Genomic DNA, 114,192 nt, shown 5'->3' with positions numbered 1-114,192 from the left:
TTTATAAAAAAACCTCTTAATATAAAAACTGTATCGTGATTCTTAGATGTTTGTTTTAACCTTCTCAACACGTGTGTCGACTGTAGACGATAGGTTCCAATTTTTTAATTCAAAATTTAATCATATTTTGAATCAACATGGAAATTGCATTAAAATGAGTGCAAGCCCAGTATTTGTTCAATGGTTCTCAAAACTTGGATTTTTTTTATGTTGAGAGCCTATACAAAACATTTATGATTTGAAATAGAAAGAAAGAAAGAAAGAAAGAAAGAAAGAAAGAAAGAAAGAAAGAAAGAAAGAACGAAAGAAAGAAAGAATGAATGAAATAAAGAACGAAAGAAAGAAAGAAAGAACGAAAGAAAGAAAGAAAGAAAGAAAGAAAGAAAGAAAGAAAGAAAGAAAGAAAGAAAGAAAAGAAAGAAAGAAAGAAAGAAAGAAAGAAAGAAAGAAAGAAAGAAAGAAAGAAAGAAAGAAAGAATGAATGAATGAAAGAAAGAAACAAAGAAAGAAAGAAAGAAAGAAAGAAAGAAAGAAAGAAAGAAAGAAAGAAATAAAGAAAGAAAGAAAGAGAAAGAAAGAAAGAAAGAAAGAAAGAAAGAAAGAGAAAGAAAGAAAGAATGAATGAATGAAAGAAAGAAAGAAAGAAAGAAAGAAAGAGGAAGAAAGAATGAAAGAAACAAAGAAAGAAAGAAAGACAGACAGACAGACAGACAGACAGACAGAGAGAAAGAAAGACAGAAAGAAAGAAAATTGAACCTTTTTCATCGTTAATAATAATGACTCATCAAAAATGTTAAAAATAATATAAATTACAAACTACCGCATGCGCAGTATTGTACTGAATTCTGCATTTTATGTTAGACATCAAAACTAATTATTTCAAATTTATGCTTGAAAACATCAAACTGATTAATCTGAATACCAGTAATTTTAGGCAGAAAAAGGAGAACAAAGGTCACATTTTTATCACCATGGTAACATGATGGTAGAAGTAATCAACTACTACATTAGCTGCCCTTTGTCGTTTTCAACATAATTAGGACCAATTTAGTATTTGAATGTGAATATATGCACCCTCAGAAATGAATTAATTAAAAGTGTTGTAACTTCTTGATTATTATAAAAGTATACATTTTGCAAAGGAATATAAATATAAAGACAGATTGGGGTAAAAAGAACAGATTTGGAGAAAATCACAAATTAATGTATCTAGCTACTCCATTCTGGAAACAGTTTTATTTTTATTTATTGGATATTTGCCTTAGGCCTACATTTTGAGTCTAAAAGCAGAAGAAGTAAAGTCTTTTTACAATTTTTTGGCTAAACAAGTTCATTTCTAGTCCAATATTGGCCTTATTTGGTAAATAATTCAAAACAAATAAGGACAATATCCACAAAATGAAAATACTGTTCCTGGACTGGAGTGTCAAGATTACAAAAGCGCACAAAAGCCAAAATTTTTTCCCTTCAAGTGTGTTCCGAATAATTTGAAAATTAAACTAACTACTGCTGACATTAGTATTGATGAAGTAGCTATCTGCTGCTGATATTAGTATTGATGAAGTAGCTATCTACTGCTGATATTGGTATTGATGAAGTAGCTATCTACTGCTGATATTGGTATTGTTGAAGTAGCTATCTACTGTTGATTATGGTATTGATAAAGTTTCTGATATTGATATTGATGAAGTAGCTTTCTACTACTAATATTGGTATTGTTGTTCAAGTAGCTATCTACTGCTGATATTGGTGTTGATGAGGTAGGTATCTACTGCTAATATTGTTGAAGTAGCTATATACTGATGATTATGGTATTATTGAAGTATCTATCTACTGTTGATATTGGTATTAATGAAGTAGCTTTCTACTACTGATATTGGTATTGATGAAGCAGGTATCTACTGCTGATATTGGTATTGTTGAAATAGCTATATCTACTGTTGATATCGGTATTGATGAAGTAGGTATCTACTGCTGATATTGGTATTGTTAAAGTAGGTATCCACTGCTGATATTGGTTATTGATGAAGTATGTAATACTACTGACATTGGTATTGTTGAAGTAGCTATCTACTGCTGATATCGGTATTGATGAAGTAGGTATCTACTGCTGATATTGTTGAAGTAGCTATCTACTGCTGATATCGGTATTGACGAAGTAGGCATCTACTGCTGGTATTGATGAAGTAGGTATCTACTGCTGACATTGGAATGGTTGAAATAGCTATCTACTGTTGATATCGGTATTAATGAAGTAGTTTTCTACTGCTGATATGGGTATTGATGAAGTAGGTATCTACTGCTGATATTGGTATTGTTGATATAGCTATATCTACTGTTATTATTTATTATTTATTTATTTATTATGCTTCATCACTGGCTCATATACAATTACAAAATATATTATATATAAATATTGCACATACTAATCAAGACAAGGTAAATAGACTAAAATGCCAGCGAAAAGAATGGGACAAACAGGTGCAAAATCACCTTTAGGACCATCCCACCTTTTGATTTTTGAAAACAAATTATGGAAAAAAAAATCACAGCCCCATCCCAAATTAAATAAGCCTGCAATTTGAGCATCTGCAGTAAGAGCTCCAAGAGCATGTTTTCAAAGAACAAAAATTTTGAGAAAATGAGAATTCAAAATTCAACCACCCCGGATTTGAAGAAAGCAAAGGAACCGGCTGTCCTTGTAGACAAAGGCAGCTGATTCCAAAGCTGCACAATGCGATTAAAATAAAAAGTCATGTGCGCTTCTGTTTTGCAACGTTGAATTTTAAGTTTAAATGGATCGGAAGATAATCTAGTGGTGGGATGGTCCTTCCCATTCCCTTGGCTGAATTTAACATAATTATCGACATTAATATCATAGTGACCCTCCCTACATCTGTAAAAAAACAAGAGATCACTTTTGTCTCTCCTGAGAGTAAGGAGAAGTAAGTTCAACTTGGTAAGCCTCTCCTTATAGTCCTGATCAGGATAATGTAAAATGAATTTGGTAGCTCGTCTTTGAACACCTTCCAACATCTGGATGTTATGTTTGGATGTACCGCTCCAAAGACAGCTACCATACTCAAGATCACTCCTGATCAGGGAACTATAAAGAGTTCTGGTAACTTTTACTGAGGCATTTAACCCTACTGTACGCATGATCATGCCCATCTTACGATTGCATTTTTTGACAACTCTATTAATATGGGTATCCCAGACAAGTTTAGCTGATATGTCGACACCCAAATCTTTGATGGTATCAATTTTACTGAGAGTTGTAATCAAAAAGGACGGGTTTCCTACATCTTGTCAAGGAAATGACCTGGCATTTGGAAGGGTGAAAATTAAGCTCCCAGGTATTACTCCAATTGACTAGAGAATTTAGGTCGGACTGAAGCTGCTCACAATCTGAAGGTTTTTTTACATTAATAAAACACTTAGCATCGTCGGCAAATAAAGCAATCTTTGAATGTTGGGCAACACTGGGCAGGTCGTTTATGTATAAAACAAAAAGAAGGGGCCCAAGGATAGAGCCATGTGGAACCCCGGAAACCACTGGAAGCCAATCAGATTGGACGCCATCAACAACAACACGTTGGCGTCGATTCGTAAGATAAGCTTCAAACCAATAGTAGCCCAGAATGAAAACCAAAAGACCGGAGTTTGTGTGAGAGTAATTTATGACAAACACTGTCGAAGGCTTTGGAAAAATCAAGATAAACCATATCGACCTGCCCAGCGTTGTCCAAGGCTGCACTGACTTCATGAAAAACTTCAAGCAGCTGAGTGACAGTGGAACGCCCTTTATAAAAGACATGTTGAAGATGATAGAGCCTCTCTTTTATATGGTGAAAAACCAAATTGACAATTGCTCTCTCCATGACCTTCCCACATATACAAAGTAAAGATACTGGCCTGTAATTACCAACCTGTTGTTTGTCAGCCTTTTTATAAACCGGTATTACATTGGCTTCAACTTCAAGCCATTCCTGAGGTAATTTGCCTTCACTCAGAGACAAGTTAAAAATATGGCATAAGGGAGATACAATTTGATATGCACATTCCTTTAGGACACGTGGTGATATACCGTCCGGGCCTGATGCTTTGGAAACATTCACATTTTTCAGAATATCAAGTACATCATCATTTTGAAGTTCAAAATTGCCCAATGATTCATGTTCAAAGATCGGAATATTTGGAAAGTTCAGATCATTCTTTGGTTTTGTAAATACAGAAAAGAAATAACTGTTAAAGAGAGTAGCCTTTTCTTTAGCAGTGGAAGCGGTTACACCATTGGTATCACTGATGACCTGGGGCAAGGATTTTGATCTGGTTTTGGATCTAAAAAAATGACCAAAAACGTTTTGGATTTTCCAGAAGAGTAGACCCAAAATCATCAATGTACTGGTCATGTTTAACAGCAATCAGATTTTTCAGGCGTTTTTTTTTGGATATCGGTATTGATGAAGTAGGTATCTACTGCTAGTATTGATGAAGCAGCTATCTACTGCTGACATTGGTATTGTTGAAGTAGCTATCTACTGCTGATATCGGTATTGATGAAGTAGGTATCTTCTGCTGACATTGGTATTGCTAAAGTAGCTATCTACTGCTGATATTGGTTATTGATGAAGTAGGTATCTACTGCTGACATTGGTATTGTTGAAGTAGCTATCTACTGCTGATATCGGTATTGATGAAGTAGGTATCTACTGCTGATATTGGTATTGATGAAGTAGGTATTTACTGCTGATATTGTTGAAGTAGCTATCTACTGCTGATATCGGTATTGATGAAGTAGGTATCTACTGCTGACATTGGTATTGCTAAAGTAGCTATCTACTGCTGATATTGGTTATTGATGAAGTAGCTATCTACTGCTGACATTGGTATTGTTGAAGTAGCTATCTACTGCTGATATCGGTATTGATGAAGTAGGTATCTACTGCTGACATTGGTATTGCTAAAGTAGCTATCTACTGCTGATATTGGTTATTGATGAAGTAGGTATCTACTGCTGACATTGGTATTGTTGAAGTAGCTATCTACTGCTGATATCGGTATTGATGAAGTAGGTATCTACTGCTGATATTGGTATTGATGAAGTAGGTATCTACTGCTGATACATGTATTGGTATTGTTAAAGTAGCTATCTACTACTGATATTGATTATTGATGAAGTAGGTATCTACTGATGATATTGGTATTGTTGAAGTAGCTATCTACTGCTGATATCGGTATTGATGAAGTAGGTATCTACTGCTGATATTGATGAAGTAGCTATCTACTGCTGATATTGGTATTAATGGAGTAGCTTTCTACTGCTGATATTTGTATTGATGAAGTAGGTATCTACTGCTGATATTGGTATTGTTAAAGCAGATATCTACTGTTAATATCGGTATTGTTGAAGTAGCTATCTACTGCTGATATCGGTATTGATGAAGTAGGTATCTACTGATGATATTGTTGAAGTAGCTATCTACTGCTAATATTGGTATTAATGGAGTAGCTTTCTACTGCTGATATTGATATTGACGAAGTAGGTATCTACTGTTGATATCGGTATTGATCAGTTGATGAAGTAGCTATCTACTGCTGATATTGTTGAAGTAGCTATCTACTGTTGATATTGGTATTAATGAAGTAGCTTTCTACTGCTGATATGGGTATTGATGAAGTAGATATCTACTGCTGATATTGGTATTGATGAAGTAGGTATTTACTGCTGATATTGGTATTGATGAAGTAGGTATTTACTGCTGATATATTGTTGAAGTAGCTATCTACTGCTGATATTGTTGAAGTAGCTATCTACTGTTGATATTGGTATTAATGAAGTAGCTTTCTACTACTGACATTGGTATTGATGAAGTAGCTATCTACTGCTGATATTGGTATTGATGAAGTAGGTATTTACTGCTGATATTGTTGAAGTAGCTATCTACTGCTGATATCAGTATTGATGAAATAGGTATCTACTGCTGATATTGGTATTGTTAAAGTAGCTATCTACTACTGATATTGGTTATTGATGAAGTAGGTATCTACTGCTGATATCGGTATTGATGAAGTAGGTATCTACTGCTGATATGGTTGAAGTAGCTTGAAAACCAAAAGACCGGAGTTTGTGTAAGAGTAATTTATGACAAACACTGTCGAAGGCTTTGGAAAAATCAAAATAAACCATATCGACCTGCCCAGCGTTGTCCAAGGCTGCACTGACTTCATGAAAAACTTCAAGCAGCTGAGTGACAGTGGAACGCCCTTTTATAAAGCCATGTTGAAGATGATAGAGCCTCTCTTTTATATGGTGAAAAACCAAATTGACAATTGCTCTCTCCATGACCTTCCCACATATACAAAGTAAAGATACTGGCCTGTAATTACCAACCTGTTGTTTGTCAGCCTTTTTATAAACCGGTATTACATTGGCTTCAACTTCAAGCCATTCCTGAGGTAATTTGCCTTCACTCAGAGACAAGTTAAAAATATGGCATAAGGGAGATACAATTTGATATGCGCATTCCTTTAGGACACGTGGTGATATACCGTCCGGGCCTGATGCTTTGGAAACATTCACATTTTTCAGAATATCAAGTACATCATCATTTTGAAGTTCAAAATTGCCCAATGATTCATGTTCAAACATCGGAATATTTGGAAAGTTCAGATCATTCTTTGGTTTTGTAAAATACAGAAAAGAAATAACTGTTAAAGAGAGTAGCCTTTTCTTTAGCAGTGGAAGCGGTTACACCATTGGTATCACTGATGACCTGGGGCAAGGATTTTGATCTGGTTTTGGATCTAAAAAATGACCAAAAACGTTTTGGATTTTCCAGAAGCGTAGACCCAAAATCATCAATGTACTGGTCATATTTAACAGCAATCAGATTTTTCAGGTGTTTTTTTGGATATCGGTATTGATGAAGTAGGTATCTACTGCTAGTATTGATGAAGTAGCTATCTACTGCTGACATTGGTATTGTTGAAGTAGCTATCTACTGCTGATATCGGTATTGATGAAGTAGGTATCTACTGCTGATATCGGTATTGATGAAGTAGGTATCTACTGCTGACATTGGTATTGCTAAAGTAGCTATCTACTGTTGATATTGGTTATTGATGAAGTAGCTATCTACTGCTGACATTGGTATTGTTGAAGTAGCTATTTACTGCTGATATCGGTATTGATGAAGTAGGTATCTACTGCTGATATTGGTATTGATGAAGTAGGTATTTACTGCTGATATTGTTGAAGTAGCTATCTACTGCTGATATCGGTATTGATGAAGTAGGTATCTACTGCTGATACATGTATTGGTATTGTTAAAGTAGCTATCTACTACTGATATTGATTATTGATGAAGTAGGTATCTACTGATGATATTGGTATTGTTGAAGTAGCTATCTACTGCTGATATCGGTATTGATGAAGTAGGTATCTACTGCTGATATTGTTGAAGTAGCTATCTACTGCTAATATTGGTATTAATGGAGTAGCTTTCTACTGCTGATATTGATATTGACGAAGTAGGTATCTACTGCTGATATCGGTATTGATGAAGTAGGTATCTACTGCTGATATTGTTGAAGTAGCTATCTACTGCTGATATTGGTATTAATGGAGTAGCTTTCTACTGCTGATATCGGTATTGATGAAGTAGGTATCTACTGCTGATATTGTTGAAGTAGCTATCTACTGCTAATATTGGTATTAATGGAGTAGCTTTCTACTGCTGATATTGATATTGACGAAGTAGGTATCTACTGCTGATATTGGTATTGTTAAAATAGCTATCTACTGCTGATTTTGGTTATTGATGAAGTAGGTATCTACTGCTGATATTGTTGAAGTGGCTATCTACTGCTGATATTGGTATTAATGGAGTAGCTTTCTATATTGGTATTGTTAAATAGCTATATGTATTGTTAATATCTATATTGATGAAGTAGGTATCTGCTGCTGATATTGGTATTGTTAAAGTAGCTATCTACTGTTGATATTGGTTATTGATGAAGTAGGTATCTACTGCTGACATTGGTATTGTTGAAGTAGCTATCTACTGCTGATATCAGTATTGATGAAGTAGGTATCTACTGCTGATATTGGTATTGACAAAGTAGCTATCTACTGCTGATATTGGTTATTGATGAAGTAGGTATCTACTGCTGACATTGGTATTGTTGAAGTAGCTATATACTGCTGATATCGGTATTGATGAAGTAGGTATCTACTGCTGACATTGGTATTGTTAAAGTAGCTATCTACTGCTGATATTGGTTATTGATGAAGTAGCTATCTACTGCTGACATTTGGTATTGTTGAAGTAGGTATCTACTGTTGATATTGGTATTAATGAACTAGCTTTCTACTGCTGATATGGGTATTGATGAAGTAGGTATCTACTGCTGATATTGGTATTGTTGAAATAGCTATATCTACTGTTGATATGGGCATTGATGAAGTAGGTATCTACTGCTGATATTGGTATTGTTAATATAGCTATCTACTGCTGATATTGGTTATTGATGAAGTAGGTATCTACTGCAGACATTGGTATTGTTGAAGTAGCTATCTACCGCTGATATCGGTATTGACGAAGTAGGTATCTACTGCTGATATTGGTATTGATGAAGTAGGTATTTACTGCTGATATTGTTGAAGTAGCTATATACTGGTGATATCGGTATTGATGAAGTAGGTATCTACTGTTGATATTGGTATTGTTAAAGTAGCTATCTACTGCTGATATTGGTTATTGATGAAGTTGGTATCTACTGCTGACATTGGTATTGTTGAAGTAGCTATCTACTGCTGATATCGGTATTGATGAAGTAGGTATCTACCGCTGATATTGTTGAAGTAGCTATCTACTGCTGTTATTGGTATTGATGAAGTAGGTATTTACTGCTGATATTGGTATTGAAGAAGTAGGTATCTACTGCTGATATTGGTATTGTTAAAGCAGATATCTATTGCTAATATCGGTATTGTTGAAGTAGCCATCTACTGCTAATATCGGTATTGATGAAGTAGCTATCTATTGCTGATATCGGTAGGCCTATTGATAATGCATACATGCATCTACTGCTGATATTGGTATTGGTGAAGTAGGAATTTGCTGCTGATATTAGTATGGTTGAAGCAGCTATCTACTGCTGATACCGGTATTGAAGCTATCTACTTCTGATATCGCCATTGATGAAGTAGTTATAATGCTGATTGGTGAAGTAGCTATCTACTGATGATGTTGGTGTTGATGAAGTAGCTACTTACTGCTAATATGGTTGGTGAAGTAGCTATTAATTGCTAATGATGGTACTTATGAAGTAGCCATCTACTGCTGGTATCGATATTGATGAAATAGGTATCTACTGCTGATATTGGTATTGTTGAAATATCTATCTACTGCTGGTATCGGTATTGATAACGTAGCTCTCTACTGCTGATATTGGTATTATTGAAGTATCTATCTTTTGCTGATATTGGTATTGATGAAGTAGCTATCTACTGCTGATATCGGTATTGTTGAAGTATCTATCTACTGCTGATATTGGTATTGATGAAGTAGGTATCTACCGCTGATATTGGTATCGATGAAGTTGATGAAGTAGGTATCTACTTCTGATATCAGTATTGATGAAGTAGCTATCTACTTCTGATATCGGTATTGTTGAAGCAGCTATCTACTGCTGATATCGGTATTGATGAAGAAGCTATTTACTGCTGGTATTGGTATTGTTGAAGTAGCTATCTAAATGAATAATTAATTATTTATCAAAAATCTGATTTTCGATAAATAATTAGTCATTTAATTATTTATTTTATTTAATCTTTCTTTATTCTGGATAGCTCTTTCAATACATACATACTGGTCTCCCAAGAGGTCCAGATAACTGTTACAAGCAAAATGTCAACACAAATAAGTATACAATTATATAAACATAATACATATTTAACCAATAATAGAAAACAAAAAATGTAGAAACATATTGAAAAACATAATACTGAGAGAATATATGTGATTATGAATCAAACTTGAACAATAGAATTTTTAAACATGTGCAGACTCAAAGTGTCATAATCTAAACGCACACCAACTGGAAGGTTATTCCACAACTTAGTTCCTCTATAGTGAAAGGTACGTTTACCCAGAGTGTTCTTCCAAAGTGGAACAACTAAAATTTGTGAATATTCTCAGTCATCCAGGTAGATAATAAAATGAATATTAAATCTGTTCATCTGGACTTAATATTTTTGATAGCGACAGTATCGCGTCTCATCCAAGACGCATCATCATCATGGAACAACTAAAGTTTTTGAAGATTGACTACGGGTACCTTTTGTATGCATACATTCAGTAAAAATAAATTGAGAACTCAAATAAGACGGTGCTGAACCTTGAGTGCACTTAAACACTACAACAAGAAGCTGATTTTCTACCTTTCATCCAGTTTTGTCCAATTTAAAGATTTCATTAAGTCATTTATTGGAGTTCTAATGTCAGCAGTAAGCAAAATCCTAGCTAATCTAGTATGCAGTATTTGAAGAGAATTGGATAAATGAACACTACAATTTGACCAAACAGTACTGCAATAATCAAAGTGTGGCATTACAAGTGCATTGGCAAGCATGTTAAGTGTTCTTGGAGGAAGATAATATTTAACTCTACGAATAATACCAATGCGTTTGGAAATATTGGATGATATATGATTAACATGAATGTCCCAACTTATAGTTGTGGATCAAACACTACACCTAAATACTTAAATGAATCTACTCTATCCACAACATTATTTGCATATGAAAGTGAAATATTATCAAACTTATCAAGTAAATGCCTAGTACCAAATACCATAAGCTTTGTTTTTTTGATATTAAGTGTGAGCTTATTTTCATGAAACCATCTAGCAATACTGTCCATATTTCTATCAATTTCAGTCTGGAGTATACCAGGGTCAGATGAACTACATATAGGGTAGTGTCATCTGCATACATACCGGTAATACATTTAGAAGAAGTGCTATCAGGCAAAGAGTTTACATAAATGATAAATAATATTGGTCCCAGTATGGATCCTTGTGGAATGCCAATATTAATGTGCTTAAAGTCAGACAGAGATGAATTTATGTTAACGGTTTGAGATCTGTTGTTTAAGTAAGAGACAACCCAATTTAAGGCATAATCTTTGATACCAATATACAATTTACTAATGAGAATTTCATGATTTACAGTATCAAAAGCCTTTTTAGGTCCAGAAAAATAGCGGCAGTTGCTTATATCTGTTTATCTGTACAACATAATAACGTTGTAAGAGTAGGTAAGAATACTTCATACAATGTTGATGATAATTCAAATCCTGATTGTGCAATTTATGCAAAGTAAGTGTAGTTCACATAATCATGTTTCTTCAATTTGTAGGGTAAATAATATGTGCAATAATACTGTTAATAGTGACAGTGACACAACTAACAACACTGTTGTTAACAACAATGCCATCCATTCATCAAATTTTAATGTGTGTGGCAAATGTGCTTGTAAAATTAAGAACTGTGATTATAAAGTATGTAAAAACTATGATCTTCACTTTCATGTGAAATGTATTGGAAACAATTCTGCTCACACATGTAACTGGTTTTGTGACAATTGTTTTTTCAGAATAGCCAATGATGAACTTCCCTTCAAGGATAGATTTATTGATTTTAATTGTTCGTTATCAAAAGGTTTTAAAATAGGACATGTTAATATTCAAAGTCTTCGCTACAAAGTAGATCATATAAGAATTTTACTTAATGACAACAATTTTGATGTGTTATGTCTTACTGAAACTTGGTTGGATAATAATATTAGTGATAATGAGATTCAAATTGATGGTTATAACATAATTAGGCTTGACAGAACCCATATGCAACATGGTGGTATATTATGTTATGTCAAAGATGGTATTATCTTTAAGGGCGTACTACACCCATGTATTGGTTTGATTGGTCTAAAAAAATATTTTTTCATTTATAGCTAGGCAATATATGCACGGATCATGTGAAATAAAGAAAAAAATAAAAAATAATAAAAAAAGGTGCTTTTAAACCATTGTATAGCAAGTCATTTTAGCCCTATATATTTTTTGTTTACATGTATCCTGGTAACTCAGATGCGTGTTTCATAACAAACCATAAATTGTCCATAATTTATTCTTTTCAACATGTTCAAGTAGGGGGCATGAATAGAATACATTAAATCCTTTGTTATACCATCTATAGAAATGTACTCACTGATTATAACACTGAATAAATTAAATAGGCCTAATCTCTTCCACATAGACAATTTAATAGTACACCATGTATTTATCTTCTATAATGTGGTGTTAGGAAAAGAGATTAAAAAAGGCTATAAGGTCATCAAAGGTCAGGTTATAGGTCAATTGGTTCAGGTCAAATTCAGGCATCAACATGTGGTAGTCTGTGATATCATACATGTCATAATGAGGCATAAATTTTGATATTTTGTCTGTTACTGGATATATAATGGAAATATGTGAGGTGGATATAATAAAATACCTTGGGATGTAAATGGTGAGTACAATTTAGATTGCCTAGTTGAGATGAATTGGGCAAATAAATATAAAATAGTTACCAAAATCACAAAAATGAAGCTTACGGAAAACTACCTAATATGGTGGTATGGGTGACAAAAAATACAATCTTTTTCAACATTGCTGTAGTGTGGTTGTGGTAACCTGTTACCTTAATGGCTTAATTAAGTTTCAGTGAAATAGTGTCGCAAGTTCAAAATACAAAATATAGCTCAACATTGAAAATAGAAGCATTTTAACCGGTTCGTTTTTGATAGTTGTGGAGCACCAAGTTCATGAAGTCATAAAAGAGATCAGGGACCGCTTATTCCCATTTTACATATCAACATTATTTCCCTAATGTGTTAGCAACACATATCCAAAATTTTAACGAAATCCGTTGATAGTAAGCTTTCCAAAATGAAGTGAATTTAAAACATCAGTGATGTACCACCTTTTGGCTTATATCATTAGAAGCATGTACGCTTCATTGATACTGATGCCACCAATTGAACGAGAAGATTTGCCCCTTCATTTTGCATACCACTTTGTCCAATTTCTTTTTCTCATTTCTTCACAAAATGCAAAAAAATGCAAAAAAAATGCATGGGTGTAGTACCCCCTTAAAGAAAACTCCAATGTGTATAATTGTTCGCTTGATGTTGAAACTTTATGGATAGAGCTCAATTTGCCTCATACCAAGCCTATCCTCCTTGGTACTGTTTACAGACCACCTGATTCTAAAGCTGAATACTTGGACAAATTGGATTCAATCTTTCAAAATAGTACCTCCCATTATGATGATGTTGTAGTAGTAGGTGATTTTAATTTAGACATAAGTAAGAAATGTAACTCACGTAAAATTAATAATCTTTCTTCACATTGTAATATGCTTCAGCTTATCAATGATTACACTAGGATAACTGAGACATCTAAATCTAAATTAGACTTAATTTTGTATCAAAGCCTGATTAGTCATTCAATTAGTAACCAATTAGTTATACACATAAATGACTAATTAAATCGCGAAGTCATAAATTCGTCATTAGTCATGGAATTTCTTATTCTTTACAAATTGAATATTATAAGTCATGAAAATATTATGTTGAAATGATGCAAATTAATGTAAAATGATTTACTGTTCTTTTAGCATCATCAATACACAATTTCAGCATTATGTTTCTTGAATAAAAAAATTATATCTTGTATAACTAATTTTAGTTAGTCGAAAAATAGTCAAATTAGATCTTTTTTGAAGGTTACACCAGGGTCGTGGCCACCTTTTTTGGTCAGGGGTGGGGGGGGGGGCAAAATAAAATTTCGGGGGCACAGACGAAAAAAATACAGTTGCATCATACAATACATAGCCACTATATGTCTTCAAGCTTCCACAAAGATTTTATTGGGACGATGTAAAATTTTATATTTTACACTATTTTGGTCCATGATCGAGCTGAATTTTGGTAGAAAAGGTTGTGGGGCCTGAAAGCACATCAGACATATCAAATTGCATTCTGAATACGAAGAATGTCCTTTTGATATCAAATAATTTTTACTTTTTGTAATTTGCGATATAATGCAAATTTTATGCCAAATTATTAAAAATTGATATTTTTGATATTTAACAGTCCTCGAAGTAAAATGTATAAATCTTATAAATTTTTGTATTAAAGATAATTATACATTTCTCCCTAAATACCTAAAAAATTTAGTTCCTTTTTGGGAATAAATGTGTATCTTCAATACGAAAGGTCAACATTATTTTTCAAATGCTCATTGGCTTTTTCTCCCAGCTACATTCAAAAGTAGGCCTACAGTAGATATATAAAGTTTACTTCGAGGATTGTTAAATATGAAAAATAAAAATAAAATGTCAATTTTTAACCATTTGCCATAAATGTGTTTTATATAGCCAATTTCAAAAAATCAAAATTACTTGATATCAAGAGTTTATTACTCGCATTCAGAATGCAATTCAATATATCCGATGTGCACGCATGTCCCTCAAAAAATACGTTGCTATCCGACCCCTTAATCTTAAACCAATAGTAAAATGTGCTTAGGTCATCCTGCAAGTCACCTTTTTTTCTTAAAATTACGGATTTCTGTAAAAGTGTCATCTTCAACATACTTCCAGTACTCTGTCTGTTTGTGAATCAGAGACGGTCTAGTTTTAATTTCGGGCGCCAAATTAGGAAGATTCTTGCCATATAATTCTAATGAAAGAACTCAAACACTCCATCTTGGGTCTGTGGTTAGCGCATTATGTTTACTAAAATTTGAGGCATACAAAACATGAAAACATCAAACAACTAATTAACTACTAATTAACTAATGAAGGTAATTTTTTGTAACAATTTACCCCGCATACAGGGTAAGTTGTTACACCATGTGGGGTAAGTTGTTACAATGTTACAAACTTTTATGATCCTTTTATAGGCCTTTAGAAGCATTTAGATCATTTTTATTCTATAATAAGTTCATTTATATTAAACTATGATGCTCTTATATTATGGTCAGCTGCTGCAACTCGCAAAGAATCACCGTATTCCAACACACGTTGGGCAGCAGCCTTCCATTACATTAAGAGGTGTTTTCCCCTCTCTATCTTCCTTTTCCAGCTTCTTGGCATCATTAACAGTAGAACAATTACAGCTCTAGGTAAAGAAAAATACACAGTAAACATACGAAATATTTAAACCTGAAAATTGAAACAAAATTTAGTTCAACACATGTAAAATGTAATTGGGGTAGGTTGTTGCATGGGGTAGGTTGTTACAGTGTAACAACTATCCCCATAGGGAGTTTTACACACATAAGCCATTATTACACAACCCTGAGGCAGAATTACAGGTCATGACTCGGGGATATATTAGTGACCTACACATACTATATTTACTATAACAAGCTAGCATTATGCACATCCAGTTGTTAGAGCTATTACAATATTACAGTTTTGTCAAAAAGTTACTAGGAAAGGGCAAAAAAGGTTTTTTTGACTTAACTTTTTAGTAGAACAATGGAGAAAGCTCGCGATTGTCAGTGTACCCCCGTGATGTGTAGGCAACATATGGATGTCAGTTAGCCTGCCCTACACTCATAGAAATTGTTCGTTGGCATTACTAAGTTGATGTAAGTCGTTGCGTCAACTTTCCGAGTAATGCCAACGCGTACAATTTTGAGTAACGCTGACTCGATATCATTATGTTGTTCGCACTCATTTGCACTTACTTTATTGAGTTGTTACAACTCAGAAAATGAAACTAGCCTAGGTTAGCATAATTTTCTAGAGGTGTGCTATAGTATACAAAATTTTGCACTGATTACAAAAATAAATATTTGAATACTGCTAATTGTGCAGAAAATGATCCAATTACGTGAATTAAGTAACAAAGTACCAAATTGGGATAACTCAAAACAATAAGTACCAGTAACTTAATATGAACGAGTTACATCAACTAACATGTTGAGTTACAATAACTCAACTAATTGGTTCTTTGAACCTTGTTTATTTTTCTAAGTTCCTTGAACTTGAATTAAGAAGTTGGCATTACTTAAAAAGTTGACGCAACGACTTACATCAACTTTTTAAGTAATGCCAACAAAGTTGATTAGTTGACGGAACTTTTGAGCTTTTTCAGCATTTTGTAAGTTCGGATAACTAAAATGAATTTAGTTTTGGCAACTTTTACACTATTTTTGAGTTGTCCAAACTTACTCCTTTTGAATCGCGCCAACAAGGCGAACAAGTCATTTTCCAGCTTGGCACACTGAGAGGTGTAACAACTTCCCCGTGTAACTTCCATCCCGGTCTCCCCTATATAGCATTCACACGATCCGGATTGCGCTATCTTCAGTAAATAGCAAAATTACACAATTCTAGATTGAGCTATCTTCAGTAGATAGCAATAGCATGCGTGGGCTATCGTCAATAGATGTCAGCATTTACATAATATAGTATGACAATATGAACTATCTTCAGTAGATAGCAGCATGTTATCAGTATTAATTTTGAGAATTTCGCTATTTTGAGAATTGTGGTACACCTCCTCCCCATATTTGTAATTGGGACGCCTGTAGATTGCATATCATTGTCCTATGGTAATTATTATATATGAGAAAATCTGCAATATAAATAAATTATTGCCTAATAGCTCCTAATCTATATCCACGAGTTGCGCTCAAAAAGCCTAAAATAATTGTACGCATAGGTTGTCTCAACATTAATTCATGTTTGTCTGTTATGTTTGGTTTGGTTTTACGAAGTAGGTCCCTATTGTAATTTTATTTTATTTAATTGCCTAGAATATATATATAAAAAGAAAATACATGACTCGTGATCGTGTATATTGCCCCATAATATCATCATAAGAACGTGTGTAGCGCCACCTTTAATGAACCTTTACTTCTCAAATAATGGTGAGCATGGTGAGTGGCAGCAAACAGCTTTCGTAATGTAGAAAACGTGTACTGCACGTTGTGGATAAATAAAATAATGATATATAGTTATAGCAGGGCTATATCGCAAGAAGTGTATCGCAAGAAGTGGCAAACCTACTCTATTCAGTGTGTATGGCAGTATTGTAGTTAGCCGTTTTACGTGCTTATTGTCGCAGATTTGTTCAAAATGCATACCGTAAAATGGGGTAACTTTGTGCCACTTTTGAGAGTTTTTAAACCACTGCTTCCAAACAAAACTATATTTCTAATTATCTCTTTTTTATGACATTAGGGTTCCCTTCTACACCTTGAAGTTGAAAAAGATTTTCTAATAATTTTGTAAGGGTGCCCTAGGGGTCTAAAAAAAAGCCTGACCAAAGTTACCCCGCATTTGGGGTAACTTTGGTCAGAGTATTACATTCCATGAAGGAAAAAAAAATCAAAAAAATTGATCTTCGCTGTATATGGCCAAGTTGTTGTTTTTTGTGGCATTTGAACCCTTGCAAAATTAATCAAGCACACATCCTTGCTCACAAATATCGATTTTTATTTCTTCTGAAAAAAAATGTAAAAAAACGCTAATTTTTGGTCAAAAATCCTGATTTTTCCGTGAATTTCGAGGAAATTGGACATGAGGGACAATTATTTCTTCCAAATATATTTCTTAACAGATTGACACCAAATATGATTAAAAATAATATTGCTGTACGAAAATATGACCATTTGAAAAAATATATTTGACCGACCAAAGTTACCCCACTGACCGAAGTTACCCCATTTTACGGTAATTTATTACATTATTAATTTAGGTTATAGACCCACACTTAAGAATGTATATCAAAAAAGTAAATGAACACTCTTTTTAACAGCCAGAGAGGTAATGAGTTATCAAAACTTGTAAAGTTTTGTCATTGTATTATGAAAAAGTTTAATTGACTCATATTCTGATAGATGTCATTACAATAGGTCTATATGTTTTTGGACACTTTTGTTATATAGTTATATTGTATGATATTGTAGGTTATGATATATATCTTTTTGTAACTCTCTTATCAAATGTTTTGGTGGCATAGAGACAAATAAAACTTGTAAACTTGTAAACTTGTCAAGGCTAGTTGTCCACGTCTAAATTAGTTTCGTCAGCACAGACATTGACTGTTAAACTGACATTTGTTTTAACGTAACACTACTCTCCACTATAATTGAAGACCAAATTAAAAAGACTAGTTGGCGTCTGACGTCATGACAAAGGCGCGCCGTGATTGGTTGCTGACCTGCGCAGTATGGCATTTTTGTCTGATTGACAGGACGTCATACGCAAACTAGTCTTTTTAATTCTTCAATTATCATGATTATAGAGACCTCATACTGACCGCCCATTATAATATTTCTGTACGTGAAGACTTGCGTTAAAAACCATTTCTCATTAATATTTTTGTTATTTATATATATATATATCTTTAGATGTTTTTAAGTAGCAATCGCACTATTCACTATTCACTATATAGCAGCACAACACGAGCAACTAACATGCTTCAATAGATGACGGTATTCACACACTATAATAATGAGCTATCTTCAGTAGATAGCAGCATTTGAAGACGAGTGCAAGAAGACCGTAAGTCCACTTGGCCCCTCAACATGTATAAACTAAAGTTCCGTATAGTTTCTTAGGGTTTCGTAATGTATTATACATGTTCAGGGGCCAAAACAAATCTTTCACAATCTTTCATGATGTTTTCACCCTGGAACATGTATTAAACATTATAAAACCCTAAGAATCTATACGTAACTTTAGTGTATACATGTTGAGGGGCCACATGGACTTGCGGTCTTCTTGTGCTCAGGTCTTCATTTATACACGTTAGCAGGGGCTATCTTCAATAAATGGCGGAACAATATAGTATGACAATTTGAAATTTCTTCAGTAGATAGCAGCATGTTATCCTATCTTCAGTAAATAACAGGATCATGTATATATGCTACCTTCAAGCTTTAGTGTATAGCATCATTCACACGATCCAGTATGAGTTAACTTCATTAGATACCACCATTACAAGATCTAGTATAAGGCATCTTCAGTAGATAGCACCTTTCAAACAATTGCAATGTCGAGTTCTCTAGTTTGATATATCTTCAGTTTCTACAGAACACATTATTTACTTCTACTCTCACTCACTTTGTAAAATACATCTACCAGTCCTGTATTCACTATTTATAAATAGCAATATATAAATTCTTGATAGAGAGCAATGGAGGTTGCCATTGTGGCTGGGCGCCAGTATGTCTGGAGAGTTGACCTCTAGCACAGTGGGTGGTCTTCCTGTACTTTTCAATGGTAAGGCAGTTGACTTCAGCAACTTGTCGCTCAAAATTTGGTGTGTTTTACCGAATAAAAACCATTATAAAATAAATGGTGCTCGGTAAATTTTTAAACGCTTTCGGTAGCTTTTCTCTAAAATCAGTTTTTCATCAGTTTTTCATAACATATGTAAGTTACAGGATCCTCCAATCTTCAGATTTTTGGCACATGACATTTTTGTGAAAATTCATGAATACCGACATCTTGTTTTCCTATTCATTTGTATGGAGTGAATGCTTATCTAGATACTCTTTGCTGATACGATGTTGTGTAATGGCTGCGCCCATATACCCTATGGTGATTTATAAATAGCTAAAGGGTTCACAAAAAATAACTCCCCCTCTAAAATTACAAGACATTTCTTTGCATAACTTGACATGCATTTCGTTGATTTGACAAATCTAAAAACCTGTGAATAAAGGGATCATTTTCCTATCCTCCCAAAGTTCTTTCCTTAAAAAATCTTTTTATTTTGGCCAAAAATAATCACATTTTTCAAAAATGATGCTTTCAGAAAAAGTTGCACTTTTCCACATCCTATACATTTAATGTACAAAAACCTTCTCGATATCATTGTTTTGATTTATTTAATGGTGTTTTTGTTTTCTTTAATTTTTATGTATACGATTACCCAGTCACCCATGCAATCATCTTGCAGTATAAAACAATGACTAATTGCCATGTACGGGGTTTTTCTAGAAGATTTTATTGAGCCGGTGTTTCAAAAATGGTAAAATCAATTTAGGTGTTACAAAACATTTCTTTGCATAACTTAACATTCGTTTTGTTGATTTGAAAAATTTAAAAACCTGTGAATAGAGGCATCTTTTTGCTACCCTACCAAAGTTATCCCTTCTCAAAATCTTTTTGTTTTGGTCAAAACTAATCACATTTGTTCAAAAATGATGCTTTAAAAAAAGTTGCGCTTTTCAACAACATCCCATACATGTAATGTACAAAACTTTCTCGGTATCAATGTGACGATTGATTTAATTGGTTTTTTTCCTTCACCTTTTTGTCTCTGAACTCTTAGTCACCCATGCAACCATCACGTAGTGCAAAATAATGATTTGTTGAAGCCAATTTTGACATAAATGAGGATGTTGAAAAGTGCAACTTTTTTGGAAAGCATCATTTTTAGGAAATGTGATTATTTTTGGCCAAAACAAAAAAATTTTCAGACGAAAGAACGTTGGGAGGATAGAAAAACAATTCCTTTATTCGCAGGTTTTTAAATTTTTCAAATCCACGAAATGTATGTCAAGTTATGCAAAAACACGTTTTGTAATTTTAGGGGGGAGTTATTTTTTGTGAACCCTTTATATATAAATAGTGAATACATGACTGTCTACATATAGACTACATACAAGGTTAAACATGTTAAATGCGACACGATGACATTGTATAAAAAACAAACTTGATTTCTATATTGGATGTGTAATAATGGACTAATCTATTTGCAATCCAATCACCCGCTATGGAAAACATGGCCTAATATTCCACACAGGGAGTGTGGATTTCAAATTGAATGGGTGACTCCATTTAAAATCTACACCCCCTGTTTGGGAGATTAAGGTCATGTCTTTCATAAGGGTATATATGGATTTCGACTGGAATAGCCAAATATCTAATAGCTCTTACTGCAGTTGGCCCGACAAGTGCCAAAAGCATAGTGGTGGCGCCAGGAATTATTTTATTTTTCGGGAGGGGGGCACTGGGGAAGTGAATTTCAGGGGGGGGGGGGGGAATCAACAAATTTTGTGCAAAATTGCCGCAAAAAGTGGATATTTTCGTAATTGTGGGGTTTTACTGGGGGCAACAGGGGGAAGAGTTCTGACTGGGGAAATCCCCCCCCCCCATGTCTCCCGTGGCACCACCACCTATTCAACTGTTCAGTCCACTGCTAAAAGTCATGCAGCGATATTACGTTCTTACCCTTCTAATATGCAAATTTACGACATATAAACAGGTACAAATATTGATGTAAATGTTTGTTTGTTTGTCTGTCTGTTCAGTTGTTTATTTGTCCGTCTATAAAGGACACATGTTTTTAGTCTGTGTACTGCAGACCAAATCAAACCACGGTAACAAGACTCCCGACTTCTCTCTAGTCCGAAGGGTCGCTAGTCCGAAGGGTCTCTAGTCCGAAGGGTCGCTAGTCCGAAAATCAAATTAAGTTCGCTAATCCGAAGGTTCTCTAGTCCGAATAATTATAGAATAAGGGTTAGGGTTAGGGGTTAGGGTTTAGGTTAGGGTTTTGGTTAGGGTTTAGTGTTAGGGTTAGCGACCCTATCTATATTCGGACTAGAGAACCTTATTTATTATTCGGATTAGCGAACCCTCGGACTAGAGAACCCGATATTCGGACTAGCGAACCTTTTTCAGAATTCGGACTAGCGAATGGTAAATTACGTGTTCGGACTAGCGAATCTTCGGACTAAGGAGCCTTTATTTACTTATTTATTCTTTCTTTATCCAGGGTAACCTCTTCAGTATCTTGTACTGATCTCCAAGAAGGCCCTGCACTTAATTACAAAATATACAATACTTAATAAATAACATAATGATAATCAAAACAAAGCTTATACTTTCTAATACAGAAATAATGGAAACAAGGAAAACATATAATAAAACCAAAAAAACAGGGGTATAAAATGGATCTGAAAATACACATACCAGACTAAAGATAAAACTGTCTCTCTCGCTCTCTCTCTCTCCCTCTCTCTCTCCTCTCTCCTTTCTTTCTCTCGCTATCCCTCTCTCTCGCTATCCCCCTCTCTCCCGCTCTCTCTCTCCCTCACCCCTCTTTCTGACACTCCCTGACTTTTCATCCCATCTATCAAACTTACACGCCCTCACCCACACCCACACACCCCTGTACACTCATCACTCACTCATTACTTTGTTATGATCAATATATACGCTAGAAGGATAGAAATATGGACTAGGGAACCTTCGGATTAGAGAGTTTTCACCAACTAGACTTCATCTGGTATCTTCTCGACACATTTCTCTGCGAACCAACTCTCACTCTCGTGATCATCATCGATTTCATGCATCTCAAACTTTTCCTCCCTCGAATTGAAAATGATTTCAATTTGCGTCTTCATCCTTTCCTCGCTTTTCTGCTTCTTAAGCTGCTTTCTAGATCGTTCTCCCGCGGCTGCAATGTCGCTAAGGATCTTCAACTCCCGATCTTCGCTCTCTTCAAGACTGCTTGGTGTTAAAGCAAGATCACTCGGTCTTTCTCTTCGATCTTCACTACTTATCATTGAGTCTTCGATAGACGCTTCAGGTGCACGAGCGTAGTCATCAAATGGGAAATCATCGATTTCGTGGTATTCTGGGGGATCCATATCTTCCGGTGAATGTAGCGGAGTCTTTTGGGTAATTCCCGCGGGTTCCCCATCGATGACAATCTCATCGTCGTCGTCGTCGTCAAGGAACTTCTCCTTATCGCTGCGGCAACAGTCACAGTCAGGCAAACTGTCGCGTAGGTCTTGTAGATTGTTTTTTAAAAATATCCTGATCAAAATCAAAAGAGGAAGTATGTGAATTAACTATGTGATGAAAGTTTTTTTATACAGGTACGTTTATTTTGTGCAAGGTCCACATAATTTTGCATTCAAAAGCACGAAATAAGACTATGGTAAAAATACATATTTCATCATAAAAGATTGGAAAAAAATCTGAATACATAAAAGTTTTAACCAATGTATCGTTATGAATTCGACAGACAGCCGAATCCGTATTTTTCTTTTGGTAAAATCATGTACGCGTGAATTATTTTTGATAGCGAACTTATAGAGGGCAGCATATCAATTTTGTAACAGTGAATATCCTCGACCGTATGCCACCCTCTTTTGCTTACCTATCACGCTGATCACCGTTAAAATATTATGATACCCTCTATTAAAGCGTTGATCCCTTGTTCGCTAATTCATAATGCGTAAAGACGAATACGAATTCGCCTGTCTGTCGAATTCATAACGATATAGTCACCCAAATGTCGGGTTATAAGAAAATAAACATTTTAATAACATTCAGAGAACATATTTGAAAACTTAATCCAAAACATTTCTTACATTATGATATTAGTGTTGACAAAATATTTTGCCAAAATGTTTGCCAAAACATATTTTGCAATAACATTTTTACAACATTTTTACAACATGTTGTTGTAATGTTTGTTTTTTCATATTTAAAATGTTTTCATGAACTTTATATAACCCGACATTTAGGCTAAACGTTATTAAAACGTTTTGACCAAAACAAAAATGCGGTTATAACACGTTTATAACGTTTTAAAAACATTTTTGAAGGTACACACGAGATTTTTTGCGTTACAACCATATATGTGTTTAGTGTGTTGTGAATTTTTCCTTCTCTCTCTCCTTCTCCCCCGGCCTTTCTCTCCTCTATCTCCTCTCTCTATCGCTTTCTCTCTCCCTCTCCATAAGCAAAAGGTTGATTAATCTAACAAGACAATAGTAAACATCACTAATAATAAGAATTATGTAATCTCCTACGAGGGGCATATTATGCTCTGAATGGTTTTTGAGGGCACCTGTTTTCCCCCAACTTACCAAAATGTTTCGTTTTCATCGTCAAACTCGGCATCTGGATCCTCTTGACGTATGAAAGCAATTTCTTTGAGTCTAACTCTTCTTCTCCTGATTAAACAAGAAACACAAACAGAGATAATTAGCAGGGGTTGCCAACCTTTTAGTGTGTGTCTGGGGGGGATAAAGTCACATTTTGTCCCCATTTATCAATTGTTTGTCCCTGGGAAGGGGGAAAAGCCAAATTTTTGCTCCCATTTGTCATTAATTTTTTGTCCCATATTAATGACACTTTACTCTTTTACTTTTTTCTTGCCGGTTTAAAACCTATGCGCTGGAAGCTGAGACGAATCCTTTTTTGGCCTTAGTCCTCGAGGGTCGAGACTACCCAAATGTCATCTGATCCAACCAGCCTGATTGGCTCAGATCACGACGTCACATTTGTTGAATTTCAACCAATTATACTTGAAGACCGAATTAAAAAGACTAGTTTGCATATGCCATCCTGTCAACCAGACCAAAATTGCTGTACTGCGCAGGTCAGCAACCAATCACGTCGCGCATCTGCCCTGACGTCAGGCACAAACTAGTCTTTTTAATTCGGTGTTCAATTATAGATTTACCTTTTATATTCACACAAGAATAGGACGACTGAAGTCAGGAAGAAAGTCAGTAAGACACCACCAAAAATAAGTTTGGTTCGGTAAACGTTAACTGTAAAAAAAAAACCAGTGAGAGACAAGTAATCAAATTTTTAAAATCCTGATTTTACAGAAGTCAAGTCACCTCAAATGACAACCTTTCAACATTTTTCTTACTAATTTTGTAGAGCTAAACAGACAAAAACAATAAAGCAATCATTACAGATCGGGCCAGTTTTGGCGGCCCCCTGCTTCCCCCCTCCCAAATATGCGCATGAAATCCCCCTCTCTCTTTTACTCTTTCTATCCCCCTTCTCTCTTTCCCTATCCCCTCTTTCTCCCTCTATCTCTCTCTTTGTCTCCCTATATCCCTATCTCCTTCTTTCCCCATTAGCTACCTCTCCCCTTCTATTCCAACTCCCTCTTCCTCTCGCTCCGCAATTGAGCATTTTCTTCTTCTTCACACGGGATACTACACTCTTAGAATTAAGGGTTTTATACATACAGGATAAATCACGAGAAAATGGTTCTAGTAGGCCTAAATTACAAACTGGTTCTTCCTGACCTTTACAGAAACCTTTTCATGTCTAAAATGGGTTGTATGGACTTTGCAAAACTTTTTAGTTCTTTTCTTAACTAATTAAGGTTATGCATATAGCACAGCTCCAGAACCTTTTTAGGTTCTGCTTGCAACACTTTAAATTACTTCATTTTGACTCAATTCGTATTATAAAACATGGTACATTGAATCTGATAATTGCATGACCCCTCCTTCGGAAAGAACCTTTCATATCATACGTACCTTCGAATCCCGGAAATAGATCTCCTATGAAGCCCTGATCAGGTTCTTCAGTAGTAGGCTGCTCCGTGGTCATATCATCATCAACCACTATATCCCCCATTTTGGCCTTTTACGTAGCTGTCTGTGTAAACATAAGAAGAAATGATAGGAATAAGATAAACATAATAAAATATCTACGAAATAATAGAGAGATTGCGATGTTCCAAACGCAGCACGTGGAACGTACGTTTTCACGTACGTTTTTACGTACGTTAATACGGTGTTAAATATTGCTAGTCTCGATTCCAAACTGGATTGTGCTCATTCGTCACGAAGGAGAACAAGTCAGCTGGAATGAAGACTATAATATTTTATCTAATCTAATCTAGGTCGATAGAGCGCACAGTGATTGAAAATATAACAGTAAGCTGAGTCTCTGCCTAAAACAAAAGTTATGCATATTATCACTGATTATAGGGGCAAGGAATCCGGTTACTACACTGGAATTTCAGTGACTCCAGACAAGCGGTACGTTATTTATGATAAGAAAAGAGGTACCGCTATAGAATGTACCTCATTTCTTAACACATTATAATGAACCACTTGTCTTGAATCACTGAAATTTCAGTGAAGTAATTGGATTTATTGCCCCTACATGTATAATATACATAACTTCTGTTACCAGTGTGTTGTTATTTTATTTGGAGAAAAATGCAAAATTAGTCACAAAATTTATCAGGGGATGTAGTGCCACCTTAAAAAGTGTAATATTTTCAATATAATAACTGTGCCGTTATCTTAGTGATCAGTGGCCCTTTGCTGCCTAGTCATACTCATAATCAGTGATATTTGTATACGGTAGATAAGACATAGAGACAAATACATAAAATGGCCGATTCGAAGCCAATCAATCCAGAAGAACCCACAAAACCAATTCTACTTCACTGCGGAATTTGCTCTGCCATCGTGGACAAGCCTAAAGTACTACCGTGTCTTCACACCTTTTGTCTGACGTGTCTGCTAAATTGGTCAGAGACTGCTGCTGAGAAAAACCCAAGCAAATACGCGCAAACGGTTTCGTGTCCAACTTGCCATGAAGAATTTCCGTTGCCGGAAGGTGGTGTGAAAGAGCTCACGACCAATATCTCTGTTGGGAGCTTGAAAGAGCAAGAATCGGCACAAAAAGAGAAAAATGATCACAGCTTATGTACGTCTTGTGATGATAACAACCAAGCTATTGGACACTGTATTGATTGTGGAGACTTCTTGTGCAAAAGCTGCTCTGAAAGTCACAAACGATTGCGGACGTTTAAATCGCATAACGTAACTCTCCTTGAAGATTTCTCTGCTGACTCACTTACGTTTCCAAAAGCCAACGTGTGTCAAAAGCACGCTGGAGAGGTATTGAAATTCTACTGTGAAACGTGTGAGGAACCGATATGTCGGGACTGTGTTGTTATCGAGCATCCGGTACCAAATCACAAACATATAGACTTAGACACGGCTCTGCGAAAGAGAAAGACATACCTTGAAACATTGCGCGATGCCATATCGGAAGATGACAAATTGATAATTGAGTTAGACAGCAATGTCGATGAGGTTATTGATCGGTATAAGAAAACAGCACAGTTGGCCGAAGCTGGTTTTATGAAGGAAATTCAACAGCTACAGGCTACAAGAAGACTGGAGATTGAGAGTCACAAACAGACTCTGCAGAATCAAGAATCCCAGCTCACGCAAGTAGGTACGGACAATGACTTCGGTCAGATGTACGCGTCTTTGTCTAAAGCAATGGTGTTCAGTAACGACTTGAAGCCAACGGCACTACGGCAATGTGTAACCAGTGTTGACTTCTTGCCAGACAAAGATCCCATCAACGGTCTTGGGATACTCAGTGGTTACAAACACTGGAAGTTTATTAAGACCATCCAATGGAAATATAAGAGACCAAAGAACCTCGCTTATTGCAAAAATGGTGACATAATGGTCGCTGTAAACTATGACCCGAGCTCCAAGAAGGACGGCCATATGATGATCCTTGATCATGAAGGCATTGAAAAGAAATCCTTCTATACCAAAGTTCTTCCAAAGAGTTTCGAGGAATTTCGAAAGAACTACATTACCAAACTGAAATCGAATCCATGGGGAGTTGCTGTTGGTCCAGACGGGTTAGTCTACGTCACGGATCAATCTAGATTCATCGAAGTCTACAATGAGAGTGGGGATCGGCAAAGCAAACTGCAAAACTGCGAAAGTGGGGTACACGAGTTTCGGGGTCTGGTAAGCGATTCAAATGGTTTGTTATTTGTTGGTAATAGCGCTGGATCTATTACCACTTTGTTTGAGAATGGAGAAGAATTACAGACTTTCAGCACAAATGAAAACATTTCCCCGGATTTCATAGCCGTGACCCCAGATATGCCAGAAGGTTATATAATCTACAGCGGTTCAAAGGTCATTGAAGGTCAGGAATCATCTCGTGTTATATTACACAGACAAAAGACAACTGAAAATACTTCACATTCGGGTAGCGAACAACCACTTCATCCACCACCCGCAATAGATGTGGCCAATTTTCGACCAACTGGAATCTGTGTCCATGAAGGCCATCAAGCGATCTTTGTTGCCAATGCAGGAGACGCGCCTGGCGTCTATTGTTATTCGCTCACTGGGGACTACCTTGGAATAGTCACTAAGGAAGTGACGTCACCACAGGGAATAGCTCTGAGAAGGGATGAACAAGAACTAGCTGTATGCGATGGAAATGGAATCAAAGTGTTTCGTCCAAAATGTGTAAACTAACACGCTTTTAACTGTACCTGGAAAGCTGGGAAATCAAATCAAAGACTATGTACATGTACCCGCCATTGATCATGTTGATAAACTGTCGAATTTTTCGCGTACTGCCTTTGATAGTGAAAGTTTGTGTTTTGCTTCATGATATATAATAATAAACACTTATTAGAATAATTTGACACCCTTTGTATATCACATATATATTATATATGTTATATTATTAAATGCTTTAAGGGGTACTACACCCTCGAAAAATGTGTGTCTATTTTTGCATTTTTCTCAAAAACTAATAACACAGTGGTAACAAAAGTTATGTATATTATAGGGGCAAGGAATCCAATTACTAACACTGTAATTTCGTTGACCCAAGATATAATATGATAAGAAATAAGGTACCGCTAGGATGTACCTCATTTCCTATCATATATACTGAACCGCTTGTCTTGAGTCACAGACATTTCGGTGTAGTAATTGGATTCCTTGCCCCAATATGCATAACTTTTGTTACCAGTGTGTTATTATTTTTTGAGAAAAATGCAAAAATAGTCACAAATTTACCACAGGGGTGTCGTACCCCCTTAAAAAGGAATAACTCGGTATAATATACTACTACCAGGGGAAATTAATCAGGGCAGCGAGAATGGAATTACAATATGCAATGTCGCGATTCTTGCGATGTATCCTAGGTCTTGACAATATTACTTGCCATTGCCGTTGGTCCGATAACCATTTAGTCATATAACCAATAAGTCTGAAATCATTCTACACCACTGCAGGCACATGTTTGGCAAAAAAGGTCAAATTATTCTTCAGGCATTGTAACACACAAAACTTCTGACTACTTCTCATAATTTGAGGGCATTCGCAGATCGAAAAAAGGGGGCAAGAGATATTTTGGCAAGTCAAAAGGGGCGAAAGAGATTAATACGCAATCATATAAATAAAACGCCCTATAAACATGATAAAGGCTTAGCAAAACAGTACAGAAACGTAAAACGTTATAATACAAAATTTCCTCCTCGGTATACACTATATTATAATTTAGACCATTTAAGGTTTCCGAACTGGATTCCCAAACATTTTGAATCTGCAAAGCGGGGTGGTTAAGCAGGCACTTCACTGTGTTAAAGATTATTTTTGGCAGGCCGAGTGGGGCAAGCAATTTTTGGCAGGTCATTTTGAAATCTCATTACAGATAATTATTGCACAGTGGTTGTACAAACAACTATATAAAGAATATTTATCATGATATTCGTAATCAAAGTACATGTACTTGCGAACTTATCTATGACCTTTTTACCTTGACTTTGATTCAAACCCATACAATAAATGTGCATTCAGTCGTGATGTATGCAATTGCTTCAGTAATTTTACCTTGTTAATAAGTATTTCTATTTGGACAGCCAAAACGCGGTATTTACTTCACTGTACCAGAATAAAAAATTTGAACCTTTTTCCAACATGTTAAATTTGAAACATAAAAAACTATAATAACGCGTCGGAAAATTCGATGACACCGATCTACTCCCCATTCCAGAAAAAATACAGCACTAATTTTTTGGGATTAAAAAGATATTATCAAGTTCTGCCAAATTAAACATAGCTCAATCCTCATGATCCTAATCATTCATTTAGTACTAGAGATAAAAGAAAATTTTCATCATTTTACTAATTTCTTGAAAAAAAATGCCACTTCATCATCTATTTCTCATATTATTTCTTCTGCTAGATATTATAAAGTCACCTCAGGGTAAATTGAGAACAATGCTACTTTCAAGACAGATTTTCAATTGAAAAACTATGTTAATATGTTAAATAATTAGTGCACACACACTTTAACATGATTGAAAAAGGTAGATACTTTTCTCCAAAGTTACCAGTTGAAAATAGGATTTGTAAACTTTGTAATATGTGTAAAGTTGAGGACAAATCCCGGGGGGTCACTCCAATTGTGGCCTGTACACCATCCGCGATAAATAACTTTTGAAAAGTACCCTAAACAAGGATTTAACCCTTGGCTAAAACGATACCCTAAACAGGGATTTTATTCCTTGCATCAAATTTCATACCGTAATTTCATTTCTGCGTATTAGCACTATTGCAATTTTGCTATGTACCCTTTTTTCCAATATTTCATGTTTTTGACACCCTAAACGCGTTACGCGCGTATCGTGCCTACCCACGAAAAACTACCCTTTTACGCGTTTTCATTATCGCGGATGGTGTACAGGCCACAATGGGAGTGACCCCCGGGGGACAACTATCACTCTATTATGGAATGTACTTTGTATACCGAACATCGTGATGAATGTTTTGGTTCTCTTTTGGATTTTGTTGATTTTGATACGTTAGATAGACCGAATATACATTAAATATGTGCTACTGATTATGATGTATTTAATATCATTACAAAGTACGTAAAAATGTTTTTGATGAACGATCTCGAAAGATAGCAAACTGTAGTGTTATTTAATGCAGAAAGCCGAGTTTTGAACCCGGGGTTTTGAACAGCTATCCAGTTTCCAGTTTATACCCTATTCGCTACTTGCACGGTTCCGCCTTTATGCACTATGTGCGGGGAGAGCCCCGAACTGGCAGCATCCATGAAATGAAGAATTATGTAACCTTACACAGAACGTTATGACTAGTTCAATTCCCATTCATGTATGCTGCCAGTTCGAGGCTCTCCCGCACATAGTGCATAATGGCGGAACCGTGCAAGTAGCGAATAGGACTGGATATTGGCCAAGATTACGCTCACTCGCTCAACACGCGAACTAAGAGCTCTTACGCTAACTATCGTGGTACAGCTATCGTGGTTATCAATGTTTACGTCATGTGATGTGACGTCAACGATGTAATCACCACTTCTTTATATCCGTTTAATGACGGTAATTTAGTAACATTTTAAAAATCTCTTATTAACTCAAATTGTTATTGTTTGTAACAGGGTTTGTTAGTAGAACTACAGAAGTTTTTATTACATGGATTTGTAGTTTCTTAAATTGTTGTTTCACTTGTATTTTGATTATACGTTTTGTTGGTGTATATCAATAAAGATTCTGTATACCAGATGTTAGTCTTAACCACAGACTGTACTCGATAGAGTTTTTGATCAATGCAGTCACATATGACTGGTTTTGAATTATATACCTCGTCATCAGGTTAGCTGATTTCGGGGTCACAGGTTATTACAGTGTACATAAAGCTTACATGTACTGTATATACACACGTTCAGAGGGACACTGTTGATTTTGTTCATATATCACGAAATACGGACTGGACGCACTCTTGTTAAAAGCAAGGAGTGAACTATTTATAATATTTTGATGTTGTCATCACGTCGACCTTTGTGATCAGTTGATACTGTACTATGATGACTATAAATACTGTATATTACTATAGCCCGCGTCGTGTAGGCATATACGAAAATGGCCGATTCGAAACCAATTAACCAAGAAGCACCGCCAAAACCAACTCTACTTCACTGCGGAATTTGCTCTGCCATCGTGGACAAGCCTAAAGTACTACCGTGTCTTCACACATTTTGCCTGAAATGTCTATTAAATTGGTCAGAGACTGCTGCTGAGAAAAATCCAGATAAATACGCACAAACGATCTCGTGTCCAACTTGCCATGAAGATTTTCTGTTGCCGGAAGGTGGTGTGAAAGAGCTCACGACCAATGTCCCAGATGGGAATTTGAAAGAGCAGGACTCATTTCAGAAAACATTACAAGAGAATGTTCACACCTCATGTACGTCTTGTGATGATAACAACCAAGCTATTGGACACTGTGCCGATTGTGGAGACTTTTTATGTGAAAGTTGTTCTGAAAGTCACAAACGGTTACGTCAATTTAAATCCCATAGCGTTACCATGCTGGGAGACCACTCTGCTGTCTCAATTACGTTTTCGAAAGCCAATATGTGTCAAAAGCATGCTGGAGAAGTATTAAAATTCTACTGTGAAACGTGTGAGGAACCGATATGTCGGGACTGTGTTGTTGTCGAACATCCAATTTCAAATCATAAACATGTAGATATTGATACGGTTCTGCGAAAGAGAAAGACCTACCTTGAAACATTGCATCAACAATCTGAACACGTTCCAGAAGCTATAGACGCTGCAATATCAGAAGATGACAGATTGATAATTGAGTTAGACACTAATGTCGAAGAGGTTATTGATAGGTATAAGAAAACAGCCGAGGTGGCTGAAGCTAGTTTTATGAAGGAAATTCAACAGCTACAGTCTTCAAAAAAACTGGAGATCGAGAGTCATAAACAGACTCTGCAGAATAAAAAGTCTCGCGTGTGTGCCGCCTTAGATATGAGTAGAGAGCTCACGCAAGTAGGTATGGACAATGACTTTGGTCAGATGTACGCGTCTTTGTCTAAAGCAATGGTCTCCAGTGACGACTTGAAGCCAACGGCACTACGGAAATGTGTAACCGATGTTGATTTCTTACCCAATAAAGATCTTGGCTTCCTCAGTGGTTACAAACACTGGAAGTTAATTAGGACCATCCAATCAGAATCATGGAAATACAAGACTCCAAAGAATCTCGCTTATTGCAAGAGTGGTGACATAATGGTCGCTGTAAACTATGACCCTAGCTCCAAGATGGACGGTGATATGGTGCTCCTCGATCATGACGGAATGTAAAGAAAAACTTTTCCACTAAAGTTCCACGACCGAGTTTTGAAAGAACCCGTAAAGACCTGTCCTACTATTTTTCCAAACTTAAATCGAATCCATGGGGAGTTGCAATTGGTCTAGACGGGTTAGTCTACGTTACAGACCAATCTGGATTCATCGAAATCTACAATGAAAATGGGGATCGGCAGAGAAAACTTGAAATCAGCTGCGACATTGGGCCGCTCGAGTTTCTTGGGCTGGCAAGCGATTCAAAGGGCTTGTTATTTCTTGGTAATAAGTCTGGATATATTACCACTTTGTTTGAGAACGGGGGGAGATATTAAGTTTTGGCACAAATGAAAGCATTTCTCCGGAATTCATAGCCGTGACCCCAGAGGGTTACTTAATCTACAGCGGCACAAAGGTCGTTGGAGGTCAGGAATCCTCTCGTGTTATTTTACACAAACATAAGCCAACCGAACTTTCACGTTCCGGTAAAGAACACGCACTTCCACCACCCGCGATAGATGTTGCTAATTTCCGACCAACTGGAATCTGTGTCCATGAAAGCCATCAAGCGATCTTTGTTGCCAATGCAGGAGACGCACCTGGTGTATATTGTTACTCACTCACTGGAGGCTACCTTGGAATCGTCACTAAGGAAGTGACGTCACCACAGGGAATAGCTCTCAGAAGGGATGAACAAGAACTAGCTGTATGCGATGGAAATGGAATCAAAGTGTTTCATCCGCAATTTGTGAACATGCGTACGACTGAACCTGGAATCGGATTGTAGCCTAACGCTGTCCTCATTGTCGTATAGCGACATGCCACTAGGTACTGTATTTCAAATAGAGGTTCATAATTATGAGCTGTTATATTTAAGATCATGCCAATCCAGCGCATTACGTCAATTTCGCAAAATGAAAAATTCGGTTTCTTCTGAATTGAATTCTTATCTGGCACCTTTTTTTTTTTTTTAATCGGGAGTAATCAGACTTATGGTTGTAGAACTTTTTCAAATAGAATGGGTGCACGTTATGAATGACTGGAAATAATTATGATGGAAGTATAATAATGATTATATCACTCATACATAAATTCTAGACAGTTCATTGGTTGATTAACATTTATCATTTTTGCTATCACCCTCTCCGTGTGATAGTCTATACCATCATGTGCTCTGCCGTAGTGCGCCTGCGCCAAGCCGTGCCCTGACTCTTGGACTCGCCGATTTAGTTATGGGGTGGACCCCAAAATGTGAAGCATATCACGGCAAAACATGGCGTTTTGTTGATGAAAAAATGTATTTCCTACCTTAAGTAATATTTTAGTAATATAATTTATGCATGAGTGATATAAAACAAATATTAACTGTCTTAAATTCGTGTAATGGTCGAAATATAATCACTCGGTGAAAGATGTATTGTTCCATTCCACTCGCCGTTCCGGCTCGTGGAATGGAACAATGCATCTTTCACCTCATGATTATATTTCGACCATCACACTCATAGACAGTTAATATTTGTATAATAACGAATACGTACATCGGATAATTCGACTGCTCAGTGCCAGAAGTGGATATTAAAGTGCAATAGCTGCCATATGTAGATGAATACAAAAATGTGTGTAACTTACCAAATGTTCACAGGGCAGCTATTGTACTTACCCACTTCTGGCACTGAGCAGTCGAATTATCCGATGTACGTATCTGGTTTCTTTATACGAAATCATTTACGGGAGACATTCATCATTTTCTACACCGGTATCCAAAGATTTTCTTCTCATATCAAAGTTGTGCATAGCAAATTCACGTGTATCGATCCCGGGTATTTATTTTAGTATCTCTGCTGACAAAGTAATTATTAGCCAGGCGATGTGGGTGTGGGGGGTGCCGCTTTCATGGTAAGTTTGGATGTTTTTGACTGTGTTATGGTCATCTCCTACCTTTTTGTTGAAATAAGGCAAACACCTAATTCGGTACCAATGGAAATGGCTCTCAAGACATTTGGTTGCTTATCCATCTTGCTCCCACTCGTACCTCTCGTCGCCTTACGCTATATCTCAAGCAGACAAGATGGAAAGTCTCTGGTTCCGTTGGTACTAGCAGTCAACTCGGCCTCCTATTTATTCTTAGTAAACCTTCCATTTCTTGTCATACGGCTTATCCTGTTTAGTCATAATGCTGCAGCAGTTTTGACGTTTTTTACCAAAAATATGATGGTGATTGTACGGGACTCGGCAGATATCTACATTCATATAGCGGGTTGGTTTGAAGATCGAAAGAATAACAAACCCTTGGGGACCCGAGCAAACAGAAAGCGCGCTTGATGGTGAAGAGAAGGAAGAAAAATGGCGAAGAAGAAGTTGGTGATAATTTTGAGATGGAGAAAATAAATCCTCAATCAGCACAAGAGACAGTTGCGTAATTAGCCTTTTCATAATCAAATGTGTGGTAATATGGACAAACGTAGTGTCAAAGGTGGCAGAATATTGACCTATAATGTTCATTTAGGGCTGGATCAAAGAGGCAAGGGTATTACCAGTGTGTAAAACACGTCCGGTTGTGCCATTTTCCTCACCTGCCCGTCCGATGGACGCCCTGAAATGTTCAATTTCTCGAAGTTTGGTTTGTGGTCATGCTTCCTAAGCCAGCAGGCTAGCCCTACTATTAATATTAAGGGTATACGATGTATTGTTGGTCGAAGCAGCAACAAAAATGTTGTTCACATCATCTTGCGAATGGTAGTGAGCTTTGACAAAATTTGCATTGATCATTAAAAATAGCGAGTGTGTAAAGAATTCAAATATCACATACGCGCAAAACCATTATACGCATGCGCGAAAAGCCCATTATACGTGCAATACTTTTGTAGCCCTGTGGTTCTTAAGTTATGTTGTAAAGAGGGCTGAAACAACAACACTTGCGCAAAATGTACATAACTCGTTAAAAACAATAAATCAAGCAAGTTTTCAAAGTATATGATTTGTACAATGAACATCAAAGTGTTATTTTGCAATAATATATTGATTTTGATAATGAAAATCGTAAGCCTGATGGCTTGGGAAGCATGACCACTAGCCATACGTCGAGAAACCAGCCCCAAGGGTTTAGGGCAAAAAGTCTACAATAGCTGCCAGGTATCATACTTCAGATGTGTACAAAATAGAATGCTGAAATTATCCAAATGTCTATGGGGCAGCTATCTGTCCTAAACCCTCGCGACATATACTAACAATATGAGACATACTGGCTTTGAATAGAAACAATGGCAGTAGCTAGACATAGTGCACTTATGTCCACGGCAAATTCACCGTGACCTTTCAAGCCATAAACCCGCTTAGTGAAGATTAAACCGAGATATAGAGTACTAAACCATTTATAGTAACCGATTGTTCAACGCAAATTTATTACCACGTGATAATATTAATCCAATGAGCGATCGAATTGTCCGCTACGGTCGACTAATCCAATTGATAATGACGTTTGAAGGACTACATGTATGCTAATGATTTAAAGATTGACATGTAGAGAATAAACCATACTTGATGGGACAGAAAGTACTAAATTTGTACCTATTACGGTTTTGTGACACCCTTCTTGCAAATGTGACCAAGCCAGGGCGGCCCGGTGAAGCAAATTGTGCATTGGAATAACACAGGAGTTTGGATATAGATGGTATATTTCTTTCTCATACAAATGCATGGTCCACTGTTATTAAAGCTTATACCGGGTTGAAAAATCAGATATTTTGAAAAGAATAAGTAAATTGAAACATAGCGAAAGTACTAAAATCATAGCTTTCATACTTTTTCATATATGACGCTAACTTGTTCATCTCCCATGTCTACAACACAGTGCTACCAGTAGGGTTCAATTGCCTATTGTGAGTGCCCCTGTGTTGTGTGCATACATGTAGTTAACAATAACTGCATGATGGTAAACATTAGTTTCGAACATAATTGTGCAGTGCCCCTTAAAGGGGTCATAATACACTTTAACGCCCGAGATATGTTTCGTTCAGATGGTGTGATCAAAAATGTGATGAATATAACCACACCATGCAGAATGTATGTGGCCAGAGCATTGTTCATGTTTTTGCTTATCATATCAAAACCGCTGGACTGAACAATACAACACAAATGTTGTTTTACGGGTATGCCTGAATGTAAGATGGAGAACATAACATGAAAAAGACTGGCAGCTGGTATAGGCTATTAATAGATCTTTATATTGCATGATCTTTTTCACCAGACATTAAAATAAATTTTAATTTCAACATACCCAGATGAATGAAAGTGCAGTTTGATTCGTAAATCGTAAGGAATACAGCAATCTGCCTAAAACTAACGAAGGATTTTGCAAAAACGGCGAGGAAAAAGTGAACTTTCGCAATTTACGGTTCAACCTCCGTTCAATGCCAAGTTTACAGGCTGATATTGTGTTACCCCTTACTCAGGACCTCGTAGCGTGAAATTGAGCTCTAATAATCATAAGGGTTCGCGTGCGGATGATATTACTCGCAGTGCAGAACGTAAATTGCTGAGCGCAGGCATATAGGTCTGTAGAGAGAATATAGACAGGTTAATAATAAGATCAAAAATCTTAACAAGAAATCATATAGGTATGTCTGGTTGATCAACTTTAAACCAAATCTTAATGAAAAAGATTGAACTACGTTCCCTGAAAAATACGCCATTGTGGGAAAACCACGATGATTATGAAACCGTAAAATTGGAAACAAAGGCAATGTAGTAATTCGCCATGTGTGCTCCTCTAACAAAAATATTAATATATGAATAGATATATTCACATTAATAGTCGATTCATAGTCTTGCTGACCGTGCATGCTCCGTGTTCAACCGATCAGTGATGATCAATGCTATTATTGTACACGTTTTACACTCCAGTCTAAAACAAGAGGAAGACTGATAACAGATCAATAGAAGTTGCTATGTTTTTCGTTCAAAAATAAACATTAAACAGAGAGAAAATTACAACAGAGAGGGAACGGTATAGTTGGCACTGAGCGTACACAGTGCATGAAGCGCGCAACATTCATGAACAACGGCAGAAACAAAGCCTGAGGTGATTGTTACAAGCTGCTGCATCTACCAAACCAATTGGTAAGTACAACTAGATTTTAAATCCTTACACGAATACCTTTTGTTTCTCAAACTCAAAATTCTATGTTTATGAACGATACCACTTTGATTTGGGGTATGTAGAAGTTGAATTGTGTGGCTGCCCTTTGGGCAATTATCGCACGAATGCATGGGGAACAGGTTCCAACTTGTGAACCAAATCATAGAACGTGTTTTTGGTGGACCGCATAGCGGTACCATACTATATTAGTGTATGTTACTAGCTTACTAGGTTTACTAGCTTACTAGTTTGATGATCTATGACCAAATCCACAAAGCAGCATCCCTATCAATCACACGCTAATATGAAAACTTTAATATCCTATCCTAGCCTGCGTTCCTCGGCTCCTCTCTTGAAACTAGAGTAAACGTGGCGGAATAAAATGGCAGTTTCTCATCTCAGCCAACCCGATGACCGTGCGTAGAAGTTGAAGGACTGGTAGATTCAATCTAATCCTAATCTTAAAGCATTTGTTCCAAAAGTTAACAAAAATAGGCCCTCGATCGTAAACTAAATGTATTTCCTGTATGGCTGAATTAACCCAATTAACATGGATTTTGAATCATCGCTACCGCATTCAAAGTAACAATTGATGTTAGAAGTCATGTAAGACAGAAACTTATAAGTTCAGAAAAGTAGTTAAAAGCAGCAGAATTCTTCATGTCGATATGTTCATTGATGGTATGGTAGACAATGAAGAATGGTGTAACCCAAAGGGGAATATCATTTATTAACTTAATAACAGTGCGCTTACACTCTAAACCTTTTTCTCTTTCAGATTGAGGCTAACGAAGGACATTTGCAAGATGGCGGAAAAACAGTTCAAAGTTATTGAAATTGGAGCAAAAGTACTTTGTATCTTAGTGCTTATTCTCCAGATGGCACTCATGGATTATATCATGATCTGCCTTGATAAGAAAGCCACGACTGCAGGACGATACATCTGGATAGCGCTTGATATTATCGTTGTTGGCATGTGGATAGTTTCTCTCATCTGGAGTTACCGGTACTCTGCCATCATGACATCACCCAGAAAGATCCCAAAAGACAATAGATCTGGCGACGAAGGTCGTGTTAAAAGTATCATCAAAGCAGCCATCGCAGAAATCCGTTTTGGGTATGTCTGCTGGCTGCTATATGCTTTGGTATTAGTTGCCAAGATTTTGCGCATGTTTTCAACTCCATCTGGCTTTGGTCAGGATTTAGAAGCACACACTTTAGGCTCAGGCATCTCGTTTCTGACTCCTGGAGGAATAAGAATTGTGTTGTCCATGGCTGGTATCGTGTTTGGTTTACTAGTCTATTCACATCACAACGAAATGCAGACTCCCTACTATAAGCGTGTCGTAGGGGGTATCGCTTATATGGCAAGTTTGGATGTTTTTGACTGTGTAATGATAATATCCTACCTTTTTGTTGAAGAAAGGCACACAACTAATTCGGTACCAATGGAAAAGGCTCTCAAGACATTTGGTTGCTTATGCATCTTGCTTCCACTCGTACCTCTCATTGCATCACGCTACATCTCCAGTAGACAAGATGGAAAGTCTCTGGTTCCGTTGCTATCAGTACTCAACTCAGCTTCCTATTTATTCTTGGTAAACCTTCCATTTCTTGTCATACGACTTGTTCTGTTTACTCATCATGCTGCAGCAGTTTCGACGTTTTTTACCAAAAATATGATGGTGATTGTACGGGACTCGGCAGATATCTACATGCAAATAGCGGGTTGGTTGGAAGATCGAAAGAATAACAAACCCTTGGGACCAGAGCAAACAGAAAGCGCGCTTGATGGTGAAGAGAAGGAAGAAGATGGCGAAGAGGAAGTTGGTGATAATTTTGAGATGGAGAAAATGAATCCTCAGTCAGCACAAGAGACAGTTGCGTAATCAGCCTTTCGTCCACACGTCCGAGACGGGCTATACTTTTTCATTGGATGTGCTACCACAACGCGTCCGATGGACGCCCTGGCCTGTAATGTTGCGATTTTCATCTTCCGTTTGGCCTGTTTTAGGCCACAATTATCATTATTTTGATCCATTGCAGCATTAAAACTGCAGCATTTTGGTAGCTGGTCAGCTCGACCTCGGAAACTCTGTACGGTACACCTCTAATAACGAGAAACTATGACAGCGCCTGAGCACCGATACATCAAAACCAAAGATAGACATATGGACAGGTTAGAACGAGCAGCCTGTCTTCCGGACTAGTTGCTTTTTTGCTGAATTTCACGCACTGGTATTACCATTCACCGTAGGTTTTGGATTTATTGATTTCATATTGCTTGTAAAATAAAATGTAATGAGAAAAAATCTTTTTTCTTCTGAAGGAAGTTTATTTCGAAATTGACACTACTACCCTCATGGCATATTTAAAAGTTAAGAAGCATGAGACTCTAGCTTAGAAGCTTAGAAAAGAGACTGGTCGAAATTATACAACTCCGTCGCTTGCACAGATATGTCAAGCTCTTAATAGTGTGTGTGTGTGGGGGGGGGCAGTGTTAGCAGTGAAGAGTCGCTGATTGCACATCTGAGAAATGCCACTATCCGAGTCAGCGATTGGTGGCGGCTTTATAATCAGTCTAAAAATTGCTGGTTTCTTTTCAATGTCGATGAAAAAATATAAATGTAGTTAAAAACACTAAAATAATCATGCGCTCATTTGAATCTGGTTGAAACGATTAACATACATATAATTAGAGGAGGGGAATGTTTTAGTTTTAAATGGAGAAAAGGGGGGAAAACAAGGGCATAATCGATTTTTTTTGGTCAAAACTCCCGCTCCCCCAGTCTATTCTCAAGATAAAAACAGAAGAAACCTGTGCAAAGTAATGGGAAGTGTAAGCTATTATCTGGTTAGTGTGTATCATTCCATAATGTTTGTTTAGTCCAATGAAAGTGTAATACAGCAACACCATAATGCACATATTATTTGGAATCCCCTGCAAAGAAAGATTTGGAATTGCTTAAGCCTCTATAAACCCTCGGAAGTATACTTATTGCATCCCCATGAATATAAAACTTCCTTTATGTTAATTGTCCATGTTTTTTTTCTGAAATACACAAAAATCCATGCTCTGAACACTTGAAGTCTAAACACCCATCAAAGAAGCTAACACCGTGGTTCTTGAACTAGGCACATACAACTCATTGAACTCCTCACCTTTGGGAACTCCACATTCATTTACTCAGTTTAGCCTCAGAATCCTTGGCATTTTGTTTAGGTGTATGCAGTTTTATGCACTGAACATAGACTTGCCGATGATCGATGCCCTTTTATTAATGTCGTCAATATTATTCCAGTTCGATGACTTTAGGGACTGTTCAATATTTACGCCGGGTCCAAGTTTCAAGGGGGACTACGATTTTATTCGTTGAACCGTGACGGGAAATGTTAAGTTTTAAATTAAGAAAAACGGGAAAACAATGGCATGAAGGAATATAAAAATTTGAGCGGACGCGAGGGTGAACGCGATATTTTTAAAACTCCCGCTCCCCTGACGTAAATATTGAACGGTCCCTTCGCAGGGAACATTAATCAATTGTTTCCGTTCTGCCATACTCTGCTGGGTAGGACACATGGATTTCTTTCCAGGATTTTTGGTAGACATTAAAGGAGTGTGACCCGATTCTTAATAAAAATTGTGATTTTGGTATTAAAAGAAAGCTGATATTTGTGTGAACAAAACCGTTGTGAATACCCCCTGGGGCACTCTATCTGAAATGGCAGGGATGTGCCTCGGCCATGTTAAAAGTAGGGGGCATTCAGGTCAAATGTACAATTACAAAAATATGGGGTCGTTCAGTACACAACCTGAAAAAATGGGGTCATTCGGTATGAAACTTTGCAAAAAGGATGGTCATTGGGGTAACAAATTGTAAAATGGGAGTCATTGGGTACATGATTGCCAAAAGAGTATCATTAAGTACACATAAATAAGTGCCAAACTGCGAAAAATCAACTTGGCCACCTTGGAAATTTGAGAAATCTCATTATTTCTGGAGGAGAACACAAATACCACCTAAATTTGGGAATTAAAAAGGGGGGTTATTGGGTAGCAGGAAATAGAAAAAGGGGGTCATTGAGTACATGAATTTTTTTAAAGGGGGTCATTGGGTAATAGGTAGGACCATAACACAAAAAGGGGGTCATTGGGTACAAGCCGGTTTGAAAAAGGGGGTCTATCCCGAGGCACATGATGCATATCTGTTATGGAAGTGCCCCCCGGGTGAATACCCACACCGGCACCCCGTGAGGCGTATGTTGCGGCTCATATCAACATGTTATTTTAATGGTTTGCCACAATGTACGTAAGTTAGAATCAGAACATGAAAAAGATTGTATATTACGCCCCTTTAAAATACGCTATTGTGGAAAACCACATTGATTACAAAACCGTAAAATTGGAAACAAAGGCAAATAAAATCACTATGTCTGCTACTTTCATTCAAAATACTTTAATATATAAATCGATATTGATTCATAAATATATATTGATTCATACATAATAAATATTTTGTGTTGCGGACAGTGTTCGGGACCTTGTTCAGTGACGATAACTGCAGCTAACTGCATGGTTACACTTTTTTAGCTCAAGTTAAACTCCTGTAAAATCTAAAACAAGAGAAAGACTCTGGTAACAGAACAAGAGCAGAAGTTCCTGTGTGTTTCAAACATAAACATTAGAGAGACAATGACAAAAGAGAGGGGCCAGCTGGCACTGAGCGAAAGAACATTGGCATGATTAGTGAAGCGCCCATGAACAATAACGGCAGGAGCAACTGGAACAAGGCCTTACAACCGTACCGAGCCTTATCATGCTTTAGGGGATGATTACATCTTCCAAATCTACATTTAATACATTTGAAGAAAGTGACTATAATGATAATTGAAGAATTTGGTGAGTACAACTAGATTTAAAATACTCAGTGTTTAATACACGAGAATGATTGTTGTTTCTGAAAAGCCAAAATTCTGTGTTAATGACAAGTATGAACGATACTACTTTACTTTGTTATATTGATTGAAACGGTGAATTATTTATCCTTCCGGCAATCGAATAAGTGCATGTTCGGGGGGGTGGCTGGGGCACTATGAAAATGTGCCTTCCGGAACACTAGGGTCTATCCGTGGGGATTTATGTCAAAAGGGGGTCATTTAGTGGGGGCTCCAAGAAAATGGAGGTCTTTCAGTGAGAGAACGCTAAAAGTTGGGTGTCAGTGACCGTGAAACTAACTTTCTGGACAAAATATGCAGGCGCAAGCTTTGCGCAAGCGAGCGAAACCAAGCGAGCGAAACTAAGTTTCTGTCAGATTTGAATTTTCTTGATCATGTTTACATCTCGTAACCGTCATTCTTGGTGTTTGCCAACGACCTACACAATAGGACATGTCCTTCGCAAAACCGACAGACTGACCATGCATCGCGCTCGCGCTTCGCGCTCGCAATTGGGGCACCGCGGTCAGAGGAACGGAGCCAGTTCTAAGCCAGTCTAATCAAAACCTCACCAGGAGGGTGAAAGTGCATAGGAACAATGCCGGGAACTACGTCACGCTATTGTTCGACTAAGGCTACATCATTTTTAACGCATGCGTGTTCGTCAATACAGCTTTAGTCTCCTCCACCTTCGCAACACGGTACGTGGAGTGACTGGAATCACACTGACGGCGGAGGAGAATACTAACTGGTCAGACAATTTAATTCTATCAAGCATATAATACCTGAACAATCACCGTCATTTGATCGATTTACTACAGAATATATTGTATACACAAAATATAATTTTAAAATTGTAAACCTGCATGATGTTAACTTATATATTTGTGTACTAAAGTATAAGGACACGTGAATAAAATCATGTAGAAGACAAAATGGCCGCTAATCCGCCTATTGTCTAGACTTAGACTACATCTTCCGGTTTGTTATGTAATAATAGGATGCCTATCCCTTTGTATCGATCCTTGCCTCACAGCATTTACATGAAATATTTATTTCATGTATGGGTGAATTGAGCCAATTCATGCATGGATTTTGAATTATCGCTACCATATTAAAAACAGTGATTGCTGTAATAAGTCATGCAAGACAGAATCTCAAGATTCTTTCATCTTTTTATTACAGGTATATGTGTATATATTAACATATGTTATCATTTTAAGTGTCTAGGAACAACGTTTAAAGTGACGCATTAGAAGAGTATGTAAGAAGCAGCAGAAGTCTTCAGGTCGACATGTTCATTGATTGTAGACAATGTGGCTCAGACAAGGAATATATTATTTATCATTTATTATTTCTCTTTTATGATACAGATTGAGGATATTAAACGAAGGACATTTGCAAGATGGCGGAAAAACAGTTCAAAGTTATTGAAATTGGGGCAAAAGTACTTTGTATCTTGTTGCTAATTCTCCAGATGGCACTCATGGATTATATTATGATTTCTCTTGATACGAAAGCCACGCCTGCAGGACGATACATCTGGATAGCGCTGGATATTGTCATTGTTAGCATGTGGATAGTTTCTCTCATCTGGAGCTACCGATACTCTGCCATCATGACATCACCAAGAAAGATCCCAAAAGACAATGGACGTGGTGACGAAGGTCGTGTTAAACGTATCATCAAAGCAGCCATCGCAGAGATCCGTTTTGGGTATGTTTGCTGGTTGCTCTATGCTTTGGTATTAGTTGCCAAGATTTTGCGCATGTTTTCAAGTCCATCTGGCTTTGGTCAGGATTTGAAAGCACACGATTCAGGCTCAGGCATTTCGTTCCTGACTCCTGGAGGAATAAGGATTGTTTTGTCCATGGCTGGTATCGTGTTTGGTTTACTAATCTATACACATCACAACGAAATGCAGACTCCCTACTATAAGCGTGTCGTAGGGGCATCGCTTTTATGGCAAGTTTGGATGTTTTTGACTGTGTTATGATCATCTCCTACCTTTTTGTCGAAGAAAGGCATATACTTAATTCGGTACCAATGGAAAAGGCTCTCAAGACATTTGGTTGCTTATGCATCTTGCTCCCACTCGCACCTCTCATCGCCCTACGTTATATCTCAAGCAGACAAGATGGAAAGTCTCTGGTTCCGTTGGTACTAGTACTCAACTCGGCCTCCTATTTATTCTTGGTAAACCTTCCATTTCTTGTCATACGACTTGTTCTGTTTGCCCATCATGCTGCAGCACCCTCAACGTTTTTTACCAAAAATATGATGGTGATTGTACGGGACTCGGCAGATATCTACATGCATATAGCCGGTTGGTTGGAAGAGCGAAAGAATAACAAACCCTTGGGACCAGAGCAAACAGAAAGCGCGCTTGATGGTGAAGAGAACGGAGAAGAGGAAGTTGGTGATAATTTTGAGATGGGGAAAATGAATCCTCAGTCAGCACAAGAGACAGTTGCGTAATTAGCCTTTTCATAATCAATGTGTGGCAATCATGGCAATGTGGACAAACGTAGTGTCCAAGGTGGCGAAAATTCTCGTACAATGCTCATTTGGGGAGGATCAGGGAGGCAAGGGACGGGCTATTTACCAGTCTGTAAACTAGCGCCCGTCCACACGTCCGAGACGGGCTATACCTTATCATCGGATGTGTTAATTTTCACCTGCCCGTCCGACGCCATGAAATATTCCACTATAACTAATTTGTCATTTCCTTTTGGCCTGTTTTAGGCCACAACTATCCTTTTCGTCCATTGGGCTCTTCCAGTTGACATCCACACTACCCTTGTGGAAGATCAGTTTGGAAATACCTTCCACAGGGGGAGTATGTTTTTCAAATGTAATTGGTTAGGGTTAACCATTTTGAAACCCATACTTCCCCTGTAGTATGGCTTTACCTATATATCTTCCACAACTGGAGTGAGTATTTCAAATGGAAGAGAGCATGTTTTAGGCGAGTTACGATATGGGCGAGTTAAAAAGGCGAGTTACCCCCCACAGAGTCAGGCTATTTTTAGATATTCCCATGGGTAACACTATGAAGTCCCAGTGGCGGGTTACAGTAACACAATGAAGTCCCGGTGGCGAGTTACAGTAACACTATGAAGTCCCAGTGGCGAGTTACAGTAACATATGAAGTCCCGGTGGCGAGTTACAGTAACACTATGAAGTCCCGGTGGCGAGTTACAGTAACACTATGAAGTCCTGGTGGCGAGTTACAGTAACACTATGATGAAATCCCAACAGTGAGTTAAAAATGTCACAGTGTATTTTTAAGTACTGTTTTTTAAAGCTGCTAGTCCAAAATCAGCAAAATCAGTTTCCAATTTGCTTGAGTCCTCATTTATCATATATTTCTCTCGGCTTGCAATGATCATGGGAATTAATAATAGGCAGTGCTATACTGTCGCCTGTGCATAGGCTGTCCTCTTCTTCTAGTATAAATAAAATCCAAAAAGTTATACAAATAAAAGTCATAAAACCTTTTTAACACTTTTTTAAAAACATTTAAAAAAATTTTAACACAACACAAAGGGGCACAACACATAATCAGTCAATTGATTGATTACTCAACTATTTAATGTACCATGAAAATATAAACAAAATGTGATAAACAAGCAACCAATAATGTAATAGAAACCTAATCATATCTCACTACTCTTGAAATAAAAAATCATACAACTCATAAATTCACAACTCGCCGCGTGGACTTTCCGGAAATTCACAACTCGCCACGTGGACTTTCTGGAAATTCACAACTCGCCGCATGGACTTTCCGGAAATTCACAACTCGCCGCATGGATTTTCCGGAAATTCACAACTCGCCGCATGGACTTTCCGGAAAACACTGCAGGGGGTAACTCGCCATTTTAACTCGCCTTTTTCTAACTCGCCTATTTTTTAACTTGCCAATAACCTGTTCTCCAAATGGAAGTTACCCAATTGTCTATTCTATACAAAACTCATACTCACTCTGTGAAAATATTAGCTAAATCTTCCACAGGGGGAGTGTGGATTTTAAATGGCATAGCCCATTGCAGTTGATTGCAGCATTAAAATTGCAGCATTTTGGTAGCGGGTCAGCTGGACGATTTTGGAATTTTGCAAACCTCGGAAATTCTGTACAGTACATGATCAAACTATAGACATAGGCCTATAAGACAGCGTCCGAGCACCGATACATCAAAAACAAAGATAGACATAAAATACGGTATTGGACAGGTTACTTTCAGAAGCAGCCAGTCTTGCGGACTAGTTGCTTTTTTCCTGAATTTCAAACACTGGTATTATCATTCCATTCACAATAGGTTTAGGATTTACTGATTTCATATTGCTTGTAAAACAAACTGTAATGAGAGGACTTTTTTTTAACATTTTTTCCTTTACTATCTGCTTCAAAATATAATTTTCTGGATTTCTCAAATACAAATCCGAAATGCGATACAATTGCTCGTAAAACGAAATTCGCGTATCCTACTGCATGAAAACAAAAAATTGTTTCAAATCTTTGAACAGACTTTGTTTCATTTTAGAGCTTTTTAGGATGCTATAAGGCAACATAATATTCTGGTTAATGTTATTCGTTGTAGAAGCAATGTAATAATCGGATAACTACCATACCAATAGATGAATATAATTTTTGACTATATCGCCCTACACTACAACGTTCACGTGGTACCTTGAGGTCCCTAAGACACATAAATGTGCTGGAGACAGGGTATTCTCAGTGGCTGGCCCCAGAGCTTGGAATAATCTCCCAAATCACACTCGTAATTATGCAACAGTTGAAACCTTCAAATCTGCTCTCAAAACCCATCTGTTTCAGATTTCCTATGTTTAGTTTCTCTTGTTTTTGCTGTTATGTTTTTATTTTATTGCGCTTTGAATCCAGCGGTAAAGGCGCTTTATAAGTGTTGGTTAATGCAAAATGTAATGTAATGTACCTATGCATTGAAACATATCATGCTGATCACTCACACCTGTAAGCTCGCTGAAAAGAGCGGTATTGCATTAAATCTATGATTGCAGACAACCTGATTGTAGTGCAGGGCGATATAGTCAAAATTGTATTCATCTATTTCTATGGTAATTAATCCGATTTATTACGTCACCTCTACCATGTCTACTGCGAATAGTGCTATGCAGCTGTGTAATTGCAGTTTCATAGTGTACATATGCGCGTCCGTAAAAGAGGGGTCCTTTTCAGAGAATGAACACGAATCGTGTTTAGAGGGTCTATAATGTCTTTTCTCTTTAGATTTATTCTGTCGGTCCGTGTCACGTCACTTCCGGAAGTTCCGGTTGATGATGTTCGAGTGAAAACAAGTCCCTGATTCGATTTTTGTTGATGATTTCTGTCATTGGTGTTATGTAAATTTCGATCGCAAATAGTCAGTGGAATCAAACAACCGTTTCTAAAGCAGTATACAGACTTTTTATTGTACGTGCAATATTTTATGTACAATATGTACGTTATTTAATCTATTGCCATTCTATTTCCAGTAATGTTTAAGTTCTAACGAATGTTTGATGACGTAAAATCGATAATATATTTCTGCTAGATATTGTATGTAACATATTATCGATTTTTTTCATCAAACATTCGTTAGAACTTAAACATTACTGGAAATAGAATGGCAATAGATTAAATAACGTACATACCCAGATAGCATGGCAATGGTGGCCCAATGAAGGGCCAATGTTTGAGTTCAATTGGCCCAACATTGGCTGACAGTATTGGGCCAATCATGTTTTGCTCATGGGCCCAAGGTTGGCTCAATATTGGGCTTGGGCCAATGTTGGCCCCAGCTTGGCCCAAACCTTATCACAGTTATTGAACCAACATTGGGCCTGTACCTATTTCTCATTGGCAAACAATTGGCTGCCAATGTTTTAACAATATGTAATTTTAGTATTGGGCCAATATTGATGCAATGGATTACTTTAATTATTGGACGTTATTGGCTCGGGAAAAGACGATATGTATCATCTCTTGCCCGCTTCGCGGTAAGAGAGGAACACGACTCATCACCGTGGTGTTGAATAACCATCAAGAGTATTTGATAGCATGGTGACACGTACTTTAGAAATCATCTTTAAAAGTATGGTCTTAGAATTGAAATTGCCGAAAATTCTTGTGTATTTTCTTTAAAATAAATAATCCGTGGTGTTAAATAGCGTTTGCCCTGCGTTTTATCATCCGTGGTTTTGTTTCCTATTATTTCAACTTAGTATAATATTTAGGATTTAAATAAGGTCTTCCAAACACTAGTACTCATCACAATAATTATTTGTTACCATATTGTTACCCAATTTGTTACCGAAATTGGTGTGATAACCTATATTGGCTGCCAACATGATGCCAATGTAAAAATTGCCAATTGAAAGCCAAGATTGGCCCAATATTATATACTGATGTAATGCCAATCAAACGATATATAAAAGGCCAACATTAAACCAATGATTGGTTTATTATTGGCCCGAGATCAGCTGCCAATGAATGGTGAGCCAATATTGGCCCAATATTATATACTGATGTAATGCCAATGCAACTTTTTGCCAATATTGGCCCAATAAGTATATGTTATCTGGGTATTGTACATACAATATTGTACGTACAATACTCGGAGTCTGAAGCGCGCTTAAGTCTTAAGAGTGAAATAATCTTACTTGATTTACCGTTTATATACTGACAAACTTGAAATTAAATTCCATGGTCGAGTGTCGTTTTTTCCGAAATTGAATGCCACTCCAGCAACATCGCTATGTAGCCTCCTTCACAGCCGGTTTCTGTTGTTCACAACAAACCGTGCGCCACATGCAGTTTGGGCCTGAGACTAGAGATAGCCCGGATGTTCGACCGACAGAATACTAAATAATTATTTCGGTCTGACTATATTTAAATTGGAATAAAAATTGAATACACAAACACAAAACGAAATGTCATCGAATTGTTAACACACTTTAAGCTTGTATATACAGTGTAGAAGTGAAACATAACTAAAACTCATTTGTTAATGTGGTTCATAAAACATTAATCAATTAGTATTCAAGAGCAATATTACTTTTAACAGTCTGTCTATGATATATCGTCCGTGTCTGCTTTTTTTTTCTCAATATAGTTTTGCTTTCCCAGCTGGTTATACAGGCTGTATCAAAATAATTAGTACTTATCAGATTTAAGTGATATAAACATGACTGCCACATCAAAATGCAACATAGGATCAATATAATTTGTTGATTAATTTTATGTGGATATCTATAAATTATGGTCATTTCAAGATCCTGCATTGCATTGGGAAGAAACGAAGTCATGCTTTTCAATAACCACCAATACTGATGGGTATCAATCATTTTGATACAGCCTGTACACACCACACCGCCAATGCAATTGGCGTTTTTCCTTTACAGGGTTGTCAGATAGGGTTTTTTTAATCTATCACATATTCAACAATGTACAGATGAAAATACATTTAAAGCCATAATGTAAGGTTTTAAAAATGATTTTTATTCAAACCTGATTTTTGAGATAATTTATTGTTTGTAATGTTTACACACGTCCCAACTTACATCTAATCAGAATCGGCAAAATTCAATGCGCTTGTAGGAAAACAGTTCAATGTTAATTAATTATCGTATTAGGCTACCTTATTAATATATTTCAATATCCCATAGAACACCACAGTTAAGCTGCTAAAATAGTAAATGGGTTTTCTTTCATTTGACCTTATTATTTCGGCTTACATGGTCAGAACAGTATTATTATTTATGTCATATTGGCAAAGAAAAAAAGTAAATTTTGCCGAAATCATATCGCACGGCTTTAATTACCAAAAAATATCTTCACGTTATCAATAATCAATGACAACGGTCAGGTTTTAGCCCCGTTGTTAATGTTATTGAGAATTATATGTACCAGTTAGAGATAGTAAGCCTCTGATGTTGCTTGGGAACAGCAGAACATCAACACTGTCAAAGCACCAGATATTGTCAGAAGGTATTTGGCCGAAAAAAGGCTCTTTCGCCATTAAAACAAGTGCTCCTTTTTGTGCAGGAATTAACGTGAAAATATTCTTTCCCACTCCTGATCACTCGTGGTAGTGAAACACTCTGCCCCACCCGACCACTGACTACACCATGTAGGCCTACACCATACAACTGTAATCTATATTTTTACCTACCTATATCTATAGTAAAGCTTTTAATACATATTATACCAAGATATTTAAGTAGTAGTACACTTACCTAAGCAGAGTGTATGGTATCCTCGTAATACGCAGCAGCTCAACCTTTTTCTGTCTCACAACCACCTCAAGCGAGCGATATTGACCAATTTGTCAGTATCCTGATCAAGAATATTCTAATGCGATACATGTACACATCAAACCTGACTTTGAAAAATAATGGATGGTATGGGCCTTTTGACGGCAGGCAAATAAACCTTTTATATGCGTTTTATTAAAGAGAATATACCTAAATTGGTATTAATATAATACAATGGCCATTGTTGATCAAATCGCATATTTGTATGTAAATATGTATTTAAGGCATGTGTAAAAGAAAGTACATGCTAAAACATTTTTTTTATCTTATTATTGTAAAATATATAGATGTTAAGAAACGTTTCTAATTATTATGATTCGTTTATTAACATCGCCATTAATCATGTTAATCTCCTCCACGCGGATGTAGGAAGGCTATTAGTACTAAAACAATATAATAATTAAGAAATGATTTGAAAATATAAACATATATATAATTCACAGCAGGAATTAACATATTAATTAAATATTGTCATCTTAAAACTGTTTTGGCCTAGTTTTGGTCTTAGAATCGATCCGCACATGTGTACATAGATGGCCATCCGAATATTAACATAAATCATTTAAGATCAAAAAAGGACTTTATTAAGAACCTCTGGAACAAATCGATTGACAACATTCTTATTTCAAGCATTTTTGCAAACATAAATTTTATACTTAAATTATACCTTTTATATATATATATATTTTGTACTTTTTATGGGTTTTTGATCTATTAAATCACCATTATGCAATTCACGCGATAAAAAGTGGCGTAATGCAGGGAGTTAGTCGAGCCGATGTTATTAATTGCTCCATAGCCTGAGTACTGTCACATATTATATGAGAAATCATCCCTAAACCGATTCATTACAGTTATCTGGTACGCCCTATCATGCATGGACAATTTCATTACTGAATAATTATTGAGAGCCATGCTGGCAATATGACGATTAGTGGAGTTACAGAGTGCATTGGTGGGATATTGCATATACATATTATAACAGGTTTGGTATGTCATGTTTGATCATGAAACTGTTGAAGATCTGACATTTTTGTACAGACATTTCTGTTATTTGATTATAACATAATAATTGTAATAATAACAACAAAATTATATATAATGATGCCAAACTCAGTGTATGATCCAAGTAAGGATTGAACGCAAACTTATTATATAATTCTTAGACATTTGCACCAGCATAAAAATACATGGTATATACAAGAGTGCGACTAATGTTATCTTACCGCATCCAGGCTGCTCTTGAATACGGTAACTTTACTTATTGTTTAATATGGTATGTGCATGTTGGGGTGTATGTTATTGTTATGTGTGGGTGTAGGCCCTATGCTGACGGTATGGGGTGGGGTGTGTTATATGTGGGGTGCATGGTGGGGTGTGTGTTATGTATGGGGTGCGTGGGTGTGTGCATTCTGCTTCTGCTTTTGTTATGGCGGCATGGCAATCCTCCAACAATATACACTCGAGCTTTGAATGTCATGACAAACACAGTTTACATAAGTTGAAAATGTGACTTAGGCGGGCCTCGGGTCTCCACTCTCCAGCGTTGGTGCAAGTGCAGTTTCCTTTGGTAGTCTGTTCTGTATACAGTTCTCGGAAAGACTGAGTTGAGGTAGGCCTACAAGTGTCTTAGTGATTGCTACTTTCTGAAGCTTAAGGTTACCAACTATTTTAAACTGTTGCGATTTGGTAGTTCGCATCATCTTGCGAATGGTAGTGAGCTTTTGCAAAAATTACATTGATCATTTCATAGCGAGTGTTTAGAAGAATTCAACTATCATAGATATACTTTTGTAGGTCCTGTGGTTCTTGAGTTATGTTGTAAAGAGGGCTGAAACAACAACACTTTTGTAAAACATACGTAACTCATTAACAACAATAAATCAAGCAAGTTTTCAACGTATATGATTTGTAGAATGAACTTTTACAAAACATCAAAGTGTTATTTTTCAATAATAGGGCCTAAGATAATGAAAACAATACCGCGTCTACCCTAATAATATGTGGATGACCGTTATGTGTTCTTTCAATAATTGTTCCAACTATAGTGACACTTTAAACACATACGGTAATGGATGATAATGACGATATAACTGCAGGCATGTTTCCAGAAGATAATTAATGGACAACACGTTTATATGCTACTCAAATAAACCAATGAACAGTAAAATACATGAATATAAATCCTTCAATGACACTATTCATCTACTGTACTACCCAGCAAATATAAAACATTTTACAGAAAACGTTAAAATATCGGGTTGTATATAAGGTATAACAACGTTTTATTAACTTTCAGAAACGGATTCAAAACATTCTAACAAAAGGTTATCAAGTGTTGACAAGATATTTTGCAAAAATGTTTGCCAACAAATATTTTGCAATAACATGTTGCCTACTATTTTTTTTAAATGTTCTTTTTAGTGCTATTTTGATGTTTTTGTCAAGCGTACGAAATTTGGAGACCTGATCCTGACTGCGAAGGTTAATTGTGAAATTCTAGGGTGTGCGCATACTTTACATACCTGTAAAGTATGTTGAGGCTTGTGGATTAACGTCTAGCGTTGCGGCTTTGTATTTCAAAGCATCATGCGAATGGTACTATTAAGATTTGGCAAAAATTGCCATTATACGATAGCCCAGAAAACAATAAAGCACCGGTCAATTTAATGAAGTGAGGTCCAGATTTGAAAGTTGCACTTACAACAATACAAAAACACTCAGATATCATTCATTACCCAAGATTTCCTTCCATTATACTGAACTTACAAATCAATACAATTTACTGCAACTTTTAAATCTTGGGTTACATTCATTTTTAAAATGTACGCTGTGACGTCTTAGTCACTTGCTACAAATGAAGAGTCAAAATGTGCAGAAATAAATTCTGCTTCCAACGCATTTTACAGATTCGTAATACAATAGCCCGTTTTTGAATAATGACTATTATTTAAAGCGGGTAATTACTTTTTTGAGATATTTATATGTCATGAATAGCTGCGTGGGTGCCAAATATCAACATGTTAATATGATAAAATAGAGCATTATTGTTATACTTGAACTCTATGGTAAATAACTATAGAAACTTACTGGCGTGTTACGGATGACCTGCATGACATGTACACAACAATTATGTTTTTGCGACACCCTTTCAATATAAATATACATATCAATACCGAATTAATGTTAATGCCCACTTTGCATTTCAAGTTGGTATACGGCGGATTCATATTATATACGGTGCTTCCCGACTGAGAAGGCACTTTCTTTCAAATTTCTGGAGGATTTAAAAAAATAGTTTAATACCAGATTGTGGAGATTTGGAGACTTTTCGTTGACTTTGGGGAGATATTTTAATCTTGTGACCAAAAAGGTAAGATTTTGTCGTTAATAGTTTTTTGAAGCGTGTCAGTACAGTGTGCGTGTAAGTATCTGAGTACATGCATGATCTGGGACCAGGGAGTGGCATGTATTGTCATGCTGTTGTGTCGCATGATTTAATGATTGACAATCTGCTAAAAGATTCCACTTTTTACAGTGATTTTTGGTAAAAAAATAATACAGTTTAATACAGAGGAAATGATAGTATTTGACCGTTTTCTAAAAGCGTCATGATTCTGCAGATATATTTGTCGCTTGCAATATATTCTTAACTTTTATGAATGCTATTTGCTGCTATACTAGCCTTGATCAAGGCTTCCACCTTACTTTTTCTCTATTCATGCTCTTCATAGGACCCATGTATAATCAGTGGTAGAAGTTTATATCCCGGTATATTATATCATATATACTGGACTCTCTCAATTTTTTAGTCAGGTCAGATCCTGTGTAGGACGATGCGCTGGCTACATGAGCTAGGGATGAAGTGTGCCTTGTGGGCATTTGGTTGGCATTTTCCTCAAACACTACGTACCCCTGCAGTTCACAGTATATGATCTCACACCACCAAATCAGAGTCCCATAGAGATATGTGCTAAATTTGCCTTAAGAAAACGTCATTTTTTCTTCACAGGAGCGACTCAGTTTTAAGCGACAGCTATGATGGTTCAAATCAGCCCTTGCCTGATCCCTCTGGCTGGGAAAAAGTATAGGTTGACCGTCATTATTTTTTACGACTGGCCCTCAAAGTCTACGATGTCTGGGAATTTCCTATTTTTCAGGCAAAACCATGCCGGTGTTTCTGTAAAGAAAAGGCTGCTTAAAATCATTAAAAGTTATTCGATCTCTCCCATCTGTGGTACACTTGCAGGAATTAATATTACTAATCATGACCAATCTAAATTTGGCTAAAATTATGCAAATTTCTGCTCATTTTAATGCTTAAATTCAGAATCAATGGGTTTTTCTGAGAAGTGAAATTCAAGGGCGCACAACCATATATACTATTTGGTGGTGTGAAATCATATGCCTGAAGTATTTAAAGTAAGATAAGAAAGTCCACTATCTGGCCTAACAATTCAAATGTCAAATAGGTTTTTTTAAAGTTATGATGGTAAATATTAATTATTTCGAAAGAATAACTTCAAAATTTTGAAACAGAAATTTTTGGAAGTGGCAAAGCTTCCATGAATTTTACATTCACCACTTGAAGCAAGTCGAGCTGCTACGCTCGTATTGTACGTCCTGCTACACATATTTCATACGTTATACATTATTGCATTGTATTTGACATGCAATCCTCTGTTATCTTTTATTTGGTACGCCTTCGGTTCTGCACTGTAAAAAACAACGGATAACACTTATTAAACACTAAAACGCCTTTATATTTATATTCTACACGTAAAAGTATAGGAGGCGTTGCATACGATTAACACTGCTGTCGTTTATAAAAGGATTTATTGATGGATTAGTAACAATTTAACATGTTTATATCAATATTCGTGTTGGAGTGTTTATATTTTTATCACAAAAACCGCTATAAACGTGTGATGGGGATCGTATGCAACGCTTCCTATACAATATAAAAATAAACGTGTTTTAGTGTTTATTAAATGTTATCAGTTGTTTTTACAGTGTATTCGGAGTTCCCCTTTTGCCTCACACATCATATTTTGGTATTTTACGTGTAATGATTAATGAATATAATAAACTAAACTAAACTAAACTAAACTAAACTAAACCTAAACTAAACTAAAACGACCAGTGTATTAACACCACTGATCACGATCAGTGTATTAACACCACTGAACACGACCAGTGTATTAACACCACTGACCACGACCAGTGTATTAACACCACTGAACATGACCAGTGTATTAACACCACTGAACATGACCAGTGTATTAACACCACTGAACACGACCAGTGTATTAACACCACTGAACATGACCAGTGTATTAACACCACTGACCACGATCAGTGTATTAACACCACTGAACACGACCAGTGTATTAACACCACTGAACATGACCAGTGTATTAACACCACTGAACACGACCAGTGTATTAACACCACTGAACATGACCAGTGTATTAACACCACTGACCACGACCAGTGTATTAACACCACTGAACACGACCAGTGTATTAACACCACTGTACACGATCAGTGTGTTAACACCACTGAGCATTACCAGTGTATTAACACCACTGAACACGACCAGTATTAACACAACTGAACACGACCAGTGTACTAACACCACTGAACACGACCAGTGTATTAACACCATTGAACACGACCAGTGTATTAACACCACTGAACACGACCAGTGTATTAACACCACTGAGCATTACCAGTGTATTAACACCATTGAACACGACCAGTGTATTAACACCACTGAACACGACCAGTGTATTAACACCACTGAGCATTACCAGTGTACTAACACCACTGAACACGACCAGTGTATTAACACCATTGAACACGACCAGTGTATTAACACCACTGAACACGACCAGTATTAACACAACTGAACACGACCAGCGTATTCACACCACTGAACACGACCAGTGTATTAACACCACTGAGCATTACCAGTGTATTAACACCATTGAACACGACCAGTGTATTAACACCACTGAACACGACCAGTGTATTAACACCACTGAACACGACCAGTGTATTAACACCACTGAACACGACCAGTGTATTAACACCACTGAACACGACCAGTGTATTAACACCATTGAACACGACCAGTGTATTAACACCACTGAACACGACCAGTGTATTCACACCACTGAACACGACCAGTGTATTAACACCACTGACCACGACCAGTATTAACACCACTGAACACGACCAGTGTATTAACACCACTGAACACGACCAGGGTATTAACACCACTGAACATGACCAGTGTATTAACACCACTGAACATGACCAGTGTATTAACACCACTGAACATGACCAGTGTATTAACACCACTGACCACGACCAGTATTAACACCACTGAACACGACCAGTGTATTAACACCACTGTACACGATCAGTGTGTTAACACCACTGAACACGACCAGTGTATTAACACCACTGAACACGACCAGTGTATTGAACACGACCAGTGTATTAACACCACTGTACACGATCAGTGTGTTAACACCACTGAACACGACCAGTGTATTAACACCACTGAACACGACCAGTATTAACACCACTGAACACGACCAGTGTATTAACACCACTGAACATTACCAGTGTATTAACACCACTGAACATGACCAGTATCAACATCACTGAACACGACCAGTATTAACACCACTGAACACGACCAGTATTAACACCACTGAACACGACCAGTATTAACACCACTGAACACGACCAGTATTAACACCACTGAACATGACCAGTGTATTAACATTACTGAACACGACCAGTGTATTAACTTAACACCACTGAACACGACCAGTGTATTAACACCACTGAACACGATCAGTGTATTAACACCACTGAACATGACCAGTGTATTAGCACCACTGAACACGACCAGTGTATTCACACCACTGAACACGACCAGTGTATTAACACCACTGAACACGACCAGTGTATTAACACCATTGAACACGACCAGTGTATTAACACCACTGTACACGATCAGTGTGTTAACACCACTGAACACGACCAGTGTATTCACACCACTGAACACGACCAGGGTATTGACACCACTGAACATGACCAGTGTATTAACACCACTGAACATGACCAGTATCAACATCACTGAACACGACCAGTATTAACACCACTGAACACGACCAGTGTATTAACACCACTGAGCATTACCAGTGTATTAACACTACTGAACACGACCAGTGTATTCACACCACTGAGCACGACCAGTATTAACACCACTGACCACGACCAGTATTAACACCACTGAACACGACCAGTGTATTAACACCACTGAGCACGACCAGTGTATTCACACCACTGAACACGATCAGTGTATAAACACCACTGAACACGACCAGGGTATTGACACCACTGAACATGACCAGTGTATTAACACCACTGAACATGACCAGTATCAACATCACTGAACACGACCAGTGTATTAACACCACTGAGCACGACCAGTGTATTCACACCACTGAACACGACCAGTGTATTAACACCACTGAACACGACCAGTATTAACACCACTGAACACGACCAGTGTATTAACACCACTGAGCATTACCAGTGTATTAACACTACTGAACACGACCAGTGTATTAACACCACTGAACATGACCAGTGTATTAGCACCACTGAACACGACCAGTGTATTCACACCACTGAACACGACCAGTGTATTAACACCACTGAACACGACCAGTGTATTAACACCACTGTACACGACCAGTGTGTTAACACCACTGAACACGACCAGTGTATTAACACCACTGAACACGACCAGTGTATTAACACCATTGAACACGACCAGTGTATTAACACCACTGTACACGATCAGTGTGTTAACACCACTGAACACGATCAGTGTATTAACACCACTGAACACGACCAGTATTAACACCACTGAACACGATCAGTGTATAAACACCACTGAACACGACCAGGGTATTGACACCACTGAACATGACCAGTGTATTAACACCACTGAACATGACCAGTATCAACATCACTGAACACGACCAGTGTATTAACACCACTGAGCACGACCAGTGTATTAACACCACTGAACACGACCAGTGTATTAACACCACTGAACACGACCAGTGTATTCACACCACTGAACATGACCAGTGTATTAACACCACTGAACACGATCAGTGTGTTAACACCACTGAGCATTACCAGTGTATTAGCACCACTGAACACGACCAGTGTATTAACACCACTGAACACGACCAGTATTAACACCACTGAACACGACCAGTGTATTAACACCACTGAACATGACCAGTGTATTAACACCACTTTAAACGACCAGTGTATTAACACCACTGAACATGACCAGTGTATTAACACCACTGAACACGACCAGTATTAGCACCACTGAACACGACCAGTATTAACACCACTGAACACGACCAGTGTATTAACACCACTGAACACGACCAGTGTATTAACACCACTGAACACGACCAGTGTATTCACACCACTGAACATGACCAGTGTATTAACACCACTGAACACGATCAGTGTATTAACACCACTGAACACGACCAGTATTAACACCACTGAACACGACCAGTGTACTAACACCACTGAACACGACCAGTGTATTAACACCACTGAACACGACCAGTATTAACACCACTGAACACGACCAGTATTAACACCACTGAACACGACCAGTATTAACACCACTGAACATGACCAGTGTATTAACATTACTGAACACGACCAGTGTATTAACTTAACACCACTGAACACGACCAGTGTATTAACACCACTGAACACGATCAGTGTATTAACACCACTGAACATGACCAGTGTATTAGCACCACTGAACACGACCAGTGTATTCACACCACTGAACACGACCAGTGTATTAACACCACTGAACACGACCAGTGTATTAACACCACTGTACACGATCAGTGTGTTAACACCACTGAACACGACCAGTGTATTAACACCACTGAACACGACCAGTGTATTAACACCATTGAACACGACCAGTGTATTAACACCACTGTACACGATCAGTGTGTTAACACCACTGAACACGACCAGTGTATTAACACCACTGAACACGACCAGTATTAACACCACTGAACACGACCAGTGTATTAACACCACTGAACATTACCAGTGTATTAACACCACTGAACATGACCAGTATCAACATCACTGAACACGACCAGTATTAACACCACTGAACACGACCAGTATTAACACCACTGAACACGACCAGTATTAACACCACTGAACACGACCAGTATTAACACCACTGAACATGACCAGTGTATTAACATTACTGAACACGACCAGTGTATTAACTTAACACCACTGAACACGACCAGTGTATTAACACCACTGAACACGATCAGTGTATTAACACCACTGAACATGACCAGTGTATTAGCACCACTGAACACGACCAGTGTATTCACACCACTGAACACGACCAGTGTATTAACACCACTGAACACGACCAGTGTATTAACACCATTGAACACGACCAGTGTATTAACACCACTGTACACGATCAGTGTGTTAACACCACTGAACACGACCAGTGTATTCACACCACTGAACACGACCAGGGTATTGACACCACTGAACATGACCAGTGTATTAACACCACTGAACATGACCAGTATCAGCATCACTGAACACGACCAGTATTAACACCACTGAACACGACCAGTGTATTAACACCACTGAGCATTACCAGTGTATTAACACTACTGAACACGACCAGTGTATTCACACCACTGAGCACGACCAGTATTAACACCACTGACCACGACCAGTATTAACACCACTGAACACGACCAGTGTATTAACACCACTGAGCACGACCAGTGTATTCACACCACTGAACACGATCAGTGTATAAACACCACTGAACACGACCAGGGTATTGACACCACTGAACATGACCAGTGTATTAACACCACTGAACATGACCAGTATCAACATCACTGAACACGACCAGTGTATTAACACCACTGAACACGACCAGTGTATTAACACCACTGAACACGACCAGTATTAACACCACTGAACACGACCAGTGTATTAACACCACTGAGCATTACCAGTGTATTAACACTACTGAACACGACCAGTGTATTAACACCACTGAGCACGACCAGTGTATTCACACCACTGAACACGATCAGTGTATTAACACCACTGAACACGACCAGTGTATTAACACCACTGAACACGATCAGTGTATAAACACCACTGAACACGACCAGGGTATTGACACCACTGAACACGACCAGTGTACTAACACCACTGAACACGACCAGTGTACTAGCACCACTGAACACGATCAGTGTATTAACACCACTGAACACGATCAGTGTATTAACACCACTGAACACGATCAGTGTATAAACACCACTGAACACGACCAGGGTATTGACACCACTGAACATGACCAGTGTATTAACACCACTGAACATGACCAGTATCAACATCACTGAACACGACCAGTGTATTAACACCACTGAGCACGACCAGTGTATTAACACCACTGAACACGACCAGTGTATTAACACCACTGAACACGACCAGTGTATTCACACCACTGAACACCAGTGTAAACACCACTGAACACGACCAGTGTTTTAACACCACTGAGCATTACCAGTGTATTAGCACCACTGAACACGACCAGTGTATTAACACCACTGAACACGACCAGTATTAACACCACTGAACACGACCAGTGTATTAACACCACTGAACACGACCAGTATATTAACACCACTGAACACGACCAGTGTATTAACACCACTGAACATGACCAGTGTATTAACACCACTGAACACGACCAGTGTATTCACACCACTGAACATGACCATTGTATTAACACCACTGAACACGATCAGTGTATTAACACCACTGAACATGACCAGTGTATTAACACCACTGAACACGACCAGTGTATTAACACCACTGAACACGACCAGTATTAACACCACTGAACACGACCAGTGTATTAACACCACTGAACACGACCAGTATATTAACACCACTGAACACGACCAGTGTATTAACACCACTGAACACGACCAGTGTATTAACACCGCTGAACACGACCAGTGTATTAACACCACTGACCACGACCAGTATTAACACCACTGAACACGACCAGTGTATTATCTTTCTGACAGGTTATGATGGAGGATAACGAGAACAGACCTAAAAACAAAAACTATGGAGTGTGTGCTTTCTGGTGTCTGATGATGCTACTTACACAGCCGTGACGTTAGTCACGGCTGTGTCTTTTTTCTTACAGGTTCTTTCTTTCTTTCTTTCTTTCTTTCTTTCTTCTTTCTGTCAACCATTACATTTGCTCTAGCACTCACATGCTTACATCGATTTTGACCTAACTTGGTCACAATGATCATTGACCGTGCCCCTACATGTCACATGAAACTTGTGGGGTCAAAGGTCACGCAGGGATCACGGAGGTCAAAAACGTAATTTCAGCTCAAAATGCATCTTCTCCCACATATAACGTAGGACAGTAATGCCACTTGCACACGTGCATTGTGATTACCCAGTGTCTATTTGGTGTACACAGATTTGGGGTCAAAGGTCATTAAGGGGTCACTTCCGGTAAAAAACAAAAAAAACCTTCAAAAATTTTTATTAGCTAAGTAAAACATAGCACAGTAACGGTATGTTCACATATGATCTGTAGTTATCCAATGTATATGTGGTATTTTTTTATTTGGGGTCAAAGCTCATTAAGGGGTCACTTCCGGTATTAAAAGAAATACCTCTAAAATGCATCTTCTTCCACAGATTATGTAGGACAGTGACGCCACTTGCACACATGCATTTTTATTACCAAGTGTGTATGGGGTGTACACAGATTTGGGGTCAAAGGTCATTAAGGGGTCACTTCCGGTATAAAACGAAATACCTTCAAAAAAATTTATTAGCTAAACAAAACATAGGACAGTAACGATGTGTTCACACATGAATTGTGGTTACCCAGTGTATATGTGGTATTTTTTTAATTTGGGTGATAGGTCATTAAGGGGTCACTTCCGGTATAAAACGAAATACCTTTAAAATGCATCTTCTCCAACATATTACGTAGGACAGTGACGCCACTTGCACACATGCATTGTCATTACCCAGTGTCTACGGGTTGTACACAGATTTGGGGTCAAAGGTCATTAAAGGGTCACTTCCGGTATAAAACGAAATAATTTCAAAAAATTTTATTAGCTAAACAAAACATAGGACAGTAACGGTATGTCCACCCATGAATTGTGGTTATCCAGTGTATCTCCGGTATTTTTTATTTGGGATCAAAGGTCATTTAGGGGTCACTTCCGGTCTAAAACGAAATTCCTTCTAAATGCCTCTTCTGGCACAAATAACAGCAGAGTGATGCCACGTGCAAACGTGCATTGAGATTAGCCGATGTCTATGGAGTGTTCTGAGATTTTGGAGTCAAAGGTCATTAAGGGGTCACACCACGGCTGTGTTCGTGGTCTTAGACCACAGCTAATTCTTCTTGTTGCTGGACTTGTCTTCGCTATCGGTAAGAGAATGGCATAGTTCTGTCGCTAAAAGTGAGAAAGAAAGAAAGAAAGAAAGAAAGAAAGAAAGAAAGAAAGAAAGAAAGAAAGAAAGAAAGAAAGAAAGAAAGAAAGAAAGAAAGAAAGAAAGAAAGAAAGAAAAAGAAAGAAAGAAAGAAAGAAAGAAAGAAAGAAAGAAATATAGAAAGAAAGAAAGAAAGAAAGAAAGAAAGAAAGAAAGAAAGAAAGAAAGAAAGAAAGAAAGAAAGAAAGAAAAAGAAAGAAAGAAAGAAAGAAAGAAAGAAAGAAAGAAAGAAAGAAAAGACTTTATGTATTTTTTCGCATATTATCTTAATTTTCATAGTGTATTTGACCTTGATTGGCCCAAACACGAAAGCAGAGGAAGTACAAACAGGCCCAGTCTCCACCGTGTGTAATAATACAGCCTGTGTTAGTTTAGGTAAGTAGGCCTACACCTACCGTAAAAACTCGATAGTGAGCATATGTGCTTACTATCGAGCGCTTTTAAAACATGCAAACATGAAGAGCCACATCCACAAAAGTGTAAAGGGTTTTGAATGATCATATTCTGTCTTCTACAGGTAAAGCATAGATCCCTTGTTCTCTAATTAAAAAATAATGCATGCGTAAAATGGATTTACAAAAAGTCGATTCTGGATTCGGCTCTCTGTTGAATTTATAACGATATGTGTGCTGTTATTGTTGTTGCTCGGTTCAGCTTGTTGCTATTGTCAGATTCTTGTTATTGTTAATATTGTTGTCATTGTTATTTTCATATTATATTAAATGATGTGTATTGAGCATGTTAATCCGATTAACTACGTCATGCGCTTCTACGGCGTATAGGGCCTAACCCTAACACCTAAAAATACCACAAAATACCACGATGAAAAATTAAGCGCATGCGTGAATCCCAGGGTCTGCAATGACGCAATAACCCTAAGTGTTATATGCTCACGGAATTGCTGCCAGGGCAGCGATAACCCGTGTAGCTACCGGTCCGTGATCGTGTGGTTGGCATTCGGGGGATCAACATCAAAGGTTCGAATCCCTGGACTTCTTTGATTTCTTTGTTCTTCTTTGACTTCTTTGTTCATCTTCTCTCCTTTTTCGTATCTTCTTTAACTTCCGATATCAAAAAGCAGGGTAAAGTGTTAGGGTTAGTACCCCTGGAAGTGCCTAACGCGATTCAGCTTTGCTCTATTAAAAAAATCGGCGAAATGGCCCTCTATAGTCATATAAAACAAACGGACCGTTTATAGTCAGAACAGGGTTCGTCAGTATACGGGAATCATAACGAGAATGCAATTCTCTTCCACTCGCTGCTTCAAACAAGAATGTTTGCTGCTCAAGGGTGATCATATCAACCAAGTTTCATGACAATCCAACTATGTTCATTTCCAGCTCACTCGCTGCTTCAAACAATGGACTCCAGCGTGGATCCCTGTAATGATTTCTACGATTATGCATGCGGTAACTGGATCAAGAACACCATCGTACCAGATGGACATGATCAGGCCAAAACTATGTATTCTGATATAGACAGGCAACAAGATTTGAGAGGTAAAGATATAATAACAAGAAATCCCGTAAAAGGGACTACCTCCGTATATATCATTGATATATTTTTACTGTGAGTTAGGCTTGATGTTAATACAGGGTGTAGCTGAAGAGTCAAGCCTCTGTTGTGTTTCTTGAGATGGACATGAACCAAGATTTATATACATGATATATAGGATCAAGTAAAATAAAACTTAAACACTTTTTTATTTCGCCCATTTCCCCAAACATAAATATTGATTTTCCCTGAATAAACATCTCAGAGCTTTTTCATATTTTTCTCATTATTAAAATAATACTATACTTTTTGTTCGCTTTGCTGTAGTTCTCTTGGAAGCTCCTTACAAATCGGACGAACCGGAAGCTGTCAAGAAGGCAAGGACATTGTACGACTCTTGCATGGACAAAGGTATGAAAATATAGTATTATCACTTAAGGGGGTACTACACCCCTCGATAAATTTGTGTCTATTTTGCATTTTTCTCACAAACTAATAACACAGTGGTAACAAAAATAATGTATATTATAAGGGCAAGGAGTCCAATTACTACACTGGAATTTCAGTGACCCAAGACAAGCGGTTTGTTATTTATGATAAGAAATAAGGTACTGCTAGGATGTACCTCATTTCCGATCATATATACTGAACCGCTTGTCTTGAGTCACTGAAATTTCAGTGTAGTAATTGGATTCCTTGCCCCAATAATATACATAACTTTTGTTACCAGTGTGTTATTATTTTTGAGAAAATGCAAAAATAGTCACAAATTTACCACAGGTGTAGTACCCGTTAAGGATCTGGAATGAGCGTTTTGAGCGTTTCGACAGTATTTTTGTGGGACATGAGAGCACATCAGACATATCGAATTGCATTCTGAATACGCAGAATGTCTTTCTGATATCAATAAATTTTTATTTTTTTAAATTCACGATTTAATACAAATTTTATGACAAATTATTAAAATTTGATATTTTTCACATTTTTGATATATAACAGTCCTCGAAGTAAATTTTATCAATCTAATGATATATTCTTAAAATGTAGGCTATGTAGCTGGGAGGAAAAGCCGACGATCAATTGAAAATTTTGACCTTTCATATTGAAGATATGGATTTTTTTCCCAAAAAGACCTAATTTTTTTGGTGTTTTGGGAAAAAAATCCGTATCTTCAATACGAAAGGTCAAAATTTTCAATTGATCGTCGGCTTTTCATCCCACCTACATACACTTCAAGTACAAATCATCATATTTATACAGTTTTCTTCGAGTACTGTTAAATATCAAAAATATCCATTTTAATCATTTGCCATAAAATGTATTACATTGCGAATTTCAAAAATCAAAATTATTTGATATCAGAAGGACATTCTTCGTATTCAGAATGCAATTCGATACGTCTGATGTGATCTAATGTCCCACAATAAATACCCACCAAACGTTCATACCCCATCCCTTAACTCACTAATAAAAAGTTTGAAGTATATACCTACCTGTCGAACACTCTTAGAAAAAAATGGTTCTTGGCTGACATGTCCTGTATATAGAACCGTAGAATCTGCTAACTAATCACGACTAATTTCTTGAAAAATATAAAGCCATGTTATAACATTTCCATAAAAAATAGATTAGTATTTCTTTAACATAAAATGTTAGCTTTTACTGTCAGATATGACCCGTTTTAATTTTTAGCCGGACAACTGAGGTAAAGCAAAGAAAACTGAAATTTACAGCGCAGATGTCGCCAATGCATGTAACTCCTTTGGTTGTGCACGGGCCTTTCATAGCACGCCAGAGTGGACAAAACCTAAAAAAACATTGAGGAAAAAAAAAAAAAACACATTGAGAAAGAAAAAACTCCACCGAGAAAAAAAAATCACATCGAGAAAGAAAAAAACTCCATCGAGAAAAAAAGCACACTGAGAAAGAAAAAAAACTCCATCGAGAAAAAAAAAAAAGCACACTGAGAAAGAAAAAAACTCCACTGAGAAAAAAGCGCACTGAGAAAAAAAAAAAACACTCTTCAAGAATAAAAAAAATATCATCGCAAAATAAGAAGAAAAAAACTCATCGAGAACTAATAGGATATTGTCCTCTTTGGCGTGCTATAGTGACGATCTAACTTGAAACACTGGCCGAATAAACTATGCATCACATACGTCAAACTGGCGTATCGATAAATAACGAACCGCTTGTCTTGGGTCACTGAAATTCCAGTGTAGTAATTGGATTCCTTGCCTCTATAATATATATAAATTTGGTAACGTGTGTTATTAGTTTTTGAGAAAAATGCAAAAATAGGCACAAAATTGGCCAGGTGTGTTAGTACCCCCTTAAATTTATGATTTTCTGAATGGGCAATTTGTATAATGACGTTATAATTTACAATTGCAGAGACGCGGGAGGCAAACGGTATAAATATAATCAACGGCGGAACGGAGGCTGCATTCGGTGGATGGCCTGTACTGGGAAGTAACCCAGGCGGGAATTTTAATGCTGATAATTTTGACATGACAGCCATGATGACGGGGTTGTTTGTCTACGCTGGCAGTACATCGATAGCGCGAGCTACTGCAAAGTACTATGAAGACTCAAAGGAATTCAAACTTGAGGTATACAGAATTAAATTTAAAACACTGTAACATATTTTTCTTGTGCGCTTTGGGCTATAGTGTCTTGCAAACAGACATGTCTTCAACAACTTAACCCTCTTCACGCAGGTGTCGACTGCAGACGACATGTTTCAAAAAAATTCTAAAAAATCACAAATTTCCGAAATGCAAATTTTCATTACCATATTTGGAATCAGCATGAAAAATGCATTGAAATGAGTACAAACAAGCCTATTATTGGTTCAGTGGTTCTTTAGATAGCTCTTGATATTTTGAGAAAATATCTCAAAATTTGGACTTTTTATGTTGAAGCCTATGGCTAGCATGCAGAGCATTAAACAATTATAGAAAAATGTGGCTTGGCTGAAGAAACAAGCTATAGGCTAGACACGTCAGTTGAAACATGTCTTCCAGCAATCGAAACCGGTTTCTAAAACGCGTCATACATTTTACTTTTAGACGTCTCTTGACTTTGTGTCTTAAATTTTGAGTGGTCTTGCGTAAAGATGCGCAAAGATGCGACTTTGTGTCTTATTTTTGATCAAGCGTCTCAAAACCAGATTCAGAGGACATGTGTTAGATGGTGGGGCTATTATCAGACAAGATCACAAGACACGTGATTTCCCGTGTTTTCTATTGTTGAAGACATGTCTAATTGCAAGACACTATTGAGAAGATGCGAAATTTAAATTACACTAAACTCTGCCAAAGAACTATAGAGTAGGCCTAGTTCTTACTTAATTGGCTATTCCAGTTCCGATCCATACACCCCATGGAAGACATGACCAGGGCCGTTGCCCTAAAAACTACAATAAGTTCGTAATATAGCCCCTGGAACGGTTGGGCCGGTATATTGGGCCTACAATGATGTTGACCAGGCGCGTTCAGGTGATGCAGACAAAGAACTAATGATTTTGCCAAATCGATGTGCGCATCCCATCAGTTATCCACACCCCGCCCTTCATCAGCATAAGCGTAGATCCCGAAGGATGGGGGGGGGGGGTAAATCCCCCCAATATTTTGCTAAGGGATGGTCCACACAATCTTTCCCCATCAATGTTGACGCCTGTATGTGGGTTTCTGACCAAATTAACCTCATATTTTAAGCCATAAAAGTGCCAATCTCTGTGCGCTTCGCGCGAATTTATTGCAGCACTTTTGCACCATATTTCGCCAGTTTAGCTTCAATATCGCAATATTTTCGCGCGCATTTGAACCATTAACTTATTCTGTCGCCAAAAGGCAACACTTACTATAAATTATTCAAGACATTTGTGACGTGTCATGTCAAAAGGAGACACTTTTGGGCAGGATCGTAAATGGAGAAATAGCCAAAAATCTGTCATAAAATTTGTATTATATCGCCAATTTCAAAAAAATCAAAATTATTTGATATCAGAAGGACATTTTTCATATAAAGAATGCAATTTGATGTGTCTGATGTGCTCTCAGGTCCCATAATATATACTGAGTCAACGTCGCTACCCCAGCCCTTAACGTAGCAGAATTTTTCAAACAGAAGGAGGACTTTATTAATGTGTTTAATTAATGTTTGTTTGTTTGTTTCAGATATCTGCTGGGACATTTACAGCAATGCCCAACATAGAATATCTAGTTGGCAACAACTACCAAAAGGTAACTATGAGGTTCTTTGTTTATTGGTTTGTACGTTTGTTTGTTTGCTTGATAGTATACCAAGACCAAAAACAATGGCTCATGTTAAAATATTATGTACCTATTTCTAACGTAGGAGCGGGATGCCCTAGTAGACTACATGACCAATGTGGCTCTCATTCTTGGAGCTAATCCAGCCATCGCGAGGCCAGAAATGGAAGCCGTGGTGAACTTGGAGAAGAAACTTGCTCTGGTAAGGGACCGTTCGCAAACACTTGTAAGGGGGGGCCTGATGCAAAAAGGGGGGGCCTGAAAAATGTTTGGCCCTCCTAAGGGGGGGGGGGCCTGAAAAAAATGACCACAAATTTTCCTGGAAAAATTGAGTTTATATGCTTTTCTATGGGGTTGACCCATAATTTTCATGTCAAAAAGGGGCCCCTGAAATTTTTGATCTCTCTGTAAAGGGGGGGCCTGAAAATTTTTCGCGATGATTTTTTTTTGCATCAGCCCCCCCCCCCCTTACAAGTGTTTGTGAACGGTCCCTAAGTTGGGGACACTACTTGGGGACAGTGTATAGTGTGGCCTGGCAGTGACTACAGTCTAGTAAACACGCCCATTCAATTTCACCATCTAAGGGCATGACATGTCCAAAGACATGTCCAGTACACATCATGACACGTGCACACTTCATGCAAAACATGTCAAGTTCTCCATAACTGCAGTTTTTATTTAAAATATAGAAAAATATGGCTTTTGTAGTCTCATTCACCTTAATGTTAATACTAAAAAAAATAAGAAAAGGGACATCAAACTGGGCATCAAACCGCTTGACAAGGTTGTATAGGACATGGACATGCGAGTATAAAAGGAATTACACAAAAACACAATTATTTTCCCAGTGAATGAAGGAAAGACATGGCGATGTTTTAACATGATTAATTGAATCGAATAAACTGAATGTATATTTGCCTTGTCTCTGCTACAGGCCTACCTCGATAACCAGCCAACACCTGACAACGTAATGACTGTTCGTGAAATGCAAGCCATGTATCCTGATGTAAGTGGTCATAAGTAGGCCTATAGACGAATCCAATTTCACGCATTCCTACACCTCAATGGCAGCTATATAGCTGGGTCCCCGTCGGCTCCATCTCACCTAAAATGTGAAATGATGCGGCCTTGGAGGGGATTTTAAACTGCATGTTACACGTAGACAAAAGAATGATGACAGTTTACAACACAATAGAATCTAACATCGATTTTTAAGTGGCTTTAATCCACCCAATTGGGCAGTCACAACACTAGTCGGGTGCTGCGCAGGGACCCAAAAATGGCCGACCAAATCCTGACCATGACTTGGCTCGTTGGATTCGTCTATATATGGTAAAAACACAGTGTCTGATTTTGTAGATTACAATTTACTATATAGTAAATACAGCTTTTTAATTTGGAGCCGACTGATTGAAATACCTTGCAAACACAAAATGTTTATTAAACGTTATGAACATGTTATAAATGTGTTTTGGTTTTGGTTAAAACGTTTTAAAACGTTTTAATAACATTGAAATGTCAGGTTACATAAAGTAAAGAAAACTTTTGAAAGGTTTTCTATTAAAAAAAATCAAAAGTGTTGTCAAAATGTATAGTAAATATTTTTGGTAAATATTTTGCAAATTATTTTGCCAACACTTAAATTATATTATGTTGGAATGTTTGCAGCAAGAATTTTTTGAATGTTATCAAAACGTTTTGTACCTTTCATATAAAAGCGTTTTCCAAATAAATAAATAAATAAATAAATAAATAAATAAAATAACCCGACATTTAAACTGTTCCTGTCAAAGGTTTTGTGTTTGGTGGGTATCTGCCTCCAAATAAATGCAGTGCGCGATTATTTAGAGAGATGTGTATGGCAAGCTAGTTGCCCAATAATTCGAAAACCAGGTTTTTCGATAGAAAAAAACAACAACAGGTTTCTCGACAAGAAACTAATTTTTTTGATCGAAAAACCTGGATTCTCGGCGAGAAACCTATTTTTTCAATCGAAAATCCTCATTTTCCAAATTATTAGACATTTAGCTTACCATAGACGTTCAAAAACCATGTAATTTAATCTTAATGTTTTCTTTATTTTAAGATTGACTGGACGGTGTTTCTCACCACATTAATTCCTGAATCAGTAGCTACTATTACCGATGATTTCAAAGTTGTCAACGTTGATGGAGATTACCTCACAGAAGTATTTAGAATTCTTAGTGAAGAACCAGCAAGGTATAATGAAAGACAGAGAAGAAAAAGACTATCGCGTCTGACGTCAGGGCAAAGGTGCGCCGTGATTGGTTGCTGACCTGCGCAGTACGTCATTTTCTGATCAGTCATCAGAATTTCAGACGCGAACTAGTCTTTTTATCTCTGTATTTCATTATAGATACCCAGGAAACACAAACATGTTCTTAAAACGTTTATTCAAAACGTGTTAATAACATTTAAATGTCGGGTTATATAAAGATCATGAATACATTTTTAAAATGTTATCTAAAACTTTTTTGGTTTTGGGGGAAACATTTTTGCAAAATATTTTGACAACAGTTAAATAACATTCTGTAGAATGTTTTGCATCACGTTTTCAAAAATTGATATGTGCATAGTGTCAAGAGATATATCTATACCAATTTTGCTACATTTCGGTCAAAATTACCGTTTAAAAATGCTCTTATTTGAACCGTTTATCATAATTGCCCTAATTTTCAGACCGTTTAACACATGTTCTCAATTTTGATTTAGTTATTTTGCTTTAGCGTTTCTGAAATCAAATAATATTGGTTAATAAACATCTTAAAAATAAAAGCTGTATCCAAGATTAGGGTCCCTAGATATCCTCTTACGGGCGCTCTAAAACTGTGAAAAATATCATATTTTAATACGGTAATTTGTCATAAAATTTGTATTGTATCGTGAATTTCAAAAAATGAAAATTATTGTTTTTATGATGATTGTTATTAAAACGTTTTTATACTATTTATATAACCCGATATTCTAACCTTTTCTGTAAATAAGTATGTTTGCTGGGTTTATTAGAACCATTTGATGCTCAATACCTCTATATCTGCCAAACTATTGAACTATTGTGATTTTTGTTCTTAATGTTTGAGCATGTAGGCCTACTTGCGAATACCGTAGGCCATTTGTGTTTTATTTTACTTTGAATAATGTATTTTGGTATGTTAACTTTTATTTAACAGTTGTATAATTTGATATGACTCAGAACTGATGTGGAAATCCACTCGCCAGTTATTTGGTTAATATAAATTAAACCAGATACATGGCCAATGGATCTTCCAGTGAGACGGGGAAAGACTCAAACAGAAACATACGGAGAGCAAAATATAACTTCAGAAATAAACTTTAATTCCTCATCAACAAAGTGATCACAACATAATATAGATGATTGAATATGCTCAGGTCCTTCCTCTACTGCGGCTGGCTGTCAACTACCCAGAATAATAGACGAGGGTAATTGAGGAGAGGGAGCCGCGGAGCGATATATTTAAATTAGAAACTATGGAAAGCAAATAGCGCCATAACACACGCCCTGCCTTTCTTGAATTGGCGCCTGACAATTCTAATTTAATATTATAACTTTTTAAAATAGCAATTTGAATTGATCAACATATGATTTAAAAATAATTATATCTTTTTAACACAAACTTTAACATCAGACATAACATTTCATCAAGTAACTGCATGACTAATAATTAACTGCATCTTTTCATCTGAAACATTTAACTCCAAAACACGATTGGATGGGAAGAAAATTATTTTTTTTAAACAACATCTTTTAAAACTCTGAAGCTCGTACAGCAGACAAGGAAAAAGGGAAATAGGGGATGACAAACTAACACAATTCTGAAAGACATCGACCAAGACCTTGCACAATCCCCAAATTGGGCATTTACAATGTAGTTCCATGTGTTTCAGAAAGTGCGAAGATCTTACTCTACACCTTAAACTACCCCTTAAAATTAACCCTAGAGTTCATAATCTTGAATCGCTGAATCCCTGGCCAGTAGATCCACCGCTGTCGACATGAACCCATTCGCTGTACTGTACTTGACGCTGATCTTGACATTGAACTTGACACTTGCGTGATGAACTTGACATTCAATTTGTCGGTGTGATTCAGATCATGTTTTCCATAAAATTTTAAACATGACGTAATAAGAATTGCTTTTTGCAATTAGACGATAACTGATGACGGATGTCAATATAAATAACAGAAGAATTTTGGAGAAAGCAGCGCAAGGAGATTTGTGTGAGGATTTCATGTTATTCATTTTGTTACGAGTCGTACTTGACTCGAGGCCAAAATCACCTTTTACCCGAACTCACACGAATGCACAACACAAATAGGCCTACACTGTTTGATTAAGCTAACAAAATCTAAGTATTTAACTGAAAGCACGTTACGATTGGTATAATATATGACAACAAATGCACATACACAATAATCAAATATAATCACTCTTTATCTATTTAGTACTTAGCCAGCATTCTTCTTCTTGGTGATCATAAAGTTCTTGCAATGTTCTGGACGACTGATGTAATATATCCTTATTCACTTGTCCTGCGAAAATCAGCGAAGTCCAGTGTACACTTGAGTTTATAAATATCCTTGCGTATGAAATCCTCACACAAATCTCCTTGCGCTTCTTTCTCCAAAATTAACTCATTGCGTTGCTTTCTCCACAATTAACTCCTTGCGCTGCTTTCTCCAAAATTGGTGCTATTTCCACCTTTCACACAATATCTTCAGGAAGCAGGACTGCGATGCAGTTGTCCCCACTTATTTTGACAGCTGTGTTGTATCAAAACACCAGACTTCAGCAAGTCGACAGAAGAATATATATTCCTTTCTTGGAAGAAGTACGTTCCTTGACGCATTCTAGATCTTCTCCGACAACACTGGCAAATAGCAGTACTTTGACTACATAAATATTTCTGGTTTACAATTTCCTTTCTTTGAAGGAATTGGACTGTAAGCATATTAGCTAGCTAGCCCAGATCAACACTATCAACTGTGACAATAATTGTGTTTACATTTTCTTATATATCAAGCAATGGGAAATCCCAAGTATTAATAGCCAAATGTGATCTTGGGAATTCCCAAGCCTTAATAACATTAACCTTTCTCATTACATCACTTCCTTAGGGGAATTCCATTACATCATTTTTCACTTTACAACCTCAGGGGGTTTCCAAATATTCCAAATTAGATATGATTCAACTTGTTTTGCTCAATTTGAGAGGGGAATTCCCCCAAAATGTCATCACTCATGTAACTTTGTAAACAAAGATAAATCATCAAATTAAATTACTGAGGGCACATCACAATTTACTATAAGATCAATGTATTAACATTAAGGTGGTACTACACCCCTGGGCAATTGTGTGCCTATTTTTGCATTTTCCTCCAAAATTATAGCGCATTGGTGACAAGTAAGATAAGTATATTATAGAGGACTACAAACACTCCACTGAAAACTTTATTTCAGCACAGACAACAGTTGTGGAGTTACAGTCAAAAATGAGGGAAACCAATATTTGATCAATAAATCAATAATTAAGTCGTCTTGAGTCACTGAAATTCCAGCGAAGTAACTTTTGTCACCAGTGTTTTATCAGTTTTTGAGAAAAATGCAAAAATAGTCAGAAATTTATCAAGGGGTGTAGTACCACCTTAACTGCAGTTTTTAGCTCAATGGCTAAAACTGGACAAATAGGCCTATAGCTCCTGCTATCTCACTCGTCTTAAAGTATGACAAATTGTTTAATATTTAAGGGATCAGTTTTTCTGACGGTAATTTGGTGCACTACTACGTTACAGACCATTGTGCAGTAGCGTATCCATCGGGGAGCAGAGTGCCCCCTGACAAAAATGAGAGAAAAAAGTGCCTCTCTGACAAAAAATGAAAGAGAAAATCAGGAGGGTAAAGGAAAAGAAAAGGGGCAAGGAACCCTTTTCTACTAAAATTCAGCCCGATCATGGGCCAAAATATATAGTGTAAATTACAAAATCGCGCACATTGTAAAAATAAACCCATTTCCATCCTGATAAATGAGCGACAATAGTGTAAAATACCCAATTTTTGTGCGCTACGCGCGCACAATCGTCCAAGTAAAGCCTTTTTTGAAGCTTGAAGACATACAGTCTTTATGTATTGTATGATGCAACAGTAATATCGTTTTCGTCTGTGCCCCCGTAATTTTATTTTGTCCCCTCCCCTTGACCAAAAAGCTGGCTACGCCCCTGCCATTGTGTGGTCTACTTCAGCCATAATGGTAATCTAGTTAACTATGTTGTGCACAAAAAAATACCCGTATATACTTGAAACAAAAGCTATCTGAAAGATACTAAAACTAAAATAATTTTTTACAAAATAAAGTAGTCGATCATGGAGAATTTTGTGCTGCGTATTTTGATACTTCATTCGCTGCGACTTCCCCTTAACTTATACGCATTTGAATGACAAAAGGTATAGAGTTTTTAAAAGTGATACATTTGGATATTTTCTCCTTCAATGCGATGTCTGGTGCCTTTTGTTACGGGCTCAGTGCAGCCTGGCAGATGAACGGTCACGCCACTGTGCTCAATAACTGCGTGCTTCAGAGGAAAAGTCAATGTACCTTTTTTGTGTCACTTTTGAAAAGCTTTGCAGTCAAGTTAGCTCAATCGATAAGGCGTTCGACTTTGGTGCGAGAGGTTGCGAGTTCGAACCCTGGTGGTGCCAAGTATGCTCTCGTGGAAAAATTGAGTTAGCTTGAAATTCCCTTGGACAAGGAACTCACTGATAATTTGTCTCGTTGTAACCCGTACGAAACTCGGGGAGCTGATCCTGGTTGCGATGGTTATTTGTGGAATGTCTAGGGTGTGCGCTCTTGAAGCAGCAAAGTCCCTGAATTGTTGTTTAATGGTTTATGGAATGATGTGGGGCCATAGTGGTCAGCGACAACCTGTAAAGTGTGCTGAGGCTTGTGGATCAACGTCTAGGCGTTGTGCCTGTGCGTAGTGCACTATAAATCACTGCGCTTTTTTTTTCTCTCTCTCTTTTTCATTCAAATTGCTATAATTTGGGGAAATAAAGCCGTATCGTGCCGATTGAGGTATCAAAATACGCAGAAATGCTCCATCTATCGATTACTTTATTTGGTAATTTTTGCAGTCTTATCGTCTTTAAGACATTGCTTTCGCAGTATAGTATATCCCTATACCTGTCTATGATTTAGCCTACATGGTTTACATGGTTTGTCGATGATCTATGTTGTTTCAGGTTGATTGCAGATTGGATGCTGTGGTTGTGTGATAAAGACGCTACGCCGTACCTCAATGACGAACTTCGCAATGCTCACTATGAGTTTATGGCAATTGTTGAAGGAACACCAGACAGAGAGTATTATCAAGATTGCGTAGATGTGGTCCATACTCTTCTGCCAAGTGCCACAGCCCGTCTATATGCTGATGCTAACCTTCCAACGGAGTCCCAAACACTGGTAATTATTCTGAAGACATGTTCCCGGGGGGGGGGGCACTCAACTTTGGAAGTGACGGGTATGTGCCTACCGGAGTCGCGAAGTAGGGGCCTATCGGGTACAAAGCGTTATTTTAAAAAAAGGGGGTCATTGGGTACAAACAAAATAAAAAAGGGGGGTCATTGGGTACAATATTTTGAAAAAAGGGGGTCATCGAGTATAAGATTTTAAAAAGGGTCATCGGGTAGAAAATTTTGGAAAAATGGAGCAAAATTTTGACAATTTCGGCATAATTTTGAAAAAATGGAGCAAATTTTGACAGTTTCGGCATTTTTTTGTTGCATTTTGATGATACTATTCTAGAAAAAAGGGGGTCATTGGGTAGCCGCAACCAAAAAAAGGGGGTAATTGGGTAGCCGCAACTAAGAAAAAAGGGGGTCATCGGGTATGGCTTTTAAAAAAAGGGGGTCATCGGGTATAGTCGACTTCAAAAGCGGGGCCTATTGACAGGCACATACCGTCACTTCCAAAGTTGAGTGCCCCCCCCCCCCCCGAGGACATGTTCACGTTATTTTAGATCAAAGTGGTAGTTCCAAACCAATTTGTATTAGAGCCAGGGGTATTATACCCGCATGCAATGCAGTTATACCCGCATGCAATGCAGGGTATCTTCTTATCCTTGGGTTTCATCTTCTTCTCCTCCTTCTCCTCCATCAAACACATCATTCTGACAAGGCTAGCGCTAAAACTACAAAGGCCCCAGGGCCCATATGTGGTACACTTATGGGCCCTACCCCGCAGATGTGCCTTTTGCCCATCTCGGCCCCAGAGGTCAAGGTCACGGGCCCCAGGGGCCCAAATGTAAAAACACAAACCATGCCGTTTCTCATCAGATGAAGCAGCCTCAGGGCCGTGAGTTGGTACACTGATAGCCCCAGGGGTACTCTATAAAAACAAGTATACTTGAGCCCCATATGTTATATATTATGGGCCCCAGGGCCCCAAATGTTAAAAATAAGGGGCAACAGATTGACAAGGCTAGCTCTAAAGCTATAATGGCACTAGGGCTCATATGTGGCACATGTATAAGCCCTAAATTGTAGATGTGCCTTTTGCCCATTTTGGCCCTAGATGTTCAAGGCTAGGGGCCCCAGAGGCCCAAATGTTAAAACAAAGGGCCGGCCGTTTCTCAGCAAATAAAGTAGCTACAGGGTTCAGATTTGGTACACTAATAGGTCTTAAGCATTATATTGTTATATGTATATATGAGCCCCATGTGTCACACAACATGGGCCCCAGGGCCCCAAACGCTAAAAAATAGGGCTGGCCGTTACTCGGTAAATAAAGCAGCTACAATGCCCAGCTTGAGTCTACTGATAGAACTAGAGAATTATACTTAAACATATATACATGAGCCTCATAAGTCAAAAATTATGGGCCCCAGGGCCCCACATGTTAAAACAAAGGGCCGGCCATTTCTCGTCAATTAAAGCAGCTTTAGGGCTCAGAGTTTGTACACAGATTGCACCTGAGAATTACATTGTTATATGTACATATGAGCCCCACATATTACATAATATGGGCCCCAGGGCCCCAAACGCTAAAACATAGGGCCGGCCATTACTCAGTAAATAAAGCAGCTACAGCGCCCAGCTTGAGTCTCACTGATAACACTAGAGAATTATACTTTAACATATGTACATGGGCCTCAGAAGTCAAATATTATGGGCCCCAGGGCCCCAAATGTTAAAACAAATGGCCGGCCGTTTCTCATCAAATAAAGCAGCTTCCGGGCTCAGAATTTGTACACAGATAGCACCTGAGAATTATATTGTTACTAACATACACCCACCCACCCCAAACACGTAAGACAGATCCGTATTATAATATTATATGATGGTAATTGGAAATACCAGCGTGAAGCGTTAAGGCTGTTCCAGTTAAATTACATACCCATTGGCTGTTCCATTTAATTTACATACTCCCTCTGAAATGGCCCCAGAATAGGCTGTTCCGTTTAATTTACATACTCCCTCTGAAATAGCTGTTCCATTTAAATTACATACTCCTTCCGGAACAGTTTTCCCCTAGAGAGACGACTCCCCTGCGAGGGGACTTTTTACAATTTCTTTATTGTACGTGCTACGACAGTGCAACCTACATTCAATTAAAGCTTGTGACTTGGGCTTTCACTTTTTACACATTTTCTGAACAATTGGGCGAGTTTTTACAATTTGTTTATTTTAAGTCCTCAGCAAATAAGGACTGTAAGTTTGGGTACACCGATAACATGCGGGTATAGCCGTATTTGTGTACAAATATATAGCCTTCTAGTTATAATTATGATCCATATGGGGGATCCGAGGATGAGTTATATCTGATGAATGACTTTGTTCTCTCCCGCTTTTGCCAAGTGCCACAGGCCGTCGATAAGCTGATGCAAACCTCTTCTTATAATTATTCCTATAAACGTGCTGTACCTCCATTTTGACGCACGGGCTTTACGTGCACAGTTTACCTATGCACGATCCTGGAACCTAGCATTGATGATCATTGCAGATAATTATCAGAACCGAAGATGGTACCCCTCCACTTTTCGAATAGCTTAACATGCACAGGGTTTGACTCTTTTCCTGATGTACACGGGACCAACCGCTTTAGTTACATGACTTCCGAACCACAAGACGTCAAACATATCCACAGTAGAGAGTTTACAAAATCGGTTCAAAAGCACATAATAGAGGATTATAGAGGATTGTCTATCAAAACCACTCTGTCATGAAAGCCTCTATAGAAGTCGAAAGTGAACGCGAAAATCTATAGCGAGCAGTAAATTATTAACGAAAATACCCCCCACCCTCGAGGAACTAGACAGCAGCGTAGCCAGCGGGGGGCAGGGGGGCAGAGTGCCCCCCCTGACAAAAAAATGAAAGAAAAAGTGCCCCTCTGACAAAAAATGAAAGAGAAAATCAGGAGGGCAAAGGAAACGAAAAAGGGCAAGGAGCCTTTTTTCTAGCAAAATTCAGGGCCAAAATAGTGTAAAATACAAAATTTTTCCGCGCTACGCGCGCACATTGTAACAATAAAGCCCTTTTTTAGCCGGATAATGGGCGAAAATAGTGTAAAATACCATTTTTTTCGCGCTACGCGCGCACATCATCCCAATAAGGCCCTTTTCGGGAAACTCGAAGAAATACAGTCTCTATGTATTGTATGATGCAACTGCAATGTTTTTCGTCTGTGCCGCAAAAATTTTATTTTGCCCCCCCCCCCCCTGACCAAGAAAGCTGGCTACGCCCCTGGAACTAGAACTACTGTCTGTTCAATTAGCTTAGATTCTTGAATTTTTAAGATATTTGAAAAAATAGAAAATTGTGGTCAAAGTCATCAAAGAAAAGTGTTAGCACAGCCTTAGACCTAACATGATTTATACTTTTCAAATTCTAAAGTTCAGTTTAGAACCTCATTCCTTTTCAAGAGTGGTCTTTTCCCGCGATATTTTTATAAAAAGCCGTAGAACGTCGGGTACCATAAACTTTTTTGAATCAATCCATTTAGAGCAATGGGGACGAATGTCATAATGCGCTGAGATAGTATTTATTCGACCATCCGTATCAGGAAGTATTGTCCATCAAAATAGCTATATATTTGCCAGTATGCATAATTTGTGTTGAAACCCTACTGTTGAAACATTTATGAACTAAGCTGTTCTAAAAATATGCCCAGCTTATATATATAAATACATTCCTTGTGTATTTATTTATTTATTTATTTATTTATTTATTTATTTATTTATTTATTTATTTATTTATTTATTTATTTATTTATTTACTTACTTACTTACTTACTTACTTACTTACTTACTTACTTACTTACTTACTTACTTACTTACTTACTTACTTACTTACTTACTTACTTACTTACTTACTTACTTACTTACTTACTTACTTACTTACTTACTTTATTTATTTTTATTTATTTATTTATTTATTTATTTATTTATTTATTTATTTATTTATTTATTTATTTATTTACTTTACTTACTTACTTACTTACTTTCTTACTTACTTACTTACTTACTTACTTACTTACTTACTTACTTACTTACTTACTTACTTACTTACTTACTTACTTATTTATTTATTTTACGAATTGGTCTGAGAAGGTATAGGCCTATAGGCCTACTATAAAATTACACATTTATTTTCAGTTTGTTATTCCGGGTTTTTTTGTATGAGAAGGACATTTGGAAACAAAAGAATTTTTGCATCAGAAAATATTATTTAAAACAATCAGGTTACAGAAAACAATTCTTGTAAAGTCACTGTATCTGAAAATGTCAAGCGAAAGCTGATAGGCCTATTCTTGGGAAGGAATGATGGTATTAAACAAAACTCAAGTTACATTGTAAACCAGTTGAAATAAGAACGAAATCCATAATTTTAATGTCATTGTTTAGGAAAACATAATGCCCAGAATAATGTTAGGCCTATGCATAAAACGTAATCGCGCCATAATTATAGTTTCGTGCCCGGGTTTCGTGTAACAAAAACCGGTGGACCATCATCACCTATAGAACCTATCCAATAACCGGAACGATGCAGACAGATTGGTGGACAGATTGTTTTGCCAAATTGGATAGGGTATATGCCCTAAGTTGAGAATGGACCGTCCCACTCGATTTGTAAAAAGGTCGCGAACCCTTATGGTGGACCCAAGTAACTGCCTAAAATGAGGCAAAATTGAAAAGAAATGGGGTTTTAAATTGAACTTTGGAATTTGAAAAGTATAAACCACGTTAGGTCTAAGGCTGTGCTAACACTTTTCTTTGATGACTTTGGCCACAATTATTTATTTTTTCAAATATCTTAAAAATTCAAGAATCTAAGCTAATTGAACAGACAGTAGTTCTGATTCTGAGCACTTGTTCAGTACCTGTATCGGACCATGACATCCCCCAACGAGGCGCTTAACGCTTATAGGACTGGGGGATTTTGTAATGCCAGAGAGGCGCTGTCATGGTCCCATACAGGCACTGAACAAGTGCTAGGTCAGAGTATGCTTGTTGTGCATATAATTAACTTCAAAAACATCTTCTTGAACATGTTGAAGGCCAATGAGTTTCGTGAGTTATAACGTCGTTAAAATGAGTTATAACGTTGTTAAAATGAGTTATAACGTTGTTAAAATAGGATAACAATTGAAGTAGTGTGTAGCGAATAATGTCATTTTATTTTTAAGAACAAACCCTTTCTTTTTATCAACAGATTGACGGAATTGCAGAAAATATAAGAACAACGCTTACAGATTTGATTGGCAAAAGCAGTTCGTTTATGGTTGTTGCAGCGAAGGAAGCGACAAAAGCTGCAGTATGTATAACACTCTAAAAACAAACGTTAACACTTTTTAAACACTTCAACGCGTCCATACGGATGGTGTTAAAAATTACATTTTAACCCTTGTGACCACCAAATGACCTTTGACGTGGCATGTGTTGGGCGTGATTGGTGATTATTGTGGCAAGATTCAGTTAAAATCGGACAAAGTACGACAGAGCTTCATTATCAAAACAATAACGGGATTAAAGATATTGATTAACTGACACTACAACGCGTTGAAGTGTTTATCAAGTAATATCAACAACACGTTATGTTGCCGATATAAACATTTATTTATTTGTTTGTTTATGCCGTATTTATTTTTGTTATTTATTTATTTATTTTTTTTTTTTTTTTTTTTTTTATTTATTTTTTTTTATTTATTTAATTATTGAATTAATATGAGTGAATGATGAATGAATGAATGATTGATTGATTGATTGATTGATTGATTGATTGATTAATTGATTGATTGATTGATTGATTGATTGATTGATTTTGTATCGATTATTTTTCCATCAGGTGAAAGAAGCAATTATTAGTGTTGGGGTACCGGATTACGTTCGAGAAAACGACGCCCTCGATAAAGAGCACGAGAATGTAAGTTACTATTGACTCGGTCCAACATCCGGGCTATCTCTAGTCTCGGGCCCAAACTGCATTTTGGCTCACGGTTTGTTATGAACAACAGAAACCGGCTGTGAAGGAGGCTGTTGTTGGAGTGACATTCAATTTTGGAAAGAACGACACTCGACCATGGAATTTAATTTTAAGTTTGTCAGTATATAAACGGTAAATCAAGTTAAGCTTCTTCCACTCAGAAGACTTAGAAACGGTTGTTTGATTCCACTGACTATTTGCAATCGAAATTTACATAACACCAATGACAGAAATCATCAACAAAAATCGAATCAGGGACTTGTTTTCACTCGACCGTGAGTCGCATCATCAACCGGAAGTGACGTGGCACGGACCGACAGAATATAGCGAAATAGACGAATCCAATTTCACGTATTCCTGCTCCTCAATGGCAGCCATTAGCCGCGACGGGTAACCAACTATCCCACCTAAAATGTGGTATGATGCGGCCTTGAAGGGTATTATAAACTGCATTCTATCGCCCGTGTAACACGTAGACAAAAGAATGATGACAGCTTACAACACAAAAGAATCTAACATCGAATTTTAAGCGGGTTTATTATTATTATTCAAGGTTTATTATAACAATGCATATGGCAGCCAAAAGGCTGAATTACATACATGCTACAAAGAAATTGGCAACAACAAAACACAAAATATATCTTACATCAGCATGAAATCCAAAACGAAATCACATACAAACTAAAAATAACTGCAAACAAGCTAGCAAGAAATTATTGACCTGCTCCTGAAGCATCCTTGTTCCACAGCTGAACCATGTATGGGATGGGACTACGCGCGTATATCTTTGAGTGCGCACCTTGGGTAAAGACAGGTGGTTAGAGTTTCGCAGGTTCCTACCAGTCTCCTTCCTGTAACCTGGAAGCCAGCTACGGAAGTCAGGATGAAATCCACCCAATTGGGTAGGCCTACTCACAACACCTGTTTGGTGCATGTGGGTACCCAAATATGGCCGACCAAATCCTGACCATGATTTGGCTCGTTGGATTCGTCTACAAAGGCTACCAACTTCAAGTTCAACTATTATGGAATTGTCGCATCCACACTCTCGTCATTTCCGCAGGATTTTGTGATAGGGGAGAGTCCTAAAATTTAGAGTCTGTTTTTCAAATTTTTTCGGTTATGTTTTGTTCTGAGGGGAGCGGCAAAACCGTGGGTAAAAGCCTAGTTCTCATTCTAAAAGATATCTTCTTATAGTTCCATTATACACTTATTTATAGCTCGAATATCCAGCTGAAGGGTCCGATATATTCCAGAATTTTCTGGCCGTGCTTGCCTTCCGAATACAACAAAATGTTGCATTATTACGTGTTGACAACACTGAAGAAGACATAGAAAGGTATGGTGATTTGTTATAACAACTATAAAATAGGCCTATTTTATAATTCATTGAAATTTGTCCAGAATGCCGAATAATTATTGGTCTGTTTTTAAAATCATATGACGCATGAATTATTTTATCTCTTTCTTCCTCCTTTTCCATGTTTTCCATGCATGCTTTTAATTTACTCCTCATAAATAACGAGGAAATCATTTTGCCTGATTTAATGTATTACTGTAGTTATTAGCTATAGTGTACATCTTTGATATTTTTGAACTTGATACTTTGCTGTGATGTGATTTGCAGGCGAGTTGCACCACAGCGAGCGACGCCGTCAATTTTTTTCTCAAAATTTGGATAGTCTTAAGAATAATATACTCGTAGATTGATTTCACATGATATTTAGTGATTTCATGTTGTTTGTACACAAAATGTATGAGAACGAAATCTTTAAAACAAAAACGTGTCATCATTTTTTGCCTGAAAATGTATTATTTCAGGATATCTTAAATAGAACAAAAAAAACGAAATGTGGTAAAATTGCTCCCAAAAACGAAATGCCCCCGGCTCACTGGAAACATTTTTTTTAATAAAAGCTTTTGTTGACTACTTCTGCTTTTACCTATATGTGAGAAAATTAATATAATTTGAGGCAATTTCTTTCTCCTTTCTCTTCATTTTCTTACACAGGCTGATGGGAGCCACGCCAGGTAAGAACAAATAATTTAAGATGAAAAAAAACTTTTCAAACCAATATAATTGATACTATTGTTATATTGTTGTTGTTGTTGTTTCTTTCTTTGTTGTTTTTGATGTTATTCTTCTTCTTTCTTTATCTTTGTCTTTCTTTTCCTCTTCTGTCTTCTTCTTTCTTCTTCTTCCCAGCAAACACAAAATGTTCTTTAATATAACGTTTATTCAAAACGTTTTAATAACATCTAAATGTTGGGTTATATAAAGGTGATGAAAATGTTTTTAAAACGTTATTGCAATTATTTTGGGCAAACACTTTGCAAAATATTTTTTTCAACACATAAATAACATTCTGTTTAGAATGTTTTGCATCAAGTTTAAAAAAATGTTTTTGAATGCTATTAATACGTTTTATACCCTTTATATAACCCGACATTTCAACGTTTTCTTTAAAACGTTTTGTGTTTGCTTGGTTCTTGCGCTTGATTTTTTTCTTCGTATTTTTGTTCTTCTTCTTGGGTCATGGGTCGAAACCCGTAGGAAAAACCACAACTTCTTTGTTTGTTCGTTCCTTCTTTCCTTTCCGATAGCCACAAACCACTTTGCGCGTCAGGGTCAAAGTAAATGTTCTTAATAATATGATATCATATCCTGCAAAAGGTTTATCATTACTTTGATTTATTTCGCATAAGTCGTCATATTATTTTTAAATATCATCCTTCCTTCCACCTCATTACTGCAGATATTGGGATTACCCAGCCACCAGTCTTCAGTAAGGACTACCCTTGGTAATTATGCTTAAGATATAAGTAAACTTCGCTGATACAGGGATCACAGGAGGTCAGGAGGATCATGCTCAGGATTGCGTGTCCCCTTGCCCTCTGCCTCCATCATGCAGTTGTGTCCGCCGCTTGCACCTCTGTTTCTTGCGTAGTGGTCTCTCCCAGATCTCTCCATCCGATTAATATACGTCGACATATTGGCCCGGTCCCCGCACTCCGTGCATCCGCGGGTATTCATGCTCGTCGAAAATTTCGCGAAATAAGGGTTGTTTTCAGATGAAGAAACGCGATTCGCGAAACACACAAAAAGGGTGTTTTTCAAACCACGTGTTCGCGAAATTGAAAAAAAGGGTATTTTCATCGAGCAGCCTACGCGTTTTTGCCAGAAAAGGGAATATTAGAAATATCGTTCGTGTTTTAGCGAAAATAGGGGTATTTCGAAGGGCAAATATTTCGCGAAATCGCTAAAAAAAGGGTGATTTTCCCCTAAAAACTTCGCGAAATGAGATGCAAAAGGGGGTGTTTTTAAAGTTCACCGACAAGCATGCATGAATACCCGCGGATGCACGGAGTGCGGGGACCGGGCATATTGGTCTCTTTTTTTTTTGCCCAGGCTTCAGCCTGGGTGATATTACATTCAGTCAAGACCTTGTCCTTTGAACCCAAATTGGCTACTTTGAAACGAAGTAGCCAAATGCATTTGCTTCGTCCTCATTAAAATTATTTTACAGGATAATGCAGAGTATCTAATGGATCTGCAGGCTACTAAAAAACTAACCTCACTCCCCATGACAAAATTCATAAAACTATATTCAGTAGTGTTTGACTTTACCCAGGAAATGGGTGGAATATTAACCTCATTCCCCATGACAATTATTCGTACAGCTGTTCTGTAGCCTATGAAGTTATTTTTTGACATAGGGATGATGTTGCAATATGAAAGTTGACCGGTGAATGGCATGGCACTAATTCATGAACTTGGCTAGCTGGCTGGCTGGTCTGAGGTCACACTTCTTAAACATCTATGATTTGAATTGCATTGTTGTTCTCATTCAGTTTCAGTTTATTTGCACCATACAATGACCATGACCCCCACCCCTCCACCGATACACCTTATTACCCCCTAAACAGGCTAAAATTGTATTGAAATCAGTCTTTTTGAATAATAAAAATTCCTTTAAAAAGGGAATGGGGCGCCCAATGTGAGTTTGGACGTGATATGGTGAATTCCATGGCATGGTGTTTAGATTTGATATTATAATGATCTACTCAGGGAAGAGTAGAAGATGATCAAATGCAAATGTGTTTGATTGGGGAAGGTGTATCACAGGACCGTTTTGGATGAAATAAATTGAATTGGAATGAAGCTGTCATGTCAATTTGCGATTATGTGGGGTGGGGAGTTCTGTTTTGGGGGCATATTGTAGTGATGATATTGCTTCTACTTGCTAATACACTGAAAATCTAATAGAGATGAAGGATTAAAAAAAACAATTACAGAACATTCATTCTTCATAAAAGTAGCTATGGGTATACAATGTTTACAAGATAAGAACGTTAATGTTTTGTACATGAACGTAACGTTTTTGATACATAGTTGTTAACACACTAAAAATCTGACTAGAGATTTACAATTTGATGATATCCAAAAGAATACTTAGCATTGAAGAATTTTAAAAAAATTACAGAACTTTCATTTGTTAACATACACACAGCAATGATTAACAATGTTGAAAATACAAACGTAACGTTTTGTTCATAAACGTAACATCCTCGACACATCTAGGATCCGCATAATTTGTTGATTAATGCCATAAACAGTCACAAAAGATTTATGGTCTGATCATTTTATCATTTTAAGGGGGACCCGATATTGCAATTGGAAGAACCAGGCTTTTCAATAACTATCAAAACTGCTGGGTACCAAACTTTTGATACAGCTTGTATAGTAATTTGTTCTAATTTCCATGCAAAAGAACTTGGCCAGTTGTTTCATCCTTAAAACAATAATATACCATAATTTTCAATTACACCATGCAGATAGATAAGACCTTGGTAAGATAAGCATGTTAATTGTTATGTCACTATCCCTATCTTGATCTTGATAAGATGCCTATTCATACACTGTACCAAGGACAACTATACAACATACATTTGTACATTTATTGAATGACTTTGAAACTTTGGGTACAAAAACTCATAGGCCTACTCTGCAAGTTAGGTCAAATTTTGCACTGTGATTGTTTATTTGAGGTTATTGGACTATGCCATTGAGATTAGGCTATTGCGGTCCATAGTGTTGGTCACCTTCTATTGGGTTCTAAGAGGCGGTAAACTGGTTAAGCCCGGTACAAAGGTCACGATTTATTTGGTGTTTTTATAAGTCCATTAATTTTGTATTTTAAACAAAGAATATACGCACAAGATTTTATCCCGTGCATATCAGAAAACAATAATAAAATAAAATCCAAGCAAATTGTGCTTTTATTTCTAAGCTGGGCATAATTTTAGCAAAACAATAGCGAAGTAGGCCTAAATCTAGCAAGAGTGGTCTCTCCCAGATCTCTCCATCCGATTAATATACGTCGACATATTGGCCCGGTCCCCGCACTCCGTGCATCCGCGGGTATTCATGCTCGTCGAAAATTTCGCGAAATAAGGGTTGTTTTCAGATGAAGAAACGCGATTCGCGAAACACACAAAAAAGGGGTGTTTTTTCAAACCACGTGTTCGCGAAATTGAAAAAAAGGGTATTTTCATCGAGCAGCCTACGCGTTTTTGCCAGAAAAGGGAATATTAGAAATATCGTTCGTGTTTTAGCGAAAATAGGGGTATTTCGAAGGGCAAATATTTCGCGAAATCGCTAAAAAAGGGTGATTTTCCCTAAAAACTTCGCGAAATGAGATGCAAAGGGGGTGTTTTTAAAGTTCACCGACAAGCATGCATGAATACCCGCGGATGCACGGAGTGCGGGGACCGGGCATATTGGTCTCTTTTTTTTTCGCCCAGGCTTCAGCCTGGGTGATATTACATTCAGTCAAGACCTTGTCCTTTGAACCCAAATTGGCTACTTTGAAACGAAGTAGCCAAATGCATTTGCTTCGTCCTCATTAAAATTATTTTACAGGATAATGCAGAGTATCTAATGGATCTGCAGGCTACTAAAAAACTAACCTCACTCCCCATGACAAAATTCATAAAACTATATTCAGTAGTGTTTGACTTTACCCAGGAAATGGGTGGAATATTAACCTCATTCCCCATGACAATTATTCGTACAGCTGTCTGTAGCCTATGAAGTTATTTTTTGACATAGGGATGATGTTGCAATATGAAAGTTGACCGGTGAATGGCATGGCACTAATTCATGAACTTGGCTAGCTGGCTGGCTGGTCTGAGGTCACACTTCTTAAACATCTATGATTTGAATTGCATTGTTGTTCTCATTCAGTTTCAGTTTATTTGCACCATACAATGACCATGACCCCCCACCCCTCCACCGATACACCTTATTACCCCTAAACAGGCTAAAATTGTATTGAAATCAGTCTTTTTGAATAATAAAAATTCCTTTAAAAAGGGAATGGGGCGCCCAATGTGAGTTTGGACGTGATATGGTGAATTCCATGGCATGGTGTTTAGATTTGATATTATAATGATCTACTCAGGGAAGAGTAGAAGATGATCAAATGCAAATGTGTTTGATTGGGGAAGGTGTATCACAGGACCGTTTTGGATGAAATAAATTGAATTGGAATGAAGCTGTCATGTCAATTTGCGATTATGTGGGGTGGGGAGTTCTGTTTTGGGGGCATATTGTAGTGATGATATTGCTTCTACTTGCTAATACACTGAAAATCTAATAGAGATGAAGGATTAAAAAAACAATTACAGAACATTCATTCTTCATAAAAGTAGCTATGGGTATACAATGTTTACAAGATAAGAACGTTAATGTTTTGTACATGAACGTAACGTTTTTGATACATAGTTGTTAACACACTAAAAATCTGACTAGAGATTTACAATTTGATGATATCCAAAAGAATACTTAGCATTGAAGAATTTTAAAAAAATTACAGAACTTTCATTTGTTAACATACACACAGCAATGATTAACAATGTTGAAAATACAAACGTAACGTTTTGTTCATAAACGTAACATCCTCGACACATCTAGGATCCGCATAATTTGTTGATTAATGCCATAAACAGTCACAAAAGATTTATGGTCTGATCATTTTATCATTTTAAGGGGGACCCGATATTGCAATTGGAAGAACCAGGCTTTTCAATAACTATCAAAACTGCTGGGTACCAAACTTTTTGATACAGCTTGTATAGTAATTTGTTCTAATTTCCATGCAAAAGAACTTGGCCAGTTGTTTCATCCTTAAAACAATAATATACCATAATTTTCAATTACACCATGCAGATAGATAAGACCTTGGTAAGATAAGCATGTTAATTGTTATGTCACTATCCCTATCTTGATCTTGATAAGATGCCTATTCATACACTGTACCAAGGACAACTATACAACATACATTTGTACATTTATTGAATGACTTTGAAACTTTGGGTACAAAAACTCATAGGCCTACTCTGCAAGTTAGGTCAAATTTTGCACTGTGATTGTTTATTTGAGGTTATTGGACTATGCCATTGAGATTAGGCTATTGCGGTCCATAGTGTTGGTCACCTTCTATTGGGTTCTAAGAGGCGGTAAACTGGTTAAGCCCGGTACAAAGGTCACGATTTATTTGGTGTTTTTATAAGTCCATTAATTTTGTATTTTAAACAAAGAATATACGCACAAGATTTTATCCCGTGCATATCAGAAAACAATAATAAAATAAAATCCAAGCAAATTGTGCTTTTATTTCTAAGCTGGGCATAATTTTAGCAAAACAATAGCGAAGTAGGCCTAAATCTAGCAAGAGTGAAATTAGAAGCTTTTGGCGCCCCCAAAAATATGAGCATGATATGGTCGAATCCAACCAAAAGTGTCCACGGGCCAAAAATAAAAGTCCGAAATAAAAATGTCTCCACAATTTTTCCTTTTGCCCATTGATTGATGACATATTGGCCTTATAGGAACCAAAAGTGCCATTACTAATCTTGAAAAATAAATCCAGGACGTGTGATAGTAAATGTGATATCAAAACCAATGTTACCTACGAATACCACTAGAATGCTTTCACTATCGCAATACTAATCAACCTAAAACAAATGGAATATTCCCATTAACGCTTTTTTCGTGTAATGTAGACCACAGGGTGTCAGGAAAATGCTAGCTCAACCAGAAAATATTTGTTTTTATTTTTATAGCGCGATCAATATGATCTTAGTCAATTTATGCTAGTTTATTTTTGAAAATGAAGTTTAGGTCAGTTTCTGTATTTTATTTATCAAATGAGTATGAATCAATTTACACATTGTATAAGAACGAGTAGGATATATGTTTTCAAGAATATTAGGAATTATACGCATACACCTAACGCTTTATACAATGAAAAGGTGAAGAAACCCGGTATTCGTAGGTAACATGAGCGATTTAACAATATCTATATTGAGTTTAGAGGTTTAAATTTTGCTATTATGGTACGGAATTAATAAAATGGTAGTTTTAGATCTCTTTCAGATGGTACGTCCAAATGAATAAATGCTATTACCTTAGATCAAAATTTTGATGCTTTTAGCAAGATTTTGACCACTTCATTTTGATAAACAAGTAGTTAATCAGCAATTTTACATAATAAATAATTGTTGAATGAATCCGTATATGGGTAATAATAGTGTCCTGGGGTACCGCTTAAAGTTTTTGACAATTAATTTCCATTGGTAGAGACACTTCATTACACATGGCATGTATTTTGCTGTATTCGTAAGTAACATTTCAGTATTTGTAGGTAAGAATTAGACTTTTGGTGGATATCGCAATCAAAACTTCATTTTATAAAGCACTTTGAATGTAATTGTGCGTTTATTGATACTTTAGACCCTATCATGTATTAATAATGTCGGTTCACAGCGGTTGAAAGAGGATTGAAGTAAGAAACAAAGGCACTAAAGTGACTTTAATTTGCTTAATTGCACACAAATCGCTTAAAACCGTTGTTGCAGACTTGTGAAGTCCATCTTGGAGTCAGTTACGTCTTGTGGCGTTTCGTTTGAGGGCAACTACAATTAGCTTTATACCAGGGTCCATCAATGTGTTGTCTAGATCATGAGACAATGAGAACAGTCGTTTTTTCCATGGTATTCGTAGGTAACCTTAGCGAAAACGTCAAAAGTTACCTTCGAATAAATCAATTTGGACACAAATTACTCAGAAACCAGAAGGTCGGTAAACATTTAAAATGAAGCACACATGACAGTTGACAAATCCAAGTATTTATCCCTTCTAATCTTCTTTGAATCTGATTTTCTTTCAAATGAGCAGACCGTCGTCTATTTCAGTACATATTTTTCACCAATTAAGCCGTATTCAGTTTTGCATGGTGGGCATGTATGTGAATTCGCAACTTTCATTGACATAAGATTTGATAGCAAACACACAGGCCTTCGTTATGTACCAATATGGGCATTGGCATGAATGGCGGTGTTTCACAATACTGTCATGATGTCAAATTGTATTCGTAGGTAACATTCGGTTACCGACATTTACCTACGAATACTTGCTTTTATTGTTGACATCTCAGAAATATTTAAACGCAGGCTATTGAAACTTGGTAGAAATAAAGAGTGTATTACCCTGCACCTATTGCTTAACTATTGTTTACTATTCTCTCACTTTCTGGAAATGGCGCAGCTTTTAACATATATTCGGAGGTAATGCATATTTTTACCAAACCTACCTTTGTGCCATTTAGAATTTCTGGCAGCTAAACACAATAATAAAGATGTCCGAATGCAATGCATTTCAGTATTGGACATATCAAAGCTTGTATCAATTGCGCATTTATTAGTGATTTCCATTTTTAAAGATATATCTAGTGCTATGAAAAATTGTATTCGTAGGTAATGTAAAAAAATACCACTCAAAAAATTATCACAAAAAATTCATAATTATGTACAAATATGTGAAAAATTGCACAGGCAATCTTTGAATACACACCTTTCAGGAAATCAATTTAGATTCAATCCAATGACTTCTTTTCATAAATGATTTTGATGTTTTTAAAATACTTTAAGAAATATTTTGAAAAAATGGGTAAAAATAGCATGTTTTGGGGTCTCTGTGTCTAAGTTTTTCACAGAAGGGGTCTTATTATATATGGCGAGAAGCGTATGATCAAGGCGAATAAACACAATACAAAAACGAATGCCAATTGATTAATACTTTTAAGTTATGGCCCTGAACATGCCGTGTACACTTTTCGTTGGATTCGACCATATACACACGGGGAATAATATAGTCCATGTCGTGTGTCATTGACCAATAAATTGGCATGATTATTTTCTCTTTTTTTTTCAGGTACGTGAACTATGGTAACTTGGGAGCGCTCATTGCCAGTAAACTAACTCTAGCCACTGAACCTGCCGATAACTTAGGTACGATTCAAACTACATTCACTAATGGGGGGGTAGACATTTATACATTCTAAAAAACAAGTTTTAAGAGAGATTTTCTGAGAAATACAGATGCCATGGGAAAAAGGTGGAAGATGGGGGTCAGCAAATTTCAACCATATTTTGGCAATTTAATAAGTTTGGATAAGTGTTCATAATAATCAGTATAAAAAAATCTGCTATGCTCCCTCCTGGGAAATATGGGCCCCCTAAAATATGCCCCCCTAACACGTATTTCCCTGACTTGTAAAATGCCGTTTTATACCATTTTTGAACAAATTTTTGGCACCTAAGACAAGCATCTATGAAAGTAAATTTTTCTACACATCTTCTTTCATCCTTTGTCTTTATCAAAAAATATAAAACAACAAATGTTTATATTGGGATGTTCCATTTATGAACAGGGTGGGGCCCATATTTCACATTTTACAACTTTTGAAAAAAAAGTGAAATATCCCTCTACTTTGTGACGTCATTGTAGGAGTTCCTCAATCTTTCTCAAATTGTTCATTACAGGAGAGAACCTCTGTACATAGGTCATTCATATAATGCAATAAAAATCATGGAGACTTTTTTACTTTTCATAGAACACAAACATGGATTTTCCCAATATGTGACATTGGTATAATGATGCTGTATATAACGCCAACATCAAATATAAGATTTTTTCACTGTAGCAGTCCCTTTTCTTGAGCCAATAGTCAGTTATTCCATTGAGGAGTTAAGAACCACATTTAAGAATGCAAATCTAGTACAGGGGTAGGTGTTTCTCTTCTACAGCATATTGGTAAAATCGCCAGTAGATAATGCTCCTTGAATATGAGCCCCTTATACCTCATGTCACAAGCTCGTATTCATACATGTTAGTGGTATTATGATTATTATGAAAATCACAAGCTCCTATTCTGATTCTTAATCATTTCACATGCATCAGTACTTAAGCTATAGGAACTAGGCCTAGTAGGGCCCCATACCCCAAAGTACTTAATCCTAATAACCTGGGGGTGGAACTTAATGCTAGGAGTGGGCTATAAATGGGACTTGTTTTGTTTTGCTTCGGGATAAGGTTTTTGTATGTTCTATTTAACCTAGGCCTATCTCAACATGAAATTACAAAATGTTAAGCCTGGGTTTCAAAAAAGAATGTGCACAGCAAAAATCCAAAATGGCCACATTTTCCCCTGAAAACCTGGGAGTGGAACTTAATGCTAGGAGTGGGCTATAAATGGGACTTGTTTTGTTTTGCTTCGGGATAAGGTTTTTGTATGTTCTATTTAACCTAGGCCTATCTCAACATGAAATTACAAAATGTTAAGCCTGGGTTTCAAAAAAGAATGTGCACAGCAAAAATCCAAAATGGCCACATTTTCCCTGAAAATCACATTTTAGCCATAACTTTGTCATTTTTGTTGGTCAATCAATCTATTTATGCAGTTAGAAGTAGTCTCAAATCTTCATGTGTTGAGTAACGACCATTTCTGACCCAATGCACCTTATTTACCCAAATTTTGAACCAGGCCCATAGACCTCATATTTAAATTACAGAAAAAGCTAGACAGCAGGTAAAAACTTACATAACACTATAAATTGGAAAAACGAAATAGAGACACAACATATGTTACATCAAGTAAAAAATGACTTTTATACAATTTTGATAGTTTAATGGATTTTATTGTATTTACATTTTTAGCAATTTCTTGCATTACAAAAGTTTGTATTACACTTTATATTACTGATTATATGAGGCTTCTTTAATTGTGAGCTAGGATAATTCAAAGAGAAGGCAGTCGCCATGGCAACGGCCATATATACTAATTTTAAAGCAAATTTCCCCAGTAACATTTGACAAATTCCCTCATCATGTGAACATGACCTAAACATTTTAAACGGAATAGCCAGTATCAGGGATAATAAATTCTCTTTTCCTGATCTCTTTTTTTACACTGTCAGTATGGGAGAGCTCCAACTAAGCCATGTGTATTGACCCTTGACCTTCTACGGTGACAGTGGTATATGTTAAAATAAGATGAGGGAAAGAAAATTTGTTATCCCCAATACTGGCTATTTGGGAGTAAAATTTTTAAGGACATCTCCACAATATGAGGTAAAATTTACACAAAAAAAACATAATATAAAAAAATGACTACTTGTTATGTTGCTACGGAAACTTATAAGTGTCACAGGCACAATCTCAAACTGCTGCATAATAGTGTCCTACAGAGGATGTTTAAAGACATTCCCACAACCCAATGGGGTTTCTGACCTTGTATGTCTGGCTTTTGTACACATGTGGTACAGTTGATCATGGCTTGCATTGGAATTGTGTGCAAATATCTGGTGTTTTCATCCTATTATTTAACATTCATAACATCGAGACTTAGGAGTAAAATTAATGCAGTGGGACAATATGAATGTTTCCTGTAAGAAAATCAAATATCAGTCCTAAGTCTCAACTATTAGCTTGTTGGCTGCAGTTTTAAAATTACCATTTTGTGTGTGTGGCAATGGGGACTTTGCCTTTAAAATTAGGTTATATTGATCAAATTTCCCAATCATAGTGCATTGTAGGAATGCCTTTAAGCCTCCTCTGAGTGTCCTAGATATCATCATCAGTGCCATGTGGTCGCTGCTAACTTTCATCTCCGGTATCAGTACCAACGCGCATCAGGTGATCCACTCCAAGGTTTTGTCCCTCGCGTTTCGTCCCCGTTATCATCAAGGTAAAACCCAATATACCAACTTTTGTTGCCTCCCTCATCCCAGATGACAGCAACAACATTTTTCTGTGACCTATGACCTTTGAATGTTGGGCAGTTTGACCCCAACTTTTGAGCAATTTGTTACATTAAAAAAGTTTGTATTACACTTAATGAGTATATCATTGATATATGGATTCTTTAATTTTAAGTTACATGTATTAGGAGGGAAGGCAATTGCCATGGCAATGGCCATTTATACTAATATTTAAGCGAATTTCCCCAGTAATCTATGATCTTTGAATTTTGGGCAGTTTGACCCCAAATTGACCCATTTTCTTCATTTTGAGCAATTTGTTGCATTAAAAAAGTTTGTATTACACTTTATAAGTATACTATTGATATACATGGATTCTTTAATTTTAAGCTACATGTATTGGAGATTTCAAAGAATGGCCATTTATACTACAGACTTGACATTTAATATGGAATATTTTTTCACAAATTCCATGACTGGTCTGGACGGAGTCTGCATAAACCACACGGGCTAAATATTAATTAAGGTGTGTCGGGAGATGGTATAAAATAATTGTTTGATAGATAATGTGCTTTCCATAAGTTCACATAATGGTGCTCATAATGTAGTGAATTTGCCTAAAATGACGGATTTAAGGAGGCTAAATTTGAGCTTTGTAGGGGACACAATTTCGGACTTTATGCAACATTTTTCAGTTATTATCAAATTTATAGGTGTTTGAGGTGATATTTCGTAAACTTCGTGAGCAATTGGCATTCATCACAGCTGAAATACACTTGCAATGTTCCAATTTTTTGAACATGGGAGGAGCTTAAAAACAGGGCTCTTAAAAGTGGTACGTACTCAGAAAGTTTGAATGGTCCCACTTAGTGTAGTCCCCAGAGGGGGTTCCCATGCACCGAGTGCTTTTTTTTCTAACTTACATTTTGTAATCCTGAAGGTGTCTAGTAAATGAATTTTGATGTTCCCAAAATTAAATATTGTCCCATGGGGTTCATTTGGCGGCCATCTTGGATTCCGACAAAATTCAATTAAATTGACATAACTTTTGAACTAGACATCATAGGAAGACAAATGACCCCATTTTTCGGGATAATGTGGACATGAGCAATCAATTAAAAGGTTTATTTTCATGATTTAAACATGTTGGATACATTAAAATGCAAAATATTATGTCCCATGGCGTTCATTTGGCGGCCATCTTGGATTCTGACAAAATTCAATGAAATTGACATAACTTTTGAACTAGACATCATAGGAAGACAAATGACCCCATTTTTCGGGATAATATGGACATGAGCAATCAATTAAAAGGGTTATTTTCATGATTTAAACATGTTGGATACATTAAAATGCAAAATATTACTAAAAATAGTATCTTCTCTTTTTGGTACATTGAGAAGGATATTTTGATGTTATTGACTTATTTACTATTTTCTCTTCTAGGTGCATGACTTAACTTATTATTAGCTAGAACTGGTGTTAGTGAACTAAAAATCGTAGCATAGTAATAGTGAAGTGGTGGATAATCATGCCAAAACGCAAGGGTGATAAAGGTACCGAGTCAGACTCACTGCAGAAACGTCCACCTGTAAATTGTATTTTACATGTGAGGGGTATTGAGCATCTAGATTATACGCCGCTCAGTAAAGTAAGGGGCTCCGCCACTGACAAGCTGGCTCAGCTACATGACATTTGCGACAAAAGACACATTGAACCTCTTGATTCACCCTATCGCATGGATGATGTCTGTAATCACATTCCGGAGAGTCTTGCTGGTGCAGATTTATATAGAAACAATTGGATATCATCGAGGCTGCTACCAAAACTTTACTGAAAATCAATATCGTTTGAAATGTAGTGCAGGAACTAATGAATCTTCAACATCACAATCCTCTCGTAACCGTAAATTACAATTATCAACTGTCATGCGACTGTTCCCTCCAGAATGTATCTTTTTAGAGTTTAGTTTTTTTAGAAATTAAAGTGTCAGGAAAGACTGAGAGACGCATCAAATTCCCAGTATTCAAGGACAAATACGGAGCATTTAAGGAGCCTACTTGGAAACAGATTGAGCCTCGGGCACTAGAACTAGGACTACATCGTCTACATAGCATGGTGCTAGGTGAGGACCTCTTTGCAAGAGAGGCAAATGAGAAGCTGAAGGTCCTACTTGAGAACCACATTATCCATGACTCGATCGCCTACATGTATGCCAAATTTCATCTAGGTGACAAAGGGTATATCACCAACAACCTGGTCTACAGCGGCAGCATCTCTGTCGCAGACGCGGTGACTGGAAACTACCGAAGCACATACTGCTCTGCACTATCATCCGGCACCTCTACAGAAGCAAACAACTTGTCACTATTCTCAGTAAGCTGGATATAACTGTGACACTGAGACATATAACTTCGCCTTGGAACTTGAGACAGTGCTGGCCAAGGATCTTGATGAGGTTTCCACATCCCTTACTCCGCAGATCATTACCGGCGAGGGAAAGGATGTGTTTCATCTCGAATGGGACAATCTAAACAAAACAATGACAAATATTCATGGGCCAAACGTGGTGAACAGCACTGGTGGGATAATGATACAAGATGTGAAACCCGGGTTTGATACCACTACTAACCAGGATCGGACTTTCCCTCTCTACGAGCGTAGATATACCCGAGACCATGGCTTCTGTTCATACCTGTAGTCAAGTCGGGCCCAAATTTCCTGAGTCATGAATATTATGGTTCTCAGCTTGTCACTTCTGTACTCTGGATTGGGGAAGCCACTTCTTTCAAACTCTTGTATGATTGTACAGAAGACTCAGCGATGTAAGTAACATAACCCCCTTCTGCCCAACAACTCGGTCGTGAATGAAATCAAGGACAGCAGTGAATGCCAGCAGATGTGCAGCAGCTTTACGATCCTGCTCTGTTTCAATTGTCGCTTTCGCTTCATCACGCAGGTAAGTTGTGTACTTCGTGTTGAAAGAATCGCGACAGGAATAGTGGAAATTCGCCTCTCTTGCAAACAGGTCCTCACCTTGCACCATGCTATGTAGACGAAGTAGTCCTAGTTCTAGTGCCCGAGGCTCAATCTGTTTCCAATTATGCTCCTTAAATGCTCCGTCTTTGTCCTTGAATGCTGGGAATTTGATGCATCTCTCAGTCTTTCCAGACACTTTCATTTCCAGTCTTTCACAAAAGATACATTTTGGAGGAACAGTCGCATGACAGTTGATAATTGTAATTTACGGTTACGAGAGGATTGTGATGTTGAAGATTCATTAGTTCCTGCACTACATTTCAAACGATAATGATTTTCAGTAAAGTTTTGGTAGCAGCCTCGATGATAATTGTTTCTATATAGATCTGCACCAGCAAGACTCTCCGGAATGTGGTTACAGACACCATCCATGTGATAGGGTGAATCATGAGGTTCAATGTGTCTTTTGTCGCAAATGTCATGTAGCTGAGCCAGCTTGTCAGTGGCGGAGCCCCTTACTTTACTGAGCGGTGTATAATCTAGATGCTCAATACCACTCACATGTAAAATACAATTTACAGGTGGACGTTTCTGCAGTGAGTCTGACTCGGTACCTTTATCACCCTTGCGTTTTGGCATGATTATCCACCACTTCACTATTACTATGCTACGATTTTTAGTTCACTAACACCAGTTCTAGCTAATAATAAGTTAAGTCATGCACCTAGAAGAGAAAACAGTAAATAAATCAATAACATCAAAATATCCTTCTCAATGTACCAAAAAGAGCTCCCATTATACAGACGAGTATGCCTTGAAGATGCTATTTGTAGTAATATTTTGCATTTTAATGTATCCAACATGAAAATAACCCTTTTTATTGATTGCTCATGTCCACATTACCCCGAAAAATGGGGTCATTTGTCTTCCTATGATGTCTAGTTCAAAAGTTATGTCAATTTCATTGAATTTTGTCGGAATCCAAGATGGCCGCCAAATGAACGCCATGGGACATAATATTTTGCATTTTAATGTATCCAACATGTTTAAATCATGAAAATAAACCTTTTAGTTGATTGCTCATGTCCACATTATCCCGAAAAATGGGGTCATTTGTCTTCCTATGATGTCTAGTTCAAAAATTATGTCAATTTAATTGAATTTTGTCGGAATCCAAGATGGCCGCCAAATGAACCCCATGGGACAATATTTAATTTTGGGAACATCAAAATTCATTTACTAGACACCTTCAGGATTACAAAAATGTAAGTTAGAAAAAAAGCACTCGGTGCATGGGAACCCCCTCTGGGGACTACACTACACTGGGTCAAATATTATAAACTTACGGTACAAAACTACTACGTGGATTCCGTGTTGTCAAATGAACTCATGCTATTTCTTTGTGCACAATACGTTTATAACATTTTGCCCAAGGGGGCCACTTAGGCTTCCTGAGTGCGTACCACTTTTAAGAGCCATATTTTTAAAGCTCCTCCCATTTTCAAAACTGTTAGATTACAAGTGCATTTCAGTTCTGACGAACACTTATTGGTATTTAGGCTCAGTAAATACCGCCTCAAACCTCAATAAATTTGATAATATCATAATAACGTTGCTCAAATTCAGAAATTTTACCCCCACAAAAATCAAATTCAGTTGCCCTAAATCCGCCATTTTAGGCTAATTCACTACATTATGAGCGCCATAATGTAAACTAATGGAAAGTACATTTTCTGTCAAACAATTATTTTAACCATCTACCGACACACCCTAATTAGTTTTTTAGCCCGTGCGGTTTATGCAGACCCCTACCAGACCAGTCTTGGAATTTTGCGAAAAAATATTCCATATTTTAATATGGAATATTAATACTTCTTAACATACTGAACGCGTTTATTTTTATACTTTATAGTACGTAAAAGTAAGGAATCGTTGTATTAACACACTGCAAAAAGTGGGTTTAGAAATAATACAATTTTCTAAACACATCTAGCACCACGTTTTTATAACATGTTTAAAATCTACACATATTTAGGAATTTGATGCCATGTGCTTATGATGTCTTGAAATTTGACACATCAATTTGTAACCGCTCTTTAACAAAGTCATATAGTTCATTGAATTTACAACCGTATGACAAAACAGGCGAAAATAGTAACCTTTTGCACAAGATTTGCAATTTAAACAGAATTGGCCATTGCTCATTAAAATGAGACAATATAAATGTGCTCTTTCATTTAATGACATAAAATTTGAAAAATATTGTAAGGACCACTTGAGGTTTTGACTTTTAAAAGCTACATTTTGGTCAAAAAAATGTGCTTGGATAGGTACACTGCAAAAAAAAAGTGTTCTGAATTAGAACACTAAAAATTGTAACACTTATTGAACATATAAAAGTGTACTGATTGTGAACACCAAGTGTTCCAGACTTTAACACAACAGTATAATTCGTGAACACGTGTGTTCACCTTTTGAACACTTGATGTTAACATATTGTCGTCATTTTGTGAACATGGTGTGTTCATGTTTTGAACACCTAATGTTAAAACTTTGAACACAAAGTGTTCCAAATCCTAACACATTTACATGTTCAATGCCATGTAACACTTTAAGAACACATTTACATGTTCAAAATCAAATGTGTTCAGCTTTAGAACACTTGTGTTCTATCATTTAGAACACTTGTGTTCTAATCTTTGAACACCGAGATGTGTTCACAAATGTCATACACTTAGTGTTCTAGTCTGGAACATATGACACTTAGGCCTACATATGTTCATTAAGTGTTACAAAAAGGGATGCAATACGGTTACGCAAAGCAAGGTACAATGGGTCAATGTATAAATGTACACCTTTGTCCGAAATTTAATTGTAACAACAGACTCAGTAGTAAATTACACCAAACTATAGGCCTATGCATGTTTGACGAGTGCAACATCGCAATTAGGCCCTACATCCATCAGGCATGCCATGGCATGAAATCGACCCGCGTACTGACCAGGACACACTCGTCAGAGGTTTAGGCCTACAGTATAATTCACATTATATCAAATTGCAGATTTGCACACTGTCATGACTGTCTGACCATGTGACTGCATGGTCATGATTGATAAGCTTACTACGCATTCATTAAAATGCACTAAACCACGCAATACAAAAACGATGAATTTACATTTTTAGTCTCATTGTTCTATGATATGTGGAGAACACGTTCGATATATTTGTTTTTAAATAGAATGGTATTTTGTGGGTAAAATCTCACCTCCAAATCCCCGTCCAAATCGCGGTTTCTCACTCCTATGACATCGTCTGTTCTATTATACGGTGCAACGACGCATGCGTGGCCCAGCACGTGGTAAATATAGGCTACATACATACAGTGTTCAAAACGAACACATTACATGTTCATTCAGTGTAAAAGTTGTGAACACCTGTAGGCCTACAACACGATTTTATGGGCGTGCACCCAGAGTTATTTGGATTGTAGGCCTACGGTATATGCCTAAATTTCAATCTTCGACGAAAGTCTACCCCTATAATAGGCCTATTGTCAGGTATTTTTCTATAAACCGCAAAATGTTCAACATGTTCAATGTTCTTTCATTCCGTGCAAGCTGCAGGCCTGTGTAAAATAAAATGAGAGCAACTGATGATCTCCATAAAATGGTTTTACAATCAGGCGAGCATTTTATGCTATATATGCCTATATATAGTGTTGTGAAAATTGTAGATTAAACATACAGTGTTCATTTTATGAACATTTAGTGAATAATCAAACACTATGTGTTTAAAAGTTTCCTCTGGCATTATGTTACGAACACTAAGCATTACAAAATTGAATGCAGTATGTCAAATAGGCCTATGTCGAATTTGAACAGGTGGTGTTCTAATCCTGAACATTTCAAACGCTATGTGTTAAAAGTATCCTCTGACATTATGTTACGGACACTAAGCATTCTGAAATTGAATACAGTATGTCAAAATTTGAACAGGTGGTGTTCTAATGCTGAACACTTCAAACACTATATGTTTAAAAGTTTCCTCTGACATTATGTTATGAACACTAAGCATTATGGTTACGAACACCAAGCATTATGAAATTGAATACAGTGTGTCAAATTTTGCACAGGTGGTGTTCTAATGTTGAACACTTTTTTTTGCAGTGTAGTTTTCAACAGATTTACCACATTCGCCTTGCTATAACATTGAATTGCGTTATCTGTTGACCTAATGGGGGAAAATGTTTTTAGGGGGAAATGTTAGCTTTCGTTTGATATAAACAAATTCTGATCGGATGAAGGGACCACTTGAGCTTTTGACAAAAACCAATTACAGAATCCTATTTTCCACTAGATCTCACACAGCAGCTCTTATGATGCTATGCACTCAACCATATATTATAACACAGACTGCGTAGGCTAGACTCGCTGGAAATATCTGTGTGCCCGGGTGTATCGAGGTGGAAACTATGCGTAGATGTATTTATAAGAGAATCGTTTTTGTAGTCAAACCTTTTCATATGTTGGTCTTTAAGAATCAAACATATTAGAAACGTGGTGCAAGAAAAGTGTTGAATTTCTAAACACGATTTTTGCAGTGTATATAACACGTTTATAGCGGTTCTTAACTCTTTTATTGACACCTTCATGACTCACTGTATCTAGATTCATACAATTGCCGCATTCGATCTGGTTGGCAATAGTGTAGATTTCTTTTCGACATGGGGGGGTGCGAAAAAATCTGAAGTATAGAGAATCTATAGTCTTTTGGTACAAGTGCGAACGAAGCGCGCGAAAATGTGCAATTTTTAACCTAAAATGGTCAAATGTGTTGTTAATGTGATCCAAAACACACATAAGCGGCATCAACATGAGGGGGGATGATTGTATGGACTACCCCCCTGTGCTATCAATATATTGGGAGATTTATCCCCCATACCCCCTCCTAATTTACGATATATGCTAGTTGGATCACTTAATTATGAGGTACAATAATTGTAAGCTGATATAGTCATCAGTTGTTTATTCACATTGTACTGAAAATATAACGTTATATTACTGACGTGATGATCTGGGTATTTTTCGTCATTTTAAATCACAGTGTTTCTCTAAACGTGTCCAAATTTCAACTCGTGGTGTTTCTTAAATTCCCCCGTATCTAAATTTCAATTCATGTAGTTTCTCTATTTCCTCTACCATATCCAGTGTTACACACAGAGAAATGTTTACATAACGTTATGTAAGTATATACCCAGCTAACACACTACGTATTCACGACGTTCGCTTACGTTGGACTTAGGTTGTCATTTACGTTGTAAACACGTAAATCTGTGAACTCGTATTCGTGTAGTGACAACGTTATTTTCGACGTTGATATAACATCATTATGACGTTGTAATGACGTTGTTTCGACGTTGATGAAATGTTTGACCAGACCTGGTCACAACGTTTGAATAATACGTTCAGAAAACGTTACAAAATACGTATCTGAAAAATAGTTTAGATGTTGACACCATGGAATGTAAATTCTTCCATTCCAAGGAGATTGTTGTCCAGCCGAATTGTCTCCATCGTGTCGTCTGACGATCGCCTTCAGGCTGCGTTCACATAGAAGTATACTATTCGGGTATACGGTGCACGTTTTGCAGGTTCACGCGTATAGCTTAAATCGAGCAAGGCAATTTCATAGTACCGGGTCACATAAGGCTACGATCGCATAGAAGTATACTATTCGGGTATACGATGCATGTTTTGCAGGTGGACGCGTATAGCTTAAATCGAGCCAGTAATTTCATAGTACCGGGTCACATAAGAGCTATTCGAAAAGGCGTATACCTGCGTTTAGTATAGTATAGTGGGAATCGCGCGTGTTCGATTTTAGTGCAGCGTATACCGTCCAAATTTTAAAACCTAAACCATATGTGGGTAAATTCATTTTTTAATAGATGCACTATCTAATTCTGCACATTATGACACCTCATTGAATGCAATGTGACCTCAAGAAGTAAAGTTACAAGCATTTGATAAGACGAAGAAAATGGGTAAACTGACATACTCGCTGTTCGCTATACGAAATACGCTCATTCGATCAGGCTGAGTTCACATAGTATACTCCTATATGAACTCAGCCTGATCGAATGAGCGTATTTCGTATAGCGAATACCGTATACCGTATACTTCTATGTGAACTCAGCCTTAGGCATGAAACTCTAATAACGACTTCTATTCCTGAAGTTCTAAACTTTGAATTTTTATACGCTCTCCCTTTTTGGGATTGAGCATCAATGTTGCCGGATGTTAATATAATGTCATAATCACGTTATCTCGACGTATAATGCACGTGGTTAAAACGTGGTTTAAAAGTCATGAAAGGGCTCAGATACAACGTCAACTACGGACGTCGTTAGAACGCAAATTTATGACGTTGTTTTGACGTATAAAGCACGTTATTACAACGCCGTATAAATATCATGGTCTGACCCCGATACAACGTAATCTACGGATGTCGTTATTACGTTAATTTGTGAACTCGTATTCGTGTTATAATTTTCGAACGTTGATATAACGTCATAGTGACGTTGTTTCGACATTCACAACTTGACGTCGAAACAACGTCATAATGATGTTACATTAACGTTCGGGAATAACGTTGTCACTACACGAATACGAGTTCACAGATTTACGTACTTACAACGTCCATATATTACATTTTTACGACTTTACATAACTTTTAAAAAACGTTGTAACAACGAAAAATTGTTAGCTGGGTAGAACCTCATAAAAGTTTACCTCAAATCTATATAATATTTACCAAATTAGGTAAAATTGTCTCAAATTAATTAAAATATTACATAATTTGGTAAATGTTACATAGTTTTGAGGTAAATTACAAAATTATATAACGTTATGTATATAGGCCTAAACATTAATTTTCTTCTATATTTCAGACAGTATCAGATCATATTCATACATGCTAATTAGCCACGTCCTCCTCATCATTTTTTTAATTTTTTTTGGAATTTTTTTTTAAGTGTCTTTATGATCTGTGACCTGTTTCTGTTGGATTACTTCATGCAGAAGAACATGTTACACAAATTCACGAGGTTTAGGTTTTCTCCCCTATATTTCTAGGTGGAGCCGCGAGCTGCTTATGGAAGCAGTATGGTCAGTTTTCATTGCCCGAGAATGGAAGAACAGTAAGTATTTGTTTGTTTATTTATTTATTTATTTATTTATTTATTTATTTATTTATTTATTTATTTATTTATTTATTTATTTATTTAGTTCTCATTGCCCGAGAATGGAAGAACAGTAAGTATTTGTTTATTTATTTATTTATTTATTTATTTATTTATTTATTTATTTATTTATTTATTTATTTATTTATTTGAATATTAAGATATTATATTTTCATTACATCACACTGTTGGGTACACACCAGAATCTTGGGTATTTTTACACAACATTTAGACAACAGCCATCTGAATGAATGTTGGGTAAAATACTCAATAGTCTACAGGTTGAAACATTTATTGACCTTTTTGCTCCTAACTTGGGAATGGAGTGTCACATGTAGGTCAAACTATTCTTTTTCTGAATAGCCTACTTATGGCCAGAGGAACACTGCTAAAACAGTGTTTAAAAATCGAGGACAGATTGGTGTTTAGAAAGTTAAATGTCTAGCATTTAAACACTTTAATGTTTAGATATTAAACATCTAAACACATAATCACATAGTCATATGCAATGTGTTTAGGATCTAAACATTTTAAACGTGTTTAAATGCTAGACATTTAACTTTCTAAGGGACGCACCATTAGATTCTTAGGGGGGCATGGGAGTTTGGGTCAAGCAGAACTTTTTTTTCGCCGCCGAAGGCGGCAGAATTTTTTTTTTCGCCTCTTAAGGCAGCAAAAAAAAAAAGTATTTATTTTTCAATTTTAATGTATACCTTTATACAAAGTTGGGTGGGGCAAATTTTTTTTTTACTCATCAGTGAGGTCAAATTTTTTTTTTTTCGTCTCACTAGTGGACGAAGATTTGTTTTCGTCTCACTAGTGGCCGAAGTTTTTTTTCCCAGAAAAACTCCCATGCCCCCCCCCCCCCGGAAATCTAATGGTGCGCCCCTAAAACAACATTTCTGTCCTCGATTTCTAAACACTGCAGTGAATAATGCAATCATGATAGTGGTTTTCAAAAAGTTTTGAGCAGTTTTAAAATTAAATAACATTTTCAAAAGTATATACGTATTCCTTTAAATTTAATGGCATTTGTTTTTACCTATAATTTCAGCCCCTTGGTGATGAAGCCGATATAATCGCTGACAATGCTGGCCTACAAGTTGCAACAGGTAATTTTTCATTGGTCTAATCCTTTTATAGTCTACTCGACTCCCCCTTCGGAATATTTTGGAAATATCTTCCACGGGGGAACTCTCCCTTCCACAGGGGAACTCTCCTCCCTCATGTAGACTTCTCCGATGTCCCTTGCCCATTTTTATACTCTGGCTATTACATTTAAGCATAAAACGCTGATTTGTATTAATTTGTGTACCATTGATAGATATTCACATCTGATATTTTTGCACTCCATCTGTTTCGTCTTGTTTGATTTTTTTTGGCTTGTTAGTATATACATCACTGCCTTTTTTCTGATCAAGTAAAATACTATATTGACATTTGCTCATACGACTCAGTATCTTATACACGGATTCTATCTACTGAAGATAGCAATGCGATTTCAGCTGCTTGTTACACACATGATTTCTTCTTCTCCTTCGCCTTCTACTTCGTTTCCCCCTTTTCTTTCTTCTTCTTCCTTTTCGTCGTTTTTGTCTTCTTCTTCATCTTCAACTTCTCCTCATCATTCTCCTTCTCCTCCTAGAAAGATTCGAGCCAGGTATACCAACTTGGTGTGGGGAATAAGATAAAGACAAGATAAAAACTAATGCAATATGTAAACCAGAATGGTGTACACTATTACTGCACTAGTAAAAATCCAAAACCACAGGGATAGTAGACAAAGTTAACAAAATTACAACCGACGTTTCGAGCAGATACACTGCCCTTCCTCAGGGACAAATAACAAAAATATATATACAGCAAAGAATTGAATCTATAGTCACAAGTGATCAAGCATAAAAATAATCAAATCATATTATAGCAAATAATTAAATCTAGGTAGCAAGCAAAATATCAAAATTACAGAACCAAAAATATAGCGTCTCTACAGAAAGAGAGCTGGCTTGCTATTCAGCTTGCTGACTTCTCCTTCTACTTATTCTCCTCCGTCTTCTTCTTCATCATCATCATCATCATCATCATCATCATCATCATCATCATCATCATCATCATCATCATCATCATCATCATCTTCTTCTTCTTCTTCTCCTTCATGTTCTTCATCGTCTTCTGCTTCTTCTTCGTTTTCTTTTTCTTCGTCTTTTTCTTCTTCTTTTCCTTCTTCAATATTATTTTATAATCTTCGTCGTCGTCTTTTTCTTCATCTCCATATGCAATGATGTGAGGCTCTGTTCTGTATTTCCATGTAATAATTGTGTATACCGGTTGTTGTTTTGTTGTTGTTTTGTGTGTATTTTTCAGTACTTCATAAAGCAACTAACTGAGAGTGATAAGTTGATGACATTAACTGGGCTCGATCTAACACAGCAACAACTCTTCTTTCTCAATAATGCTCAGGTAAGAACTACACTGTAAAAACAGTGTTTAGCGATTAAACACTTTTCTAAACACAATTTTGTCACCACTTTGTAAACATGTTTAAAAGCTATACTAAACATGTGTCAAATTTCTCAACATTGGTCAGTGATGGTGTAAAATTTCTAAACATCTGACATCCATATTCTAAACATAACGTTTCTAAACACATTCTTGCCACCACTTTCTAAACACTGTTTTTACAGTGTAATGCTTAGGAAATGAACAAGATTGCAAATATACCCATTATCTCGACTCAAAGAAGATATCTTACACTTCCCACAATTCAGTTCTTCCATCTCAATTTTCTGTACTGATTTGCTATCAACATGGGGCAATAGTGACAAAAAGTACCTCAATGAACAGAGCACATCCAGATTTGCAGAATATGTTTATGTTGCAACGGATTCTTGAAAGGGTAAGATAATATACGGTACACCAATGGAAGACACAAGAGGTATAAAGTCCCTGAAGATATTTTGTCATAAGCCAAAAACTATTTGATAAATTAATTAACTTTTTCTATAATTATTTCTCACAAACTATGCTGCATGCTTACCGAAAGGAAGCTGTTTTTTTAAGTTGTTATTATTTTATTTGTTTGCTACTTTTTATCATTTTCGTGTTACGAGGTTCATGATTTATGTTTCACACATTCAAAACATGTTTTATGGTTCAGTGAGAAATATAACCACTTACGAAATTTCATGCATAAAAGAGGGTTTTTTTTGTGCATTGACATTTGTTTGTGACGTTTTTTTATTCTAATTTATTTTATCAAAAAGAAACATCAGTCATTTCAATGATAAATCTAGTGTTCATTCATTCAACCAAAAGTTCCTTTTATCGAAGTTAAGCCAAATTTAATTAAAGCAACATATGTCATTAAATTTATCCGAAATATATGTTTTTTCATTGCAGCTATGGTGTGAAAAATACAGTTATGATTACGCAGATGAATTTGAAAACGTAACGCCAGGAAGATTTAGGTGAGCTGCCATAGAACTTTTACATTACAACAATATTATTTTACTAGACTTTTCGGGATACGGTAAAAATGTTGTAACAAATAATGAAAGTTTTAAATTTTCATTAAAGCCTTAATGTAGACCTTCGATCTTTTTTTCAGAACATATACCTTTATTTTTTAACCGATTTTTTTGGCATATTTGTAATACTTACACATGTTCCAACTTTATACATCTATATGAGCAAATTCACCCTATTTGTAGTAAAACGGGATGATTTTCTGTTGGTCCGCTCTGGGTCCGACATCAATGCATAATACAGGGTGTCCCAAAAGTAACTTAACATTGTGAATTGGCCATAACTTGCGTTGTGTTAATAGTGTTGTTACAAAAATAGCACAGTATGTAGATAATTCTTTTAGAAATGTTATGATACCAAACATGCCTATGTGGTCATGACCCTTTGGTATGAAATTAACGGATATCTACCGTACCGTAAAACCCACTTTTATAAACGCAAAATAAGTTTCGTCATTTGATACGTGATAACACGATAAACGTGTTATCGTTTTCAAATCTGTTTTGTCTAATTTTGCTATGTTTGTTTGATTGTTTGTTTGTTTTCAATTGGTAATCTTCATTTTCTGTTTTATCTGGATTTTATATTGAAACTGCTTAAGTTTTTTTTCTGAGGACTCGATGAACAGTTGTACGCGGTACGTTGTTTTCCATTGAAAGTCGACGTACTTATCGTCTTGGGTTTTTCGCCACCACTCTTCATATGACATCAATGTTTGTAGCCGATCTTCCTATTCTTCCACGTCCTGCCCGAGGTAGATTATGAACAGATCCAGTTGATAGGAATTCCTGCACTAGTTGCTGGATTGTATTTCGGCTGGGTGAATGATTTAGATTAAAATGTTCCCTAAACTTTGCTTGAGTGAGTTTGTCCGACTTTGTCTCGGCAAAAAAACATGAATCCGTTGATCTAAAGGAAATTCATCTTCACTTCAACTGTTTTAAAGTAAAGTTTAATATTGTCAATATATCCTAATTATAATCTAAAACAGCAGTCACGCTTACTCTATAGGCCATGTTATCCATGAATGTTCAAACCTTAATGTAGCGTTTGCAGTGAGTGAACCAACTTTATTGTTGAGGGAAGCACATCATTCACAAACCCACAAAAGCTTGCTTTTGTGGGTTTGATGCACACGTACATACATGTATGTACAGTCGCACAGTAATGTCAAGGAGTCATCAATAATGCTGTTTTTGGTATCAGAATAATTCTAAAAGATCAATCTATGTGAATATGTTCTCCATTTAAGTATGAAGTAGGAAATATTTGATATAGGGCAAATTCACAATGTTAAGTTACTTTTGGGACACGCTGTATTTCAGATTATGATAATATGTCGGAACGATCGCAAATCTTAATCTCCTACGAAGCCAGTTTGATTACGCTCCCTGAGCATAACCAAACTGGCTGCGTAGGAGACTAACTCTGAGACCGCACTCGGCGTCCTAATACAAAAAGTGGGAGATATTTTGAGTGATAGAGGTGAAGTTTATGATGTTGTTTCTTTGCAAATTTCCAATGTTTTTCGCGTCCAAATGTATTGGGAACTTTCATACTGATTGCATATTATCACTTTGGAAGAAAAATCGAAAAGTTTTCTTTCTTTCTTTCTTTCTTTCTTTCTTTCTTTCTTTCTTTCTTTCTTTCTTTCTTTCTTTCTTTCTTTCTTTCTTTCTTTCTTTCTTTCTTTCTATCGTTCGTTCGTTCGTTCTTTCGTTCTTTCTTTCTATATTACTGTGTTTATGTGATGTTATGTTTATTTTTTCAACGTTTTACAGAGTTGAAGGCATGATGCAGAATTCAGCAGCTTTTTCTGAAGCTTTTAAGTGTTCAACGGGCAACCGTATGAATCCTGCTAGCAAATGCGTCGTTCTTTGATTAGGCCTAGTGCTTCAATTAATTATATTTTCGTATGAAATGAAAGCAGTTGGGACAATGCCATTTCATTGAGTTCATCCCGATTATTCATCGGAGCTGTCCATGCAGAGTAAAACGACATCAGAGAATATTCAAAATAATATGCTAAATATATAGCCATAGTACAAATAATTATATCATAATTAAAAACTTGTAATGCACCGCTATACACAAATCAGTAGCGTAGCCAGCTGGGGAGCAGATGGGGTAGAGCCCCCACCCCCACCCACCCAACAAAAATTGAAAACAAGAAGTGCCTCCCCCACAAAAAAATGAAAGAGAAAATCGGGAAGGAAAAGAAAAGGGGCAAGGAGCAATTTTTCCAGAAAAATTCACATCGATCATGGCCAAAATATATAAATCTAAAATACCACATTTTCGCGCACAATATCCCAATAAAGCCCGTTTTGGAACTCGAAAACTTTACATGCCCTTTTTTGGAACTCGAAAAATACCACATTTTCGCGCACAGTGTCCCAATAAAGCCCTTTTTTGGAACTCGAAAACTTTACATGCAGTCTTTCTAAAAAAACTCGGTTAAGCTAGGTAGACAAGGTATTGTTGGTCGAAGCAACCTAAAAATCGATTTTCATTATCTATATCAATATATTATTGAAAATTAACGCCTTGATGTTTTGCAAAAGTTCATTCTACAAATCGTAGGCCCTATACTTTGCAAACTTGCTTAATTTATTGTTGTTAATGAGTTATGTACGTTTTACAAAAGTGTTGTTGTTTCAGCCCTCTTTACAACGTAACTCAAGAACCTCAGCACCTATAAAAGTGTATCTGTGATATTTTAATTCTTCTACACGCTCGCTATAATTGAGCAGTGCAGTTTTTGCCAAAGCTCACTACCATTCGTAAGATGCTGTGAACTACCAAATCACAACAGTTTAAAATAATTAATAACCTTAATGTATTATATCCCACCGATAATACCGGGTCAAAATGATGCAACCGGGAAATGTTTTTCGGCTTTGCACCCGAAATATTTATTTTGCCTCATCTGATCAAGAAAGCTGGCTTCGCCACTGCAAATGTATAATACACACGTAACTATAAAACAATGCACACTCTCGGGAAGAGGGTTTGTATCTGCTGTAGATTAAGATTATGTATTTGATGGTTTTTATGCTTGTATAGTTTTTAAGATGTTTGCAGTTACTGTATTTTTCCTTTTGTGCAGCGCTTAAGGCCTCGTATCCATAGGCTGTTCCCTTGTGGCGTGTGCCCTTGTTCCGTGTTTACTTTTTCCCATGTGACCTACCACACAGACAACGAACCTTTGTTTTGCTTAGTGGCCGTATCCATAGGTTGTCTGTGTGGCAGGTCACATGGGAAAAAGTAAACACGGAACAAGGGCACACGCCACAAGGGAACAGCCTATGGATACGAGGCCGACTCTTTGTTTTGTGCGCTTATAAATGTCCATTATCATTATTATTATTGTTATTAGTGTTATTATTATTATTTAGTAGTAGTAGTAGTAGTAGTAGTAGTAGTAGTAGTAGTAGTAGTAGTAGTAATATTATTATTAATATATATATATTATATATTAGTATTATTATTAGTATTAGCATTAGTATTAGTATTATTATTATTAAGTAAAATCAATAACAATTATTATAGCATTTGTTTTTACATCATTCCAAACGTTAATATATTCAATTGTTGACGCTCGTGTTTTTATAAATTAAAGTATAATATCGGGTAGATTCTTTTTTGTCCCATCTGAAGTCAATATACACGTAAAGTGGGCCTAATCATCTTAAATTAAAAATAATTGTTATTTTATAAGGATAATAATAATAATAATAATAATTAATAATAATAATAATAATAATAATAATAATAATAATAATATTATTATATTATTATTATTATTATTATTATTATTATTATTATTATTAATAAAATCAATAACAATTATTATAGCACTAGTTTTTTTACATCATTCCAAACGTTAATGTATTCATTTGTTGACGCTCGTGTGTTTATAAATTAAAGTATAATATCGGGTAGATTCTTTTTAGTCCCATCTGAAGTCAATATACACGTAAAGTGGGCCTAATCATCTTAAATTAAAGATAATTTTTATTTTAAAAAGATATTATAGGCGTAAGAAAGAAATGGTTTATCACTGTGCAATATTTTGCAATATATTTTTGTTACACTTTTATTTAATTTTGTATAATATCATGATAATGTAGCAAACAACGCTGAAGGTTCAAAGT

General features: G+C 36.8%; 5 protein-coding genes and 1 pseudogene across 5 annotated transcripts; 4 read left to right on the top strand and 2 right to left on the bottom strand.

Annotated features, from left to right (window-relative positions):
* Positions 1-22,119: 22,119 nt before the first annotated feature.
* On the bottom strand, positions 22,120-51,285 carry LOC140168114 (uncharacterized). The gene is made up of 5 exons (XM_072191419.1): positions 51,138-51,285; positions 25,383-25,503; positions 24,563-24,653; positions 23,964-24,050; positions 22,120-22,902 (listed from the first exon to the last, which is right to left on the bottom strand). Exons 2-5 carry the CDS (start codon positions 25,480-25,482, stop codon positions 22,356-22,358), a joined length of 825 nt encoding a protein of 274 aa, XP_072047520.1. The 5' UTR covers positions 25,483-25,503; positions 51,138-51,285; the 3' UTR covers positions 22,120-22,355.
* On the top strand, positions 31,589-32,824 carry LOC140167485 (E3 ubiquitin-protein ligase TRIM45-like). Its single transcript, XM_072190792.1, has one exon. It carries the CDS (start codon positions 31,589-31,591, stop codon positions 32,822-32,824), a length of 1,236 nt encoding a protein of 411 aa, XP_072046893.1.
* LOC140168113 (uncharacterized) lies at positions 37,625-41,563 on the top strand. Its single transcript, XM_072191417.1, has 2 exons — positions 37,625-37,924; positions 38,722-41,563. Exon 2 carries the CDS (start codon positions 38,750-38,752, stop codon positions 39,830-39,832), a length of 1,083 nt encoding a protein of 360 aa, XP_072047518.1. The 5' UTR covers positions 37,625-37,924; positions 38,722-38,749; the 3' UTR covers positions 39,833-41,563.
* Positions 42,776-45,784, top strand: LOC140167484 (uncharacterized). The gene is made up of 3 exons (XM_072190791.1): positions 42,776-42,843; positions 44,252-44,823; positions 44,859-45,784. Exons 2-3 carry the CDS (start codon positions 44,284-44,286, stop codon positions 45,354-45,356), a joined length of 1,038 nt encoding a protein of 345 aa, XP_072046892.1. The 5' UTR covers positions 42,776-42,843; positions 44,252-44,283; the 3' UTR covers positions 45,357-45,784.
* LOC140168806 (small nucleolar RNA U3) lies at positions 48,889-49,004 on the bottom strand (annotated as a pseudogene).
* A 3,099-nt stretch (positions 51,286-54,384) lies between the features above and the next one.
* LOC140168112 (membrane metallo-endopeptidase-like 1) lies at positions 54,385-113,368 on the top strand. The gene is made up of 23 exons (XM_072191416.1): positions 54,385-54,588; positions 62,453-62,533; positions 63,810-63,840; positions 64,182-64,277; positions 65,243-65,401; positions 65,724-65,807; positions 67,791-68,008; positions 69,578-69,643; positions 69,759-69,875; positions 70,608-70,679; positions 71,760-71,893; positions 76,951-77,170; positions 82,417-82,518; positions 83,050-83,127; positions 84,408-84,526; positions 85,199-85,218; positions 85,944-85,989; positions 93,464-93,540; positions 106,404-106,468; positions 107,565-107,622; positions 108,873-108,970; positions 109,910-109,977; positions 111,817-113,368. The coding sequence occupies exons 2-23, from the start codon at positions 62,456-62,458 to the stop codon at positions 111,914-111,916; spliced, it is 2,106 nt and encodes a 701-aa protein (XP_072047517.1). The 5' UTR covers positions 54,385-54,588; positions 62,453-62,455; the 3' UTR covers positions 111,917-113,368.
* The last annotated feature ends 824 nt before the right edge of the window (positions 113,369-114,192 follow it).

Source organism: Amphiura filiformis, chromosome 13 (genome assembly GCF_039555335.1).
Source record: "Amphiura filiformis chromosome 13, Afil_fr2py, whole genome shotgun sequence".
NCBI classification, from domain to species: domain Eukaryota; kingdom Metazoa; phylum Echinodermata; class Ophiuroidea; order Amphilepidida; family Amphiuridae; genus Amphiura; species Amphiura filiformis.
This window is presented reverse-complemented; position numbering and strand designations above follow the sequence as displayed.

Excerpts from the sequence above, each read along its gene's own strand:
- LOC140168113 (XM_072191417.1), top strand. The coding sequence starts at position 38,750 with ATGGCGGAAAAACAGTTCAAAGTTATTGAAATTGGAGCAAAAGTACTT.
- LOC140168114 (XM_072191419.1), bottom strand. The coding sequence starts at position 25,482 with ATGGGGGATATAGTGGTTGATGATGATATGACCACGGAGCAGCCTACT. Across the intron at positions 24,654-25,382 it reads TCTATTTCCGGGATTCGAAG|TTAACGTTTACCGAACCAAA; the intron begins GTACGTATGATA and ends TTTTTTTTACAG. Across the intron at positions 24,051-24,562 it reads TTCTTGTGTGAATATAAAAG|GAGAAGAAGAGTTAGACTCA; the intron begins GTAAATCTATAA and ends TTGTTTAATCAG.
- LOC140167485 (XM_072190792.1), top strand. The coding sequence starts at position 31,589 with ATGGCCGATTCGAAACCAATTAACCAAGAAGCACCGCCAAAACCAACT.
- LOC140167484 (XM_072190791.1), top strand. The coding sequence starts at position 44,284 with ATGGCGGAAAAACAGTTCAAAGTTATTGAAATTGGGGCAAAAGTACTT. Across the intron at positions 44,824-44,858 it reads CTCCCTACTATAAGCGTGTC|TTTGACTGTGTTATGATCAT; the intron begins GTAGGGGCATCG and ends AGTTTGGATGTT.
- LOC140168112 (XM_072191416.1), top strand. The coding sequence starts at position 62,456 with ATGATGGAGGATAACGAGAACAGACCTAAAAACAAAAACTATGGAGTG. Across the intron at positions 62,534-63,809 it reads GGTGTCTGATGATGCTACTT|CTTCTTGTTGCTGGACTTGT; the intron begins ACACAGCCGTGA and ends CCACAGCTAATT. Across the intron at positions 70,680-71,759 it reads TGCAAGCCATGTATCCTGAT|ATTGACTGGACGGTGTTTCT; the intron begins GTAAGTGGTCAT and ends CTTTATTTTAAG.